The sequence below is a fragment of the Bos indicus genome, chromosome 22 (genome assembly GCF_029378745.1).
Source record: "Bos indicus isolate NIAB-ARS_2022 breed Sahiwal x Tharparkar chromosome 22, NIAB-ARS_B.indTharparkar_mat_pri_1.0, whole genome shotgun sequence".
In the NCBI taxonomy this organism is placed as follows: Eukaryota; Metazoa; Chordata; class Mammalia; order Artiodactyla; family Bovidae; genus Bos; species Bos indicus.
The window spans coordinates 58,417,012-58,557,793 of record NC_091781.1 but is presented as its reverse complement, the minus strand read 5'-3'; the positions used below and the strand labels follow the sequence as shown (position 1 = coordinate 58,557,793).

General features: G+C 56.8%; 2 protein-coding genes and 1 long non-coding RNA gene across 6 annotated transcripts; 2 read left to right on the top strand and 1 right to left on the bottom strand.

The window, feature by feature from the left end:
- The first annotated feature begins 9,672 nt into the window (after positions 1 to 9,672).
- LOC139178680 (putative uncharacterized protein encoded by MAPKAPK5-AS1) lies at positions 9,673 to 10,137 on the top strand. Its single transcript, XM_070777071.1, has one exon. The coding sequence runs from the start codon at positions 9,673 to 9,675 to the stop codon at positions 10,135 to 10,137; it is 465 nt and encodes a 154-aa protein (XP_070633172.1).
- A 19,399-nt stretch (positions 10,138 to 29,536) lies between these two features.
- NUP210 (nucleoporin 210) lies at positions 29,537 to 121,415 on the bottom strand. 4 transcript variants are annotated; one of them, XM_070776986.1, is made up of 40 exons: positions 120,153 to 121,409; positions 105,677 to 105,813; positions 103,681 to 103,812; positions 99,323 to 99,419; positions 94,987 to 95,137; positions 92,297 to 92,429; positions 86,802 to 86,960; positions 86,180 to 86,248; positions 85,027 to 85,133; positions 83,971 to 84,111; positions 83,021 to 83,158; positions 81,911 to 82,066; positions 79,851 to 80,049; positions 76,344 to 76,489; positions 73,807 to 74,028; positions 73,142 to 73,315; positions 69,959 to 70,181; positions 69,402 to 69,508; positions 68,733 to 68,837; positions 68,542 to 68,643; positions 60,140 to 60,268; positions 57,904 to 58,031; positions 57,670 to 57,805; positions 56,085 to 56,147; positions 55,749 to 55,928; positions 53,967 to 54,047; positions 51,866 to 51,997; positions 50,073 to 50,231; positions 47,013 to 47,104; positions 45,133 to 45,307; positions 43,156 to 43,331; positions 40,945 to 41,165; positions 39,633 to 39,769; positions 37,551 to 37,674; positions 36,074 to 36,220; positions 34,372 to 34,622; positions 32,920 to 33,136; positions 32,271 to 32,366; positions 32,106 to 32,189; positions 29,537 to 30,913 (listed from the first exon to the last, which is right to left on the bottom strand). In XM_070776986.1, exons 1-40 carry the CDS (start codon positions 120,323 to 120,325, stop codon positions 30,813 to 30,815), a joined length of 5,700 nt encoding a protein of 1,899 aa, XP_070633087.1. In that variant the 5' UTR covers positions 120,326 to 121,409; the 3' UTR covers positions 29,537 to 30,812. The 4 variants fall into 4 exon arrangements, with proteins under 4 accessions (XP_070633087.1, XP_070633088.1, XP_070633090.1 ...); XM_070776987.1 differs by having other exon boundaries at positions 69,989 to 70,181; XM_070776989.1 differs by lacking the exons at positions 92,297 to 92,429; positions 94,987 to 95,137; positions 99,323 to 99,419; ... (1 more) ...; positions 105,677 to 105,813; positions 120,153 to 121,409 and adding an exon at positions 87,881 to 92,270.
- On the top strand, positions 111,874 to 114,002 carry LOC139178665 (uncharacterized). The gene is made up of 2 exons (XR_011563096.1): positions 111,874 to 112,131; positions 112,905 to 114,002. It is a non-coding gene; the product is annotated as an uncharacterized lncRNA (long non-coding RNA).
- Positions 121,416 to 140,782: the final 19,367 nt, after the last annotated feature.

Sequence of the window (140,782 nt, the reverse complement as noted above, 5' to 3'; positions counted from 1 at the left end):
AATTACTGTGGTTATCACAAACGCCTCAGCCGTGATCAGTTCCTCCAGACCACCCACCACCACCACCGCCCTCCTCCCTGGATGTTTTGGCGGCTCCGCCATATGGCGGAGTTAAAAATATAGCTCAGAGTGAGGGGGTGCAGACAGGAGTGGGCAGGTTCCCGGCGTGGCGGGCGGGCATCTGGTCAGGCCGGTCTGGGGTGCACTCTGAGCCCAGGTGTCTGGCTCCCGCTGGGCTATGGCTGGACAATGCCCATCAGACACCTGGCACCACGGAGAGCAACCCACCGGGGGGGGCCGGACCGGCGCCAGAGCCCACACAGAGTGGCCCATTTGGCCTGGGGGGAAGTGACAGCATGGGGCCTGGGGACCCTGAGTGCAGGGGGAAGAGGGCTGCAACCCCTCGCTCCTCCTCCCAGTGAGGGGCGTGTCCAGTCCCCTCCCGCCTGAAACTGGCCTTGGGATCTGCTTGACCAATAGCAGGTGGCAGAAGTGACCTCATGGGATCCCCAAGGTCGAGCCACAGGAAGCCTCAGAACATGGCATTCCCAGCCTCCCTCCAAGCCTCAGAACCCCGGCTCTGGGGTCTCCAGACCCCCGAGCTGGAGAGGCCAGGTGTGGACACTCTGATCCACAGGGCCAACTATCTGGGCGTCTCCACTGGTTCCCAGATCCCCGAGGAAGGTGTTCTGGATGCTCCAGACTAGTGCGTCCACTATTTGAACACCACTGAGTAACTCCCAGCAAGCGCACAGGGAGCAGAAGACCCAGCCGTACCAGCCCTGCCCTGCAGAATCTCAGCTCTAAGGAGGGGGGCTCGCCTTAAGCCTCTAGATTTTAGAGTAATCTGTTACTCAGCCACAGATAACTGGAACACTCATTCATTCACTGACTGACTCATGCATTCATTCAACATGTATTCATTAACATCCACCCCCAGGCAGCCACCCAGGGGAGGCAGACGTCCCTGCCTGGGCTGCTTCTCTGGAGGGGTGAGTGAGGGGTGCTGGAGGCAGGGTCCAGGGGATCAGCCAGCCCCACTCTCTCACCAGTCCAGAGACACCGCAGACAACACAGGCCAACATCTGGGCTCCTTGTTGTTCAGTCACTAAGACGTGCTGGACTCTTTGCGACCCCACGGACCGCAGCACACTGTCCAGGCTTCCCTGTCCATCACCACCTCCCAGAGTTTGCTCAAACTCATGTCCATTGAGTCGGTGATGCCATCCAACCATCTCATCCTCTGTCGTCCCCTTCTCTTTCCACCTTCAATCTTTCCCAGCATCAGGGTCTTTCCTAATGAGTCAATTCTTTGCATTGGTGGCCAAAGTATTGGAGCTTCAGCTTCAGCATCAGTCCTTCCAAAGAACACCCAGGACTGATCTCCTTTAGGATGGACTGGTTGGATCTCCTTGCAGTCCAAGGGACTCTCAAGAGTCTTCTCCAACACCACAGTTCGAAAGCATCAATTCTTCGGTGCTCAGCCTTCCTTATGGTCCAACTCTCTTGTCCATACATGACCACGAGAAAAACCATAGCTTTGACTAGATGGACTTTCATCTTTCTGGTTAAGCAATGAGCTTTCCCTTCTGTCTGGACAGGCAGTTGGGGGGTTAGACAGGATGGGGCTTGTTCCTTTTATCCAGAACCCATGTGCCCGGCTCGCCTCCAGGACCCCCAAGTCCTCCAGCATCTCCTGCAGCCCCTGCTCACTGGTTCCCCCTCCCGGAGGCAGGTGAGCTGTCCAGCGTCCTCCCCCGGGCAGCCCCCTCTGGGGACGCCCAGTATCTCCTCCCAGCACCCCTCAGGGCCTCTGCAGCTGTTGGTTCTGCCCACCCACCGCCTGCAGCTCCCCGCTCCTCTCCCTCGCTGTCCTCTGGGTCCCTCCGCTGAAGACACACCGGTCTCCTCACAGCCCCTGGACCACGCCCCGTTCACTGTCCCCTCAGGAAACCAAAAGGGAGACCCAGTGACCGCTGTCTCCACCAGAGACAGCAGTGCCAGGGCCCCGAGAGAGTCCCCTCACCCTCAAGGGGCGAGCAGGAGGGGCAGGGCCTCACCCCAGGCTGACCTCCTGGGCTACCCGCCCATCCACAGTCCTCCTCAGGCTGTCAGGGAGCCCTGAGGCCTGTCCTGGGTCTCACGCCCTCACCCGTAAGGGCCCTGGTGCCACAGCTGTCCAGGAAGACACTTGGGTTTTACAGGGCACCTCGTGCCAGCCCCGCCCTGCTGGACACCTGATGGGCATGACCGACCACGAGAGCCAGGTCTGCCGCCAGGACGCGGGCTGCAGGAGCCCGTCTTCTGCCCGCAGCAGGCCTGGTCCCCCGGGAGGCAGAGGGCTGCCCAGGGGCCTCAGGGTCCATGTGGTCTGACACTCTCTGTGCAGAGCAAACAGGCCCCTCCAGCCAAGAAGACGGGGGGCAGAGCCGGGGAGGGGCACAAAGGACTGTGTGCCCAGTGCGTCCCGAGGGTCAACACGCCGGAGAGGCCTCCGCGGCAGGCCGGCACGTCCTCGCCATGTGCTTGGGGAAACGCACCAGCCCAGCCGGTGCCTGACAGCTTCAGAGTCCCTCCCCTGCACGCGGCACCTCCTGCCGCCACCACCCCCATCATTTTGCAGGTCAAGGACTCGGGCTCCTGGTGGTAAAGTAACTTCCCCAAGAGGACCAGAGCACGGCAGAGGCCAAACCCGACACTCAAAGGGAAAAGGCAGGGCTGTTCCAGGATGGACGGTGGTGCTGGAGGCAGTCCTGGCTCCTGGAGCCAAAAGCCTGGGTGAGCCGACCACGCACAACCGGAATCAGCCCAGACACTGACGCCGCGCAGGGAACAGGCCTGGCGCGACAGTGCCCGGGTCCTAGAGGCAGACAGACCTGCATGCTAATCCTGCCTCTGCCCTGGCGACCGCCGGCAACCTCTCTGAGCCTCAGCGTTCACATCTGCAAAATGGGATGATGGTAGCCCACACGTGTCATGGCGCTGGAGCACCGGGAAAGACTTCATTATTACCAGGGCTTTATCGTCGTCAAAGTGCTCCGGAGTCTGGGTGCCCAGAGCCCAGGATCACTGCCTGTTCCTCTGTGAACCTCGCTTCCTCCAAGGAAAGCTGAGCGTCTTGCAACAAGGCTCAGACAAAGCTCAGTTGAGGGTGAGCGGCCTTGTTCCCCACCCCCACCCTCCAAAGCTGACGTCAGTTCTCAGCAAGCACCCTGGGCTGTCTGGCACACTGTCCCCACTCCTAGGCCCGGCACGACCACAGGCAGCACATCCAACCCCAGACGACTATGCGCCTACTTCCTGTCTTGGCACCCACGTGTGCTGTGTGCTGCCGAGAGACCATCCTCTCTCTCGCTCGTCAAGCCTGGCCTCAAACGCCACCTCCTCCAGGAAGTCTTCGGAGGCTGACGCCCAAGGCTGGCCATCTGCCTCTTGCTGGGGGCTGCCCGCACACCACTCAGCCCCTCTCTCACCCCGGCCCAGGGTCTATGTCCCTGCCCACGTGGAGGCCACGGGGGAGCTGCTGCTCAAGACCAAGGACCAGGTAGGGCTGAGTCACCAGGAGCAGTCAGAGGGGACAAGGAGATAGTGGGTCCGCGGAGCCCACCCCAGCTCCTGCCTCTAACTGGTTCCACACACCCTCCTGGATAGACAGGCACGTCCTGAACAAACTACAAAGCCTTCACTGGAGAATCAGGGGGGTGGGGGGTGGGCGGTGTTCTGTCTGGTTCAGTCCTTTCGACGTTTCCATAGGTTTGGAAATTTCACAATAAAGCAACCCTCAAGGGCTCTCTGGGTACCCCGTCCCTCCCCCAAGCCAGCATCCCTGGTGTCCTGCAGCGCCAGGCACCCTGCAATCCTGCAACCTGCTCTCTGGAGCAGGGCCGCCTCCCCAGCCCACTGGCCTGGGGGCAGCCGGGGCAAAGCCTGTCTTACTCCATCCGTCCTCCCCCTGGGAGGTACCCAAGGCTGACGGGTGCCTGCAGACCCGAGCAGGGCTTAGCAGCTGAGGCGTCATCATGGGGCCGCCCAGAGGGTCCCTATGAGGCTGGGGAACGTGGATTGCAGAAGGTGTTTAATAACCTCAAGGCTGCGGCTCTTCACTCAGTAAAGCATAAGCACTCAGCATCCCTAATAACTGGTGTGGCATCGCCCGTCAACACGGCACTCCTGGAAGAGCAGGATTCGGACACTGAAGGTCCATGGCCTTGGGGATTCCTAGCAAGGCCGTCGCTCTGGGAAGCTTGCTCTGAAGTCAGGGCAGTATCCGCTGCAGCCTGACCTGTGTCTGCATGGTGGTGGGGCGCGGGGTGGCGGAAGATTCGAGGCCCCTTGATTTCCCGGCTGCCTCGCGACCTCCTCTGTGGCTTCTGCTCCGTTTCAGTGAGGTCAGCTCGCGTCCCCCTCCCAGAGCCTGCCCGACACCCGGCCGGTCACTTTGTTCCTGCTGCTCTGTGGCCAATTACACAGATGACACCCTGACTCTCTCAGAACGGTGCCCTCCCCAAGTCGGGCAAAGCTTGGCTCTTTCTTACAAAAGCAGAAATCAGGGAACAACAACAAAAAAAAAACCCAAGATCAGCTGTCAAAACAATGTCATCGACAAAGCAGCTGACAAGCAGCCACACCGCTGACCGAAACTGCCCCTGACCCCAGACTCCTGAGTGCAAACCTCACAGGCACAGCCCTGAGACCTCCGCAGACTCGGAGGCCTGAACCAGATTTATCTCAGGACTTATCCTCCAGGCTGTAACAGAATCACTGGCTTAGCGTGTCAGACGGCCGGGAGACAGCGTCAGAGAAGCATCTCCTTGTTTCTGTGGACTTGACCATCTGCCTGAGAAAGAACGGCTCGCCCCGCTCCCCAGGACATGACCACGTGTTCTTCAGCCGGACTGAGGCCCTGCAGGCACAGAGCAGCCCGTTCCCAGCGGGGGGACGTCCTCCCCAGCACCAGCTACTCGGCTAGGAGAACAAGAGCATCATTGACCGAGAACGGGAGCCCAGTATCTCCCTTGGCCGCCCCCTCCGCCCTTGCAGATCTTCCTGCCTGTGTGAGGCCCCAGAGGTAGAATCAGAGGCGGCCGGGACCTCCGACCCTGCGGCCCGGGTCTGGGGTTCCCCAGCCACTCTGAAGATAAATGTGCTCTCGGAGGCTCCCAGCCAGGACCCGCCCTGTAAGGTGCTCGGGTCCCCGCCTCCAGCCCACCCCTTATCACTGGTCACCCTCGAGCGTCACCCCTTCCCTCTCCCCCGAAATTGATGCGCCCTAGTCATGGTTAATGTCAGCACAGACCGGAGGAGCGCCTGTTTGGAAAGTCAGCAGAGACTGAATGCCATTGGAAACCTCCCCCGGAGTGAGTCACCAGCTTGCAGCTCCAGAGAAACGTCCTCTCCGGTGAGCTGACAGCCCTCGAGGGCTAGAGGGGACGCAGGCGCCGAGGGAGGCGGCTCCATCGGGCCTCCCAGCCTTGTCAGGCCAAGGCTGACTTCTGCCAGAAACTCAGGAGCAGAGGCTGGGAGGCAGCGTCCCATGCCACCCTGGGCCCCTCCGCACGGCAGCCTTGGGCTATGCTGCAGACCCCGCCTGGGTATCAAGGGCCCAGGAGGCAGGACAAGCGCCATGCACGCTGGGCCTCCTCCAGCGCTGCGGGCTGGGAGTCACGCAGGACCATGGAAAGATGTCTGATCACGGGGGAGCGTGAAGGGCAGGTGTGGGCGGCGGGGTGAGAGCAGGGTCCCCAACTCCTGGCTCCACACTGGACAGGCGGGAGGGCCAGAGCCGGTCCCGGGACCTCTCTGAGCATCAGTCTCTGCATCCGTGAAACGGGAGAGGCCACCGTCCCCGCCTTGTGGGAGCGCTGGACCCACAAAAGGAGCTGGTAAACGCGAAGACCCGGAGCAGGGTGGGCGCCTGGGGTGCCCTCGTGGACGCCGCGGCGACGCCCGCACCAGCTTCCCCCGCGTCCAGGTCCGCATGTTCATCGGCACAGCTGTACCCACGAAAGCCCACACTGACTTTCTAATGGAGAACACACGGATCCTAATCAAGCCCCCCGTGTTCAGCAGGATCTACCGAGCATCTATAATGAGCCCGAATTCCTGGAGGGTTGGGAGGGGCCGGTTCTAGAAACATTAGGATGGAGCTGACTGAACACTGGATGTGAATTTTGATGTCACCAAAAACAAGCAGTGAGACGCCCAACGGAACCAAAGGCATCCCATTCCTTCCCTGTTATTACCCTGTTTTCCTCAAAGCTGAGAGACTCATGAGGTCAACCTTCAGCAGAGATGGAACGAGGACTTCCTGAGAAAGGGGTTAAAGGTCTCTGGGTGGAAAGGTTTCCCCCACACCCAGGAACTCCCCCGAGGACTGCCTGGGGGAGGCGGTCCAGAGACGACCGGCGTCCAGTGTGAGCCTGTCCCGCAGCCTCCCACTGTTCATTCCCCAGCGGGACGCTGCGCCTGCCAGGCAGGTGGGGCACCCTGTCCAGCAGCCAAGGGGCCAGGGGTTGCTGACTCAAGCCAGGCCCAGCCAAGCCTGCCTGCTCACTGGACCCTCAACCTCAGGGGCCCCGGTCTGCAGGTGGGGGGCAGGGCTGGGAGACACTGGGGGTACTAGCGCTGCAGAAGGTGCAGCAGGTCCCCCAGCAGGAAGCAGTCTCGACGGTGTGCACTCGCACTGCCCATCGGCTCGGGCCAGCCAGGCACAGACCTCCTGGTCTCTACCCCAGGGAGCCGACCCCCACCCCGCCCCACCTTCTGGACCATGTCCTCCAGGGTGCTGGGCCCCACTCCACATGCCCCAGAGGTCTCACCCGCCGACCTGTGCTCACCTGGCCCCCCAAAACGAGAACCTGCCTGACAAGGAAAGAGTGTGCCGTGCATTAAGCACCTACTGTGTACGGTTCCTGCACACCCTTTATCTTCTCTTTATCCTTAGAGCCTGGTGGCAGCTGAGTCACCCCTGTTTCTGTGAATTAAACACCCCGAAGCTAAGAGAGGAGACCTGTCCCGCAGCCCCTGGGGCCTGACTGCCTGCCCACGCTGAGTACCTCCTGGTTGCCTTCTCCGCTCTCCGTTTTGGGTCGCCAGCACATCACCAATGGCTCCGCATCCAGTAGGTGCTGAATAAAAGCCAGTTGCTCTCAGGGGGTTGGTTACCCCCTTGCTCCTTAGGCATAAATCACCTTTCTCCACGGATGGGCAGGGGCCCCTCAAATCTGGGCTGGAAAAGCAGCCCACAGCTCACTCCCCCCACACTGCAGGGGCCGGAATACACCCTCCAGAAGGGAGAAGGCACGTATGTGCCACCAGCCCAGGGCACGGGCCCCGTGGAGGGAGAGGGGCTCCGGCGCCCTCTCTCCTCAAAGACTGGGGAGAGACACGGTCAGGGAAGTAGGCCCCCAGTCCTGTCAATACGCTCGAGCCTCCCAGCCTGACTCCTTACTCCTCACGTGTGGCCCCAAAGCCACAGCACCCCCACCCCCAGGAGTCTGTGAGACCCTCGGGCCCTCCAGCTGCCCCGCCCCCAGACCCACTGGTCAGCATCTGCTGCTTAGCACCATCGCCAGGCCCCTGTGCGCACCTTCCGCCCGAGACGCTCCCCTCCACCCAGAACTCGGTGTTGCCACCGTTTCTCTTGAAAAAGATGCGACCACAGGCTCTGAAGCCACGCTGGGGACTCGTGACCCAAGCCCCACCTCAGCACCCCCAGCTCCCTCCCTCCGAACCCGCCGCCCACACCAGCACTGGGGGTGGGGGTCCCCAAGCAGGCTCGCAGCATCCTCCGGCCACACCTGGTCACTGGAAGTGACTGTGAAGGGGAAGAAGGAGCGCTTGGACGCTGCCACGAGGCACCTGCCAACACTGCGCGGGCGGCCGGGCCGCGTGGCCCCGGGGCCCTGCCTGCCAAGCTGCTGGCGGCTTCCTCTGGGCCCGGCTCTTCCATGAGTCCCTGCCTTGGGGGGGTCAGGGCTCAGGCCCTGCAGCCAGCACCAGGCAACCACAGAAGAGACGGAGGGACAGAGGGCATCTCAGAGATGCCGGAGAGCCAGGGGCAGAAATACAGAAGCGGCGCGGGGGGTCTCTTCCTTCTCCAGTGACCCCGGCTGAGAGCTGTTCCATCCTGCCTCTGCCCTCCCAGCACACAAACAGAAAGAAGAAGTTTGCCACTGGCCTGGCACCACAGAGCCACCGGGCTCACCCGCGCCTTGACCCACCCAGGCACCCCTCCTCCTCCAGGGCCCACTAGAGCCAGGATCACGGCCGGGTACCACGCAGGAATCCGGGCCGCAGGGAGGCTTCTCTGTCCCCTGACTACAGCCTGCACAGCCCGGCCAGGGGCAGAGGCACACGGGGTCTCAGGTGACCAGAGGACCAGATAGCCACACCTGGATGCCTGGGAATCAGTAGCCCCTCCCCCGAAGGACTTTGGAGTCAGGATCTCTCTCCCCTCATCATTTCTGCCCACCCCTAACCTCCCAGAAAACCTCCCCTGAAGCTGCGTACCATGGGCATTCCACCCCCTACCCCAAAACCCACGCAAACAGTTTCTCCTCCGCCCCAGTCCGTGGTGTGTGGGCCAGGCGGTCCCAAAGACACGGGGACCAAGGGGTTAGACAGGGCGCAAAGCACGCAGGAACCCCACCCCCCAGGAACCCCGAGCCCCAGCGACCCCGAGCCCCGCGCTCTCCGCCTCGCCCAGATGGTCATCAGGACTTGTGCGGAGCGCGGCCGCGCACACGACTTCGGACCCACGGGAGGCAAACGCGCGGCAGGGACTCCGGGCCCCGCGCGGCCAGGCTGTCCTGCCCCATCCCGTCTCCGGCTTAATCCTCGCTCTGAAATAGCCCCGGGTAATCCCAGGGCCGGGCGGGTATTAACCAGGAGCCGCGAAGGAAGACACGGAGGCGTCCCGAGGGAGGAGGGCTCGGCGCGTCCCGGGCTGGAGGCAGCAGAGAGTCCCTCCCCGAGGGAAGCTACCCGCGAGGGACCCAGGCCCGTTCGAGGGCGGGATCTGCGCCTGCGGCGCCCCCGCGCTCCGGGCCTGGGGTCTCCGGGTCAGGGGTTCCGGACTCGCCACCCAGAGCCCCCGGAGCGCCCGGACAGCCCTCTGTGGCGAGACCATCCCGCATCCGAGCTCCCGGGTCGCTGGAACCCGAGTCCCGAGCCGGCCGTCCGTGGAGAGCCGGGCGCGCGGGAGCGCCGGACAGCGCCCCGGAGCCCCTTTCCCTGGGAGCTCAATCCCGCAGAGACCGCGTCCCAGGGCGGGCCGCGACCCCGCCAGGGGTACCCCGAGGTGCCCCCCGGCCGGGCACCCTCCACGCCGAGCCCTGAGGGGCCCCCGGGGGCCCCCAAGAAGTTCGCGCGCCCCCGACACGCCCGCCGCCCCCGGTCCCCACTTACTTGTCGCGGTGGCCGCCGAGCTCCGGGGCGGCGCCGAGCGGCTGCGGGCCGGGGCCGGGGTCGGGGCGGTGGGCGCACGCGGCCAGGTGTCGCCGGTGCCGCTCCAGCAGGCCGGCGTTCTCGCGGCTCAGCCGCGCCACTTGGCGCTCCAGCTCCTCGATGCGCCGCCGCCGGCGCGCCAGCAGCTCTTGCTGCGCCGCGACGATCCGGGTCAGCTCCTGCAGGTACTCGGCCGCCTGGCCGGGGGGCTCGGCGGCGCTCGCCATGGTCCCCGCCTCAGGCGCGCGGGCGGCGGGGCGGCGGCGGCGGCGCGGCCGTGGCTGCGCGGCGGGGACGGCGGCTCTGCGCGGCGCGGCGCGGCGCGGGGCTCGGCCCGGGGGGCGCGGCGCGCGGGGCCCGGCGCGGCCCCGCCTCGGCGCCCGGCTCCCGCCTCCGCCCGCGCCCGCCCCGGGCGCCTCCGCGCCGCCCGCGGCCCCGCGGCCGCACCGGAGCGGACAGGGCTCGGAGCTGCGGCCGCCGCGGGCGGGCGAGGAGTTTGCAAAGTGCCGGCTGCGGCGCGGGCGGAGCGGGAGCCCGCGCCCGGCGGCCGGCGCGGGCGGAGCGGGCGGGAGGCGGCGGCGGCGGCGGCGGAGGGAGGGCGCCGCCTGCCGGCCCTGCGTCCCGCGCCCGCCGCCGCCGGGGTGCGACTCGCGCCTCCTCGCCGCCGCCTCGGTCGCTCTGAGATGCTAGTCTCACCAAGAAATTCGGCAACACAGACGTTCCTACATATTGTCAGCCGACGACTGGGCTGTGAATAGCAAAATAAGGAGCTCAGAAGCACTCTGGCATTTTTTTACCAAGTGTGATAAAAACGCGGGGTTCGTTCTGTTGCCCAAGCACGACAAGTTTCCTAGGCCGTCCGTTGTCCTGGACGGCTCTAGGCGGCTGGCGGCCCCGAGGCCTCCACGATGCGGCTGTGGATCAACTCCCAAGGCCCGGGCAGGGACCTTCCTTCACACCCCGGGTCTGGTGTGCCGGGCCTGCAGTCCCAAGACCCGCTGTTACCGCGGCCCTGAGCCTTTCAGCGGTTCCTTTCGTCTCTGAGCCTCAGGTTGCCCAGCGATAGTATTTTCTATTTCTTGACTTTTAATAACCTTCTATCATTTTCATGCTCTAAATTTCCTTAGGACTAACCTTGTTCTTTTCCTGCCTTCGGGGGAGTTTAGTTCTTTCCACTGTTTGTTTTCTGGCAAATGTTATAAATTTGCCTCTGGGTAAAGCTTTAGCTACATCTCATGACTTTCTAAAAACCTTGTAATAATGTACATTTTGATGGTATAGTGTGTCTGTTAAGGCTGGCGTCACACTGGCTTCGATAAAACTTAGTTTCCCACACCCACGATTGTTGACACCCCTTTAGCTGGAGGAGATGATGGGCCCCACCTAGAGAGACCCCTGACCCTCCAGGGCCCTAAGGCCTCCTTGGGTGGCCCCTCGGCATGGCCTGTGAAAGAGAGAATGGCAGGAGGAGCTGTTTCGAGGTCCTCAAACTCACCAAGTGCTTTTCCTAGGCTACATGTGATGTTGTAGAAATACTGTCTTTATAAATCCTGTAATTATTTTCTCTAGGGCAAAATTACATCCTGCTTGTGTGTGTAAATGTGTTTATCATTTCAGTTTATATTTTGAAAATATACCAACATCTTTGCAAGCCGGTTCTATAATATTTCCTCCCTTTATAAAGATACCAGGAGCTTTCCCAAAAGGGATACGACCTTGGCATCTAGTGAGTTCTTTGGGAGACCTGACCCTCGGGCCACACATATAGGGGTCTCTGCCAGTTTGGGAATGAAGGAAACTCAGGTGTAAATCCTGGGGCACTTGAGTGAGGAGTGGGGGTGGGGAAAAGCTGATGGGGGGGTGAGGAGCAGCTTCCCACATCCCCCCACCCAACCGCCATATCCTGTCCCCACCCCCACCCCAGCACCCTCTTGCAACAGTTCTGGGTTGAAGCTGACCTCATGGTTCTATCTCCATGCTGCCTCCCCCTGGGCCCCCCAGATGCAGAGAGCTAACTGACCTCCCTCTGCATGAAGGACGAGACTCTGGACTGTTAGCCACCCAGACGTCCTTTACAGTCTCCCCACGCAAGCCGATGATGTCAGAGCATTGATGGGCAAGGTGGCAGATGGTGGAGAGAGAGAGGTAACCCAGGGTGCTTTAACACACCTGCAAAATGAAGCAGCGAACACACACACAGGTCATCCCGTTGTGACACTGCCTCTCATCTGGATCCCCGCAGGGGACAACAAAGGAGGTCTGTGTGTGGACGCCGCGGCAGCTGACAAGACCCCGCCCCAGGACGGGGCTCTCACCCGCCACCCACCAGACACGTCGGCATCTGACAGCTCAGCAGTGTTCCTCTTTGGATACTGCCCTGTGCCCACGGACTCGACCGCATCCAAAGCTACGCCCCTGCTTCCCTGAGGCTGTGACTGGTCCACGCAGGGGCTCAAGAGCCCAGCGCCTTTGTCCAAATTCGGCCAGCTCTGCAGGGTGGTCCCAGCTCCAGAGCCGCTGATGGGACTCGCGGAGGCCTCTGCTGGGACAGGCCCATCGGCCGGCCCTCCTGCTGCCTGGGCCTGGTGCTGGTCCTGAGAGCTCGGCCAGCAAGCCTCCTGCACCAGCCTCACATCCCCACCTCTCCTGACCCTGTGTCACCCACGTGAACATCCCCTTGCTTTGTGTGGGGAGATTCTAAACCTGAAAAGCCAGTGATAGGCTTTTCCAGGGTTATCATTACCTGAATACAAGGCCAAGGGGCAGGAAAAAAAAACAACATATTACTATTAGCTGTAAAGAAAAGAGAGGTAACAGAAGTTTGGAGGAGAGAGGGGAAGGAGAGGCATGTTATAATCATCTATTAGCTTTTACTGTCATTATCCACATTCAGCTTCTCAGTGAGACCATCTATCTTTTAAATATCACCCTTTGTTGCAGAATCCTCATTTTTCTCCGTAAAAACCCTCCTGAGAGCTCTCTGACTCACCGTTACAACTTGGCCTGGTGCCTCCTTGGCCTGCTATGTGGCTATCGTCGGCGATTTCTTGGCACTTCCCTCCTGGATTGGGTCCATGCTTTCTTGGATTTTATGAATTCTCTTTCTTGGATTAATTTTGTATTTTGCTGTGAACGTCCTCTAGCAATTCTCCCAGAGACAGCCTGTGGTAAGGTCTCAGAGTCCTTGGGTGTCTGAAATGATATATTTTGCCCTCGCACTCAATTGACAGTTTTTCTGGGTATAGAATTCTAAGTTAAAATCAATTTCCTCAGAACTTGGAAGGGTTTCTACCATTTTCCTCTATCATTTAGTGCTGCTGCTGATGCTAATCTGATTCCTCTCCCTTTGAGGAAGAAATTCTCCTGGAGGGGGGTGGTACTGCCCCCAATCACAACTTTTGGAAATCTGGTGGGGGGGTCTTTTGATCATCACAGTGACTGGGTTCACTCTGGTATTCAGTGCAGTAAAGTTTCATCTAACGAAAGCTGCTCCATTCAAATTGCCAAAAAGAGCAAAGTTGGAGGGGCACACTGAATGAGCTCAAGCTTCACTGTGAGGTGACAGCGATCAGAGCAAGTGGCCCTGGGCAAAGCTGGACAAAAAGGCCAACAGAAGAGAGGAGAGGGCGAAAAGAGACCCCCACACATGTGGTCAACTGGTCTTAACAAAGATACCAAGAAGCCTAATAAGGGGAAGGATAGTCTTCCAACAAATACTGCGGGCACAACTGGATATCCACATGCAAAAAAATGAAAGCTCACACTTGCAGCATCTACAAAAATTAACTGGGGACAGAGCATGAACCTAAATGTGAGACTTAAGTATATATACCTTCTAGGGAAAAAGACCCAGGAGAAAGTCATAATGGCCTTGAGTTTGGCAAAGATTTCTTAAGTATGACACCAAAAGCATGAACTCTAAAAGAATAAAAAAGCAAGACATTGGACTTCATCATGATGAAAAAAAAAAGAAACACTGTTAACGGTCTTTCCCATCTTTTGATTGGACTGTTTGTTTTCCTGATATCGAGTTGCCTATTTACGATGGAATATTACTGAGCCATAAAAAGAACAAATTTGAGGTGGATTGTTCCAGTGAGGGGGATGAGCCTAGAGCCTGTTATACAGAGTGAAGTAAGTCAGAAAGAGAAAGACAGAGTATATTAGTGCATATATATGGTATCTAGAGAAACGGTATTGATGAGCCTATTTACAGGGCAGGAGTGGAGACAGACGTGGCAACCGCTCGTGCACTCTGGGGAGGGAGAGGGTGGGGCGAGTGGGGAGCGCGGCGTCAGCACGTACGCACAGCACGTACGCACAGCACGTACGCACAGCACGTACGCACAGCACGTACGCACAGCACGTACGCACAGCACGTACGCACAGCACGTACGCACAGCGCGTGTGGGGCGGAGAGCTGGTGGGAAGGTGCTCTGATGACCCGGAGGGGAGGGATGGCGGAGGTGGGGATGCTCACGAGGGAAGGGGAACGTGTGTAGTTGAGGCTGATTCGAGTTGTTGTGTGGCAGAAACCAATGCAACATTGTAAAAAAAAAAAAAATTTTTTTTAAAGACACTTAAGGGGACGTTCCTGGCAGTTCAGTAGTGAGAGGCCTCCTCGCCTCCACTGCAGGAGGTTCGGGTCTGGTCCCTGGTCAGGGAACTAAGAGCCCACATGCTGTGTGAAGAGCCCTGCATCCTGGTAGACGTGCCTCAGGTCACGGCGATGGGCCCGGCTCCCAGTCACCGCCCTGGGTGGGGACGTGTTGGTTAGCACTGCGCCTTCTCTGACCCGGAGTCAGAGTCGGTCAGTCAGGGCCCCCGGCTGTAGTCCTGCTGCTTCTCAGTCCTCACCTGGCACCACAGAACTAACCGCTGCTGGCTCTTCAAGACTGCTTTCCCTTGGAGTTTCCTTTGAAAAGGAAATCCTCTACTTAAACAAACAAACAAACAAAAAACACTGTTAAGAAAAAGAAAAGTATGGGAACAAATATTCACAAAATGTACATTCAACAAAGAACTTGTGAGTAGACTGTATAAAGAACGCTTACAACTTAATAATAAGACAAACAACCCAATTAAAAATGGGGAAAAGATTTGAACAGACATTTTACCAAAGAAGATATATTAATGGCAAATAACCACACAAAAATATGCTCAGCTTCATTACTTGCTAGGGACATGCAAATCAAAATCATAATGACTTATCTATGAAACCAAAACCATCAGGAGGGCTTCCCAGGTGGGACAGTGGTAAAGAACCCACCTGCCAATTCTTCAAAGGACAAGAAATTGTCAAATCAGTCAAGAAATTGAAATGACAACCCTCCGAACAGGAGAAAATTTTTGTGAGTCATACATTTGATGAGACTTTTGTTTCTAGAATAAGTAACTTTCTTCACTCAACAATCTAAAAAGACAACCCAGTGTAAAATGGGCAAAAGCTCTAAATAGACATTTCTCAAAAAAAACACAATAAGCACATGAAAAGATGCTTGACATCATTAGTGATCAGGGAAATGCAAATCGAAACCAAGCTGACATACCACTTCACCCTTACTAGGTTAGCTAAAATTAAAAATACAGAAAATAATAAGCGTTGGCAAGGATGTTGAGAAAGTGGACGCTCATACATAGCTGGGGGGAATCTAAAATAGTACAGCTGCTTTGCGAAATAGCCTGGCAGTTCCTCAGACATTTAAGCACTTATATGATCCAGAAATTCTTTTCCTAGATGTATAGCCAAGAGAATTGAAAACATACATCCTCGCAAAAACTTGTACACAAATGTCATAACAGCATTGAGCAAAAATATGGAAACAAGTCTCCATCAACTGACTGATACAAAGCGGTCTATCCACACAATGAATACCTCAGTTCAGTTCAGTTCAGTCGCTCAGTCGTGTCCGACGCTTTGCGACCCCATGAATCGCAGCACGCCAGGCCTCCCTGTCCATCACCAACTCCAGAGTTCACTCAGACTCACGTCCATCGAGTCGGTGATGCCATCCAGCCATCTCCTCCTCTGTCGTCCCCTTCTCCTCCTGCCCCCAATCCCTCCCAGCATCAGGGTCTTTTCCAATGAGTCAACTCTTCGCATGAGGTGGCCAAAGTACTGGAGTTTCAGCTTTAGCATCATTCCTTCCAAAGAAATCCCAGGGCTGATCTCCTTCAGAATGGACTGGTTGGATCTCCTTGCAGTCCAAGGGACTCTCAAGAGTCTTCTCCAACACCACAGTTCAAAAGCATCAATTCTTCAGCGCTCAGCCGTCTTCACAGTCCAACTCTCACATCCATACATGACCACAGGAAAAACCACAGCCTTGACTAGACGGACCTCTGTTGACAAAGTAATGAATATTTACTTGTTAATAAAAAAAGAATACAATACTGACACCTGCTATATGGACGAGCCCTGAAAACATGATGCTAAGTAGAAGAAGCCCATCACAAAGGACCAGCTATTGCAGGGCTCCATTTACACGAAAGGTCCAGAATGGACAAATCCACAGAGAGAGAAACCGGCCAGCGGCAGCTGAGGGGAGGGGCTGGGTGACCGGTGGGTAGATGAAGATTTCTTTATGGGGTAATGAAAATACTCCAAAATTGATTGTAAAACTCTGTGAATGTGCTGAAAAGCATTGACTCGTACACTTTAAAAGGGAGAATTGTATAGTGTGTTAATTATGTCTCACTGAAGCTATTAAAAGGAAAAACACTCCACCATATCTGGTAGCACGGCTTTAATTAAGGAGTCTGACCGCTCTTCCCGAGTCTTATCTGAAGCGGGGCGATGCGGGTGGGTGGCCGGGAGGTGGGTAACCAGCTTCTCCAGGCTCAGCATGCAGCCCCGCTAGGAGCTCCCCACCCCGCCGGGTTGGGGCCTCTCTCGAGGCTCTTCCTGCTGCTGTGTTTAAAAGACAGTCTTCAGTTTGATGGAGCTCCGGGACGACGTGCGCTAAGCCTGTCACGGCTGGGGTGGCAGCGACACACACGCCTCGGAGAACGCGCTCCTCTGAAGACAGCTGGGACTCGAACCCTCCTCCACTCTCACACGCACAATTCCAAACTCAGGGGTTTGTCCCACAGTAAACCCACTCACGAGCTCCAAGGCATCATGGACAGTGCCTTTCATGGAATGTCTGTGGCCTCAACCAAGGCTGTTCTCTACGGATCAGCAAGGGTGACCTTCAGGATAAAGGAAGTGATGAGGGTCAGGCACACGGCAGGCATGGGTTTCTCCCAGCAGCGCCAAAACATAAAGGAGCGTGCAGAAGCGTGCGCTTGAATTTGTATAGACTCTTTCCACAAGGATGCGCTCCAGATAATGCCAAAGGTAGGCACTGCTGGATTTTTTATACCTCCTCACGTATATTTTACCTTTTATATAACGACATCATCCTAGGGGTGGAGAGAAGGCTGACTCTATAGCCTTTTGTACAGTTCAGATATTGTCTTCCATGCATGTATCACCTTTTCAAAGTATAGCCATAATAATAAGGAACAAAGAATCTCCAGGCCCTGTTTCCTCTGCACGGCTCACCTGGATGCCTTCTGATCCCCAAACCACCCCCCTGCCAGGAACTGCCACCCAGAGGCGCTCAGCAAGCATCTGATGAATGAGTGGCAGAGAGAGGCAGCCCCCACCCCGAACCAGCACAGCAGTCCTCCCGGAGCATGTGGGCAGGAGGGTGTGCCCCACCAGGGCTCGGTGCGGCTCTCAGACACCCCAAACCCACTGGCAAGAAGCAGGCACCAGTCAACCACGGGGAGGGCTCTCCCCTCTCGCCCCTGTACACACTCACCTCTGACTCTGTCTTCATACTCCAGCTCACTGGCTCTTTGTTGAGGAAGTACAGACAAGTGGTGAACCGTACAGACAGACAGACAAAAAATGGCAGAAAGAGCCAGGACTTAGAACTCCTGCTTGGCCGCCCACTTGCTGATAAGCCCTGGACCACCATCTTCGGCTCTTGAGCGTCACTTAACTCATCCATGAATGGAAGGACGAACCCTTCTTTCCAGGCAGCTCTAAGGATAAATAAAGGTCATATGCGGAAACAGAGACAGTGCTGGGGCCCCTCCCCCACTCCCTAATCCCTGCCTCGGGGATTTATCAGCTTTCGCAAAGACCAGGCTGGAACAGAGATGCTGTTAAACAATAAACATTATTAGAAAACTAAGTATGTGTGTTGAAAATATACAGTTATTCATTAGGCAAACAGAGACAGAAGGCATAATTTTCAAAGCAGTTGAGGGGGGGAAATGAAATAGATACTTTGATCAATTTAAAAATGTAACACAATGAAATCATGATGAATTAAAATAAGATGGCCAAGTAAGTCTAAACAAACAGTACAATAAAGGTTAATGTCTTCCACTCTCCTATCAAAAGGCAGAGACTCAGGCGGGAGGGTGCTTACCTGGTGGTTCAGTGGGTAAGACTCCAAGCTTCCACTGCAGGGGGCGTGGGTTTGATCCCTGGTCCAGGAAATAAGGTCCTACACGATGTATGGTGTGGCCAAAAAATACTAAAAAGGGCAGAGACTCAAACAGGACTCCCAGGAGATCCAGGAGCACAAGTTTACGAGAGTTAAGGTGTCTCAGGAGCCCCCTGGGGACTGGAGTCTCTGCTGACCACCTCCCCACCACCTCACCTGTCCTGATGCTCCACGTTGCTAATCCTCAGAGATGGCCATCAAGCCCCTCTCTTTCTGAGTAGCTGAGGAGCAATTTGTGGTTCTTCTAGATAAAGCTGCTTGGTGATTAAAGTCACCGTATCAATCACCTTGTTTCTGCAAATCAGGAAGGATCCTCATTCCTCGGTCATCTCACCTTGCAGGAGCAGGTGGCTGGTCTGGAGTTGGTCCTGCAACATTGCTCCTTGTAGTGACTCAGAGCACCTGTGCACAACTGCCACGGAACTGAAGCCCTTCCCCGCGTTTCTCACCCCCAGTGCCAGGCTCCTGGCGCCTGCGTGCACAGAACTGAATATCAGGACGTGGGCCTGCTCCTCCACACGCCTTTGGTCCACTGTCTGCGGGACCTGTATGGCAGACGTTGACCTGCCCTTTAAAGAAGGGGAAGACCATCAGAAAAAGGAGTCTTTAGCGTTAGATCCTTAGCACTGGACCTTGTCTGCATTAGCAATCCTTATCAGGAATGGGACAGCCCAGAGAGGTGGACTGACTTGTCTGAGGAGACACAGCAGAGGGTGAGCTGGTTGGATGGCATCACCAACTCTGTGGACGTGAATCTGAGCAAACCGGGAGACAGTGAAGGACAGTGGAGCCTGGCGTGCTGCAGTCCACGGGGTCGCAAAGAGCCAGACACAACTTAGCCCCTGAACAGCACACGGCATGCTAACTGCAGCCCAACCCCATGGAACCCTCAATTTGGCCATTCAGATGCAGCCTTCATGATGGCCACCATTAAAGAGTCTACAAATATTAAGTGCTACACTGTTCGTGGGAATAGCCACTGTGGAAAATGGTACGGAGGTTCCTCAGAAAACTAAAAACAGCGTTTCCAATTAACCCAGCAATCGTGATCCTAGACATATATCCAGAAAAAACTACAATCTGAAAAGATACATACATATACAGATGCACCCCTATGTTCACAGCTGCGCTGTTTACAACAGCCAGAACACGGAAACAAGCTAAATGTCCATGGAATGGATAAAGAAGATGTGACATGTGTACACACACACATACATGCAATCGAATGATACTCAGCCACCAGAAAATGAAGTAATGCCCCAGAGATGATCATACTAAGCAAAGCAAATCAGACAGGAGAAAGACACACGCCACATGGTATCAGCACATGCGGAGTTTAACGCACAACACACATGAGCCTGTCTGTGAAACAGCAGCAGACGCGGACGCGGTGAACAGACGCGCGGCTGCCGAGGGGAGAAGAGGGAGGGATCGGGAGCTCGGGATTCGCAGAGGCAAACTGTTATACACGGCACAGATAAACACCACGGCCTCCTGCCGAGCGCAGGGACCCATTCAATATCCTGTGATGATGCCTAACAGGAAAGAATATGAGAAAGAATATATACGTATGGATGACTGAAGCATTTGCTGTACAGAAGAAATTAACATAAAACACTTTGAATCAACTATACTCCAATAAAAAATGTTTAATGCTGCCTTCATGAATTTTGCTGTTACTGGGTATACATGAAACACGTATTTAATTTTTTTCTTTACTGTTTTAAACAAAAATACTTTTAGGGGCGTTCCCTGGTGGCCTCGTGGTGAGGATTTGGTTCGTTCACTACAGAGGCCTGGGCCTCCCTGCAGTAAAGACCACATCTGCCAGTGCAGGAGACTCGGGAGATGTGAATCCGATCCTGGGTCAGGAAGATCCCCCGGAGCAGGAAACGGCAACCCACTGCAGTATTCCTGCCCAGGAAGTCCCATGGACAGAGGAGCCCGGTGGCCCACAGTCCAGGGGGTCGAAAAGAGTCTGACACGACAGAGCGCACACCCAGCGGGGCGTTGAAGACCCGTCAGCAGCTCCTTCACACGGTCAGGACTGAAGGGTAACGGGCCTGCCCCCAGGGTGAGTGATGCGCTTCGGCCCACACCTCCTCGGGCAAGCCAGGACCCCCCAGGGCTGTCCGCACCTCCCAGCCTCTGCCTTTCCACCTGTAAAGTGGGCATAGGAACAGCTGCTGATGCTGGCGCCCCCGGCAGTCAATGGCCCTGTGAGGGCGGCAGGGACTCTCACCCCCTGTCTCTGAAGGAAGCGGGAGGGCTCTGACAAGCCTCCGCCTGGGAGGATGCGCCCAGGTGGTCACCGCATCCACCGTCCCCCTTACAGACAGGCTGAGGGGGGCACTGCGGCCCCGAGACAAGGCCACCTGCTTAGCCACGGGGCAGAGCATCGGTAGCCGGGAGGCTGTCGGGGGCCCAGCAGAGTTTTGCAGATGGGGGTCGGGGGGTGGAGGACAGAGGAAAAGACATACTAACATGTCAAAATGAATAAATGTTCAATTAAGTGTCCACAGAACAGAACCTCAGTCGACTAGTCCACGGCATCTCCACTCATTGCCGTGTCGTTATATAGAAATTCTATTTAATGAGGCACGTGGGTGCCTTTTAATCTGTTTGCTGTGACGTGGAGTGGAGGCGCCCACACAAGGCCTAGGGCGAGGCTTAAAATAGCCCAGCCACGAGAAGGAGGGGGTGGCCAAAGTGCCCTCACTCTTTCATTCTTTCTTTCATTCATTCATTCAGCAAGCGCTGAGCCCCGGGGGGCCGGCAGAGCCCGCGTGAGGGACCCAGACGCCGCCTCTGGGAGCCTCTCCTACAGCTGACTCTGCCCCCATCCGTCCCCCGAGGCCCGCAGGGAGCAGTGCAGGCCTGACGTCACGGACTCTCGCCGCCAGCTGCAGAGCAGTGTGCACACCCAGCCCCACCTCCTGACCCCCCGTGCCCCTCCTGGGCACACAGCATCCCCTGAGACCCTCTCCCGGCTCCTCGTGAATGCACACGTGGTGGAAGCCCCTTCCAGAGGGCTGCAAGGAAGCCCGTTACAGATTCCTAGGGCTCCGACTGCATCTGTAATTAGGAGAACACAGTGGTTCTAATTTTAACATCACTCCCACTACTCCGACCGCCTCCCCTCCCTGTCGTTTCTGGGAGGGATGCAGCCTGAGATCTAGTCTGTGACTTGCGATGAGTCATCTTTTGGAGAATTCTCCATACAGCGAGTGGCCCAAACCTCTTGTTCCGGGGTCCCTGACAGGCACCTTCCCCACTGAGCTGCAAGCCCACCCATTTTAGTGCCTGGGCCAGCATGCAGGTTGGAGCCCTCGGCCCTGTTAACCCTGATCCTTAGAAAGAAATCCAACCACTTCCCCAGGCCAGCCAAGCCTCCATCAGGCTGATGAATCACTCCCCCCCCACACAGCTCCTCCCCCGAGCGTAGGACTGCCAGATAAAATAGAGGTTCCCAGTAAAATCGGAATTTCAGATAACAACAAGTGACTTAGGCAACGTTTGGAATACACTTATATTAAAAAATCCTTTTAACCAAACCAGTCAATCCTAAAGGAAATCAATCCTGAATATTCATTGGAAGGATTGATGCTGAAGCTCCAATACTTTGGCCACCTGGTGCGAAGAGCTGACTCATTGGAAAAGACCCTGATGCTGGGAAAGATCGAAGGCAGGAGGAGAAGGGGACGACAGAGGGATGAGCTGGTTGGATGTCTTCATTGACTCAATGGACATGAGTTTGAGCAAACTCTGGGACATAGTGAACAACAGGGAGGCCGGGCGTGCCGCAGTCCATGGGGTCACAAAGAGTCGGACACGACTGAGCAACTGGACAACAACAGCAAAAATCTTTTGCTGTTCAGGTCTTTAACTGGGTGCCCTGCATCCTCGTTGGCTAAAACCTGGGACCCGACTCCAGCCACGGGGCCCCTGCTCTGTCCCACAGTCAGGCCCAGAGCGCTCCTACCTCAGGGCCTCTGCACACGCTGTTCCTCCGGCCGGAACACTCCTTCCCTGTCTCTGCCGATTCCTTGGCTCTGAGATCTCGACTCAAACGTCGCTGCAGAAAAGTCTTCTCTGACCACCAAACGGAAGCAGGGTCCCCTCCGCCATCATCCTGTCCCCTCCCATCTTGTCTGGTATTTCTCGGGGTACTTACCACTATCTCTGCAACCGTGTTATCTGTTTATGCTTTTTCCGTCTCCCCCACTACAGTGCCAGCTCAACGAGAGAAGCCAAGCCTGCCAGGCAGAGGGCCAGGCACATGCCTGTCTGTTGGCTGTTGAATATTCACAAGCAGCCCTGCAGGAGAGGGCGGCCCTCACCGCCGCTGAGGAAGCTGAGGCTCGAGGCAGTGGGCCACCTGGCCTTGGGCTCCAGCTGGCCGCTTACACGCCAGGAACGCTTCCCAGTACTTTCCATGGATTCCCTCATTTAATCTCACATCCGCTCGAACGATGGAAGCACCTCTGTGGGCTCCATTTGCGGGGTAAGGAAACGGAGGCACAGATCGGATTGCTCGCAGTAAAACAGCACGTGGGAAGTGGAGTCAGAATCTGGACCCAGGCTTTCTGACTTCAGAGCCCGCTCCTAGAAAACAGTGGCCTGGTCCAGCCTTTGACTTCACTCGCTTCAATGTTACAGCAGACCCACAGAAGCCCTGTCCGAGCCACACCACCTCAGCCCCCTCCTGACCTCGGTGATGCTCTTCCCTGGAACCGCCGCTGTCTGTTCAACGCAGACACACGGACACACCCACCCCCCACCTCCTGGTTCCCTCTGGTCATCTTTGCAAGGGCTGTCCCCTCCTCTTGGCGACCCTTGCCAGATTAGGAGTTTGGGATTAACATTGAATCCAGGGAACTCGACTCAACGTTCTGCAATACTCTACATGGAAAAAGAATCCGAAAAAGAGTGGGTATGTGTGTAACTGAATCACTGTGCTGTACACCTGAAGCCAACATAACATTGTAAATCAACTAAACGCCAATATAAAATAAAGTTAAAAACAAAACCCTTGGGAAGAAAGCAGGGCAAATTGAAAGCAAATCGAGTCAGCAATCAGCAGAGGGGCTACAGGTGAGGCTGCGGTGTTTGGCACTTTAATGAACTCTGATTACCCTGTAATTAGAGAAGTGCACGAGTCACCCGGGGGGCTTGTTGAACTGCAGGCCCTGACGCAGCAGGGCTGGGGTGCAGCCTGAGAGCCCACATTTTCTCACAGGCTCCTGGGGGGCACCCACGCTGTCCATCTGAGGACCAGAGTCTGAGCAGCGAGGCTGTAGGGTGTTGCGGGAGAAGGATGGGGAGGAAGAGGAGAAGGATGGGAAGTGGGGGGAGGCCGGGGGGGTGGGGTGGGGAGGAGGAGGGGGATGGGGAGGGGTGCAGGAGGAGAAGAGGAAGAAGGGAAACTGCAGAAGAGAGGAGAGCCCTGCCCTGGAGCAGGGAGTCAGGCCGGCAGAGAAGGCAGACGACAAGAGCAGCAGGGCAGGCTGACGGATCAGCCCAGGCTGCCGGGAGCATCGCCCCACTTGGGGTGGGAGGAGCCGAGGCAGCTCAGGTGTTCTGAGTCGGGCAGGAACGCGGAGCGGCTGGCACTGCCCTTCAGGGCCTCACTGTGCCATGCCATGCCGGTTAAATCAGGCCACCGTTGGCAGAGGAACCGGCCCGCTGGGCTGCCCAGCGCACCGCCCCCCGCCACCGCTGGGGCCTCTGCAGTTCCGTCTCCCACCTGCCAAGAGCAGGGCGGCCCCAGGGTGGCAGCTGTGCTCCCTGGGGATGCGGCTGCGGTGGGCAGGCGGGCAGGCAGGGCCCAGGCCTGGGGTCTGCTCCCTTGCTGGACCCACAGGCTTTTGGAGCTGGGGCATCTAATCAAAGCCGAGGGGGATGCTGAGGCCCAGGGAGGGGAAGGTCCTGGCTGGACAGTCAGGACCGGAAGTCTGGGGGAGCCTGGCTAAAGGGCCAAGGGGCAGAGGTGAGGTGAGGGCACGTGTTTCCCCCAAACACGTCCCGTCCACTCTCCTTGGGCGGAGCAGTCATCCTGCCAACTGTCCCCGGGGGACTCCACTCACACATACAGTGACCCCAGGGTGCCCCTCCGAGCAGCCGCTGGCCACAACACGCCCACTCAGGCACCTGCCATACGAGGGGCAGGCTCCCCACCGCACACAGCGGGGCTCGCAGCTCTAGGCATGCTCCCTCAGAGCCTCTCGATAAAACTCAGTGCCCGCAGGCTTTCCAAGGTGACACCTGTGGTCTTTCATCCTTGATTTAAAGGTGTACTTTTATGAGTAGGACACAGAACATAGTAAGCACTTTACAGGTTGAGATACAATGAGGATTGACCCATAATCAGAACATTTTATACCATGACTTGATATAATAGCTTTCAACTGTCATATGAAATAAGCTACTCAGAATCTGAAATTATGTGAAATTGTACTGAAAGTGGGCTTCATCCGTTTTGTCACTCAAAAAGTGACAAACTTAAAAAAAGTAAGAGTCCAGTTAGATTGGGAAGAATTAACTTAAGAAGTTAATTAACTGACTTCTCTCCAGGTCCTGAATTCAGAACATCTCAACCCAGCCATGCACGCCCCTGGGGAATGCCACAGGCCTGGGGGACGCAGGAGGCCTTGTTTGAATGCACTGGCCCATCACCCCAAATCGGCACTTCCCTGCACCCCCTAGTTTGGGAGCCGAGAGCTTTTTATACCCAGAACAATAGGCCATAACTCTGTCCCAAATGGGTGAGGATATGAATCCAGGCCCCAGCGTTCCTTCCCACTGCTCAACACTGCCCTCAGAGGACGCTGGGAGTTTCCGATATGCCTGGTCACTCAGCCATGTCCGACTCTTTGCGATCCTTTGGATTATAGCCCGCCAGGCCCCTCTGTCCATGGAATTCTCCAGGCAAGAACACTGGAGTGGGTTGCCATTTCCTATCCCAAAAGCAGCTTGTGACCTGCGGCTCATACCAGCCCCTCTGACGATGTACCACGCCTGGTTCTGACTACCCTCCTCCTAGGAGCCTCCTCCAACCCAGCTGCGTCCCTCCCCTGAGGCTGCCGCACGCCCACCCACAGGAGTAGCTCTGCGCCTTGCTGGGTCTCCCCCTGCCCCACCGAGAGACGCCTTGTCTGACTCATCCCTCCAACTCCCACCCTCCCAGCTCCTGGGGAAGCAGAGCGTTGACAAAGGCTGCCAGAATCTCCTGGAGGTGGTAACAGCACCTTACCCCTCCCGGCTCAGGGAACAAAATTACCAGCTTGACAGCCGACAGGAGTCTGCCTCCAACTTGGGCGCCTTGATCATTTGCCTTTGATTTAGACCATGAGCTCCTGTTCTCCTCCCCCACAGGGGGGTGAATGGCGTTTCTGTGGTTCCTGAAAATAAAGTATTATGTTTACACAAACACCCTACCTCTGTCTATCAATGCCCTCCACCTGGACCCAGTGGGCAGTAGGGGCAGGAAGTGGGGCCTACATCTTCTGCATTTGAAGATGCTTCGGTCCCAAACCTATACTTTTGAAGAAAAAAAAAAAAGACACACTCCAGCACACAAAACATCCTTCATCCAGTGCCTCTGTCTTTGTCAGCTGCCAAAGAGAAGCTGATCCTTTCACGTCTGGTTATGAGTGAGCTAAAACTAGTCCTTTCCTGCCTCTGAAATGAGTGGCTTGGGAGTGGGTTAGTGGGAAAGGTGGGACTCCTCACTTCTGTTGATACCGGCTGACGGGCCGTGGCTGCCAGAACGCTGGACTGTAGGGAGTCCAAGGCGGAGTCCTGCCTGAGCAAGAAAGAGAGTTCTGGGAGTGATCAGCAACGTCTGCCAGGGACACAAGAAGGGGCTGGGGGCAGGCACGTGCCAGAATGCTTACTGTTTATGGAGAAACTCAGAGACTGAAAGCTGGTGCCCTGAGAGCAGGTTTCTTTGGCCCCCACAAGTTGGTTTTTCTAAAAAATACATATATATTTAAACGTTATTACCAATATGTATACACTGGAAGGTTTTACCTCCCCCGAGCTGGAATTTCAGAGTCTCTAGAAAACCAGAAGAATGGGCCTGCAGGGCTCTGCTCCCACCTGGCAGGTGAGCCCAGTGGGCAAGGCCATCCACCCTCAGCCCCTCAGTCTCGGGGCCACGTGCTGGGCTGTCCCGTGGTTTGTGAGCCTGCACCTGCCTGTGATTTGACTCCATCGGCCTGGTGAGCGGCAGCAGGGACTCCGGCGGGGAAGCTTTCACGGGGCCCCCAGGAGAGCGAGGACGGTTGCCTCCAACCCCCAGGGAGACGAAGCTAGAGCAGCTCACAGTTACTGAGCGCCACGCGCTTGCTCGCCAGCACGCTGGGGGGCCAGCAGAGCAGCTCCTGGAAGCCACACAGCGCATCTGCCGCTTTGCAGATGGGGGCACTGAGGCTCCGGGAGGTGACAGGGCGTCCTCAAGGCCATGGCCGCCCGCTGGTGAGCGGCAGAGGCAGGCAGCCTGCAGTGGCCGGGCCCGTGCCTCGGGCCCTGGGCTGCTGCCCTTGGCCTCCCGACACGCCCCGCTCCGTGGAGAAGGACCCAAGGGGCAAGCCACCGCCACCCCGAGGCGACGGTCCCTGGGAACCACGGAGCAATGGGAAAACGGACTGCCACCTCCCAGTGCTTGCAGTCGTCTCCACTTGCTTTCAGCAAATACTCCCCACGTGAAAGCGGTCACCTCATGAGTCTGCTGATGAAATCCTCCCCGCGGGAGTTTCTGTGTACCACTCAACATACAGCATAAAACCCAACAAGAGAACAGACGATCCCCAAACGCACGGTTCTGGCTTTGTTTCCTTCCCGTCTCTCTCTTTAACTGAGATCGCTCACCTCATGTGACATTAAAATTGGGGCTCCAGACGGGCTCCTTGAGGGTTAGTCGTGGGGGAAAGGCCCCCGCCATCCACCAATGAGTCCTTGTGTCCTGGGTGGCTACTCCGGGTGGAGGAGGAGCAACCTTGACCGTCAGGAGAAGGGCCTGGTATACTAACCAGGGGGGGGCCCCCCGCTAGTCCCTTCCTGTCTCTGGACCTCAGTTTTCCCACCTGCACGATAAGGCAGTTGAACAAGAAAAAGTACAACCCATGATTGTTCTCTGTTAATGCCCTTGACTCTCGACCCCTCCTCTCACACGGTGACTTTGCAGCGCCCCCCAGCCAAGGTAGCCTGTCCCCGAGCCTTGATTCTAGATTCAGATTCATGACTCGCTTTGTTCAAGAGGCTGGAGAGCAGCGGCTCGCAGCCCAGCCCCGGGGGTGCTGTGTGCCCCCACCTCCTCTCCTGGTCCTGGTCGTCACCTGGCCCACTGGGGTGATGAGAGAACAGAAGCCCAAGGAGGAGAAAACCAGAGCTCCGGGGAGGAGCGCCCTGCGTGGTTAGCCTCCACAGCACATGCCTGAGTGCCTGGTCGGGGCGCTGACGCGGGGCACGCTTCCCACTCCTGTCAAGGCCACCAGGAAGGCCTGTCAAGCTCCAGGCAGAGCCCAGGAGCGAACGGGCTGAGGGGAGGGGTCCAAGGCTGCAGCCGCGTCACTCAGACTCTGAGACAAGCGGCAGAAAGCCGCCCCTCAGGGTTCGGCCAGAAGGGAATTCATGCCGTGCTCTGTAGCAGGTCACCTACTGCTGAGTAATGCTCCTGACAAACCGTCCCCAGCGTCGGTGAGCTTGTAACTGCCGTCACTCACGCCCAGGGCCAGGCGGCCGGGGGTAGGGATGCGTGTCTCTGGTGCCCTGGGCCCCCCTGTGATTCTGTCAACGGCAGAAGCACACGGAGGGTCAGGGGAACTGGTGAGGCCTCTAAGCCCAGGCTCTGAATGGACACGTGGTCACCTCCACCCACATGGCCAAAGCAAGTCACGTGACCTCCACGGCGGTGGGGTCACGCGTTCAGCCTCGGGGGAGGTGCAGGGAGGCAGAGGGCTGGGAGGAACGTGCAGCCCACTTACCACCTGTTACCCTGGTGCCACCGCGGGCTGGCGGGTAGGGAGGCCCCCAGGTGTTAGGAAGGCTGCTCTGCAGACGGGGGAACACGAGCCCCCTCCCACTGCAGACGGTGGGCCTGCACCTCAGCCACCTCATCTGTAAACCCCGTGCCTTTCCCACCCACCTGGACGCCCAGGCTGTGGTGTGTCTCAGAGCTGGTGTCTCAGACCTTGAGATGTAACATGTCTAATACGGCCCCCTCCCCGCCCCCAACACACACAGACACAGAGAAACAGGAGGAGACAGAGAGAAACAGAGTTATTTTTTTGGCCAAACTTAGGAATTCTAGAGGGGAAAAAAGCCTATATGCAATACTATATTTTTAGCACGAAATGGTGCTGAAAGCATTTTTTGGCACCCTTGAGAGAGTGAAAGTTGCTTGGTTAGCTCGGGAACAGAAAACGGAGGCAAGTCACCGGGTTTTGTCAACGCCCTCGCCTCCGGCCGCGTCTGGCTGTTTCCAGTAGCACGTGCTTTAAGATGACGGTGACGTCCGGGGAGAAGAAAGCCCAGACCTCTCGGCCGTAGGCCCGGGTGTCCATCCAGTTCTGTCAGGGGTCAGAGTGCCTGAGATGAGCAAAGGGAGGAAGACGCAGCGATCAGGGAGGAGACCAGCTGGGAGCTCTGTCAGGGGTCAGAGTGCCTGAGATGAGCAAAGGCAGGAAGACGCAGTGATCAGAGGGAGGAGACCAGCTGGGCAGACCCTGACACCTCTCCATTTTCATCTGAAAGAAGTTGAGGGGGTCAACATCCAGACCTCCAGTCAACCCTGAAGGAATACCATACATGATCATTTCCTGAAGGAACAATCATCCGTGGCCCTCGCCTCCAGGGGCTGGGAAGGGTCATGGACACAGACTCTGGCCAACAGGTAAGGTGGGAGCTGTTTGCTGAGGAGCCTTCCACAAGAGAAGCCTTCAGTCCTTAGAAAGAGACAGGGAGGGTTTGTCTCTGTGCTTCTTCTTCTGGACGCTGCCATGTCCAGTCGTGATGTGACACCTGGATCCTGGCGGCCACCTTGTGCCACTGAGGGCCGTGCCTGAGGGCTGTGCTGACTTGTACTGAGTGCTGCGTGCCAGGTGGGCCCTGTGCTGAGCATGTGTGCGTGTGTGAGTCACTCAATTGTGTCCAACTCTTTGCAACCCCATAGACTGTAGCCCGCCAACCTCCCCTGTCCATGGGATTCTCTGGACGATCTCTCTAGAGGAGATTCTCCATTCTCCTCTGTCCTGGGTCTCCCACATTGCAGGCACCTTCTTTACCGTCTGAGCCACCAGGGGCATATGGTATCATTACATGCTTTCTAGGTATTCCTGTGGACCAGACTGTGGAGACACACCAGGTCTGCTCCCATCCTCGAGGCTGGACCAGCCAGGGTGGGGCAGTGGGGTTGATGATGGTCACAGAGATCCCTCAGAGGGGAGGGAGGCCTGGGTGTGCAGCCAGAGAAGAGGCCCATAGAACAGACCCGCTCCCCACATTCACACAATGGGAAGTGGCAACGCCAGCCTGGGTGGGCTCCGGGCAGGACGCAGGGGACTCCGGTAATAATCACACTCGTGTTAAGAAATTAAATCGAGCTTTATTAAATAAACCAGGTAGAAATGCGCCTATTTACATCCAAGTTGTCAGTTTGAGCTCAAGTAATATGCCAAGGCACAATTCTTCCTGTCTCTAGCTTTAAAAAAATAAATTGCATGGTCCAGCCCCGAAGGACTGAGGCAGATTCAGGCATACGGCTCAGGTTCAAAGCTGGAGGCCCCACGGCAGGGTCCACGCACGCCGGGCTCTGGGGCTTCCTGGGGGCGGCCCGGCTCCCTGGCCACGGGAGGGCTGCGTCCTGGAGGTCTCAGCTGCCGCATGGACGAGGGCTGGGTGGGAGGCTGTTTTCCGAGCTGCCTCTTCCCTGGCCCGTCTGGGGAGCTGCCTTGAGGGAGCCTGTCCCGCAGGGCGGTGGAGGCTCAGATCGGCAAGGTGCTTCGTACAGAAGGAGGGGCGGAGAACGCGGGCCTGTGCGTGGGCAGAGGACTGAGCACACGGGCGGTGCCTGGCTCCAGGTCAAGGACGCCTCCCTGATTCCGACTCTGAAGCCCCTGTGCTGATAGTGAAGCCGGGACAGGCAGGACGGGCTGTCCCCTGGGGCGGAGGCCAAGTTCACCGCCGGGGAAAACAAAGAACCACAGAGGACACTGTCCGTTCACAGCGGCCCTCGGTGGGGGCAGGAGGAAAGGCTCCCAGCTCCGGGAGTTTCAGGAGCCCCTGAGGCTGATCTGGGCGCCCTGGCCCAGCCCTGAGGCTCCTCGTGTAGCCCTGGGGTGGCCCCGGTCACTCGCGACCATTTGCTCCAATCATTTCCCAGTAGGAGCCGGACGGGGGAAATGTCGGGTTTCCAGAGAGAAAAGAACTGACACAAATAAAAAACATCACTGACAAAGTCCTTTCCCTGAGAACACTGCTGTCACAGCATCTACAGAGCCCTGGTCCACAGACGGCCGCCTGCTCTAAGTCCTGAGAACGGTGCGATTCTAGAGACTCCAAAATAATAAAAGCTGCGTGTGCTTCAAGAAACCCCAGACAACAGGTCGAGGAGGGAGCCAAAGTCTTCGCCTCTGCAAGACTCAGTAAAACAAAACAATAAAAACAAAACAAAACAAAAACCCCAAACAACAAACTTAAGTTCCTACATGTAAGACTGAGCTCGTGGGCACAGCCTAGACTCCAGATACGGCAGGGGCGGCGCTGATGGTGGCAGTGGCGGCCGGGGCCAGGGCTCGCTCCAGGCTGGACCCGGCAGGCCTATCCCCGGGGGCGGTGGGGTCCAGGGTCTCGGCCCGCTGCCTAGTGGGACGGGTACCATGGGCTCCACAGCCCTGAGGCGGGGCTGGTTCGGCGGGCAGGAGGGAGTGCATTGAAAGGTGGTGGCGATGAGGCAGCAAAATCTAGGTGGGAAGAGAGACGCTGTCAGCTGAAGGGAGACCTCGACGCCCCTGGATCCCGCAGGCCCACGCCAGACGATGGTCAGGAAGCGGCCCAGGCTCCCGGGCTGGTAGGCGGGGTCCACAGGGGCCTGCCGAGCTGCACAGGCAGAGGCCTGGGCCACAGCCTGACCTCCCAGAGCGCACAGCCTGCCGGGCAGAGACTCAGAATCCCAGGACCACGTCCCATCCGGGGGCACTCGGGGAAAGGGGCCTGTCCATCTGGGCAGTGAAAGCTATAGGAACAGACTCCAAAGTGTGTGGGTGGAAGGGTCTGGGGTGCTCAGGAGGCAAGGCGAAGCCCCCGGCACGACTTCCGCAAAACAGGGAGGCGTGTGCTGGGGGATGCGGGTTGCAGGGCGAGCGCCCACTGCAGGACAGCTGATCAACAGGACAACGACAGTAAGTAACAGGACGACTCTGTGGTCAGAGTCGACACAGGGAAGCGAGCTGCTGAGCAGTCCACGGCCTCCCCTGGGCGTCACAGGCCTGAGAGCTAGCCTGGACAAGGGCTGTGATTCTGGGGTCCAGGACACGTGGAAGGTCTGGTTACCCAGCAACGTGCATCTATACAGAAAGCTGTGTCCTCTTCCAAGAAACTCACAGGCCCCTTGAAGCCAGGCCATGCCCCGTGTAGGTCAGTAGACACCCCCTCAAGGGTTCTTTGTGTAGAGGAGGGAACCCTTAAAAGGGAATAGGGAGACACAGGGCCGCCATGTACAGCGGTGCAGGTTGCACACTGCACAGCCCCAGGGGACGCCACTCACGGGGTCACCAGGGCCTCAGGACCGCAGAGACAGCTGGACTATGAAGAGGAGTGAGTCATGCGATTCTTCTCTGAGCATCATCTCCTCGAGACCGCCCAAACCCTCACCTCTGAGTCAGCCCATCCGCCCCTTGCTGAGAGCCCTAGGAAGCGGCGCCAGTGTGCTCCGGCAGACCCAGGATCCCTGGCCCCAGCCCCTCTGCCTTGCCTGGTCTGCCCCAGGGAAAGCTCTCCTTGCCCAGGACTGACGTCCACCAGCTCCCGTTCCCCGGCCAGTGCCCGGACCTGCCCTCTGGGGCTCACACCCCAGCTGCAACTCACGCCCGGGGCAGGGCCTCGTGAGACCCGGGGTCCCCCACCCCTGGACCGCTCCGCGGGGCAGCTACTCACAGTGAGGGCTGTGCTGAGGGCTGGCTCTCGGGGAGAGGGCTGGCGTGGCGGGGGGCTCCTGGGGGGCGCAGACTGCGTGGTAGGCTGAGAGAGGCACGGGCGGCTATTAGAGTGGGGGCGGGGACGGCAGGGCAGACGGAGGGGGACGCGGAGCGCCCAGCTCACCTATGATCGTGGCCGCCGTCCCGGCCAGCAGGGCGAAGAGCGTGAAGAACATGGCCTGGTAGGAGTCCAGGACGCGCTGGAAGAGCCCGGTGCCGTCTGCAGCCCAGGACACAGTCACCAATGAGCCCACAGAGCCCCGAGTGCTGTGCCCGCACTCTGGGGGAGGGGCCGGGCCTGAGCCCAGTCAGCCCAGGGCCCGCCCTGTCCATCTCCTGAGCCCACCCCCTGGGCCTGGGGCCCGCCCCATCCATCTCCTGAGCCCACCCCCTGGGCCCAGGGCCTACCCCGTCCATCTCCTGAACCCACCCCCTGGGCCCAGGGCCTGCCCCGTCCATCTCTGGCTGCTTGACCCCCCCCAGGCTGGACCCAGGACCCTGCCTCCTGGAGCAGGGAGGAGGCTCAGCTTCCGCCCCTTCAGGGGCGTGCTGCCCCGAAAGCCAAGGCCGTGCTCAAGGGGTACAATTCAGTCACGTTTAACAAGACCTCCGGCTGCCCTGTGAGCGCAGATGGGGGTGAGGGGAGTGAAGCCCGCCTGCCAGTGACTCGGTCACTCGCTCCGGGGGGCACGTGCGTTTCTGCTCCTCCCGCCCCCAGATTCCCGGTTCCGCCGCTGGCCGCCCTCCCCCCGGGGCCCTGTGCCGTGACTCACGAGCACCCAGGCCTCGGCGGTCCATTACGAAGGCCACGGTGACTGGGATGGTGACAGCCTGGTCAGTGCTGGGGCTGGAGAAGGTCAGGGTGGTGGACAGAGGGCCCTGGCTGCCGGCCGCGGGGTCGGAGATGCCGACTGTGTAGGTGACGAAGCTCGGCAGCCCCAGCGACTTCTCCTTCACGAAGGCCAGCACAGCTGGGGACCCCGACTTCACCTGGGAGAGACATCAGAGCTGAGGATGTGAACGCCGGCTCAGTTGTGTCTGACTCTCCGTGACCCTGGGGACTGTAGCCCACCAGGCTCCTCTGTCCATGGGATTCTCCAGGCAAGAATACTGGAGTGGGTTGCCATGCCCTCCTGCAGGGGATCTTCCCGACCTAGGGATCGAACCTGCATCTCTTGCATCTCATGCATTGGCAGGTGGGTTCTTTACCACTGCGCCACCTGGGGAGCCCCAGGGCTGAGGGGTGCACCCCCACTTCTTCCTGACACTCATGGTGCCCTGCTAGCTGGGCATATCCAGCCGACAGGCACGCAACCAACAGAGTCAGAGGAGCACGCTGTCTAGGCCGGGTGTTTTTTAAAAGGACAAATCAGTACCACGGAATTCTAATCAACAGCTCCTTTTAAATAACGCTGCGCTACGTGAGCCATCCCCAAACTCGCTTCCCGAGGGGGCAGCCGGAGCTCTGTCATTGGGCTGTCAGATGCCAGCAGCCCAGCCCAGGGCCCGGCAGGTGCTCCCCCGTCAGCAGCCAATTCATCTCTGCCTCACTCTGCAGCCAAGGCTGCCGCAGCGAGACCAGAGAAGGCCGAGGAGACGCCGGCGAGCCCTGCACACAGCGCCCCGAGCTCCTCCACCCTGCCGGGCCCCGGAACCCCTGTCCTACACCACCCTTCGGCACACAGGGTGGCCCAGGCCCAGAGCTGGGGACCCGCTGTCGGCAGGCGTGCAGGATCTGCGATAGGTGAGGGCTCAGCTGCTCGCCCTGCTCTCGGTCACCACGCGTCCTGCCCTGAACTCACTCGTGGACACGTGACGTGCTTACTAGCACGTGCTGCAGAGGAAAGGAGCAGCCACGCCCCTCACACAATCATACGGGCCGACAGACAGGCCCGGAAAGACAGAGGCAGGAGGAGAGGGGGCGACAGAGGAGGAGGTGGTCGGATGGCATCACTGACTCAATGGACGTGACTTTGAGCAAGCTCTGGGAGACAGTGAAGGACAGGGAAGCCTGGCGTGCTGCGGTCCACGGGGTCACTGAGTCGGATACGACTTAATAACTGAACAACAATAGACAGGGATTCTGCTCTGGGGAAAAAGAACGGTCAAGATCATTCAGCTCTGTGCTCATTTCCAGGAGAGGCGGCCCAGGACTTCACGGCTGCAGCTGGTCCTGCCCGCCTCCCCCTCCCAGGGGCCTTGGCTCCCGCCTGCTCAGGGCTCACCTCCAGGTGCTCCAGAACCTCCATGGCGCCAAAGACCTTCACCTCGGAGCTGGTGTAGTGGTTGCTCAGGAGGATTTCGGCCTGGTCGGCGTAAAGCCCCGGGCTGAAGGGCACCTCGGCCCCGACCTGCTCCGCCGGGGAGGGGCTGCCCGGGAGGCTCGCTGTGACCAGCAGCGCCGTCCGCTTCAGGCTGAGGTGCTTCAGCTGCCGCTCCGTCAGCGGGAGCATCGTCACGGAGCACAGGTACCGGCCTGCAGAGACAGGGCCACCGTTCCGCCCGGGCCCCTCCCCACCCAGGCCCTGCCGCCGCCCCTTCCCCCTGGAGGCGCCCGGGTAAGGCATGCCGTCCTCCAGGGGCCTCCTGGGAAGGCCCTCTTCAGTGTCCCCGCCCGCCCTGGGCCCCCTTTCTGGGCCCAGAGCTCTCGAGTATCCTGGAATCCTCCGTTCACGGACTCCCCTGGGGCAGGAACGCCAGGTCCATGTGTGAGTCTCGGGGCCCCACCAGGCTGGCTCAGGGCGGGGGTGAGGGACGGGTGAACCAACACCATGGCCCAGCGCTGGCCCCATGCCCGGCGGGGCTGACCCCTCCACAGCCGGCACCCCAGGTGCTGCAGGAGGTCCCACGGCCGCCTGGCTGGGACTGTTTGGGGTCCACGCCTGACCCACAGCAGGTGCCTGGGCTGAGTGGCCACTGCTGAGGGGGCCTTGGGAGGCTCGGTGAGCGGGGACCAGGGCGCCTGGGATGGGTCACCCCGTGCTCCTGCCAGCCAGGCGCCTCGAGGCCAGTCCCTTCCTTTCCTCCTCCCCCACTGCCACCAGCTGGGAGCCCCCAGCGAGTCGGCATCCTGGCTGACTCTTTGTCCTTCAAGTCGGGGTAACATTGACCCCGTGTGGGGCCATGCAGGTGAATCCACAGGGCCTGGGACAGCTGAGGGCCTACTCTGTGCTAGGCCCGACTCAGTCCTGCACACAGCATGCCCACAGGTGCACCCTGGATCCCAGACGGCAGCCAGAGGGACAGATACGGAGTGGACAGAGGAGGGCCTCGCCTCGGCCTGCAGCCACACTCGCTGGGTGACGCCGGGCCGTGCGTCCTCAGGAAGAGCTGAGCGACGCACTGCACGCCCGGCCACAGAGACTCTCACGACAACACTGACTCGAGCCGGGCGCCGAGCAGGCTCATCACGGGGACCCTCCTGAGCTGTCGCTTGCTCCCGTGACGGCGGCCCTCCTCTCAGAGCCACCCCATGGGGCCGGCCGCCAACTCCCCGGCTCCGGTCAGCTGGTCTGTGGAGCAGCTCCACTCCAGAAACGCCCAGGACTCTAAGAGTGAATAAGGGCCCTGCCTCTGCGGAGCCCCCTGCCAGAGCCTCATCATGCTGGCGGTGCAGGGCACCACCCTTCCTTCCCAGGTCTTGAAGGCAGCAGCCCCCAAGCTCTGAGCTGAGAAGACCAGGAAAGGCCTTGGACCAGGTTTCTCAGCTCGGAAGCGCGTCCTCTCCCCGGGTGGAGGCAGCCACTGGGGGAGGAACGCGAACCCTCCCGGAGGTCGCAGTGACCCAGACGCCAGGATGACCACATTCGTCCCCAGGACAGGCTCCTGACAGACACGAGCCCCACAGAGAGACCGCCATTGTGAGCCAGACACACCACAGACACACCCAGCGTGCAGGTCATGTCCCCTCCAGACCCACAGGCTCACCCAGGGCGGCGTCAAACTCGGGCTCCGCGGTAAAGACCTCTCGTGCCGGGAAGTCGAAGACGTCCTGCTTGAACTGCAGCTGGCAGCCGAGGAGGGCTTCTGGGCGCAGGGCCGCGATGCCTTCCGCCTGGCCGGGGGAGCACTCGCCTGCACACGGGGGAGCAGTGAGAGGTGCCACACGCAGGCCCCCGGCCCCCGCCTCAGCCCTAGCCTGCAGAGCCCAGCACAGGACGCCAGAGCAGACCACGCGGGGGCCGGCTGCTCCGAGAACCAGACCTGCGCCACAGCCCTCTTGACGACCACAGCTTATGGAGGCTGAGGGAACGGGCCATGTCAGCATTTGCTCAGAGCCTGCATCCAGAGAGCGTCCAGAGGCTGGGCAGCTGGGTCTGCCCCTGGCAGCACGTGTGCGTGTACATGTGCTCAGCCGTGTCTGACTCTCTGCGACCCCGTGGACTGTAGCCCACCAGGCTCCTCTGTCCATGGGGATTCTCCAGGCAAGAACATTGGAGTGGGTTGCCAAGCCCTCCTCCAGGGGATCTTTTGGATCCAGGAATCGAACACTCGACTCCTGAGTTTCCTGCATTGACAGGCGGGTTCTTTACCACTGAGCCACCAGGGGAAATGGGCAATTCACCCCTGGACACCGGTTCCCCACTGGCACCCTGAGCGCTGTTCCTGCCCAGGTGCCTTGGAGTGGGGAGAGGCCGCCACGACGCAGCAAAGCTGCCGCAGATCGATAGCACTGGCGTTTAATTCTACTGGTTAAGTGGTGTTTTGCTGTGGTTTTTTTTCTTTTTTTTAAAAAAACAACCTGTATGGATGCACTTGGGTTTCCCTGGTACTCAGCTGGTAAAGAATCCGCCTGCAATGCAGGAGACCCAGGTTCGATCCCTGGGTCAGGAAGATCCGCTGGAGAAGGGAAAGGCTACCCACTCCAGTATTCTTGCCTGGAGACTCCCATGGACAGAGGAGCCTGGCGGGCTACAGTCCACGGGGTCGCACAGTCGGACGCGACGGAGCGACTGAGACAGCACAGCCTGTGGACACACTTACTTCCGGCAGCTGCTGTCCAGGACTGTCGTGGGCAGGGGAAGAGGTTGACTATTCCATGCAGGACTCGAATTACGAAAATCAGAATGAACAGCGAGGCCGGCTAGGCCAGCTTTTCAGGGCTGTGTGGTGGCAGGGGGCGGCTTTCTCTAGTTGGGTGCCCGGGGCTGACATTGCATCGCCAAGCCCCAAAACAGGCAGTTTCTCAGCACTGGGCCTTCAGAAACATCTCTCACTGCTTCTGCCTTGGAGGACTCGAATTTCTAAAGAGCTGGAGGGGGCGTTAAATGGGCCAGCCAGGGTTAAATGCCCTCTCAGGAGATGGGGAGGCGAGTCTGAGCAGGAAGGACACAGAATCCAATCTGAAGGGCCCACTCCCCAGCCCGGCAGGGCCCCCCAGGCCTCCTAGCCCCTCACTCCCTACCTCTCAGGTTGGAGCTCCGGTCTCCCACTGTGACCATCACTTTGAAGGCTGAGACCTTCTGGAAGCTGCCCTGGACAGGGCGGGCGTACCGGGCCACAATCCTCTGAGGCAGGCTGACCACGATCTGGGGAGGAAGCCAGGGTGGGTCGTTGAGTGCCCGGGAGCAAGTACCGCCCTTTCCACGGTACAGGGGGCAAGGCTGAGGCTCCGTGGCCACGTGATTTGCGTGGATGGGGCAGAGCTGGGCTAGACCCCATGGTGGCTGGACGCCCCCATGGAACCAGCTGCCTCTCCCAGCATGGGGCAGGGTCGATGTCAGGCCTGAAATCACGCGGCCTCTTCTCTGAACGTCAGCTCAGTTAATTAACCTTTCAGCGAAGAGAGAAGGACCTGTTTTACTTCAGTGCCATTCATTCAAGAAGAACCAGCCTGACCAAATGCAGGCTCACACAGGCATTTTGAGGGGTGGTCTCTCCCCGCTCACCCCTCCCATGCAACGCCTCCTCCTCCGCCCCGGGGAGAGGCCCCAGACCCAGCTCCACTGCTCCTGCTCCGGGAGGCCCTGTTTGTTCCCACCGCCTCTAGGGCTGCAGACCCCCCACGCCCCCACCCTTCGCCGTCTCCAGCGTTCAGCCCTAGAGCTCCTAACACAGCTGCCCAGCTGCGTGGTCCCCAGCCCCGCTGAGGAGCCACAGCCACCTCAAACCCCCATCACCCGTCCCCAGCTCCGCCCTTCCTCCCTGCTCCCCTCTTTGCTCCCCTCTCATCGCCCAGGCCAGACCCTGACACTCACTCCCAAGGCTTCCTCCTCCTAAATGGTCGCCGAGCTCCGATGACCCTCCCTCCTGAGTGTCTCCAAACCCTTAGTCTGCCCCACCTAGGGGCCCCAGGCCTCACTGCCCCCTCCCTCGGGCTCCTGGACTCGGCCAGGTACCAGGCAATCTTTCCAAACGTACCTCTCATCGACATCACTCTTTGCCTTAAAAAAATTCTCTGATGAATCCCTACTGCATCTGGCCTAAGTTACAACGTCCTTACCCTGAACAGCAGCAGCTCATGTCTGTCCTAAGGGCTTCACACCCGTGAACGACTCATTTATTCCACACAACAATGTCAGCCCCGCTTTGCCAGTAAGAAAACTGAGGCACAGAGAGGTTAAAGGACAACCCGAGGTCACACTGCCTGTCCGCGTCCAGCCGGGATTTGAACCCACACAGCCTGGCCCCAGAGCCCGCACACCTAACCACGCTAGGAGCTACCTGGAATTGAACGCATGTTCTGATGGACAGGGAGGCCTGGCATGCTGCAGTCCGTGGGGTCACAGAGTCGGACACGACTGAGCGGCTGAACTGAGCTATGATCCGATCGCAACGCCAGCCTCCGCTGCCCCAGAGCTGGCTCTCAAAGCCTGCACACGTTTGCTGGGTGGTGCCCTGCTTTGCAGCCCCGCCCCTGCCCCCACCGCCCAAGCCTGTCCAGCTGACCCCCGGGGCTTCTCGGGGTGGGGGTCACTGCTCTGTCGGTCACACGGTGCCTCTGTCTGCACTAGCTCGCCCCAGCAGCAGCGCTGAACACGCCTGCTATTAGGTCACACTGCTGGGTTCCACGGAGCACACGCTGCTTGGAGAATGAGACAGACGCGTGGAAAGCAGCCAGACTCTGCTCATTGATTCATTCTCGGCTGGAGATAGACAGGAGAGAGAGCGGTCTTGTTCGCCTCCACAAAGACTCCAAAGGTGACTCGCTGGGGGAGGCTGGCTTTGCTGGTGATGCCAAATGGCTGCACAGGGCCGCCCACGGCCGCCACGCCTGGGGGGACGCCCACGCGGACAGTCCTGCCCACGGGGCTCCGTCGAGGTGGCGTGGGCGCGGGGATGCCTCCAAGAGGCTGCCTCTGTCCTCCCACTGCTGTGGACGGGGGTGCCAGCAGCCTGTGAGGAGAGGCCGGCCCCCCACCAGGCTCGTGACCCCCAGCCAATTGCCTCGCGAGGCGCTGGAGCTTCTTACATGAAGAAGAGAAGCAGTCAGCAGGGAAGATGAGCTCTCCACCCCCCGGGAGTCAAATGTGTGCCCAAGGCCCACCTCCTTGTAGGTCCTCAGGTGCCCGGAGACTTCATAGTAGACAGTCACGGAGCCTGGCTGCCAGGCCACGGCCACGCCTGTCTTGGGGTCGACGTGGAGGATGCTGCTGGCTGACGAGCTCCAGGTCCCGGGGACTCCTGGGAGGGGAAACTGTGCGTGACCCCTTTCCCACACCTCACACTCCAGTCGTTCCCGTCGCGTCTGTCTCACCGGGCAGCGTCCCCGCTGCCCCAAGCCTGCCCCCACCCCCCAGCTCCTGGCCACGCCACCTGCTCCCCGAGTGCCACCCCGCAGGAGCATGCCACCTGCTCCTGCCCAGTGCCTCCCCGCCGGGAACCTCACGGTCATTTCCCATTCTGGGATGACCCAGGCACTGGTCCTCCAGGGCTGGCCCTCTGCGTGCCATCCCCCAGCATCGCCCCCGCCCAGCCACCCCGCTACGCGATCCTTTTTACACAAACAGAGCAGGTGGCAGACTCTGAGCCGTCACTAGACCGCGGTCCTTAGTGAAAAGCCAACCTCGTTACATAATAAACACGATGAGAACATTCAACAACCACCTTCTATTTGCGGCAAATAATATTTGCTTTTCCTTAAAGGCAGTGTGTAACTTCGTTTTAAAATGAGTTTGTTGTTATCGTTGTGGCTCAGACAGTAAAGCATCTGCCTACAATGCAGGAGACCTGGGTTCAATCCCTGGGTCGGGAAGATGCCCTGGAGAAGGAAATGGCAATCCACTCCAGTACCATTGCCTGGAAAATCCCATGGACAGAGGAGTCTGGTAGGCTACAGTCCATGGGGTTGCAAAGAGTCAGACACGACTGAGCAACTTCACTTTCATCGACTCTTTTGCAACCCCCTGGCCCATAGCCCGCCAGGCTCCTCCGTCCATGGGAGTCTCCAGGCAAGAACACTGGAGTGGGTGGCCATGCCCTCCTCCAGGGGATCTTCCCGACTCAGGGATGGAACCCAAGTCTCCTGCATTGCAGGCGAATTCTTTACCATCTGAGCCACCAGGTCCCTGTAAAGGGCCAGACGGTAATATTTGGGGTTGGACATGTCTGTCTCTGACGCTGCCACTCAGCACACAGATGAAAACAGCTGCTGACACGGGGAGCTGGAGTGCAGCGGAGCACCACTTATAGCCCAGTGCAGGGAGAGGCCGCGGGCTGGCTCCGATCGGGACAGCAGTTTTCCGACGCCTGCTCCAAAACCTCACCAAGCTCCACATGCACACCGGCCCCAGGGGGCAGAGCAGCCCTTCCTGCCTCCCAACCCAAGACACGCGTCCCTCGGCTGGAACCCCTCGTACCTTCTGGGCTGACGAGGGCCGTGGCCAGACAGAGTACATCCCCCACCACCACCGCCCCGGACAGGTCGGGAGAGATGGCCTGCAGGACGGGCAGCGGGACGAAGTCGGAGAGGCCGCCGTGCGCCGCGTCCCACGCCCTGAGCAGCGTCAGGCCCACGCTGACCGTGCGGATCACGCAGGTGTTGTTGGCGACGCCCTTCCCAATCTGCACGAACTCGTCCCTGCAGCACAGGAGACGTGGCTCTAAGTCTCGGGAGCGGCCCCAGCTCCCAAGGAGGGTCTGGCACAGGTTCCCGGCTGGGCCCCGCGCCTGCCCACTGCGCCCTGATGCCGCCTGGCTCAGGTTCACGGAGCAGCTGTTCTAGGTGAGGGGCCTCGGGCCATACCAACCAGACTCCCCCACCACCCACGGCCCAGACAGCACGCCCTGCTTCAGCACCCCCACGTCCCACGGGGAGGCCGAGGCCCAGAGCAGGTGATGAGGCTGTGCTCCCAGCCCGCCCGAGCAGGGAGCCAGGATACTCTGGGGCCACGGGCAGCCCTCAAACAAGTAACTGGGACAAGGGCATGGCCCCTGCCCACCTGCTTTCTCATCTGCTGAGTGGGGCTGACCATGTACCCACATCACAGGCTTGACGTGAGCAGCAAACCCGGTCAGCAGCTGGAAAGAGCTAAGGTCAGCGCCAGGCGTGTGGGTACACGCGGGCACTCGGGAACGACAGCCCCTGCGGGCTGGGAGGGACGGCTGGGCTGAGCAAGCGGAGGGTCAGGGCCCCAGCTCCATGGCCTCCCTCCCCACGCCCCCGCCTCCCGAGCCCTGAGCGCTCTCTTGGAGACGGATGAGCCAGCCACGGAAGGGCCCATGTGACTTCCACAGGGGAGTTGGGGGGCTGGACGAGGGGCGGCCTGTGCCCCAGACCTGCAGATGCCCTGCTGTGTGCATGGAGCACCCCACAGTCCAAAGGCCCTCGTGACCACAGCCTCAGCTGGTGGCCCCGAGGACGAGGCCACTTTCCCACACAACAGGTGTAGATATGGCAGCCTGGAGGGGTGACCCATCCATCCAGGCTCACAGGCCCCAGAGAGAGCAGAGCCAGGCTTGACTCAGGCCCAACTCCAGACCCTGCTCTCCCATTGCCTGGGCCCAGGTGTGCTCAGCGCAGGGCACATGTCTGCTCCAGGGCCCGCGGGAAGCCCAGGCTGAAGTGGTCACCAGCCCCTGGTATTGACCTGCTGTGCCCGGAGAGGACACGCTGGAGCCCTGCTGCCTCCTTCCGGGTCTGAGGCTCCTCTCAGCTCCTCCTGGCTTGGCCTACATCCCCTGGGATGGTGGTCCTCAGCCTTGACAATCACCTGAAGGCCTTGTTACACCCAAGTGTCCTGAGAACGTGCATTAAGGGTTCCCGGGCAACGGCGATGCTGCCGTGTGGGGACCACACTTTGAGAACTTCTGCTCCAGTGCACTCACAGGTGGGCAGGTCTAGCCTGGGGCCACAGCTCTCTTTCCTGGAGACCACTCCCCTCCCCCTCATATTTGGCCTGAGGCTGCAGTTTTATTCCGGAAGTGTCAGCCGAAAAGAACTGCCCTTGCAGCGCAAATGGAACCTGGTATTCAAACCCTGCTCTCTGGCTGTGTGGCCTGAGACACGTGGCCTGACCTCTCTGGGCCTCTACAAATGGGCAGCAGTGAGGAGTCAGCAAGACGGCACGTAGGCAGGCCTGCACACAGCAGAGGCCAGTGACCATCGGACCCCGTCCTGGCCGACCCGAGCGTTGGAAGGCATGCGCCTTCTCCGATCGGCTTTTGCAGAGGGAGCAGCGAGCGCTGCGCGTCCACTGACTGCAGGGCCAGGGCTGTCTGCATCTCCCCTGCAGCCCAGCTCCCACAAAGGCTTAGCAAAAACCTCCAGCCACAAACCCCAACCTCTGGGCTCCGCTTCCTGGGCATTAGGGGACGTCCCTGCCGAATGACTGTGTCTCATAATAAAGACTCTCGGTAACGGCCCCTCATGCCCACTGCCTGGCCGAGCCTGGTGCTTCTCCTGGGGTCTGAGAGTGGGGTGAACACCCTGCTCTTGGGAACCATGAGTGACGAACTCATCTTTCAGCAGCGCTGGCTTCTCTGCGTGGTCATCAGTCACTGTGTGAGTCAGATCTGGATCTGATGGAGACGTGACTCCACGTGGGGAATGCGGGGGGTCAACCGCCTACCTGTTGGTTGCAAAGTTGAGGACGGAGTTGTGAGCGTGGAAGACGTCTCCGGAGTTGTCGTGGAAGTGGACAGTGAAGGTCACAGTCACGCCCAGGGGCAGGGCCACCAGGGCCTCCTTGTTCCGAGTGTGCAGGGCAGGGCTCATGGAGATCCTCAGGTAGGAAACAGGGGACACCTGGGGACAGCAAGCAGCCGCGGTGACAACTGTACCAGGGGCGCCCCCAAGAGTCCCCCAGGACGGGCGCCCACTCCAGCTGCTCCCCAGCACATGACGCCTGGGGGCGAGACCGACTTGGGGTCTTGGAGAGACTGGCCCAGCCCAGATGCTGGCCCTCCTCCTCCCTGCGGTGGCTGGCCTCATTCCGAGGAAATCTAACCCACAAGAGTCAGAGTCCACGACTGTGAAAAATTAGATCATTATTCATGTTGCAAAAACATCCCCTGGGCTTTGAATGCTGGGCTGCGTCGGAGGACCTGGCTCTCCAGGCATTTAAAGTAGAAACAATGTCCGCTCGGACGGCGGTGGTATCTGGGGTTCACTGCATGCTGCCGAGGTGCCTGGAGGTGCTCCAGGAAAGGGGGGATGGGAAAGGAAGGGACGACAGCTTTAGGGAGCCTGGGAACCCAAGGTCCTTAGAGAGCCACCTTGGTTCTCTGTCTCCAGTAAAATCCATCGTGGCCAAAACGCCAGCCCCTCAAAGACCCCACTTTCAGGGATGGGCACACAGCTGGCACTCAGTACCATCTGGTGACCCGAGACGCGTCCTCAGTCACTTTCGGTCACTTGGAAACTAGGGTTGGGGTTCCCTGCTAGACGCCCATCTTGAAACAAAAAGATACTAATAAGTAAAGACGCCCAGGACCCAAGCAGAGCCTAAATAGTAATATTCAAGAGGTCGTGTATTTGCTCTGTCAGCGAGGATTACACTGTGGTTGTGATGAGATGTGCAAAGAAAATTCTGTTCAGGATAAACCCGGGGACCCTATCCAGGGGCCTCCCAAGGAGAACATCCCGTCTTCAGGAGCAGAGAGGCAGGGGACATACGGGCATGCTGGGCATGGTGGCAGGGGTGGGGGGACCAGGGGGCACCAACCTGGGGCAGGCCGACATGGGCTGGAGCCCAGAGCCTGACTCCCAGCCCCTGGCGGCCTTGGCGACTCGACTGCCTCGCCTGTGAGATGGGCCCCCTCACCCTCCAGGTGCTGTCTGTAACCGAGTGCTTTCTGGGCCAGGACAGCACATGCTGAGTTCATCGCGCTTAGGTGTCTGCTGATCCAGGCACTGATGGCCAGTCAGGACACCGGGGTGCCAGTCCTGCAAACCTCATACGGCTCTGGGCCACAGTTATTCATCTATGAAATGAGCTCATTGATATCAATCATGTCCAAGGATCTCTGCTCTGATACCCAGGAGATGCTTCAGCTTTTCACCTATTACTGCTGTTCAGTCACTCAGTCGTGTCCAAATCTCTGCAACCCCGTGGACTGCAGCATGTTAGGCTTCTGTGTCCTTCACCACCTCCCAGAGTTTGCTCAAACTCATGTCCATTGAGTCGGTGATGCCATCCAACCACCTCATCCTCTGTCGTCACCTTCTCCTCGTGCCTTCAATCTTTCCTAGCATCAGGGTCTTTTCCAATGAGTCAGCTCTTTGCATCAGGTGGCCAAAGTATTGGAGCTTTGGAGTATTGGAGTATTCAGCATCAGTCCTTCCAATGAATATTCAGGACTGATTTCCTTTAGGATGGACTGGTTGGATCTCCTTGCAGTCCAAGGGACTCTCAAGAGTCTTCTCCAACACCACAGTTCAAAAAAATCAGTTCTTTGGTGCTCAGCCTTCTTTATAGTCTCACCTAGGACCTTTAATAGTTTCTTACAATTTCTTGGCTAGAAGGTGAGTATCTTTACTCGCACACCTGCGCGGGGAAAACAGTACTGCTACTCTTATTCCAAGAAGGAGGCAGACGAGATCCTACCTTGACAGCAACAATGATGGTCTGGTTGGCCCCGAAAGCTTCTTGGGCAGTCACTTCGACCATGGACGTGCCGATCACGGACCCCGACGCCAGGAAGCCCTTCTCGTCAACATGCACGACGGGAACCTTCTCTGGCCCGTCCAGGACACGGTAGCTCAAAGAGGCAGCGCCATCCCTTGGGAAAACGAAACACACCCATGCTCGCAGACAACAGCGGCAAGATGGCTGCTGCTCAAGGAGAGAAAGCAACACAATCCTGGCCTCACGACGCACCAGGCCGCCATGCACAGCCTGTTGCAGCTCACTGGCCACCGATGGGAAACCTCATTTGGAAAACCAAGGGTTCCCAGTAGGGCAGCACCTTCCACAGCCAGTCGGCAGGAAGCATGTGAGAGCTGAGGGTCTCATGAGCCACACAGACGCTTGCAGTCAAAAGATCCTTCCATTTTAAGGCTTCCCTGGTGGCTCAGTAGATAAAAATCTCCCTGCCAGTGCAGGGGACACGGGTTCTAGGCTGGTCCGGGAAGATTCCACGTGCCACGGACCAACTAAGCTTGCGCACCATGACTACTGAGCTTGCGCTCTACAGCCTGTGAGCCGCAACTACCGAAGCCTAGAGCCTGTGCTCTGCAACGAGGGAGGCCACCGACATGGGAAGCCCGCGGGCTCTGAGCCGGATGGAGCCCAGAGGCAGTCCCAACGGTCCACCAGCAACTGTGCATCTTCAGACACACAAGTCCCCTCTCCCAGCCTCGGCTTGCTCAGCTGTGAAACGGGAGCGACGGCCTGGCCCCGTCCCACTTCCGCCAATAACTGGATAAAAACAGGCCGTTGCTGTAATAAGAATGTGGTTCGGAAAACTACTGATAACGTGTACCAGAGAGGAGACAAATGACGCAGTCTCTTTTGCTCTTTTACATATTCATGATGTTACAAAGAGAGGAAGGAAAGAAGAGCTCCCAGGCCCGCCCTCCAGTCACCCTCTGCGCCGCAGCCCCACAAATCCTCCGCAGATGACTCCTTAAGCAAATGTCACCGCTTCTGCCTCAAATTCCTGCCCCCTCCATCAACGCCCTCCTCTTAACCTGCAGGACTCCTGCGCATCCTGTGAGACCCGACTCCTGCATGTCCACGGGGGCCGTGCCTCCCCAGAATCCTGGCACGGAGGCCCTCCTTTGGGCTGCGGCTTCATTCCATTACAAGCCTTCTCACACGACACTCCCCTCTCCCCCACCAGACTCCTCCAGGGCACCGCTGTCATCCGACTGGGATCCAGAGTCCAGCTCAGAGCCGGGCGCTGACACTTTTGGCTGTGTGCCCACCGTATGTGGATGTGTGTGTGTGTGTGTGTGTGTGTGTTTCTCCAACGTCCTTGCAATTCCCGACTTTGCAACTGCAGTTCACACACAAAGCACTACCGTGGAACACAAGGCAGGAGTCTGGTGTGCCTGCAGGCTTCAGAACTCGCTTCTCAGCCTTCACAGGCGTCTCAGCAACCCAGGAGGGCCCGAGATCTGCATTTTTCACGTGCCCCCTCCCCCCAGCTGATGTCCCAATTCCCAGACTACACTGAGTGGCAAGTCTTAAAGACACGGGGCATTTGAGAGACTGAACCCCTCCAAGCTGGCACTTTCCCGCCTTTGAAGAACTGGATTTGTGCAGAAAGCATGAGACGGTCTGGGCCGTGGGGAGGAGGAGAAGGGCCCAAGGGGAGATGCTGCAGACAAGCACGGGCCATCTCCGCGGCCGGGAGGAGGAGGAGGACGGCAGGGAGGTGCGGCTGGCCCTTGGCACTCACAGCTCCTGCCGACGTTGACAAATGAGCCGTCGGACGTGAGCGCAGCCTCGCGACCCACATGGAGCCCCGCCGAGTCACGTACCTGTTTGTCTGAAGCTTGATGAATGAGTTCGGTGACATGAGCACGTGTTCCGCTTCTACTTCAGGGCTCAGCAGCCGCAGCTTTTCAAACACCTGGGGGAGAGGGCGATTTCTGCTCTCCCTTGATCCCCGGAACCACGTGCAGGGTTGGCGTGCCTCTCGTGGGTCGAGAGACCCGGGTGCCACCCCGCTAGGAGCTCGGGTGCGGCGGCGAGCGCTGAGGGCATGCTGGGCAGGAGCAGCAGGTGCTCTGGGGAGGCCCCCGGGGCTCTTCGTGGGGCGAGGGCTGTGATCCCCCAAGCTCTCAGGGTGTGCGTGTAAAAGGCACACTCAGCGATGGGGTCTAGGGTCCTGCTTGGTGACACTGCCAGGCTGGGGAGGCTCTGCCTGAATTCTCCTTCCCCCAGCCAGACATGCTCTCCACGTCGGCCCCTCCCACAACGACCCCCCAGGCACCCCCCTCAGCCCCACCTCACACCCTCTCTGCCTGTCAGGCTCCTGCTGAATCTCACAGAACCGGGACAGGGTGCCTGGTGACCTCCGGCCAGTGGCTGATACAGCTGACAATGTCGGGGGGATCTGACCCTGCCCCTCCCTGGCAGCCCCCAGCCCATGAGGCAGCCCTCCCCCAGGGACTCCAGACCGCTCTCTGCACGCAGCCCACTGTGCCCACACCCTTCCAAGGCCCTCTCTCTGAGGACTCTCGGGCTGCTGGCACCCCTGACACCGAGCCTGGGTGCTGAGCACACCTTGGGGCTCCCCGCTGGCTTCTGATACGATCAGGCCAGCTGGACGCTCCGAGGGCCTGTGCCTAAAACCGAACGGGTGATTTCTGAAGAGGAAACTGGCCTACGTCCCCTCCCTCCCAGCAGCTGCTCTGACCACACACTCAGGTGCGGCTTCCTCATCAGTAAAAAGGGTCCTGAGGGAAGCATCCTTGGCGCGCTCACCTCCCAGAGCTGGGGACGTGCAGGACACTACGGAGAGGCAGGGCTCCCTACACGGGGCATGGTCTTGGGGGCTGGACCAGGTTCCAGAGCCAGGTGAGCCCATCCGCTGGGCCGACGGCTCCCAGAGTGAAGCTGCCTCACTGGCTGTGCATCACACAGGAAACACACACCCAGACAGGCCCCTCCCACTGCTCCGGGCAGGTAACCCCTGAGGTCCCCCCGACACAGCGCTGAAGGCACAACGGGGCCTTCCTCTCCTGCCCCGTGACCTGCCGAGGAGCGTCAGTGCCAGCAGCACGGGGCACGGCCTGGGGTCAGGGCGACGAGGGGGCCTGGGGGCTGTGACCTGGGGGCTCAGCTCTATCAGTGAGAGGCTGTCTCATCTCCTGCCGGTTTGGCCGGTGGCATCACCCAATGTCTCCAGGACGAGCCGCACACTGGGCTTTTAGACAAAATCTTCCTATTTTTCAACATTGGCAACAAATAAAAGACTGTTTCGAAGTACTGAGTGAGCCAAATAAAACACCTCTGTGGGCTGGATCCAGCGTCTCTGAGTTTCCGATGCGCTTGAAAGTTACCTGCTGTCAGCCAGGGAAACCGAGGCGCAGAGCTGCTAAATGACCCGACTGAGGCAACAGAATTCGGAAGATGCAAAGCCCTGTCTCTAATTCCAGGACAGGGTCAGAGCTCGCTTCACTTTGTCTTCAGCTGGGAAGAACATCTGCTTCTGTGTGTGTTTGTGTGTGTGTGTGTGAGTCTCTGTGTGTGTGTGTATGTATGTGTGTTTCTGTGTGTATTTGTGTGTGTCTGTGTGTGTATATGCGTCTCTGTGTGTGAGTCTGTGTGTGTGTGCGTGTCTCTGTCTATGTGTGTCTGTGTCTGTGTGTGTGTGTGTGTGCGTGTATGTATCTGTATCTGTGTGTGTGTGTGTGTGTGTGTGTGTGAGTCTGTGTACGCACATGCAGGCAGGAGTCGGGGGCGGGGGCTGGGCAGACAGGCATTTCTCTCTGAAATGTGTTCCTTCACCCTGCGTGGGGTATGTGCCTGACCTAGAATTGGCTTGTTTCCTCTTGAAGAGGGGGTTTGAAACTGTCTTTCCTCATGATATCTAGGAGTCACTTTCAGTCTTTCTCTGCAATTTAGGGGGACCCAGATATAACATTTAAGGGCTTCCTGGATGACTCAAGTGATAAAGAATCTGCCTGTGATGCAGGAGACCTGGGTTCGATCCCTGGGTCAGGAAGATTTCGTGAAGGAGGAAATGGCAACCCATTCCAGTGTTCTTGTCTGGAGAAGTCCATGGACAGAGGAGCCTGGCGGGCTACGGCCCATGGCATTGCAAAGAGTCAGACACGACTGAGCACATACGCACGAGGTCAGGACATTACTGAGTCTCACATCAGCAGAAGAGGGTCCCTCAGGCTAAATGTGCTCAGGCCAGTGGGGCTGGAGAGAGCCGTGGGCCAGGCCCTGGGTGGACAGGTCCACCCTGCCGCTGCCCCCTCGAGGGGCTCTGAGCAGGCTGGCTGCCCCCGTCCTGAGGCTCGGGTCCCATCTATGAACAATGGGGTCACACCCTGTCTCCTGGGGCACAGCTCTTGAGGCCTCCTGGGACCCTCCACTGCCTGCTCCCTGTGACCCCCCTGCCCTGGGGGTGTTTGCCTCCGTCTTGTCCTCCACGAGTGCTTGTGAAATATAGGCAATTAGATGCGTGTCCGGCCCAGATTTTCCAGCCTCTTCCCCCCAGAAGGCACCTGACTCCCAGCTCAGAGTCAGCTCCTGCTCTGGAAGTGCATCGAGCTACTGTAGACCTCCAGGCCTCTGCATGCACGGGCCAAGTCCCCCACCTGCCCCTGCCAGGCCCTCCCAGCCCCAAACGCCTCCCCTCGACGAAGCCCAGGGTCACCCCAGCCCTGGACTCCCACAGCACCTTGGAGCCCCAGCTCAGGCCCTGCCAGCCTCACCACAGCTCCCCGCAGGCCGAGCACCCCCCAGGGCTGGTCCCCAGCCCCCAGCACCCTCCACGTGTCCCTACAAGCCCTGGGGGAGCAGTGCTCTGGGCTGGCCAGCACTCCCCCGCTGACAGCAACTCCTGTCTGCCCAACCCTCACCTGGATCTGGATCTCATCAGAGAGCTCTTTGGCGAGGCCCAGCAGCTGCCCGGCAGTGGGGTCCAGGGCCTTGACCACCACCCTCAGCCCGGTGCGGCCCTTGGCCCGGCCGAGCACGTTCATGGCAAAGTTGTACTGCGACGGCAGCCGGAGCGACGCCTGCGACAGACAGAACCGAACGTCCCGAGGGGGCCCGGGCCCGGCTCCCACACAGGGCAGGCACCCCAGATCCCGAGCCACCCGCCCCTGTCACCCTGCTGCCCTCTCGCCCCGGTGGGGGCCTGCCAACCCTGGCACACGCGTGGGGCACTCCACGCTGCGATTCACACCGTTCCCAGGGCCCGCGGGAGAGGTGCGCCCCGCCAGTGTCCTCATGCAAGACTTAGAGCCTTGGCCGCGGGGCTCAGGGCGGATCACCCCGACGACTTGGGCTTGGGGTGCTGCCCACAGAGCCCTTGTTATGGGGTATTTGTGAAGAAGTCACATGCCTGGGTACCATGGGGATGGTCTGGGGACAGGATCTGGTTCCATGGGGACAGGGGACCGGGGGTACTCATCTTGCACTGTATGAGCTTCAGGCAGCCTCTAACAGACCCCATCCCCCGTCTGACTCCCTCTCCAGGCCCCCACTGTCCACAAACAAGACAAGGAGGGACCCCGGGAAGCAGCCGCACTCAGGCCCCGTGTGACCGAGGCCCACCTGGGGTTACTGCCTGGAGTCACAGGGCCAGTACCCGCTGCACAGCCCACTGACCAGGTCACCTGGGTGTGTCCACCCTCCCCACGCACGGCCTTCAGCTCACATGCACGGGGCAGTGTGTCTCTCCAGCACCTCCCAGCACAGACCTGGGGAGGGGCCAGGGCCCCCCTAGGGAGCCTAAGGGGACGGGGTAGGGCCCTGGGACAAGCCTGGAGAAAACTCCAGGGCTGGCAGAGGCAGGTGACATCTTAGAAAGGGGGTCAGACGCTACAGACTGGGGACCCCCACCAGGACCCCATGACGTTCTGGGGCCTAGTGACTTTGCCCCTTCCACGCGCAGGTTGCCTCTAAGCCCCTGGGTGGTGCGGCTGGTCAGCAAGAATGAGCTTAAGAGGAAAAGGCTGCAGCCTGTCCTGGGACCCACGAGAGGGGAGCTGAAGGCCGGGTTCCTGGACACACGAAGGGCTGGAGGGGGCAGGGACCCCAGGGAGGGACAGGGTGGCTGCAGACCAGGAAGCCTCACGAGGGCCTGACGGGCAGTCATCTGGGATGGAGGGCGGGGTCTCGGGTGGAGGGGTGGGGGTGACGGGCTGTCATGTGGGATGGAGAGTGGGGTCTGGGGGGGGGGGGGGTGACGGGCTGTCATCTGGGATGGAGGGTGGGGTCTCGGGGGGGGTGGGGGGGTGACGGACTGTCATCTGGGATGGAGCGCGGGGTCTCGGGGGGCGGGGTGAGAACCCTCCCACCTCACGTCATCTGGGATGGAGGGCGGGGTCTCGGGTGGAGGGGTGGGGGTGACGGGCTGTCATCTGGGATGGAGGGTGGGGTCTCGGGGGGGTGACGGGCTGTCATCTGGGATGGAGCGCAGGGTCTCGGGGGGCGGGGTGAGAACCCTCCCACCTCACGTCATCTGGGATGGAGGGCGGGGTCTCGGGTGGAGGGGTGGGGGTGACAGGCTGTCATCTGGGATGGAGGGCGGGGTCTCGGGGGGGGTGACGGGCTGTCATCCGGGGTGGAGGGCGGGGTCTCGGCGCGGGGGCCAGTGAGAACCCTCCCGCCTCAGGTCAGGGTCTCCGGGGCGGGGGGTGAGTACCTCGTGGTGCCGCCCGCGGACATCCAGGACGTCTCGCTTGGTGACAGACCAGTGGAAGGTCAGGCCCGGCACGGCGTTGCCGAAGGAGAAAGGGTTCTGGTTGTTGGTGATCCCGGTGACGTAGACGGGCATCTGCGGGGAGAAGCCAGGCCCGTGACCACCCGCGTCCCATGGCCGGAGCCCCCGGACGCCCTGAGACACAGCCTGCAGTGCCCCCCAGGGCCCGCTGCCGCCCTGTCTCCTGAAGGCAAGGGGGGCCTCGATCAAGTCCTCCCAAGTCGGCGGCCGGCCCGGCACAGCGCCAGCCCCTCCCGCCCGTCCTTCCGGGGCCGAGGGACCCCGTTCCTGAATAGCCGCCTAGAGCTCTGAGGGGCCTGCAGCCCCCCGGCAGCCCGGCTCACCCTGTTCCCGTCCCTCTCAGTCTAGTGGGGGCCCTGCTCACAGCGGTGGGCTCGGTCTCCCACACTCTGGATTTACCAAGCGCTGATCCGAGGGCAAACGGACATGGAGGCACCACAGCAAGGGGCTGGGGTGGAGCTGAGTCCAACTGCGGGTCAGCGCCCAGTCCCAACGCTCACTGGCTGTGTGGCCTCAGCAGACGCCCTAAGCCTGCCACGTGTGCACCTCCTCATCTGTGATGCGGAGATGACCCCGGAGCCACCCCCGGGGTAATGCACTCCACGCGGACTACGACATACAAAGCACGAAAAAGGTGCATGCCATCCAAACGCCAGCTGCTGGGAGGCACCAGGTGCTATTCCAGGTGAACAAGGCGGCAGACCGGCACAGACACGGGCGTCACCCCCGCAGGACTGCAGGGGTGGGCGCCACACGTGCGGGAGCTGGCGCCGGGGAAGAAGGACAGGGAGCCTGGGCAACGCAGCAGGAGAGGCGGGAATGGAGCTGGACCCAGAGAGTGAACAGGGTCAAGGGGCTGCAGAATCGCCCCAGCAGAGGAAACAGCGTCCTGGGAACAGCTCCCCCAGGCTCATCCTGAACCAGGTCTCAGAGCCTGACACCTGCTGGAGGCTGCTCCGAGGACACAGACAGGAGGGGCTGGAGAGGTTCCGCCTCACATGGGTCCCCGCCCCCATCCCTGAGATGGGAACCTCCCTGGTCCCGCCCCCATCCCTGTGAAGGGAACCTCCCTGGGTCCCCCCCTCATCCCTGTGATGGAAACCTCACCTGGGTCCCCCCCTTCATCCCTGTGAAGGGAACCTCCCTGGGTCCCCCCCTCATCCCTGTGATGGAAACCTCACCTGGGTCCCCCCCTTCATCCCTGTGATGGGAACCTCACCTGGGTCCCCCCCTTCATCCCTGTGATGGGAACCTCCCTGGGTCCCCCCTCATCCCTGTGAGGGAACCTCCCTGGGTCCCCCCCTCATCCCTGTGATGGGAACCTCACCTGGGTCCCCCCCCTCATCCCTGTGATGGGAACCTCACCTGGGTCTCCCCCCTTCATCCCTGTGATGGGAACCTCACCTGGGTCCCCCCGCCTTCATCCCTGTGATGGGAACCTCACCTGGGTCCCCCCCCTTCATCCCTGTGATGGGAACCTCCCTGGGTCCCCACCTCATCCCTATGATGGGAACCTCACCTGGGTCTCCCCCCTCATCCCTGTGATGGGAACCTCCCTGGGTACCCCCCCTCATCCCTGTGATGGGAACCTCACCTGGGTACCCCCCATCCCTGTGATGGGAACCTCCCTGGGTCCCCCCCTCATCCCTGTGATGGGAACCTCCTTGGGTCCCCCCCTCATCCCTGTGATGGGAACCTCACCTGGGTACCCCCATCCCTGTGATGGGAACCTCCCTGGGTCCCCCCCTCATCCCTGTGATGGGAACCTCCTTGGGTCCCCCCCTCATCCCTGTGATGGGAACCTCACCTGGGTACCCCCTATCCCTGTGATGGGAACCTCCCTGGGTCCCCCCCTCATCCCTGTGATGGGAACCTCCCTGGGTCCCTGTCCTCATCCCTGTGATAGGAACCTCACCTGGGTACCCCCTATCCCTGTGATGGGAACCTCCCTGGGTCCCCCCCTCATCCCTGTGATGGGAACCTCCCTGGGTCCCTGTCCTCATCCCTGTGATGGGAACCTCACCTGGGTCCCTGTCCTCATCCTTGTGATGGGCGCGCGGATCCTCACAGCCTGGAGCAGCAGCACCTCCACCTCCACAAGATCCTGGAAAGACGGCTTTGGGGCTCAAGCCGGCAGGGCTCAGGGGCTACATGCCAACAATGGGTCCCTGCCCGAAACTCCCATTTCTGAGGCTGCAAACCCTTTCTGTAGAGAGGAACGAAGTAGGCCCTCCCTGGTACTTAATTTTACTCTCAACACGCCTGGTACTTTCTTGTTTTTATAAAATTGATAGACTTGGAGTATTCACCCTGTGACTCAAAAGGACTTTGCGGTGTGACCAGGATACTTGGGGAGACACTGGAACTGCTGGGAAGGGCGTGAATCAATGAACTCCGGGCCGGGTAAAGGTCAGTCCCACCCACTCCAGGGGGTCCCAGCACACAGAGCTGTGTGCTTAGACGCTCTGAACTCAGCAGGGCTCCTGGACCACTGTCAGGGACCCAGTTTCTGTCCACAGTCACATCACCCAGAAGGAAACACTCTCTTAGAGCTGGGGCTCCCGCATGGCCAGGCCACCAAGTCGCTGCTCCTCCAAGTCACTGCTGGCCGCGGACATGGGGCAGAATCCAAGCAGCTTGAGCCCTTCCCAGGAGGGGACACGCTGTGCTCTGTCCTTCCCAGAGGCCCACAGAAGTGCCCACTCCAGGAAAGAAGGGAAAGAGCAGACCGAGACAACCCCCACCACCTGCTTGGGGCCAGAGCCACCACATGAGGTTACGGGGCAGGGGGGCAGGATGGGGGCCCCTCCTGGGTGAGGCCCTCCTGACTCGGCCTCCAGCATCTCTACTGACCCAGAAAAGCTGCTAGGAAATGTCCCCAACTCCGGAAAGGAGGCCTAGGGATAATTTAACCTCTAGCTGAGCAGATACTAGCGGCTGACTCAGGTTTTCTTCTCCTAGAAATATCAACCCAGGTCTGAAATACTACTGGTGCCCAGTTACCCAGGTTTATGGCAGCCAAGCCAGCATGTGCCTCTAAAAACACACACCATAAGCTCCCCAGTGCCCACAGCATCCCAACTCTACTGGGAGAATGTCTGCAAGCCCTGCTGGAAATGAATGAACTAAAGGCGGGAGGGCTCTGACGTGGGCAACACCAGCTCAGGCCTAGAACAGCTGTGGATGGCCGTGGGTGAGCTGCGCCCAGGCAGAGCAGAGAGTCCTGAGAGGAGCCACGGAGGCACGGAAAACAGGGTCTGCCGTCACAACCGCTACACCACCCTGCACTGCAATGTCCCCAAGGCGGGAGAGCTTGGGGCCCCATCCCTTAAGGAGCCAAGAGATCAGCTGGCAAAGAATCCGCCTGCAACGCAGGAGGCCCCGGCTCAATTCCTGGGTCAGGAAGATGTGCTAGAGAAGGGATAGGCTACCCACTCCAGTATTCTTGGGCTTCCCTGGTGGCTCAGCTGGTAAAGAGTCCGCCTGCAATGTGGGAGACCCGGGTCCGATCCCTAGGTCAGGAAGATCCCCTGCAGAAGGGAACAGCAACCCACTCCAGTATTCTGGTCTGGATAACTCCATGGACTGTATAGTCCACGGGGCCGCAGGGAGTCGGACATGACCGATGGCTTTCACTTTCAGGGACCCTCAGTCTGGAGAAGGGCAACCATGGGGGTGCAAGTGCAGGTCTGGCCTGGTGAGAGGGGAGGGTGACAGGCAGGTGCCTCGGGCCCCGAGGGCAGAGCAGGACCCTGGGAGAGGGGTGGTCCTCAGGTCCTGGGGAGCGGAGCGCCCCCGCCGTTACCTGAGACACGACGACCAGCTTGCCGGTCTCGGCGTCCACAGCCTGCACGACCCCCGACACGGCGCCATGGCCCACCGCGAGGCCCCGCACCAGCCCGGCGCCGCTCACCAGCGCCACGCTCTCGTTGCTCATGGAGAAGAGGATGTTGGACTGGGGCTGGGGGCCGCCCTCGGAGGTGATCTGGAGGAGGAGGCAGCAGGACCCATCAGCCAGCTCCCCCGGGTGCCCACACCCCACCCTCCGGGGCTGGGGCACCGACACCCCAGAACACCCCTGCACAGCCCGCTCTGAAGCCCCAGGTGGTGGTGGGGGTAGGGCGTGGCCTTGAACTCCTACCTGCATCGTGGCCCCAATAATCAGCGTCACCTTCCTGGGGATCAGCCTAAACGGGGGGAAGACCTGGGCGTGGAGACACAATAGGGAAACAGGCCGTTGTGTTCCAGGCTCACATGGCTGGGCGCGGTCACCCTTCAACTCCAGGGATGCGGGAACATGGTGCACAGACTCCTGCCTCTGAAGGGGGCCAACGAGGGCCTGGGGTCCCGGCCAGCCCTGGGGGAGACCTCATGCACCCTTGGCCTGAGGCTCCAGGGCTCTCAGGGGCGTGTTCTGCCCTGGTGGGGTCGGCAGAAACGCCTGCTCCCCGGCCCGCCTGGGACCTGCCCATCAGAGGTGGGTCTTGCCGTGTGTTTCAGCAAATCCCCAAGACAGTCTGGCCCATGCCCAGGTTTCCAACTCTCTGCCTTCGAGGTTCCCCAGCTTCCCTTTGGAAGGCTGACTCTTGCAGTTTCCAGATTTCTACTGAATAATCACCTAGAATAGTTCTCTACTCCCATCGTCTGCGTGTTTTCCAGATGAGGAAAGGGGGCTCGGGGGGGTAGGGCGAGGAGGCCCTGTCTCTGCGGCAGGGCAAAGCCCCTGCATCCTCCTCCTACAACCCCACAGTCCCCGCTTTGCCTAAAGACACTCCAGTCAGCCCAGGGGTGACATGTGCGTGAGGCGTGGTCTCCGAAGGGCTGCCCTGAGTATAGGCGCAGAGGGCTGCCTTCTCACCCGGAGGAGAAGGGTGCACCTCCATCCTGAAGGCCCACCCACACCCGCCGGCACGAAGCGCCCCAGCCCGCGAGGCTGAGCCCGCAGCGGACGCGGCAGGAGCAGCGTGCTGCCACCGATCGATAAGCTCCGACACGACTTCCCGGCCCTGGCGGCCGTGGGCTCCTGTCTCAGCCTAACGCCCTGGGGGCACCAGGTCCCAGCCGAGCCCAGGTGGGCCCCGAGCTCCCTCACCCAGAGCTGCTGCCCCAGGGGCTCCCACGAAGAGCCGGCTACCTCCAGGGCCCCGCCACCAGCGTGTGCTTCTACACGCGAGTCCAGACCCACCCGCTCCCCCCACCACTCCCCCGTCTGTGACAAGTCACTCTCCTCCTCTGAGCCACACCAGGCCCCCTGAGTCCCAGAGACAGTGAAGTGACCCAGCCCCCTCACTCCTGGGCTCCCAGATCCCCAGGACCAGGGAAGGCCCCCTTCCAATCAGAGGACCCTGGAGAGCAGTTTAATATGGCCTCTCCACGTGGGGCCTTCCCTGGTGGCTTGGATACTAAATAATCTGCCTGCAATGCGGGAGACCCAGGTTCCATCCCTGGGCCAGAAAGAGCCCCTGGAGAAGGGAATGGCTTCCCACTCTAATATCACTGCCTGGAGAATTCCATGGACAGAGGAGCCTGGCGGGCTACAGTCCAGGGGGTCAGTTGCAGAGGCAGACACAGCTGAGCAACTAACACTTTCCCTTTCCATGGGGCTACCTGGGCTGCCCCTAAAGTCCAAGCCGATCACAAAAAATGCCATATCCCACCCCCACAGGACCCTGACGTGCCCCAGGGGCTGGGCCGGGCCCACGAGGCGTGAGGAGGAGCAGCTCTACCTCAATCTGCTGTGGGGCTGAGTTGATTCTCTGTCCGGCCTTGTCGGTCACGGTTGCAGTGAGGCTGGTCTGGCCGATAGCCACGCCGTGGACGCGGAAGGAGGCGGTGTAGTCGTCTGGGGCCTCATTGAGCGCCCTGGAGCAGAGGGAGGGGCTGGGACCTCTCCCCCAGGCAGACCCGTTGCCGCTGCCCCCAGATGCCCTCCTCCGACCCCTGACCCCATGAGAACTCACACCAATGTGACGATCTGGGAGGCTGCCCGGAGTTTCAGGTCCATGAAGGCCAAGTACTTGGCCAGGAAAGGCTTCTTGTGGAAGTCCAGCACGCGGACGTGCGCCTTGACCGTCTTCCCGATCTCCACCTACATCGTGGGGGCAGAGACTCCGGGTTGGCGTCGGATGACCAATGCCACCACCTGTGGTGCCCCACAGCTCTCTGCCAAAGCATCCGAAAGCTCACACCCAGAGGCCCACGGTGACCTCCAGACTCTCAGCCTACCAACAAGCGGAACTGTTTACATGCTCTCCGTGTTCAGGGGGCCTCGAGGGGATACTCCGGTGCTTTGCCCGAAGCATAAATGTGACATAACGGTCACATCCCACTCTGAGAGAACTAACGTCTGGGAGAGGGATAAATGAGGATGGGATTAATAGATACACATGACTACATATAAAGCAGATAAACAACAAGGATCTACCAATAGCACATATCTTACAATAACCTATAATGGAAACGAATATATATACGGGCTTCCCTGGTAGCTCAGCTAGTAAAGAATCTGCCTGCAATGCAGGAGACTCCGGTATGATTCCTGGGTTGGGAAGATCCCCTAGAAAAACTACCCACTCCAGTATCCTTGGGCTTCCCTGGTGGCTCAGACAGTAAAGAATCGCCTACACCGCGGGAGACCTGGGTTTGATCCCTGGGTTTGATCCCTGGGTCGGAAAGATCCCCTGGAGGAGGGCACAGCAACCCACTCCAGTACTCTTGCCTGGAGAATTCCATGGACAGAGGAGCCTGGCAGGTTACAGTCCATGGGGTCACAAAGAGTAGGACACAACTAAAGTGATTAAGAAAAGTTATGACCAACCTAGACAGTATATTAAAAAGCAGAGAAATTACTTTGCCAACAAAGGTCCGTCTAGTCAAGGCTATGGTTTTTCCAGTGGTCATGTATGGATGTGAGAGTTGGACTGTAAAGAAAGCTGAGTGATGAAGAATTGATGTTTTTGAACTGTGGGGTTGGAGAAGACTCTTGAGAGTCTCTTGCACTGCAAGGAGATCCAACCAGTCCATCCTAAAGGAGGTCAGTCCTGAATATTCATTGGAAGAACTGATGCTGAAGCTGAAACTCCAATGCTTTGGCCACCTGATGCACAGAGCTGACTCATTTGAAAAGACCCTGATGCTGGGAAAGACTGAAGGCAGGAGAAGGGGACGACAGAGGATGAGGTGGTTGGATGGCATCACTGACTCAATGGACATGAATTTGAGTAAACTCCTGGAGTTGGCGATGGGCAGGGAGGCGTGGCATGCTGCAGTTCATGGGGTCGCAAAGAGTCAGATACAACTGAGCAACTGAACTGAAGTGAAGCGACTAAGCACAGCATATGTGTCTATAAATGTGTATAAGACGGAATCACTTTGCTGTACGCCTGAAACTAACACAGCACCGCAGATCAACTCTACTTCAGTAAGAGAAAGAACTAAGGACCTAGTTAGAGAGCTAATCCACAGCTTCGGATAGCAACAGGCATACAGTGGGGGTTTAATAAGTGCTCAGCAGTTCACACCTGGCAGCACAGACTGCACACGGCGAAAGCTCTGGGAAACATGTGTCAGAGGTGCTCAGTGAAAGAACACAAGTCTAGAAGCAGCTCACCAGCGGAAACGAGACCAGAGAAGGCATACCCGAGGCTGAGAGAACAGTGACTTTGAAGGAGTCCAAGCTGCGTGAATGCCCCTTCTAATGACCAACCCTTCTCTCCCTCGGGAAGACCAGACCCTGAAAGCATTCCTCTGGAAACCACTGCAGTCACTTCATGTATTTGAGTTACATAAAATCCCTCTCCACATTAGAGAAAAGCCTAGATCTATTATGTATTCATTTTGCAGAAGCACTTGGCGTTAGGACGCTTTATTCACCTGCCACTGAATCTCTGAGAATCCAACAAGTACAGACAGGGGAGAAAATTCCAGCTCTGGCTGGTCAGTCACCTGCAGCAGCCAGAGAACAGGGATCCCTAGGCCGGGGCTAACGTGAGGACAACTTCCAGGGGGATTTACTGCCAGTGTCGACCGAGATGAAGATGGACGCCCCCAGAGGCCGCCCTGCGCTGAGCCCAGGATGCCAGGTGAGACAGCACTCCAAGGGGTGGGGAGATGCGAGGAAAGCACCCCCCACAGCCCCACTGTGCTCCTGGCTCCTGTGCAGCTAAAGAGGGAGCGTACGGGGAGGCTGACACTGACCTTGTCCACCACGCGGATGTACAGCTCCTGAATGTCCGAGACGTAGACGTCGGCCTTCGCGGGGGCAGGGAACGCTAAGCACAGGTCGTGGATCATGATGGTGGAGGTGCCGGGGAGCAGAGGGTGGACCTGCAAGGCGGGAGTGGGGTGCGGTCACACAGCCGCTCAGGGCCGCGGCCTCTCGCCTGCTCAGAAAACCCAAACCCAAAGGCAGCCCTGCCCACCCCTCACCGTGAGCCCCCACTGCCAGCCGGGCAACGGGCTTGGGATGTAATATGTTAGTGCCAGGATAGATTTCAAGGAGCATTTATTGCAACCTGGCACAAATTACAGAGAAGAAATGGAAGCTGCTCCAAGGCAGGGTGGTCAGAGCTCGGCGGAGAGAGGATTCACACCCAGGATCCTGTATCGCTTGTCCAGGCCACCTGCTGCAACTTCCATCAGAGCAGAGCATCCTGTGGGGTCTCCTCTGATGCTGGCAGGGTGTGAGGTGGCTGCTTTCCACATGAAGCCCTCACTGAGGAATCCTAATCTGGACCCACAGACTCTCAGGACCTGGGAATAGGCCACAGAGGCCACCGCATGTTCACTGTGAGCGCCTCTAATCTCACCCATCTCCACATTCGTCTCTACCTCTGCTATGTTTGAGGGCTCCCCTGGAGGCTCAGACAGTGAAGAATCTGCTGCAATGTGGGAGACCCAGGTTTTGATCCCTGGGTCAGGAAGATCCCCTGGAGAAGGGCATGGCAATCCACTCCAGTATTCTCGCCTGCAGAATCCCATGGACAGAGGAGCCTGGTGGGCTGCAGTCCATGGGGTGGCAAAGAGTCAGATGTGACCAAGCGACTCACACTTTGACACACTTTCCCTATATTTGACGTAGAGCCTGTGTAAAATGTTCAGAGTGAATGAACTCATCTGCGCTCCTGTATTCCAAGCTTTCCTTGCCAAAGACCCTCTTTAAAGACCCTCTTGCCAAAGACCTTCTTCTCTCTCTACTTCCTTCCAGGGATCCCACTTTCAGAACCCCTCCCCAGACAGCCTGCATCATCACCACTTTCTCACACGGCAGGTGGGCTTGCCGTGATTTGTTGCATTGCTTAGATGTGCCTCTCTGCTGGGTGGTCTGGGGCTGGGCGGGTGGAGGCGCGTCGCGGACCCAGCGGGGGGCCCGTGGTGCCTCCCACCTCTATGTCGCCCGGCTCTGCTGCCTGCATTTTCCGGCCTACATTCACCAGGGGTAGGGGTGGGTACAGAGAACGGTTGCGTGTTGGCAAAGCTACAGTTTTAATGTCAAGAACATGTGGGGGGAAGAAATGTCAGGAGACAACCAAATAGGTTAAAAGCCTTCAAAGTCCACCCAGAGTGAGTTTTATGTTCTAGGAGAACCTGGCGTATCTGGCCCCTGCCCAGGGCTCTGACGTCACCACAAACCGCGTTCCCCCACGGCCGTCACCCTCCGGCCAGCTGGTGCCCGCCTGCCCCTCTCAGGGCTGCACGATCCACCCCTGAAATCTGGGCTCTTCGCCCCCCGCGTCCACCTGCTGGCTCCCTCTGAGCCTCAGCCCCGTCCCAAGGTCCCTCTCTGGCCAAGTCTCCCCCGGTCCAGGTGGGAACCTTCGCCCCCCTGCTCACTTCTCCTGGGGCAGCTCTGCCGCTCCCACCTGGTCAGCACCCCAAGGCTGCGGCGGCACCTACCGCCGCCTCAGGGCCGCGCCTCGAGTCCGGCCTAGCCCCACAGCGTGTATGTACACTGAGATCCAGGGTCACCGCTGCGAGGCGCTGGTTAACCTACGGAGACATGCTTCCACCAGCTCGGCTTTGGTCCTGCCTTCATCGAGACCAGAATTCAGAAAGAAGTCTGCAAACCCCAGGGACCCTCATCCATCTGGGAAGTGCTGATTCTAGTCCACGCCCGCCCAGTGGACACACAAAGAGACAGGCTCACCCAGGGTAGGAACCCAGCCTCAAAGGGGCGGCGCTGGGGAGGGAGCACAGTGCCTTCTCCCACCCTCGGCCACGCCCGAGAGCCTGACGCCACCAGCAGCCAGAGGGAGCTGTAGGGCAGGGGGCTGGGCTGGACAAGGCCAGGCTGACTGTGCCTGCAGCGCTGGGCTCAGGGGCTCAGGGGCACAAACACAGGTGAAGGATGCTCAGGACGCTTCCCGTAAGGACCCAGGTCGCTCAATAAAAATCCCAGAGTGGAAACCCCACCGGCACCCCGAACAACGACCAAGCCAGCCTGACATCGAATACACTGAAGATGGTGGGTCAGGGCCACGGGTCTCCAGTTCTGTGGTGGACGAGTCCCCAAAGAGAACCCACTTAAAAATCCCAGGAAGACGCAGGGGCTCTGACCTGATCCCCCTGCAAACGTCACCGCCGTCGGGAGCGGCACGTCACTCAGGAGGCAGAGAAATGATGGCTCGCTGCACCCACGAGGAGAGACCTGTGAAGTGGGGGTGGGTGTGCAGGGGAGGTGTTTTTGTCTCTCCTTCAAAAGAGCCATTTTGCACGTTTTACCCAAAGGTAACTGACAGTGAGGAAATCGGTTTCTCTCCCACTTGATTTCCCAGCAGCTGGACGTCCAGGCACCTCCCGGGTGACAGGGCGGAGGACGGCAGCCCACAGAGAGACCACACGGCCCACTGGGCCGCCCACACGTCAGCCCTGCCAGCTCACCCAATGGTGAACGGTGCCCCACGGGTGAGCCCGCCTGCCGCTCTGGAGACAAACTGCTCTGGAGGAGGCGAGGGGGCAGGCTGGTGGGTGGCATGGGGTGGGGTGGGGGGTCCTGTCCCCACGCCCACTGTGCAAGCATCACCACCTGCTTCTCCAGGTTCCAGACCCACTTGCCTCTTGAAGGACGTGCAGGGGGGACGCGTGTGCAGGAGGGGAGGTGAGCGAATCCACCCCCAGAACCGATTCTCCTTCCTCAGGGGTGACACTGCCCCCTGAGAGCTCTGAGGAAGCCCTGTCATCTCTCTGGAGCTGGGGACACGTCACTGCTCATTAAGACGCTGCCGTGGAGCCAGGGGCAGCGCTGCTCGGGACCTCTACCCACGCCCGCCAGGCCCCGAGGTGCCAATGCGTCCTCACGGCTTCACGCTTCCCAGGCCCATCACACGTCACGCTTGTCCCTTGACAAGCAGCATCTGTAGATGAGTGAGGACTCTGTGGATATCTCTGCATGTCACCGGTACCATCAGCTTGTCTCCCATGTGTGCCCAGCAACGTCTCGTGGTGGCCAGGCCCACGCCAGAGGTGAGGATTGTGCCCCCCGCAGATACGGACCCCCTTGAGGCTGGTGGGGGGTGGCCAGGGTCACACTGAGGTGAGAAATGCCATCCAAGGGGCCCTGCCCAGCCCCGAGGCTTCCTACAGGGCCAGGCTGGGGACTGGTTCCTCTGCCCTCTGTCCCCTCCCAGGAAAAAGGTGGGACACATCTGAGTTCATGTTGCACAGCTGCCACCTACCACCCATCCGTCTCAAGGAAGGACCCCCGCCCCCCGCCTCCCGCTGCACTGAAGCACCTCCTCAGACGTACAGCATCACGGGGACCAGCCCACAGCCCAGGACCCAGGAGAGGGGTCGGCTCCTAAGAGCAGGGCCCCTGGTTGACTGCTCCCTGCTGAGTCGCCAGAGCCTGGCCTGGGCTGGCGCATGACGGGAACCCGCCTTTGCAGAGTGACTGCTGGATGAAAGGCCTGAGTGCTAGGCTCCTTCCCACTGCCCTTAGAATTACTACACGGCTTCTGCAAGGAAGCATGTGAGCTGTAAAGAGGTGATGAGAAGAAAGAAACCTGAGTTTAAGTCAGGTAAACCCTCCCGTGCGTAAGCCAGCCGAGAAGGAAACAGAGGTGCCTGGCAGAGGGTGTGGGGCCGTGTAAGCCTCTGCAGCTCTGGGACCATCGTGTGGGCACCATCGCCCCACAGCAGCCCAGGTGCGCCCGCGCCAGGCCCCCGCCCAGAGACGCGCGGAAGCTGACACATACCCACGAGCCATTCTTGCCTCTGAATGGGCCTCGATAGCGAAAGAAAGAAACATTTCCTCTGAGCTAATTGAAGAGCTGTTGTGGGCTTCCTTGTCTCTGTGATTAAGGGAAATGAGAATGCTGCTAATTAGCAGCTGGGAGATGCCGCAGAAATGTGTGAATGTCCTTCAGAAGGAGCGCTCTGAGACGCCGCAAGGACCCGTCATCAGCTGTCAACACTCCGTGAAAAATCCCTCGTTCCCTTGGTGGAGGAGGCAAAGGAATCGGCGTCCGATTGCATCTGGAGCCACAGGGGCATCTGCAGGCCGAGGTTGGGGGAAGCAGAGACCCCCGGGGCCGAGGCCCCTCCGGGACACCTTCCAGGCAAACACGATCCTGGCAGGGCCTGCCTCGTCGGGCGCTGCTGGCATGCCCCACACACGGTACTAGACGGGTCACGGGGTCGTGTCTGCAGCAGGGATCAGCCTCTCTCAGCAAGAGCCACGGAAGATGAGATGTGGGCGAAGGCTTGTCCACCACGCGGAGAAAGAACTGCTCCGGCCTTTTGTTGTTCAGTCACCAAGTCGTGCCTGACTCTTGTGACCCCACGGACTGCAGCATGCGAGGTGTCCTGTCCCCCACCGTCTCTCGGGGTTTGCCCAAATTCATGGCCATTGCATCGGTGATGCCATCCAACAATCTCACCCTCTGTCGCCCTCTTCTCCTCCTGCCCTCAATCCTTCCCAGCATCAGGGTTTTTTCCAGTAAGTCGGCTGTTCACATCAAGTGGTCAACATATTGGAGCTTCAGCTTTAGCTTCAGTCCTTCCAGTGAGTATTCGGGGTTGATTTCCTTTAAGACTGACTGGTTTGATCTCCTTGCAGTTCAAGGGACTCCTCACTGTAGCTGTAGCTTAAGCTCTCTGGGATCATCTATAAACGGGGACATCATGCCTGCCTTGGCAGTGACAAACCTGAAGTCTGCTGCCTATAGGGACCATACACCGTAGGACATCACAGGACTGAGCAGGGGTTCGTAGTTCTGGGAAGACTTGACTCTGATGCTGTAATCCTGTCTTGAGTCTTTCAGACAAGCGTGCCAGCTTGAATGCCTCCCTGGACAGGGAGCTCAGTATCTGAAGCAGCAGCCTAGTCCATCACAGACTCTTAGAGGCTCTTGTTCCTGGAGGAAAGGTCTGTCCCTGGCCCCTGGGCTGCCCTCAGGGCTCACTCAAAATGTATGGTGCGAGGTTAACTGTGAGTAAAAACGAGTTCAAGTTTTCTTGGCACAGCACACATTTTTCTGAACTGGACACATCCCTCTTCTAGATAACAAGGGAGTTATTTTTAATCTCCAGAGATAAAGCAAAGCAAGGCATATTTCAAGCAGTTGGAATCATTTACAATTTGAGGTTTTCCTTTCAGTGGGAAGGATCTGATGGTGACCACTCATTTACACGGAAGAGGAATGGGCAGGGGGTTATCCTCTCTTGGACGAAAGGAATAACAATGCCTCGGGGGAGCTCCCTATGATCTCAGGCATCCAGCTGCCCCCAGACTCCCTCTAACAACACACGCTCATCCACAGGTGCCAAGGGACGGCTTTTTCTTCCTCTGATTTACGGCGATAAACCCAAGAGGCCCTGACATCTGCAATTCTGCCTCTGAGAAAAACAGGTATGTTATGACATGCCTCCTCGCGCTTCGCCGAGGGGCTCCACAAGCGAGCTAAAGACCAAGGTTGCCCACTGGGGGAAGGTAAGAAAATGTCAGAAAAACAATGTAACAAAAAAACCATCCTCCTAGAAACTCGCATGCTACCAAACTGACTCAAAAAGAAACAGACAGTCTGAACAGACCAATAAGAGGTGAAGAGATCGAATTCCTATAAAAAAACCTCCCATGTGGAAAGCCCGCGACAGCCTCCCATGTGGAAAGCTCGCGACAGCCTCCCATGTGGAAAGCTCGCGACAGCCTCCCATGTGGAAAGCCCGTGACAACCTCCCATGTGGAAAGCCCGTGACAGCCTGGCTTCACTGGTTAACTGCACCAAACATTCAAGAGTTTGGCAGAATTGTTACCAAATTTCTTGTTACCAATTCTACACAGACTCTTCCAAAAATTAGAAGAGGGAACGCTTCAGAGTCATTCCATGAGGCTGACATCCTGATACCCAAACCAGACAAAGACACCACCAAAAACCACAAACCAGTGTCTCTCGGGAATATGAACATACACTCAATCAAATGCCAGCAAACTGCCTCTAGTTACACATAAAAAGAATCACATATCATGGTCAAGCAGCATTCATCCCACAACGCAAGGCTGGTTTAATATCTGAAAGCCAATTAATGTATTACATCATATCAACAGAATAAAAAAGAAAAGCCCACACGATTATTTCAAGACACACAGAAAAAACATTGGACAAAATCGAAGATCCCACAGGCTGAGGGGCAACGAAGCCTGTGTGCACAACTACTGAGCCTGTGCTCCAGAGCCAGGAGGGCAGCTCCTGAGCCCACGTGCCCCAGAACCTGTGCCCCAGAGCCAGGAGGGCAGCTCCTGAGCCCACGTGCCCCACAGCCTGTGCTCCAGAGCCAGGACGGCAGCTCCTGAGCCCACGTGCCCCACAGCCTGTGCTCTGCAACAGGAGAAGCCCCTGAGAGGAGGAGCACACGCACAGCAACCAGAGAGTAGCCCCCACTTGCCGCAACTAGAGAAAGCCCAAGTGCAGCAACAAAGACACAATAAATTTAAAAATCCAACAATTTCCATGTGTGTATTTGTGTGGAAGAACAGGGAGGTGATTATTATGGTGTTTTGTTTTTTTTTTTGAGGTGATAAAATACTCTAAAACTGACTTCGGTGATGTTGCCTTTATTTACGAATACACTAAAACCCACTGAATTGTGACTTTAAGTCGTGAATTGTATGGTATGTGAATTACAGCTCAATAAAGCTGCTACTAAAAACACTAAAGACTGAGGAGGGGTCACAGCCATCGCTGAGCCAGTCTCTGCTCCCTAGTTTGCCGCAGTCCGCACCATGCCCTCATCACCTCCAACACTACAGCTAAGCATCTGGGGTCGGCCAGCCCAGCTCCTCCCAGCGTGCCCCTTGCATCCTGCTCACCCGCCTCACTTACTCAACACCCGTTCCACTTCAGAAGCAACTGATGTCTTGCATCAAGACAGTCATCGGAGGCAGAAAGTCAGAGAAAGGGACCTGCAGGGAGTTACGGCTGAGAGAGCGAGGTGTCCAGCTAAGGCACGAATGTACTGCCTAGCCGAGGGCAAGGCGCCGGGCTCTGTTTCTGAAGGAGCTGGTGGGCCAGGTCTCTGTGAAGGCTAGGTCCGAGGGCAGCCTTGCCCAGAATGCGTGTTTCGTGCGCTTGCCAGTGGCGAGGGCTCCCCGCACAGACGGGCAGTGCCAAAAGCAAGTGCAGAAGACTGCAGGCGAACCCGCCTCAACCCCCACCGCACGCCAAGCACCGAGTGCCCGTCCTCTCGAGTGCGGGGCCAAGGCTTGCTTGGCGCTGGGGTGACTGTAAAACTCCTTCAACGCCTGGCAACCAGCCTGCACCAGGGGATGCAGGTCGCAGGCTCTGAGTGCAAAGCTCACAGCAGAGCTGCGATGCCAGGATCCCGTCCAGGGTCATGGTCGCGACTCACAGCAGGGGTTTGACACACTCCGTCCTGACGGTTTCCTTTCAGACACAGTTCAGTTTTCGCGACCGTATAACTCACTGTGCTGATACACAGACAGTTAGGACATTGGGTTGGTCAGCCTTTACTCTCTGTCATAACCAAAGGAAGACCTTTTATTTTTTGTATTTTTTGGCTTCACCACGTGGCATGCAGGAACCTGTGCCCCCTGCGTTGGAAGCATGGGGTCTTAACCACTGGACTGCCAAGGAAGCCCCATAGGGTGACTTTTTAAAAATAAAAAAAAAAATTTAAGCAACTCAAACACCCTACAGGAGAGAATGCCTGAGTACAAATGATTGCCAGAAAATCACCATCATCATCATCACCATCCAGCCTACAGAGCGATATGGAGAAAGAGAAAACTTGAATTAAAGCCCTGAAGAGCGTGGAAGGCTCAGTTCTTCTGTGGTCACGGCTGGGTGGAAGTCAGGGAAAGAACGTGGAGAAACGGAAAAAGCCGATGTGTCCGTCAAGGCCACAGTCCTTCGGGTTCTTACAGTGTGGCTCACGTGATGATATTTCCATCTTACCCGAAAGGCCAACCGAAAGGAAACCATTAGGTAGCTAACAGCGTGGGCAGCTTGTGGAGACTTGGTCCGGACCACAAAGGCAGCTCGCGGGTGTCTGCTGTGACCCCTGGGAGGCGCTGAAGACCCTGCGCTGTGACCGACGTGACCCGCCGCTGACGGCACAGGCGGGCGGGCGGAGCCCACACTCACCGTGGCGACACCCCGGGCCTCCTGGTAGGCCACCCTGACCACGTCGGCGCTGCTGGTGTTGAGGAAGAAGTAGCCAGAGCCTTCTCGGACATGCAGCTCCGCCTGCGGGAGGGGCCGGGCTGGGGTCAGAGGTGAGGGGTCCTCAGGGGTCGCGATGGGGGGCGGTGGGGTGGGGAAGGGGGTGGCCGTACCTGCACATCTGGGTGGTTGTAGATGGTCAGCTCTTCCGGGCTGACCCTCACGTCCTCAACCAGCATGAGTTCAATGGAGACCGACACAGGCGTGAGGGGGTCGTGCTAAAGGCGCAAGGCCACGCGGTCAGAGCCAGGGGGCCAAGGGCCACACCGGCCCATGGCGCCCCCCACGGAAGAGCAGCCCCAGGCACTGGCATCACACCGGGACCCCGCTGTCTCGGGGACACAAGCCCAGCAACACCCGTCGAGCTTTGAGCCGCGTCCCTGTGAGGCCTCCCCTAGTCCTGCCAAATCAGCCACCCCCTGACCTGCCAGGCCGCAGGCTGGACTCCCCCCATGTGCCCCAGGGAAGTGGGGCAGTGTTCCACGCAGTGGGGGCTGTGGGCTGAAAGGGACGGGGCTGAACCACCCGGGCACGCTCGGCAGGGGCTGTGAGGCGGGCGGCAGGCGGGGAAGAGTCTAGATGGGCGAGCCCCCCTGCCTTTCAGCTGGACCCCCCCACCCCCGCCGTCACCAGACTGCAGGGAGCACAGGAGGGGAGACTGAGGCATGAGGGCCAGTGAGGAGGCGCCCCCCGTCAGTGGGCCAGCCTCAGGACCCCGGGAGCACTGGGCAGAGCGTGGGGGAAGCGGGAGGACGGCCCGCCCCGGGGGCCCCAGTCGGTACCGGCTGCTTCACTCTGGCCAGGTCCAGGTGCGGCTGCTGGTAGCCAGTGGCGGTGGCAGAGATGGCCGTGGTGCCCGAGGCCTGGTGAACCGAAATGGCCTGCAGGCCTGAGAGCGAGAGGGAAGCCGACTGTGACGAAGACCCGCCTTCCCTGTACCTGGTGTGCAGCTTGAAGTCTCCCACCGCCCTGAAACTGGAGGACGGGGCATACCGTGTGCACCTCTAAGAGCTGAGGGGACCTGAGCAAGCTTCCTAGAGCTGCTCAGAGGAGCTGGAGGGGATGGCTCAGGTCCTGGCCGCTGAGGGTCTCCAACACAGCGTCAGGGTGTCTCAGAGCTCGGAGCAGCCGGGTCTGGGCTCCAGCCCGGTCTGTGCACAAGCTGGGCCTTGAGCTCGGCCACCATGTGCCCTGAGCTGCTCCCCACCTCCCACCCAGAGTCCGTTTCTCCCTCGCAGATGTGTGAGGACTAAAGAGGAGTCCTGACGCTCCCCGGGCGTCAGTCCTGGACAGAGGGGGTCCCGGCCCCCCACCCACAGCTGTCCGCCCCTCTCTGCACCCAGCTCGCCGGTCGGGGGCTGCCGTTCACCATGCAGCTTCCTCTGGCCGCTCCCGTCGTCCTGGGACACCAGCTGCAGGGGCGGGGCAGGCTCGATGCTGGCCAGCAACGGCCTGCTGGACTCCCACTGGATGCTCAGCGAGCTGAAGTTGTCGAACCTGCGGCCCTGCTGGTCGTAGGCGGCCAGGTCCAGCAGCGGGCTGCGGTGGCTGGAGACCGGAACCTGCAAGAAGCCAAGCTCACCCACGGGCCACACCCCGGGCTGGGCAGGCCTGTCCCTGCCACACAGCGCACCGTGTGGGCTCACGGGGGTCCTGGTGAGCTTCTGGGGGTGACTCGCTAAGGGATGCTTGCTACGGCTGCTGTCAAGGTGGCCTTCACAGTCCTACACAACCAGGCCTCCAATTCCAGCCCATGCTCTCGACGGGGACCTTGGTGACGTCTGGAAACATTTTTGGTTGTCACGACTGGTTGCCAGTAGGGGGCGCTACTGGCATCCGGGGGTAGAGGTCAGGGTGCTGCCTAGCACACAGGACAGCCCCCCCAAAAAGAAAGGATCCGCCCCGAAGGGTCGGCAGTGCCGAGGCTGGGGACCAGGCGTCACGCACACTTGCAGGTTCCCTGGTCCTGTGATGGCAAGAGCACCCCCAAATTCACGAACAGGGAGGCCGAGGCGGCTCAGAGATGCTGAGTCACTCGCCCACGGTCACACAGGTTCTGGGGTGGACCGTCTGGTCTGAGTTTAAAGCCCATGGGCCTCCCTGGACGCTGTGCAGCCTCTCCCCCGCTGTGCAGGAGTCGGGCAGTGGCTCCATCCGAGCCCCAGCTCGGCGCTCCCGGCCGACGCCCAGCTCAGAAGCCCGGGGTCAGGCTGGAGCGCGGCCCCCGTCTGTCACTGTGGCAGGTCAGCCCCGTTTGAGCGCCTGGTGTCACCAGTGATTTACTCTGCAAACACGTAAGGGCGGCCTCTGGCTCCGGAGGGGCATAAAGCGAAACTGACCCGGCACCGGCATACATGGCAGGGATCTATCCTCCCCAGGTCCCTGCGAGACCACAAATCACAGGGGCCCTGTCTGCCTGGCTGCGGACTCTGCAGTCCCAGGGAGGCTGGATCTCCGGGCAGTTCTCTGTTCAAGCAAGATCTACGACACATGGAAGCCCACGCAGAGCCGTGCTCGCTGCCCTGTCGCCATCTTTCAACCAAGAGACAGTCCTGGGCGGACCCTGAGGTCACTGCTGACCGACGGCCAGACACAGCCCTCTTGGGGAGCAGCCAGCGCTTATGGATAGGACGGATGCACGGGGATCTGATTATCTTACTCTCTGAAACTGAGGCGGTCTGGCCAGCCTGGCGGGGCACGAGCCGGAGGGAGGGGGCTTTGGAGGGACATCCGCTGTCCACGCCTGACTCCTCCCAGCCCTGTCCACCACGCCTGGGTTTGGGGTCCCCAGGCACGTGAGTCTGCAGAGTAAGAGCAGAGGGTGGCAGGGACACGAGCCTAGAGGGGTGGGGGTCCCCCGCCTCCCAGCCTGAGCCGGGCCCCGCTCTAGAACTACAGAGAGGGAGACGAGCACAGGCGCAGCTCGGACGCGCCGAGCCTCGCGGCATCTGTGTTTTCAGAGGTCAGTGGCCTGGAGGTCGGGGCAGCCCTCTCTGCCTCGTGGAATCTGTTTTCAGAGGTCAGTGGCTTGGAGGTCGGGGCAGCCCTCTCTGCCTCGCGGCATCTGTGTTTTCAGAGGTCAGTGGCCTGGAGGTTGGGGCAGCCCTGCGGAGAGCAAGCCTGTCAGGGCCAGTTGTCCAGCTGCGTTTGTTCGCTTTGCGTCTCCGGGTCACATTTTGGAAACTCTCCCAGTGCTTCAGGCTTTTTCATCATTACTGTCTGTATCTGTTAGGGCATCTGTGGTCAGGGGCCTTTGAAATTACTACCACAACTCACTTCTGAAGGCTCAGATGGTGGTCAGCGTTGTTTAGCAATGAAGTACTTTTAAATTAAGGTCTGTACGTGGTTCTCCTTAGCCGTAACACCACCGCACACTTGACAGACTCCAGGATAATATAAACATAACTTTTAAATGCACTGGAGAACCAGGAAGTTCACGTGACTCGTTTTCTCACAACATTCAAGCTGTATCGGGGGGTCTAGAACCAGACCCAGGCTATCTCTGAGGTCTGCCTTCCTGCAAATTCTACAGCGTTAGGATGTCAGGTGCCTGGGGGCAGGGGTCGGGGAGGAGGAGCAAACCAGAGGGGGAAACGCTGGGGACGCCCGTTGTTACCCTTGTTTCGATCCTCCGTCATTGCGACCCCATGGACGGTAGTCCCCCAGGCTCCTCTGTCCATGGGATTCTCCAGGCAAGAATACTGGAGTGGCTTGCCATTTCCTTCTCCAGGGGATCTTCCCGACCCAGGGATCAAATCTGCATCTCCTGCAGATCCTGCATTGCAGGCAGATTTTTTACCACTGAGCCACCAGGGAAGCCCGGGGACACACATTAGATAGGGTCTAAGGCTGAGGAAGGCCCTCCCAGGAGGTAATGTGTGAGTGAAGAGCTGAGGGAGGCAGGAGAGGGCCTGGGCGTTCAGAAGGAGACCATTCCAGTCAGGGAAGAGCAAGCCAGACCACGGGGCTACCCCAGCTCCGAGAGGGGACGGAGGTGGGGCGGGGAAGGTGATGGGTGGTCCCGGGGCCTGCGGGCCTCAGGAGGCAGGGGTATGACTCGAGCTCTCGCTCTGGGCGCACAGGAAGCCGCAGCAGGACGGAAGCAGGGAGCAAGGTGAGGTGCCTAAGACACCCTCTGAGCGCCGATGTGAGTGCAGCTCCCCTTATGCCTTTAGTAGCCCTGGAGGCCGCTGTCACCGCACATCACTCAAAGGAGGCGGACACACACGAGTCAGATTGGGGCTGGGCCTGCCGCCCTGAGCGCCGCCCAGCTCCGGCCTCAAAGTGGACCCAGCGCGCCGGGTCTTCCCAGAGCCCGGACTTACATACGTCGTTCTTACCACAGGGGATGAGAACAGCGGCTGAGTCTGGCGTTGGAGAGGTTCCCTTTCTCCTGACACTGCCACAGCACAGGCCCCTGGCACCCCACGGCACCCCCAGACAAGCACCCGCCGGGCAGGACGGGTGTGCCGACAAGGGAGGGGCAGCACCGGCCGTTGCCTGGCCCTCGGAGGCCACTCACCACCTGCTTGTTCTGCTGCAGCAGCGGGCAGGACAGGTCCAGCTGGGGGCTGGCGTAGACAGGCGTCAGCGTGAGCCGGGAGGGTGGCGCGCACACGAACTTCACCACGGCGGGCTCCAGCGCCGGGAAGGGGTTGGTGACGCTGGGCTTGTTCCCCACCGTGAGGGCGATGACCTAGCGGCGGGGAAGACGCATCGCACACCCAGGCTGAGTCCCCACTCCACTGGGAGCCCCTGGACTCACAGTGCTGTTCTGCGGAATGGGGATGGCGGTGATAACCCACCCCAAGGGCTTACAACAGTCCAGGGATACGTGGATGGGAGACGGACGGACCTTCCAGCAGGGGCCCTGGAGCACCCTACAAACAGGACAGAACCGGGCCTGCTCCAAGAGGAGGGTCAGGGGATGCCGTGCAGCTTCCCAGGACTGGCCAGCACGTATCAGGGTCCTGCCCCCTGCTCGGCCTGCCTGGTGTTCAGTCAGTCACCCCCTGCCCTGATCCTCAGTCTGCCTGCCTGTGGAATGGGTACAAAGGCCACAGCTGTGTCTTAAGACTATCTTGAGGATTAGACAAAACGAGGGTGCGAGGCACAGCAGGGCGCTCGGGGACATGACTGTCCACCCCTCCTCTGGCCAGGGTCGGCCTGGGGGGGCTGCCTTCTCACCTGTTCACCCAAGACCTGGCAAGTCACGAGGATCCAGTGTTGCTGGTAGTTCCTGGAGGCAGGGGGCCCAAAGAGGGCCAGGCTGATGCTGTCCGCGTCCTCTGAGGTGACATTGCGGAAGAACTTGGAAGGCTCCAGGACCCAGGGTCCGGGACCACCCTCAAAGAGCATCTCCTTCGAGGAGCCAAGGGTCACCAAGGCGACAGAGGAGGGGTCCACAGCCTGTGGGAGAAAGCAGCAGAGTCTGCGTGTCTCCGGGAGAAGCAGGCCCGCCGGGCGGGGGGCTGGCGTGTCTCCAGGAGGAGCAGGCCCGCCGGGCGGGGGGCTGGCGTGTCTCCAGGAGGAGCAGGCCCGCCGGGCGGGGGGCTGGCCTGTCTCCTGGAGGAGCAGGCCCGCGGGGCGGGGGGCTGGCGTGTCTCCTGGAGGAGCAGGCCCGCCAGGCGGGGAGCTCACTCTCTGGTCCTTGCCCTACGTGGTGCTCTCCGTCCTGCCAGGAGGATCTGTTTGGGTGTCTGTCTCCCCTCCTGGCTTACGGGCTCCAATAAAGGAAGGGCATGTCTGTTTCCCCTCGTATCTGTAGCGTGATCTCAACCACGTGAGAAACGAAACACCATGTAGAAAAAAGTAAAATATTTTAAGAAGAGCAGATCACAACTACACTGGATACTATTTCTCTGCCGTCTCATCAGCAAAAATCAAAAGTCTGAGTACACACACTGCTGATGAGTCTGTAGCAACACATGCATGTCATTTATTTTTTCTTTGGCTGTGCCAGGCCTTGGCTGCAGCATGTGGGGTCTTTAGCTGTGGCACATGGGATCCAGTTCTCCAACCAGGGATCAAACCCAGGGATCGATGTCCTGCGTTGGGAGCAGAGTGTTCCCCACCAGGGAAGTCCTAAACACATACTCTCTTATAAAAGGAAGCTGTTTTCTTGAGATATGATTGACATATAACCTTCTATGAGCTTTGTTAGTGCAGGACAGTGATTTGATGTTTGCACAGATTGTCAAAGATCACCGCAGTACGTCAACAGCTGTCACCACACAAAGTTACTAATGTTTTTTTCTCGTGAGGAGAAGAATTTTTAAGATCTACTCTCTCAGCAACTTTCAAGTACAGTATCATTGAGAAATGTGTTCTCATATCCTGCTGGGGAAGATAGGGAAATGGCACAACCCCAACAGGGAAATTCAGCAATGTCTGCCACAGTCACAGGCCTGTTCATCCCCTGTCTAAGCAGCATCCCTTCTAGGAATGGACTCAGAAGATAGGGCTCCATGAATACACGAACTGCAGGCACAGAACTGCACACTGCAGCGTTATTTTTTAAGAGGGGAAAGCATGGGAACAGCCCAAACAGCCGTCAGCAGGTGATAAACTGGCCTATCTTTATGACCAAATAGCAAGCAAAGCCCTTCCCGTGTGTATGTGAAGAGATCTGCAGTCACCTTCTTTGTTTTTCAAGTAAAGGAGCAAGGTGCAGGACAGGGTATAGAGGATGGTACCTCTGAGGACAAGAGGAGCGGGCAAAAAGAAAACCCATGTGACTCTGTGTGGTGATGGGTGTTAAGTAGACTCGTTATGGTGATGGTTTCACAGTACAGACAAGTTTCAAGTCACTGAGCTGCGCTAATGAAACCACAGAACATTATCTGTCTATTACATCCCAGCAAGAAATCCAAACAACCCTGGGCTGCTGTCTGCCCTGCATCAGACACTGTGCCCGGGGCCGGGGGTTCAGAGATGATGGTTTCTAATGTCCCTGAGCTTGCTCCTGGTGGGGCAGGGGAGAAGGAAACACACCCCAAACCGACAGACCCAGAGGTGCAGACGCACCCTGCTAGGGTCTCTGTGAGGCTGCACGACCCCACGTGAGAGGAAGGGCCAGGCCCTTCTCGCCCACACGTTAACTACTAACCCTACTGAGCATTTGCCACCTCCCGGGCACGGTGCTCAGCCCATCTGGTTTTGCTCAAATCCTCCTCCTCACTATAACCCTGTCGGCAGGTACTGCATTAACCCCATTTTACAGGCAAGGAAACTGAGGCCCTGAGAAATTAAACCAAAGTTGCAGAGTTGCTGTGGGACCTGGATTCAGGCTCAGGAGTGCTGAAAGGCAGCGTGCTCTGCGCGGGAACATGCTTCACGCCTTCTGCACGCGTGTGCACAGGGGACCCAGACGCTGATGCTCACCGGGCGTGAGGTGAGGGGCACGTCCAGGCTGGCCCCAGAGCCCCGAGGCCCCAGGACCCATACCATGCGCCAGGGCCACTGTCCCCACCGCAGGGCCCTCTGGAGACCCTGCGGGGTAACTCCAGAGTGAGCCTGGAGCCCCCCGTTTGGATCCCTGTGGGGTCACTTCATCCACACGGATGTCAGCACTCACCGTCCGCCCTCAGGCAGGCCCTGCTCTGCTACAGGCTCCCGAATCCTGACTGAAAAGCACCTCTGGAGCTGCTCTGATTTAACGCACATTTGCCAGAGCGGACGGGTAATTCTTGCCGGGGAGGAGGAGGGCGGGGCCTGGGGCTCACCTTGAGGGGCAGGTAGGCGGCGATGGTGACGCGAGCATTCAGATGCACGTGGCCGTGCCTGTAGCTGACGAGCAGCGCGGTGTAGCCCTGGGCCTCCGCCCTCACCGTGACGCCGCTGCAGTGGTCAGGCCCCGGCCGCAGCCTGCCTGCAACGGGAGCAGCAGAGGTCAGCGAGCACGCGCCTGTCAGGGGAGACCCGACGGGCTGACGCCCTCTTTCACGCCGGGCTTGATACGAGTCCAATTTTTTTAACTTACCATTTTCAAGTATAATTATCATACCCAAAAGCATTCGCATGTTGTAAGCATACAGCTCACCATTATTCCCTGCAGACTGAACACGCCCTGTTTCTAGGACTGAGATCAGGTATCAGCATGACCCGCACCTCCCCGTGCCCCTCCCCAGAGGAAAACCTAACCACTTCTAAGAGCAGAGCCGAATCCTGCTGGCCTTGGAACTCAAACAAAGGGAACTGCCGGGCAGAAGTCCTTGGTAACTGGCTCTCTCCCGCTCAGTACTGGCGGTATCAGAGTATTTTGGGGGCTCTCTGTTCTATTTCACCAGTCTCTAAGTCTGTGCAACCACCACTCTGATTCAATTATTATAACTTATAATAAGGACTTTCCCAGGTGGCTCAGTGGTAAAGAATCCACCTGCCAAGCAGGAGATGCAGGTTTGATCCCTGGGTTGGGAAGATCCCTTGGAGAAGGAAATGACAACCCATTCCAGGGTTCTTGCCTGGGAAATCCCATAGAAAACGGAGCCTGGCGGGCTACAGTCCACAGGGTCACAAAGAGTCGGATACGACTCAGCAACGGATCAACAGCAACCTGAAGTAAGTCCTGAAAAAGGGAAGAATGAGATCTCCCAGTTTCTTCTTTTTCAGCATCGCGTTGGCTATTCTGGATCTTTCGGATTCCACACGAATACTATTTCTCCACATTCATTTTACTCCTGAGAGGTCTTTTTGGTGGAATCTTTAGGGTTTTCACATATTAAGTCATTTGCAAACAGATAAGCTTATCCCTTCCTTTCCAGTTCGGGTGTCTTTTATTTGCTTTTCTTGCCTAATAGCTCTGGCCAGGACTCCCGCTACTGCGTTGACCTTGTCTTCCAGATCTTAGGGTAAACGTTTTCAGCCATTTACCTGGAGGATGATGTCAGTTATGAGTTTTCATATACGGCTTTTATTAAGTTCATGGAGTTTCCTTCTATTTCCAGTTTGTAGGCCGATTTTATCAGAAAAAGGTTTTGAGATTTGTCCACTGATCTCTCTGCCTACGCTGAGACAGCAGCGCGGTTTTCTTCCTCGATTTTGCTACCGTGGTACATCATGTTATCGTTAGACCGCTGAGACACTGCATTCCAGGAGTACATGCCCCCTGGTGCTGGCGTTTAACCCTTCTAACATGCCGTTGGCCATGTGGGGCCACGAGGGCACACTGAGCTGCCACGAGCATGTGTGGCATTTCTCTGGGGATGCATTTCAGCATTTCTATTGGCATCCCACAGAGAGAGGGATTTCTTCTCTGGTCCTTAATGCCTGGGAGTGTCTATGCTCGGCTTCATCACTTTCGCCAACCATCCTTCACCAAGTGGCTGTGTTGACTCACTGACATCCCTGCCAATCCGCGGTATTTTCCACCTGTTTGAAAAAAAAGCCATTCTGGTGGTATTTTAGTTTTTCCCCCAAACATTTAGAAAGAATGATGCGGTGAAGCTGCACACCCAGCCCCCTAGATCCCACAGCAAACATTCATTTCTGCTCCTCTGGCTGCCTGTCTACCCACCAACAGTCCGTCCCATACCGTATGCGTCTAGAAGTGAGCCTCAAGCATCAGTGTGTTTCATCCTGAACGCTTCGCACACACGCAATAACCACAGGTCAGTGCTTCTTTAGGGCTCTTTTTTCCCCTGAGGTGGATGTACACACGAGGAGGCGCACAGATCTGGAGTACAGCCGTCGGCGGTTCTGACGAAGGCAGCGCTGGGCCCAGGACCGTGGACCCCAGCCCGTCCTTCCTCCTCAGTGCCCTGGAGCTCGTGGCTGCAGCACTCCAGGATGCATGGGGGCGGGACGGGGCAGCGGGCCCCTCTCCTGCCATCAGGAGGACGGGCCTCTTTCTTCTGTGCTGATGTTTTGTTGTTGGTATTCAGCCGCTCAGTCATCCAGCTGTTTGTGACCCCATGGACTATAGCCCGCCAGGCTCCTCTATCCACCGGATTCTCCAGGCAAGAACACAGGAGCGGGTTGCCGTTTCCCCCTCCAGGGATGAAATCCAGGCCTCCTGCATCTCCTGTTTTGGCAACCAGATCCTGTACCGCTGAGCCACCTGGGAAGGCCGTGCTGATGTCTGCTGCTTCTCTGAAGACACAGGACCCATAAGGCCTGGTTTCCCCTGGACAGTCTGAGAAGATGCAGCCACAGCTATGTGAACAGGGTGATGGCCCGGGATGTGCCACGACATCTGAGCAGCTTTGCCTTCAAACAGCCCCGTGAATGACCACAAGCACGATGGCCCAACGGGAAGCCAACAAACACCTCTGCCTGTCAATCTTCCTGATCCCTGCCAGGGTCCAGGGCTCACTCCTCTGCTCAGAAACCAGCGGTGGCCCCCAGCTCTGGCCACTTTGAGGTCCACGTGCCCCAAAGCCCCAGTGATGCAGGGTTTGACAGGTTCCGCAGCCTCAGGCCACCGTGTGTGCACGCGGCCCACAGGTGTGCCCATGAGCACTGCTCCCCACCCCTCTCACCCTGCCTGGGCTGTACTCACCATCAGTCCTTGGTTAGCATCACCCGCAACCCTAAGGGACCCCGTGGGCCGACTCCCCCGGGGGGCCCTGTTTCCCGGGCACTAAGGCTCTGGGTGAAGGCGGCACACACCCAGCCTTGCATTCCACCCTGAGGACCTGGCTTTGGGCCCTCGGGGGACCCTGGGCAGTGACACGGCCTCGGTCTCTTTGTCCAACACGCGGCCTGACCACAGCCCCTCTTCCCACAGAGGCTCTGAGTCTGTGAGGTCATGCACGCCAAGGGCACGCACCACACCGGCAGGGCTGACACTCCATAACTGAGTGCCACCACCACCGTCACCACCGACTTCACCACCCAGCCCTGCAGGGGCCTGGCTCCAACGGCCCTGGAGGGGCAGACCGTGGCATCACAGAGGTGTCGCGATTCTGTCATCAGAACCGCTATGGACAGTGTATTCCAAGCAGCTGCCACATTCCAGGGGCTGCGACAGGCACCACGACACACGAGTCTCCTTAGGATGACGCCCATTTTACAGACGTGGAGACTGAGGCTCAGAAAGCCGAGCGACACGCGGGCCTCACAGCAGAAAGGTGCAGAGCAGGCCATAGCTGGGGGTGAACAGGGGACAAACACCATTTCTCAACCCCTCTGCTGCCTCAGTTCCTGATTTAGGAATCTGGGCAACCCACGCTGAGAACTGAGGTCATCGGTGGTGACCCCGCCAGTCGGCACCGCTCACAGCGCTGCGTTACCTGGGAGCGGCTGGAACACGCCCTGGTTCTCCACCTCCACCACCAAGTCGAAGTGGGAGCAGTCGCTCAGGGTGACCACGTCGTCGGCCCCGCCCGGCATGAGGCCATGGATCCTGAGGGGCAGCTCCAGGCTCTGGCCCACGCGGGCCTCCACTGGACACGGGCCGAACTCCATGCCGCTGGGCTCGATCACATACACCTGCAGGACAGGGTTGAGGGGTGTGGTCAGCCGGCTACACAGAGGAGGAAGAGCCGCTGCTCAGCTTTCCTGATTCCTGCGTGTAGGCACTCAGGACCCGCTGGTGAGAAGCCTGAGCTTGGTGGACACGACGCTTTATGCAGGGGGCAGAGAGATGTTCAGGGCAGAGATGCAGAGGCTTCCGTGGGAAGGTGACGTATGAGCTTGACCTGGGAGTGTGTCAGAGACAGCCAGACCCAGTCTGGCTGAAGAGAGGGTCTGTGAAAAGGCCCTGAGGCATGTACAGCTCAGCACGTCGGAGGGAGGTAAAGAAGAGGGGAGCGCAGACTGAGAGGCATCACCAGCGTCAACACCCAACAAAACTGCCCACACGCCAAGCTCCGTTCCAAGAGCCGGACGAGAGCACCCCATTCTCTCAGCCTCCTTGGCAACAAGGTCACCAGTGTCTCTGCCCAACAAGGAACCTGCTGTGGGGGTTGAGAGCCTGCCTGGCTGTAGCAGGGTCAGTCTGGGCCAGGCAGGCAGCCCCGGAAGCCAGACTCCGACCACTGCGCACACTGCTGGGCTGCAAGCGGGCTCTGGGCTCCGCGGGGGTGGGCGGGGCACGTTCACCGAGATGAATCAGCCTGCGGCCACAGATCATCCAAACACTTGGAAGAGATGCTACAGTTAAGTTGTCTTGGCTACAACCCTCCTTACATGAGAGTTAGGGCTTCCCAGGAGGTGCTAGTGCAGGAGACATAAGAGACACAGGTTTGATCACTGGGTCGGGAAGATTCCCCTGGAGGAAGGCATGGCAACCCACTGCAGTATTCTTGCCTGGAGAAACCCTTGGACAGAGGAGTCTGGCTGGCTACAGTCCATGGGGTCACAAAGAGTTGGACACGATAGAAATGACTTAGCACGCTCATGAGAGTTAGATGGATCTTTAGGTAGGTGTGTGTGGATCGAAATAAAAACACGAGGACGTCCTGTGCGTTAATGTCCCAAATAGTGTAGAAGGTTGGGGCTGGACACGCTACGTACGGAGCTTCCATTCTGGCCCTAAGTGGAGTCATAAAAGCAGCTGAGGTCAGGGTCAGGCGGTCAAGAAAGAGCTGGGGTCAGGAGGCTACCAGGCGGTCATGTCCACCTTCAGCCGTCGCTTGGGACGTCACTTCAGACGGACGCCAGGTGTAGGGTCCCTGTCGGGGGGACTCCTAACTTGGATCTGAACAGGAATCAGAGCAAAGGAGCAGGCCAGTCTTGGGTCTGGGGGCTTCCTCTCCCTATGAATTTACAGCCCAGCACCCAGCAGCCTTTCTGAAGCAAAGTCCTAGCTTTCGGGTCGGAGGGTCTTCTAGAACGACTCCTTTGAGTGTCTCGTGTTTCTGAATCCTCTGACCTCCCTTTGGGATCCTGGCGGTCCCACCCCTGCCTGGTGTGGGATGGGATGGCTGTCTCCCGGGTCTGTCCATGACCTCAGGGGCCAGGCTGGACCTGACCCCTGACCCCCCTCACCAGAATCCCAGCCAAGGTCAAGACTGATGACTAAAGGGTGCTTCTGAATTAAGCCAGAGGCTGGTTAAGACGGTGGCCCGATCACTCCCCAAGCCACCCTGCGGCCGCCCCGACCCGGGCCTCACCTTCATCTCGCCCTGCAGCCGCCCCGACCCGGGCCTCACCTTCGTCTCTCCAGGGCAGCCGCCCCCACCCGGGCCTCACCTTCATCTCGCCCTGCAGCCGCCCCGACCCGGGCCTCACCTTCGTCTCTCCAGGGCAACCGCCCCGACCCAGGCCTCACCTTCATCTCGCCCTGCGGCCGCCCCGACCCAGGCCTCACCTTCATCTCGCCCTGCGGCTGCCCCGACCCGGGCCTCACCTTCATCTCACCGAAATGCAGCGGGTTCTGCACGTCGTGTGCCTGGATCACACTGACCCCCGTGTCGCTGCCTGTGGTCATCACGCCCTTGACAGTGACCGTGGCCACCACAGAGCTCGAGGAGGACCAGCTGAAGTTCCCGCTGCCGCCGTGGGCCTGGGGAGGGAAGGCATCATCGGGTCAGCCCACCTGCCCTGCCCCTCCATCCCTCTCCCTCTCACACCCTCGCTCACACGCGTTGGCATCACGTTACCACGTGGAGACACAAGGCATCAGCCAACGTCCAGCTGGCACCGCGCCCACCCCTTGTTCTCCCCGCCTGTCTCCTTCTGGTCCTCGTATTCCACGGACCTCTGACTGACACACACGTGTATGCACACGTCCCTGAGAGTGGCCCCAGGACCCAGGAGCACCTCCTGAGCTCAGGCTGCAGTGGGAAGACCCCAGCCACAGGGTCGTGACGTCCCTGCCCCTCCTGCACAGACCCTGCCCGCTCCAGTCATCTGCCGTGAAGTCAAGGACAGCTCAGCGGCCTCTGCGTCAGGGGCCACCACCCCCGAACCCTAGAGGGGCCGGGAAGGTGACACAGCTGCGGGAAGGGACAGCGGGTCCCAGGCACACGAGGACACTGTCCACACTGCCGGGAGACAGCGGGATGGACGGAGCGCGGCCCCCACGAGCCCCAGCCCGAAGGGCCCTGGGCCCTGCCACTGACGCTGGGGGGACTTGTGAACTTCAGAGACCAAGAACACCAGACGTGCGACAGAGTTGGAGACGTCTCCCCCGCCAATTCCAAGGTTTTCTCTCAAGATATTTACACTGCTCCCAGAAAGCAATTATTTTTACAAAAAATAAAAACCACATGTGAAAGTTAAATGCATGCTTAGGACTTTCTTCATCGTGTTTTCTTTTCTATTTTTCAAGGTTTTTTCCTAATTACCAAAATACCCTGCTGTGATAGAAAACCTTGGAAGATACAGAAAGCATAAAGACTTTGATTTCAAATTCTTTCAACCAACAGAAGGTAATTTAACAGAAACAGAATGGAGTTAGAGCCCCAACACATGGAAACACCCAAAGAAAGTCACCCAGATGGGGTCTCCAAGTTACCTTTATCGTGTACTGATAGGCGCCTGCCTTTGGTTGCCATGGAAACGTCAAGATGCTCGGATGAAGGGTGATGGGGCTGTGGATTTCCACCTCCTGCTGGTTCCACACAGGCACCCGTAATGTGTGGACCCCTCCATCCTGCAAGGGGGCGAGGGAGCCACACGCCAGCATGACAACCAGACCCCGTCCCCTCAGACTGTGGGGGAGTGGGAAGGAAGATGCCGGGTACCCTGCAGCCTTCTTCGTCTCCATGGAGACGGCTTTCGGTGGCTCTTCAACAGCCACTCGAGTCAGCACTGCTTGGCTGCATCCTCATGGCACATCCCATGGGCAGGCTGGTCGTGGTTATCCCCACTTTAAGGATGGGGAAACCGAGGCATGGGAGAGGAAAGCCACTTGCCAGAGCCTCCAAAGGAGAACCGGCCGCTTCGGTAGGAATCTCTGCCTGGTCCCCAGGCCACAGCGGCCTCCACTAGGCCTCTACTAGGTGTAGTAGGGAGATGAGAGTCCCGGCACCAAGCTTCCAATCAGTGGAATCTGCTCCCACCGAAACCGACTGGCCTTTCAAACACGGGTGAGAATTTTAAAACTCTGAAGGACCCCAAACAGCCAAAGAAACACTCGTGGGTCCCAGTCAGCGCACAGCTGGACACACGGGCCCCAACAAGCGTTTCTGAACCCAGTCCTAGAGGCGAGGGCTTGCTTTTTCAGGAGTCAGCAAGGCTCAGATGAAGGGGGCTCTGGTCCACGACAAGGACAGAGGACAGGGGACAGGAAAAAGCCAAAGCCCCTACGCCTGATGCCACCGGGAGCCTAGAGTAGGAAGGACCCCCACGGCACCCGTGACAGCACTGAATCTTGGGGCCCCGACTCCTCCGGCTCATGTCCACCCTGGGTTGGCATTTCTGCCTGCAGAGGGCCCGGGGTGGCCCAGGGAGGTGCCAACTTGCCTGGTCCACCACAGAGGTGAGGGCCGCCTCGATGACCGTCTGGCCCCGCTCTGTCGCCCTGACATGATGGTACGACCCATTCTGGGAAGAAGCCAGCACCTCAAAGAACTGCACAGGTAGCATAGTTTCGATGCGGATGTTCTGGAAGGCAACACAGGATGGGGAGAGGAGATTCAGGGACAACTCGGGAAGTCAGGACGCGGGAAAGAAGCCACGTGGCCCCCAGAGAGCAGTCGGGCCAGACTGATGAGCCGCACGAAGCCCGGGATCTGAGCTCTGAGCCCCGAGCCTCAGCCCCTCCGTACATGACCCAATGAGCCGGTGCTCAGGAGCACAGAGCCACAGTGGCTCTCAGACCCCGTGGTCCCAACAAGGAAACCACCCAATATAAAGAACAACAACGGAATCCCTTAGAGGTAACATCCCCCCAAGACGGTGATGGAGTGAGTCTAGTAACACAAGGAAGGTGGTGGCTTCTGCCAAGTAGGCCAAAGGGAAACCTCAGGGCCCACAAGGAAGGTCTGGATATTCTCAGGATCCTGGGAATTGCTCACAAAGGAACGAATGCGACCAAGACGCCTCTCCGTCTGCCTGTTTGTGTGAAGCTCTTTCCAGAACCAGGAAGCTACTGAGCTTGGTCTTAGTCGAGGGGCCTTTGGACAGTTCACAGGCATTTCTGGCCCTGAGCCGCTGTAGGGCCGGGAAGGATAGATTCTCAGTGGTGAGGTCCCTGGGCTAACAAGGAGGGAGCAGGAGGGCAGATGGTAGACGCCACACCCGCCACCATCACCGCCTCTGTGACCCTGCTGCTGCGGCCTCCTCTCCCCGCTCCAACCCTGATGGGAGTGCGGCCTTAGGGTGCAGACTCACAGGCTCACAGGGCCCTGAGATGCCCGAGGTGCCCATGACAGGGTTTCCTAGGGATCCAGCGGTACTGTAAGAAGCCCCCCAACTCAGCCCGCCTGCTAGGGGGCCCTATGATTTGAGGCGGCTCTTCAGGCACCTTCTCCAGGAGATGTACCCCTGCACCCCCAACCAGGCCCGAAGGGGACTCACATCCGACAGGTAGACCTTGTTGCCAGACTTGTCAAGCACTTCGACGGTGATTTCGTACAGACGGCCAGTCTCGAGCACCCACCTGCCACCAGGGTGGACTGTGAACCCTACGGAAGAGGCAGGTGCACAGAGTCTCAGCACTGCAGTCACAGGGGCCTGCAGCTCAGGAGGAGGGCAAACCAGGCCCCGTGAGCACCGGGGCCACAGCCGCTCCACTGCACGCCTCCCGGGGAGGGACCAGTGCCCGTGATTGGCAGATCTAATGCCCACAGCAGCCCTGAGCCCTCAGAACCCGAGCTGACCTCAGATGCCCCTGGACCAAACCTGAACATTCGCTCCTGGTGGCTCCAGGGCCCTCAAACTCGACCTTATCCATGGTGGGCCCAGCTCTGACCCACAGTAGGTCTGCACTCTGAGTGCACAGTAGGTCTGCACTCTGAGTCCACAGTAGGTCTGCACTCTGAATCCACAGTAGGTCTACACCCTTAATCCACAGTAGGTCTACACTGAGTGCACAGTAGGTGTACACTCTGATTTCACAGTGAGTCTGCACTCTGAATACACAGTAGGTTTACACTCTAATTGCACAGTGAGTCTGCACTCTCTGAATCCACAGAGTCTGCACTCAGAGTGCACAGTAGGTCTCCACTCTGGGTGCACAGTAGGTCTGCACTCTGAATCCACAGTAGGTCTGCACCCTGAATCCACTGTAGGTCTACACTCTGAGCACTGCCCTTGGGCAGCCCCTGGGCCCTGGCTATGCTCCTCTGGGTCCTCTGTGGCTGGGAATTCCTCCCCTCCTCTCTAGGCCTCCAGCCTTCCCCTCTTTCCCTCCAAGACATCTCGCCAGCATCCGCAGCCATGGTGCGGTCTGTGCAGAGCCCAGGTATAAAGCCAGGAGACAGAGCCCTGCCCGCTCTACTCTGTCCTGCTTCTCTCCCTGAAGAGCTGGCTACCTGCTGGAATTTGGCCCAGGCTCCCTCCGCTTGTCCTGTACACAGACGGGGGAAGGACGGGGGTCAGGGTGGGAGCTGATGTCCCAGGCCTCCCAGCTCGCAGATCTGGCCAAAGTGAGGCCATTTTCTGGGGGGCTGTTGCTTTTATCTGACTCTACCTCCTGTAATCCCAGACAACCCAGGACGCGCACACTCACCGAGGTACCCAGGCTCCACCACGTAGATTGTGCTGTTGGGTAACCGGGAAGCTCCCTGCATGCGGATGCCTGGATTTTGAGTTAAGGAGCACTGAACAGGCCGGCAGGCTTCGGTTTGGCTCCTGCGGCTCCGTCATTGTCAACATCACACAGGCAGAAGCAAGGATGGAAGGCCCCCCGACCGAGGCCTGCAGAACACAGGTCTTTTCCAGGATCGGCGGCCACAGGGCACTTCCTCCACTCCCAAGGGGGCCTCTACAGGGACCCTGGAGACCGCCTGGGGCACGTGAACCAGGCCGGGACGCGTGACAGCCCACACGCTGGTGGGGACAGCCTAGACCAGGCCCCTAGGATGAGACCAGAGAACGTTCCAGAGGCGGGGAGGGGGGCTCAGCCCCAGCCACCGCCTCCACCTCGGCGCCTCTCCAAGGAGCCCTGCACGGAGCTGAGCCGTTCTGCTCAGACACGGTGCTATTTTGGTCCTTTCTGATTTTCAGACCTTGAGGGGAAACAGGGCTATTTTTAGCCTCGCCAAGGTTTCAGGGAGAAAAGTGACTTGACTTCCAAACAGCACGTCTGTGCAAGACACACAGGTGTGGCGCGCCATCCGGGCAAAGGATACTCCTGTGGCCGAGGACCAGGCTACTCTGTCCCAGCTGCACGGCGGTGACCGTCGACGTGTCCTGGGCCAGGACCGCCACAGGCCGGCCCGGGTCTCCCTGTGGGTCCCAGACGTTGTTCAGAAGCTGCAGCTCGTACTGATCGGAGGGCATCGAGAGTTCTGGCCACCCAGAAACAGGGATGAGCAAAGCGGGCAGAGAGAGCCAAGACAGGAAACGGTAAAAGTCAACATCATTCTCCCCCTCCCCCACCCCCACCCCCGCAATCCCTGGACCCTGCGGTCAGTACAGCTGCTTGATTTTTTTTTTTTTGCCTAATTTTTTTCAACACTTTCCATTTTAATAGTATTCTGCATGCCTGTGGACAAAGCTGACACTCTCCATGAATCTTCAGAGGCAATCAGTTTTCTACGGATGCCATGAGCAGCTTTTTTTTTCTTTTTTTAAATTAAGCACAGCCTCTGACTCAAACTGCCAGCGTCTGGCAGGATACCAACATCAGAGCCTTTTCTGCTTGTCAGGGAAGTAAGTGACGCTGCTTCTGCACTGAGGGGCCCAGGGCAGGGCTCACTGGACCTGGCCATCTTCCGGAGGTCTGCAAAGAGATGCTTGTCTGTGGTGCCCCATTGGGTTTCAAGAGATGGGTCTATAATTTGTAAAGAATTCTCTCTTTTGCTGTCCTGACCATCCATTGGTGTTCTTCTCTGTGTCCCGTTGTGGAAGAGAACTCACCCAATCTGGGCCAGGATGGAAAACAGTTTCCCTGGGAAATAATGGGTCCTACAAACCCATAACCTCGGGGTCTAACCTTCACGTGCACCTCACCCTTTTCATCCCACGACGCCCCTGAAACCCTCACGTGAGCACTGGGGGACCTGCAGAAATCAAGACTGGAAGCTTGCTAGGGGCCCCTCAGTGGCGGGCAGCAGACCCGGGAGGCAGACCACAGGGAGCAGGACCCCGCGACACGCCCTCTCCCCCATCTGGAGGACTTCCTATCAGATAGCCCACTCCCCGAGCCTGTGTGTGAGGCCGCGCTCCAGCCCTCCAGAGAGGGACCACAGTCAGCTTCCCCGCTCACCACCACGTCCCAGGCGGGGGCTGCCCCGGGAGGCGCCCAGGACAAGGATCCGAGAGGCGTTTCAACCAGAACAACCTTCAGAACTCCCAGGAATTCTGAAGGGGGCGGGGGTGGGCAACGTGCCCATCTCCTGCCCTGGGGTACCAGCTGTGTGTTCCAATAAGTCCCCAGGAATCTGCCCTGGAGCAGAGTGTTCTCAAAGCGTGTTCCCTGGACCATCAGCATCACCTGGGAAGCTGCAAATAATTGGCCCCATCCCAGGCTTACTGAACCAAACTCAGGGAGCAGGGAGGAGTGGGGGGCCAGGCAGGGAGGAGACTGCAGGGGAGGGACCAGCACAGGCCTGGCAGGGGATTCTGACAGGCCTGGAACAGAGAAGCCCTTCCGGTCCACACGGCCCACTTCCGGTCCACACGGCCCACTTCCGGTCCACACGGCCCACTTCCGGCCCATACGGCCCACTTCCGGTCCACACGGCCCACTTCCGGCCCATACGGCCCACTTCCGGTCCACACGGCCCAGCGGTGACCGAGAGGCTTGCAAACGACACACCCAGGCATCAGACCACAGCCGCCGTGCGTGGAGGGCTGCTGCTGCTGTTCAGTCACTCAGTCGTGTCCGACTCTTCTGTGACCCCATACACTATAGCCTGCCAGACCCCTCTACCCATGGGCTTCCCCAGGCAAGAATACTGGAGTGGGGTGTCATTTCCTCCTTCAGGGGATCTTCCCGATCCAGGGATCAAACCCATGTCACCCACATCAAGCAGGCAGATTCTTTACCACTGAGCCACCAGGGAAGCCCCGCATTGAGGAAGCATCATAACAGAAGAATAAGGCAACACTGCTCCCTGAGCAGCATCACTTGGGGCTACTTTAGAAGAACCAGTGTCCTCCCTTGTTTAAGGTTCTCCAAACGAAAAAGGCCCTTTTTGGGAAATAAATAAACTGGCTCTGGAAGGATCTTGCACAACAAGATGTAACCCTATTTACAAAGCCCTAAGACAACGAAAATAAGGGGCTTGCCTGGTGACCCTCTTCAGCACCTCCTCTACCACAGGACCTTGCTACTCGTCAGAGCTCCTGAGCAGGGAAGGCTTTGCGGACGTGAAAGGTGCCTGTCCGTCCACAGGCGGAGGAGGTGGCTCCTGGGCCCCAGCCCAGCCCAGCTACCACTGCCGAGGGCATGAGGCCAGCCCCAAGGGTGCCGTTCCATGGCCAGGAGGGCAGCCGGGCTCTGACCCCCCTCAACCCTGGCTGATCCTCCAGACGTGCTTCTGATCGCTGGAACCTCCACCCCCACCCCGTGTAGGCTGCAGGGATGACCACGGAGCTCCTGGGGAGGTGGGTCTGAGCCCAGGACGAGGAGAAGCACAGGGCTCTGCCTCTGAGCCCAGCCCTGCAGGCAGCCCAGTGTACACTCGCTCTGGGCAGCCACAGCTCAGGGTGCACTGGATCCTTTAATAGCTGCGTCTTGGACTCAGGAACCCCTGCTCCACGCCCATCCATCTTTCAACCTCAGCCCAATTTACCCCAGGAATTTCCAGCAGTGCTGTCACCGAGGTCTCCTCAGACACCCCGTTCCTCAGCCAGCACGTCTCCCCACGTCTTGTTCTCATGATTGGTTACTGCGCCAGGCGAGCCTGCAACACCAGCATCACACACGGAGGACCAAGCAGGGCCCCACAGACACCCCTCTTCCGGGCCCCTCGCCCCCTTCACCTGCCGCACTGCAGGCCGTCACTGGAGCCCCAGGTGAGTGGGCCCTGGGCTGCCCCCCAACCACTGCAGTCCCCCCAACAGTGCCCACAGACAGAGCAGGGGCTCCATAAACAAATGGGCTCATGAGAAAGCAAGCCGCCACTCAGCAGAGAAGGGAACGGCCACCCACTCCAGGATTCTCACCTGGAGAGCCCCAGGGATACAGCGTGAGGTCGCAAAGAGTCAGACGTGACTGAGCGACTAACACCCTCGCTTACACTGTCACTTAACGGAAGGCAGGCGGACGTCAGGAAATGAAAATAAGAAAGAAAAGGAGGAACATTACATTTTGAAGGAAGAAAGACTGAGAGAAAACCTGAAGAACGGATTTGGGGTAACTGCCCTCTGGGTGTCATTCTCTGAGCCTTCTGCGGGACACCATACAAGACTGGGGCTCGCCAAAATCCAGGTCCCCTGTCACGACGCCGTCCCCAACTTCCCTGTCTGGCAGCCCGTTAAAAATGACAGCAATGTGAATTCTATGTCAATTAAAAACAACCCATCCAAAAACAAAAATGGACAATGCGTTTCCACCCAGATGTCTTGTTCACAGTGGCCCGGCGCTGGCTCCTCCCCGTCTGTTCTCCCCTAGCATCTGTCTGGAAGGCACGCCAGCCCGGGCGCCCGGTGCCATCAGTCATGCAGGTGTGTTTATTTTTAGAGGCATTTTCCATCTCATTACCCTACAGATGCAAGGAAGGCAGCTTAACTACTTCCTCTCCGGGCCTCACTTTCCCGAGTTCCATTCTTTGATTGCTACCGGAGGTCAGTGACCAAGCCCCAAAGTCCTCTGGGTGTCTTGGGATGCGCTGTCCGTCAGACACTGAAGGGTAAGCTGTGAAGTCCGCTTTATTAAATCTCCCCCAACCTCCCTGGTGGGGGCACGCCTCTCCACCCTCATCCACCCTGCGAAGAGGCCGCCCGCCCTGCTACGGGAGGACAGAGAGCCGTCGTCGTGCGCCCCCAGGGCCGGGATGCCCTGAGCCTGCCGGCGTGGTATTACAGGCGAGGGCCTGGCAGCCCTGTGACTATAGCGTGTCTGTGCCTCGGCTTCCTCATCCGTACAACAGGGTAGTATTGAAGCCCCGTCACAGCCCTGTTGGGTCATAACGTGACGAGCAGGGCACCGAGGAAACGCCCACCACGGTCAGATGTCTCCAGACCGCCCCCGTCCGGTCACAAGCTGCTTCTCAACAGCACGCAGGGGAGGAGGCATTGTCAGGAAGCCCCCCAGTGCCCTCTGGCCTTTCGACCTGTTCCCACCGCGGTCCCCCTGAGCACTCAGGGGCAGGATCCCAAGAACTCCACCCCTGAGCCATCTCCCCTTCAAGAGTCTCCGAAGGCCACACCTGGGTCCTAAATCTGGGGAGCACGCCAGCCTCGGGCCAGGACCCCGCCCAGCTTTGTACACACCCCGCCTCCACACTGACACACGCAGAAGAGCCAGACGCTGAGCACCCAGTGCTCGGGGATGCTCAGGACCCCCAGTCTCCTGCCCTTCAGCAGGGCACCCTGAGCGGGAGGGAGCTGGACCCAGAGGCCTCCCCAGGCCTGCAGCGCCGGCCACACGGTAATGACGGATGACCCACCACCCTGATCTGCAGACCCAGCTGCGGAACAGGCCCAGGCTGCTCCGACGCTGGAGCGCTACACGCTTCTTAACTGCTGCCCTGCCTCACAGGCAGGAAGCCAGCAACTGGGGGAGGCGCTGCCCAGACACGCCTCGCAGCCCGCAGGCCTTGAATGGGACACTCTCGTCCCCAGGAGCCTGGATGCCCTGGGCTGATCGTGAAACATGTATAAACTAAACAAAATGATGATGGTGGTGATGATAATTCTTAGCAGGCTTGGTGATGCATTAGGAACACTCACCACTAAGAACACATCACAAGTACACAGCGCTTTAGAGTTTCCGAAACAAATCCACAATAATTCACCCATCGTGCCCTCGACACAGGCAGAAAGGCCCTGAGGGCTCCAGCAGAGACACTGAGCCCTAAAGCGGGGCAGTGCCTCGTCCAGGCCGCCCAGAAGTCAGTGCCAGGCCAGGAACAAAACCCGGTCCAGCGGAAGCTCGTGGCTTCTGACATTTTTCAAACAAAGGGATATAAGCCCCCAAGGACTGAAAGCAGGATCTCAAAGAGATGTTTGTTCAGCTCTGCTCACAGAGGTACTATTTTAATAGCCAAGAGGCAGAAGAAACCAAGTGCCCATCAAGCATGAATGTCCAAAATGTGGTCTATATAGACAGTAGACCAGTACTCAGCCTGAGAAGGAGGGACATTGGGACACCTGCCACAATCCAGACAGACCGTGAGGATGCTCTGCTCGGTGAGATAAGCCGGCCACAGAAGGACAGACACTACACGACTCTACTTACATGAGGTCCCAAGAGCAGTCGGGTTCATGGAAACGGAAAGCTCGAGGGTGCTTGTCAGGGGCTGGAGAAGGGGGCTGGGGAGTTAGTGCTTAACGGGCTCAGGGGAAGACGAGGAAGTTCTGGAGATGACGGTGGCGATGGCTGTACAACAATCTCTCGATAAATGTAATCATCGTCACTAAAATGCACACTTAAAAAGTAGCTAAAACAGCAACGTCATGCCTATTTCACCGCGATAACACGGCCGCCTGAGCGCGGCGCTGAGCGGGGACCCACCTGTGATTTTCCCTTGCCTGATCTTCTGCACCCTGTAGCGGATAGATGTCCCCACCAAGAGGTAGACGTCATAAGCCGGGTTCAGAAGGATGTTCTCCAAGATCAGCAGCCTGACCTCCGCGGGGTGGACGTTCTAGTGTGAGGAAGAGACAGAAGGGGAGGTGAGCCCAAGTGGGGGTCGGTGTGGGCGAGAGACAGAACCTCTAGGGCTTTTCAGTCTGTTCACTGAAGGCAGCTGAGGCTGAGAAACCCAGGCATCACCTTGGGACGCCCTAAGCCCCAGGGGGCCCTGTGGGAGCGGGGCAGGCGATCAGAGGTCATTGCCAAAATACCCCGAGCACAGCACTTTAGAGGGCGTAGCCTTCAGGTCAGTTTTAAATAGTAAGAAGCACAGAGAAGAACGAGGAGCCAGGAGCGATGGCCATGGAGACAGAGGCGCCAGGGGCCCCGGGGCTCCACAAAGAGCCCCAAAGGCCGGGGAGGTGGGGAGCCCGCTCGCACACCCGAGGAGGAACAGCCGTGTTCTGACAAGCGCCCCCTGTTCAGGCCACCCCCCACCAGCCCGCCTCTCATCCCCACCCAGACTCCCTCCTCAGGGAGCATCATGACAGACTCTGAAGTCGGGGCAGACCACCTGCATGGAGTCCGGGGCGCCCCCGGGTGATCAGACTCTATGGGGCCTGCACCTTCCGCTGTCTTGGAGCTGCTCGTCACCCTGCAAGTTGGGGAAAATGGAGGGCAGAGCAAGGGATCCTCGTCCACAGAAATGCAGACATGTGTTCCCTGGAGGACAAGCAGTGGTCATCCCTGGACGCAGGCCCGTTCTGCGTCTGTCTGTAGATCTCTTTGGGTTTTCTACTGAACCAGCTCTGACATGTTACATGCATCCTCGCTTAAGAGGAAGTCAAGGTTCCTGTTGAGGTTCCTGCATCATTCCCTGTGAGGATGTAGGAAGACCCTGCGCTCACCCCCTCCCACGGACACACTGCATCTACAGCTACATATGCAACAATTTCCTCTTAAAAAAACCCTAAAAACTGGCAAAGCAACCGCTTCACACAGGACAAATAGCAGGGAAATCACATCAAAGCGACTAGGATCCCGGGACAATCTCATCATAAACCTCACCGCTCGTAGAGACCAATTCACAGGGAACCCAAACCCGAGGCTTCTCCCTGAGGAGGGAAGGGTTCGTATCTCACATCAGGCTCCCCACCTTTTAAGACCAGCGCCTGAGAGATGAGCCTCCAAAACATGTGGTCTTAAAGACCTGAGTCGGGGGCTCCCCTGGTGGCTCAGTGGTAAGGAATCTGCCAGAATCTGCAGGAGACACGGGTTGGATCCCTGATCCAGGACTACCCCACACGCCATGGAGCCACCAAGCCCGGGCACCACAGCCACTGAGCCTGTGCTCTAGAGCCGGGGAGTGGCAGCTCCTGAAGCTCACACACCTCCAGCCCGTGCTCTGCAGAGAGAGAAGCCACCTCAGTGAGAAGCCTGCGCACTGCAAGCAGGCACTAGCCCCCGATCTCTGCAACTAGAGAAAAGCCCACACAGCAGTGAGACCAGCACAGCCAAAAATCAATACATGCAGTTATGGAAAAAAAAGACCAGAAGGGCTGTGGGGACTGGCAGACGTCCCTGAAGGGCCCGGCTGTGCAGAAACCTACTGCCCCGGGCCCAGAGCAGGCACAGCCCGGGGAAAGTGCTCAGGGAATTCCCTGGTGGTCCAGCGGGTTAGGTCTCAGCACTTTGGCTGTCGAGGGCATGGGTTCGAGCCCTGGTTAGGGAGCTAAGATCCCACAAGCCGTGTGGTGGGACCAAAATATCAGAAAGGAAGGAAGAAAAGAAGAAGAAAGGAAGAAAGAAGATGCTCAGATGTGACGTGACAGAGACTCATCGCCCACTGGACTCGTTCCCGCCAGCGGACCCTCGCTCGGCCATGCCCAGGAGCTCAGACCCGCCCCCCGGTGGCCCAGTTCTCATATCTCCACCCGGCTTTGTAGCTACCACCCAGGAAACACGCCAGATCACCGCATGCTGGGGGCTGAGGTGGGGGTGCTGCGCTCCTGGGTCCCACGGGACTGTTACAATTGGAGAGACCATTCCTGGCAGGACCCCAGCCCAGGGCATGCACAGACAGCAGACCGACATGCCCAGCCTTCCTGGGAAAGTAGCCGGTCGGCCTGCCCAGAGGGGCCCCCAGAGAGCTCTCGGGGTGGGGGGCGGCACCGCCACACCCCAGCCTCAGTCGAGCCCACCTGACTCTTACAGAAAGCGGGGAGCACCCACCTCTGGGCCCCTGACTTTGGCAGCTGCTGCCGGACAACACGTCTCCACGCCCAGCTCTGGTGCCCAGACACGGGCTCTCGGGTTCCACGTGACCAGAATCAGCCAAGAAATTTCTTAACCAGCTACCACCCCCAGCGCTCAGCAGGAGGCAGCACACCCCGGAAGCTGACCTTTCTGGAAAGCAGCCAGCGGTTGGGGCTCAAGGCCGGGGCACAGGGTGAAATGGAGGGACCGCCTTGGGGGTGCAGCGGTGCCGGCGCCGGCTCCCCAGCCACCTGGTCCCAAGCACGGCTCACAGCAGACCCTGGTCCCCACGTGGCATCTCCTCTCCACTAGTGGACACGCCAGGGGCCCGTGCGTCCAGATGCCGCCCCGGAGCCAGGGCCGCCCAAGCCCACCTTGTACACGGTCTCCTGGATGCGCGCCTTGAGCTTGGAGCTGCCGGTCTTCAGCCCAGACACCAGGATGGTGTCGCCCTGCTTGGCTGCCTTCTCCATCTCTGAGATGTACGAGGGGGGGATGTAGGTGGACTCCAGGAATGTCAGGATGCTGGAAAAGGAGCGTGTGCTCAGCTATGACATGTGGAACCAGGAACCTCACACATTTCCTCTAAATGCCTCCTCTAAGTGCCTCCTCCACGTGCTGCCAGGCGCCACAGAAATGACCCAGTGGGTGTTGCCTAGAAAACCGTTCCCAGAATGTCGTGCCTCAGAACTTCCAGCGTCCCCGGAAACACCTGGGCTCTCAGTCCCTGGCCTGGCCCTTGGTCTGCACCTGGGAACCTGCATTTTTATAAACATCCAGCTGTGATTATGATCAAAGGCAGCACTGAAATTTAAGGACTGCCCACTTAGCTGAGGGCTCCCCTGGTGGCTCACACGGTAAAGAATCTGTCCGAAATGCAGGAGACTTGGGTTTGATCCCTGTGTTGGGAAGATCCCCTTGAGGAGGGCATAGCAACCCCACTCCCGTATTCTTGCCTGGAGAATCCCATGGACAGAGGAGCCTGGCAACCTACAGTCCACGGAGTTGCAAAGAGTTAGACACGACTGAGCTACTTTCACTCACTCAGTCAACTTTATGAAAAGCTTTGGTCTCACGGACGTGAAAGGTGAGCCCCGGAACCAGAGGCCCAGCCTGGGCTCCCCACTAGTCCCAGTGTCCTCTCCCCGGCCAGCTCCTGCGTCTGGGAAACAGTTCAGCAATGACCCCTCAAGTGTCAGGAACAAGGGATCACGTTGCATCCTACCCTGGCCCTATGGTTAGGCTGTGGGAAGAAGGGAGGGAGAACTTGGGATGGAGTGGGACGCCAGAGCGCAGGCTGGTGAGCGGGGCCAGCCTGAGTCTTTCCTGACAGCCTGAGATCTATAAATAAGCCCCCCATCCCGCCCGAACGGGAGCAGTCAGACACATTCATTCCTCCCCAAGGTCTGCCGAGTGCTGCGGTGATTCATTTCCTCGTCGTTTCACGAGGTACTACGTGCTGAAATTCTTTTTCTTTGCATACAGAAGAGCTTTGGTTCTTTTTTTATTTATCATTTTTTATTTTTCAGAGGGTAATTACTTAACAATATTGTGATGGTTTTCACCATACATCCACATGAATCAGCCATAGGTATACATACACCCCCTCCCCACCCCACCCCTCTAGGCTGTCACAGAGCACCACGTCTGGGTTCCCTGCATCTGACGTCATGACTGCCACTGGCTATCTACTTTACGTATGGTAATGTACATGCTAAGTCACTTCAGTAGTGTCCTTTTTGTGACTCTGCGACTCTATGGACTGTAGCCCACCAGGCGCCTCTGTCCATGGGATTCTGCAGACAAGAATACTGGAGGCGGTTGTCCTCTCCTCCTCCAGGGGATCTTCCCCACCCAGGGATCGAACCCACGTCTCTGACATCTCCTGCACTGGCAGGTGGGTTCTTTGCCTCTAGCGCCACCTGGGAAGCCAAAGAATGCTGGAGGGGTTGCCACGTCCTTCTGCAGGGGATCTTCCCGACCCAGGGGCGGAATCCGGGGCTCCTGCATCGCAGGCAGACTCTTTACAGCCGGAGCCACCAGCTGCGTCTGCGTATGTCTCAGTGCTCTTCTCTCACACCGTCCCGCCCTCCTCTTTTCCCCGTGCCCACAAGTCTGTTGTTCGTGTTTGTCTCCTTTCTGTCCTGCATGTAGGATCATCAGTAGCATCTTTCTAGATTCTACATACGTGTGTTCATAGACGATATTCGTCTTTCTCTTCCTGACTCACTTCACTCTGTATAATAGGCTCTAGGTTCATCCACCTCATTAGAACTGACTCAAATGCGTCCCTTTCTACAGCTGAGTAATATTCCCTTGTGTGTATGTACCACAACTTCCTTATCCATTTCTCTGGCGATGGACATCTAGCTTGCTTCTATGTCCTACTTATTGTAAATAATCGCATGCTGAATTGAATAAAAGTCCAGGACACTCTGGTTCCAACTCTCAGCACTCCCGGACTGGGGTCAGCACTCGGCTCACATCCAGTGCTGTCAGGGGCCGCTGTCAGGGCAGAAAACAGGGCTGGTGGAGGGGGGCAGGCAGCCAGCAAATCCTGAACACCTAGTGTGTGCTGGGCCTGGCGACAGGCTCTCATCCCATCAACGTGCTCCCCACGTGGCACCCCTGGAGGCGGGCACGGTGACGCCTCCATCCGCTGGAGGAGGAAGGTGGTGCTCAGGTGGTCACAGTCCTTGAGGATGGCCACAGGCAGGACACGGCAAGGCCAGGACTGGGCACCGGGTCTCTCTGACCTAACACCTGCACCCTGGGCTTACAAGACAGAGGGAGTTCCAGAGCTCATCATTCAGGAGATGGAGGCTGACGGCCCAGCCCCCAAAGAGCTCTGAGCCAGGAGGGCAACTGGCTTACACGGTGTCAGGGTGTGAGGGTGTCTGCTGTGGAAATGGCCGTGAGCTGAGCCCCAGTGCTTCCTGGAGCCCTGAGCTGGACTTTTGAAAGTGTAAATAAGAGGTCAGACTCATAACTCCCCATAAAAAAAGTTATTAATTGCAAGGGGGTAGAACCTGGCAGACACCACCCTCCCCGAGGGATGACAGAAAACAAAGTCAGTGCTGCATTATGATAAGATGCAGTGAGAATGTGGAATCTCGCCTCTGGTGATGTTCCTGCAAAGATGCAGAGCTCTGGGTCTAATCAGAGGGAACGTCAGATAAACGTGGAGTGGGGGAAGTTCTACAAAACATCTAGACTGCCATCTCCACGAGTCCCACCTCCCAGGAGTCAAGGAGGGACCAGGAAACTGGACCAAGTCCCCAGGCTGACGGAGACGAGGAGAGACAGGACAGCTTGAGGCAGGGGGCCCTGGGCTGCGTGTTTTGCTACAAGCGGGATAAACTGGCAAAACTCGAATGAGGTCAGGCATCAGTGTTAACGCCCCAACCGTGATGACTGTCTCATCCATATGCAGGAAAACGTCCCAAGAGGTGGAAAATGCACACTGGAATAATCGGGGTCACAGCCCCCGGGCTGGCTGCTTGCTCTCAGATGGTTTGGGGAATCCACTTCCTGTACCGACTTGCAACTTTTCTGCAGGCTGAAAATCGCTGCAAATCTTGAAAAAGTCAGTCTTCCTCCCCCAAAACTGTATTTAACACAGCACAACGCAAGGCAGCATTTTGTTGTTGTTTAATCACTCAGCCGTGTCCAGCTCTTTGTGACCCCACGGACTGCATCACACCAGGCTCCTCTCTCCAAGGACTCTTCAGGCAAGAATACTGGAGTGGGTTGCCATTTCCTCCTCCAGGGGATCTTCCTGACCCAGGGATCGAACCCATGTCTATGCGTCTCCTGCACTGGCAGGCGGGTTCTTTACCACTGAGCCAGCTCCTATCAGGGGATATTAGCCCAGACTCCAGGAGCGCATGAGTGCCGGCCAGCAGAACCTTCCGCTGAGCCACCTCCTATCAGGCGATATTAGCCCAGACTCCGGGAGCGCACGAGTGCTGGCCAGCAGAACCTTCCACTGATGGAAACGCCTTGTCCGCCCTGTCCAGTGCGGGCAACACCGGCCACACAGCTAACGAGCACCTGGTGGGGTCAGTGCATCGGGGACCGGAACCCCCCGTCTTCCCTGGTGTAAGTGTGAACGGCCAGGGTGGGGCCAGTGGCCGCCACGTGGCACGGTGAGGATTCCCACAGACCAGAGCAGTTCAAGTCCAGCTCCACCCCTTACCAATCCGAGGCGAGCAGACAGAGGAACATAAGCCACACGGCTGTTGGGAGGACCAGCAAGTCAAGATGGGGAGCAAGTCCATCTCACAAGGCGTCCGTCTGTCTGCAGTACTGGCCCCCACGCCTCCTGCCCCGCCGGGCGCTGGCACAGGCGGCCTCCCGTGCCTGGAGGCTGTCACAGCTGGAGGGACCTCCCAGCCGGGACTGTTACCCACTCACCCCACCCTGGGGCCCCTCCCTACCCCTCCGGCACCCCATGACAGCTCCAGTTATCAGGATGAACTTTCTCTGCCGCAGCTGGACAGACCAGCGCCCTGGACAACGGCCCCCAGAACACACCCCGGGACAAGGCCCCTGCACAGCTGCGTGAGCTGACCACTTTGATCACTCCCAGGCCACATCGGCCATCAGCCTGGGAACCATCCTGGGCTCCTCGCTGACGGGGCTGCTAACGGTGACCATGAGGGTGAAAGCCCCCAGCCCACCCTCCCTCCCTCCCCCTCCGCCTCTTACCGGAGCGCGTTGTGGGTGTCTGAGTAGCCATCAGCCTCTGTGTCCTTCACGATCGTCCAGTCAAAGACCAGCCCGGCCAGCGTGCTGAACGTGTTTCCTGCAGGACCGGAGCAGGGGGTGGGGGGGCGCACCCGAGTTAACCCCCCGGGGCCAAGGGGAGGGGCGGTGGACTCGGCACCACCCCCCACGGAGGAGGGGGCACCACCTCCAGCCTCCCTTCTGGAGGGGAAACTGAGGCGTAAGGGATCAGGGTCACGTGAGTGAGCGGGGCTGCACCCCGTGAGCCCAGGTCTCCCGGGGACACACTGTCCTGCCTGTGCGCCCACCGCCCCTCGAGTGGGTAAGCGCTTTTCAGCCTAGACAGCGGCTCCTGAGACTGTGAGTCAGCCCCCCGTCCCCTCCCCATGCTGGGAGAGGAACCCCGGCCGTCTGGTGTCACGTGCCCATCCTGTCTCCTCCCCGAGACGCCGAGACCCCCCCGGTCCTGGGTGGAGGAGGTGGGCCTCACACAGCTGGCCTCCGCTCTGAAGTCCTGACTGCCGTCGGCACGCCTTGGGCCAGACGTGAGAACAGGCGGAGCCCAGCACGTGAGTGGGCGATGCTCTCTGGAGGAGCAGGACCCAGGCCAGGTCTGAAACCCTCTGCAAACACCTTCTCAAGGTGAGGGCAACACCTAGTTCTGCTGCACAGACTCAGAAGTGGGGCGGGAGACGAAACCTGCGGCCAAAGGCCTGGCCTGCCCCGAGCCGCGGTCGCCTTTTCCCGGGTGATTTTGATCTTGCCCCTTTCCACTGGTTCCCATCATTTCAAATGAAGAAGCGCAACATATGTATCCAAGTTCACAAGTCCGCAGATCCGGTGGCCTGGCCCTTCTTCCTCTAGTGGCCGGCAGCTGGCCCAGCCCCTCCGCTGGCTTGCCACACGCCCCAGCACGCGCTACTGCCTCTCCCGCTCCACCTCAATCATCTCTGGATATTCCCCACCCGGCCAGCCCCCAAACAGAGCCTCGGGGGCCTCGAGAAGCTCTTTCTATGGTGCGAAGACCAAGGCATTTGGAGTCAGACAGGCCTGAGGGTCTGCCCCAGCCCACCTCCGAGGTCTACGGCTGTGGAGAAGGCTGAGAGGAGACGGCCTGCTGAGGACAAGGAGACGGAGGCTGGGGCAGGCCTCCCAGGGTCACTTAACCTGGAATTTGGCGACAGGAAATCCCTGTCTTCATCCATGTCAGTGGCTACGCTTGGAGCTCTGTTTTTCAGCATCAAAATCCCTTCCCACCTGCATGTTCAGATGTGAAGCGAGGGACGACTATGGGACCGTTCCTAGAGCAGAAAGCATCCTTTGGCTTCTGAAGTTTCGCCCACGTTGGGAGGTGCACACGCAGGTCAGTGCCTGGTTTGCAGGGCCCTGGTTCACTCGGGGCCCTCATCCCAAAGGGAAGGCACCAGGAGGCAAGTCAGACTTGGGGCAGTTAGAAGGAGGCAGAGGCAGCCCCAGACACAGGGTCAGATGAAGAGGCTCCCTTGAAGGGCACAGATACCCCAACGTGAGTGCAGACCCTCAGGGGCACGCAGAGTCCCTGCCCTGCAACTCGGGTTACACACGGACATGCCAGCTACCGGGGTCCCCCCCCTGCCAGCTGCTGAACCAACATGCTGCGTCCTGGCTGAGCAGGCCCCAGGAAATGGAGTCAGCATTTCCCCTTCCCGGCCCCCCGACCCCCATGCTAAACCTCTAAAGCTGTGCCCAGATGTGCTCAGAAGCCGGGAGAGGCCAGGTGAGAGGCTCACTCTGGCCAAAACGCAGCCGCTGGACCGGACGGTCCTGGGACAGTAAAGGCCTTAGCTGTGCTCCACCGGAGACACCCTGGCGTGCCCGCGCCCAGCCCAGGGGGATGGAAGGTGGCCGTCGTCATGGGACAAGGACCACGAAGGAGAGGCCCAGCAGGACTCAGGACACCAGGGCACAGGGCACAGGAGGCAGGGCACCCCGGGGGCAGGGAGGGGGCAGGGAAGCGGCATCTCAAGTCCCCGAGGCTCCAAGTCCCAGCGGACCCCACTCACTACACACAAGCGTGAAAAGAGGGGCGTTAAAATTTCAAGACGGCAGCAGTGGAGCGTTAAATCAAGCCCGGGGCCCTGTGGCACACACGGCCCTGCGTGGAGCTGGCCCTGACGTCTGGGAGACGGAAGGAAGCCACAGGAGACAGCAAGCGGTCTCAGCACGACTTCTCAGAGCGGACAGCGAGCAAGGGCACCTGCCCGCAGCACAGGCTGCAGGACCCACACGGTCAGCCGGAGTTTGCAGGCTTGGGCGCTTGTCTGTTTCAAAAGTGTCTATTAGCCCTACTGTGTGCCGAGTGCTCACAGGAACGAAGAAATGCCAGGACCCCGTCTCTGGAGCTGCACCCCCGCCCTGGTCTCAGGAGGGCAGCTGGAAAACGCTACGCAAACATTAATGAACATTCGCTGGACCAAAGTCCAGCGCCAAACAGGGAATGGCGTGATCCCGACCCTGTCCAGAGGCAGAGAGAAAGGCGCCCGCACCCCAAGGCCGGGCCGGGGAGCGCTGGGTGTCTCACAGGGGAGGGACTCACCCCACCCCAGGAGCCCCAGGACAGGATACCACGGGAGGCGGGGGTGCGGGCTGTGACCCGAAGGGCTCGGCCTCTGAAAGCAGAGATCCAGAAGCAGATGGGAAGTGCTCTGAGCAGAGCCTGGGTGTCAGGACGGGGGTGGGGCGTCTGGGGGACCAGAGCCGCCCAGCGCTGCCCAGGCACCAGCTGCTGGGAAAGATTAGAAAACCATGAACCCAGGACAGGCACCCTGCAGACCGCCTCAGGCCAAAAAATTAGACCCCAGACCCTGGCGCAGACCCCAGCACCCAGGAAAAACTCAGCAGGAGATGGCATGTGGCCTCTCCAATTTCAGTCTCAAGGATGAAACAGGGTCCCGGCCTGGCAGACCCCACACCTCTCGAGGCTCAAGCATCACAGCTTCTAAGAAACTCTCCTGACCTGTGATCTCCACGCCCCGCCTCTGAGCTCCCTGGGGTTGCTCCCCAACCTGTGGACCCTTCACCCTTTGCCCCCCGTGTGATTACAAACAGCGCCTGCTGGGGTGCAGGTGGGGCCTGACCTACATGTGGACCCCCAGCCTGAGATGCTCCCCCAGCCCGGCTGTACCCCAGTACCTGGCAGAACTCCAGAGGCAGAACCCACCCCACTGATACCTAGCGGACTGAGCACCCACTGCACACCAGGCGGGGCGGGACCCTTCACCTCTGCTCACCAACGAGGTGAGCATCACTATGTCAGTCTCGCCAATCAGAGGGCAGTTCAGAGAAGGTGGGCAGCTCACCAGGTGAATGATGCAGAGAGGAAAGACGGCTTGGAGACACTCCAAAACAGGACTCTGACCCCAAAGGACATTTGGCAATGGCTGGGAGAGAGCCTTGGTTGTCACAGCTCAGGGGTGCCCCTGGCATCCAGGGCAGAGACCAGGGATGCTGCTGACCACCTGCCGTGTCCTGGGCAGCCCCCACCACAAAGGATTATCTGCCCCAAATATCAACCCCACGAGCCCGAGAAACCGCGATCTGGAAAAGTGTTTCTAAAAGCAGGGGCTAGAGCAATCAGGGGAGATTTCAAAGACAAGATGAGACTTGACTTGGACTGCAAGTTTTAGAAGCTCCTTTGTTGAAAAGATGTCTTTGAGCCTGACCTACTTTCTTCAACAAAACCTCCACCTACAAATACTCCCTTTGTTCCCTGACTAAGAGGTCGGGCTAGAGCCGGGGCAGTCTGCCACCCAGCAAAACAGACATTGTGAGAAGAATCCCAGCCCAGAATAAGTCAGTGCTCTCTTACAAACGGAAAGACGGTGCATGGGGCTGGCAGCATAGATGCACTGCCCACAGCACACACACGCGCGTGCACACACACACGCGCACACACGTGCGTGCGCGCACACACACGCACACACGCGTGCACACACACACACATACACACGCGTGTGTGCACACACACACAATCTGCAGTCTGGACCAGGAAGCCCAGCCCAGCCCTCAAGGCCTCTGTGGGTCACGGCGCTGACCCTGCGAGCCGCTCTAAGCTCCCACCGCTGCCCAGACGATGCTGTTGCTTCCCAAAGATACGCTGCACCTCCTGGGTCCCTCTAGGCGCAGGGCCGACCTCCAGGCCCTGTGGAGTCGTGGCCGTGGCCTTGCTGCCTCCAGGGGCCTGGTGTCCATTCAGAGGCACTCCCAACCTGTAGCCGATCACCCTCCTAGCCAGAGCAGCCCCCCTCCAAGGGGAGAGCCGACCACAGGCAAAGGGAGGGCAGACAGCCCAGTGGCCTCACCTTCTGAGTCCAGGGCCTGGATCTTCAGCTCCAGCGGGGCGTCCTCCAGGTAGAGCTCGCGGGTGGTGGAGACGATCTGAATGCCATGGATGAGGTCCACGATGGCGTCGCAACGCAGGACCTGGCCAGTGGCTGCAGGCAGGAGTGCGTGGTCAGGCAGTGGGGGGCCCACACCCCGTCCAGCGCCTCGTAGGGTGGGTGGTCTCATGCTTTGGCAAAGACTGGGGGTGACCAACGACCCCGAAAAAACAGGGCTGGAAGAACCAAGTCACCCTTAGGAGGCTCACTCGGCCTGAGAGTAGCCCAGACCAGGAAGTAAGGGCTTTGCGGGCACATTCATTGTCCGTCTTGTACTTTTCCACCCTGGGCACCAGCATTTAAAGCTGCAGCAAGGGGCTTCCCTGGCGGCTCAGTGGTCAAGAATCCGCCTGCCAATGCAGGAGACACAAGTTCGATCCCTGGTCCAGGAAGATCCCACGTGCCGCGGGGCCACTAAGCTCAGGAGCCACCATGACTGAGCTCACGCGCCCTGGAGCCCGAGCTCCACAACAGAGAAGCCACCGCACCGAGAGGCCAGGAGCAGAGTGACCAGAGGGCAGCCACTGCCCGCCGCAGCTGGACAAAAGGCCAACCGAGGCCCAGCGCAGCCCAGAATAAATGAGCGAGCACATGGGTTTTTAACATTGTGGCAAAACAGTTCCTAGACTTCCTAGTCTTGCTCAGGCTGTGACCACTGAGCTCCCCGACAAGGGCTCTGGTATGACGAGTTCGCACCCAAAAGGACGACGGTGCTCTGAACGCCTGTCCCCGCCCTGAGATCAAGAACTACACCCAGAGCTTGTGCATCTGCGAGTGTGTACACCGTTTCCGAGTAACACTATCAAATGTGTGCTAAGTCGCTTCAGGCGCGTCCGACTCTTTGCGACCCCATGGACTGTGGCCCGCCAGGCTCGCCTGTCCGTGGGACCCTCCAGGCAAGAACACTGGAGTGGGTGGCCATGCCCTTCTTGCTCTACTGTAAAAGAGTGTGTGCACACCCACAGAGGCTTTTTTACTCGCTCCATCAATAAGACACATAAATGGCATTACCTGGAGAATCCTCTAGGGGAGAAACATAACAACGTGATAAAAAGTCATTCCGACTGTTCTCCAGGCATCATATAAAACTACCTGTACACGCTTAACTTTCTGAGAAGGTCATTCAGCCTCATTATCTAAAGCCTTAACAATATTTACATAGGCTGTGACCCTGGAAAGCTGGGACTCCATCCTTGGCAGGAAATCACCTGAAAGAACCCAGAATCTTTGTCTTGTGTAACGTGAGTTTCTTATGTAACACAAAACAAACATCAGAAAACAGTCTGGATATCCAGTACGGGGAAGGCTCGATACTCAGCCATTAAAACTAGTCCTACAACAAAATGGGAACCTTTTCATGCCATCTTAGGCGGGGGAAGCACAATGGAAAATTCACTGCTTTCTGAGCGCTCTTTGCGGCCCCATGGACTGCAGCCCGCCAGGCCCCTCTGTCCATGGGATTCTCCAGGCAAGAATCCTGGAGTGGGGTGCCAATTCCTTCTCCAGGGGATCTTCCCAACACAGGGATCAAACTGTTACATCTCCGGCAGTGGAGGGCAGGTTCCCAGCGCGCCCTGGGAAGCCCCTTATGACCATAATATGGTAAATTAAAGATGGGGAAGTGAACGCTGCACAAATCTCTTCATTTTGAATCATTAAGAGTTATTTTAGTAACAAATAACAACTTAGAATGGAAGCCCCCCTCCACAGGAGGGAAGCGGGACACGTCCCTGGCAGGAAGGGAGCGGGCTGGGTGCTGCTCACTTGGTGACCCCCACCCACTCTGCAGGCATCCTGCGACCCAACAAGTGAAGAGGAAGTGTGCCCGACCACGGCTCCACAGCCCCAGCGGCCCGGGGTCTCAGTAGGGTGCTCCCACCTCCCCATCCCCGCCAGGGCCAGGCCCGGAAGCCCTTACCGATGTCCTCTGCGAAGATGATGCTGGTCAGGCGGGCGGGCTGGGACAGGCGGGCCTGCACCACCGCCCTCCGGGAGCACTGCTGCTCGTCCAGGCCCAGAGGCTCGATGCTGGCCACCTCCGGCCGGGTTGACGACCTGCAGCGGGAAGACAAGAGCACACTCCCTGGAGCCGCTGGAGAGGCAGGGCTGCAACCCGAAGCCAGGGCCTCGGCCTCCGTCTGCCCCAGACTCACAGGAGAGAGGGGCCAGGTTCTGCCAGCTTCAGACTCGGGTGAGCTGGGCGGACAAGCCCCTCTGCTGGGAACAGGCTCCGCCCGCCCCGAGCTCATCCCACAGGAGACGGGACACTTGGAAACACCCCTACGGTCAACAGTCCTGAGAGGATAATTCCCTGGAACTGGAAATAACTATCAGTGGAGAAAGTGCCTACAGCCCTCAGGGAGGAGGACAGGCCAGGTACCCGCTGATCTCTAGGCTGGGTTGGGCACACAGCAGCTTCCCAGATGGTCATCTCCATCCCCAACAAGCTCTGCAAACCCAGAGCCTGCCCACGGGAGCCAAGACAACAGGCACGACAGCCCAGCACACTCAGGGCCAAGGTTACGTGAAGGTGGGCAGAAGGGTAGGTAAACATTCAGACGGACGGATCCGCAGAATCCGTGACTTCCCACGGAGACTCGGGGCCTTGGAGTAACCGGCTGAAGGGACAGCGTGATGAGCAGGCACCCAGGGTTAGCGTGAGGTTTCTCATCTGAGACCTGGTGTAGCAGCAGTTTCCAGGGGAGTGAGATGCGGAGAGTGGGGAGGAGCAGAGTGGACGCTGCAGTACCGGGTGAGCACGGCCACTCGGGAGGTCAGGACATTGATGCTGAGGTCAGGTGCTGAGGCTGGGAAGATGGGGATGCTGAGGTAGAGGAGACGGGGTGCTGAGCTCAGGGACACGGGGTGCAGAGGGCAAGCAGGCATTGGAGGCCACAGGAAGGAGCTAAGATTTATTCTGAGGACGATGGCCAGCCGCTGGGCCATCTTGAGCAGGTGAACATTCTAATCTGATCCCCACTTTTCAGAGCACAGTCAGGACTGCCCTCCGTGTGCTCCAGGCGGGGAGGCCCCAGGGAAGGGCACCCATGGTCCCCAGGGCTGCGTGCAGCACCGTGGTGCCCAGCAGGGAGTGGGCACTCCGCCCCTGCCCTGGGCTTTCACTGCCTGCAGCCTCAGTGTCCTGTGTTACTCAGAAGGAAACTTGTACAGTCTGCTGTTAAAAGGCAATGGTATGAAATATACCCAACAGGCGTCTCCAAGTCGATACAAGCCTCTCCAAGCTCAGCACGGATGCTCAGACAGCGCAAACACCCAGCACACAGCAGGATGTAGCAGCGCCTCTGAGAATGAACCTCACCCCAGGCTGAGGGAGACGAACGTCTAAGCCCCCAGGGAAATGCATCTGTGGTCCCCGCAGTAAGGGACATCCCCTGAGAAGACTGCATTTCAGAGACCAACGGAGACAACAAACATTGAGCCCCGACAGGGAGAAGCGAGCAGGTCCTGGGCACAGCCTCGCCCCACACCACAGAACTGCAGAAGCTCTGTTGTTCCAAGTGATTTCAAAGGGCATCAGACCTCCCCACACGTGCACAGAGACACACAAAACTGATGAGGAAATTAACACCACATTGTAAATCAACTATACTTCACTTTGAAAAAAAAATCTGACATGGAAACAAGAACAGGAAACACGCAGAGATCAGATCTGAGACCAAGGAGACAAATGTGACGGAGGGCGCAGCTTGGATCCAGGGGACCCAGGGGTAAAGAAGGAAGCTCAGTGGACACCCTGACGCAACCCAAGCCAGCTAGACTCTAGTTAACTCAAGTACCAGGGCTACTGTTTCCCTTTCTCAACAATCCTGGTCCTGAAGGATGGTAACTGTAGGGGAAGCTGGGTGAAGGTACAGAGGAACTCTCTGCATTATCTTTGTAACTTTCCTGTAAATCTAAAATTGTTCCAAACTTAAAAAAATTGTTCAATGACAAGGGGAGTGAGGGATGAATAGGCTGAGCACGGAGAATTTTTAGGGCAGCAAAACTATTCTGTATGATCCTCCTCTGATGATACAGTCGCACACGTTTGGCCGGCTACAATGAATCGGTGCCGACTGTGGACAGTAACGGCACACAGACGCTGATTGTAATAAGGTGTCCCTGCAGGTACAGCTTCCCAAGCGGCGCCAGTGGTAAAGAATCTGCCTGCTGTGCAGGAGACCTGGGCTTGATCCCTGGGTCGGGACGATCCCCTGGAGAAGGGCATGGCTACCCACTCCAGTATCTTGCCTGGGAAATTCCATGGGCAGTGGAGCCTGGTGGGCTGCAGTTCATGGGTTCGCAAAGCGTCAGTCACGACAGAACACGCGTGTGCACACACACACACACGCAGGCTCATCAGTTGAGACAAATGCACCATCTGGTGGGGGATGTTGATGGTGGTGGATGCTGGCGGGGGAGGGGGTATATACAGGAAACTGCTGTAATTTGGGCTCAATTTTTTTAATAAACCTAAAACTGCTCTTTTTAAGATTTAAGAGTCTGTTTAAAAAAAGTAAGACTGCTCATCGTCTTCTGCTTCTAACTTTGAGAAACAATGTGGGATGCCTCTTGTTCAGTGGCCCCGGGAGCCAGGAATCTGCACTATAAATCCCTCCCCAACCCCGAATCTCAGGCTCCTCAAGAACAGGAATGACAAGCTCTTTCCGCACTCCCTCAGGGCGGTGAATTAATCTCATTCTCCCAGTAAAGAAGTCAACGCAGATAAGAGCAGGCTGCCCTCATTTAAGTCCAAGAGGCCTGAAGTCCTCCTCCCACACCCAGGCCCTCCATGAGTGGCCCCTGAGATGCCCGCAGCCCCCTGAGCCTGGCCGGGAGCACCCCACCCCTCATCCAGGGCCCCCAGGGCTGCGGGGCTCCGCTAGGTACAGGGACAGCCCTGAGCTGCCCTGTCCAACAGAAATACACAGCAAATCACATTTAAAATGTCCTCGTTGCCTTACTAAAAAGCAATAGGGAGGGAGTCCCCAGGCCCAGTGGTTAAGACTCTGCACTTCCACTGCAGGGGGTGAGAGTTTGATCACTGGTTGATCTTAATTTTAATGACACATATTATTTCACCCCAAACATCCCAATCATCCTTATGACCCGGGGGCCCCTGCATTTTGGACATAGTGAATGGCCCCGGGGCAGGCCTTCAGGGGGAGGAGAGCCCTGCAGATGGTGTCCAATCCCAGCCTGGCTCCCTGGGCTCTTAAAGAAGCCCCTCCTCTTCACACTAACGGTGGTGCAGCCTGGAGATAACACAGAGCAGCCAGTGCAGCTACCCACCCCCCACACACAGGGGAGCTCAGGGCAAGGGAGCCACGGTCCACCCTCACAGGGAGCTGGGGTGCTGGAAAACACATCCCTCACCACCACCCCCTCTCACCCGGCTCTAGGACCCCACATCTGAAGCTGGCGGGCTCATCCCAACCACCTAGAGGGCTTAAGACAGGCTGGAGGTGTGTCTCTGTCCCCCGCAGAGGGTTATTCTCGGTTACCCTGGAGGATGCTTGGAGGTCCATGTGCTCTGGCTGTGCCTTTAAGAGCAGAGAGCCCAGCAGGGGCCTGGTGTCGGGTGTCCCTGTCACAGACGGCTGGTGTGAGTCAGTGGAAAAAGCACTTTAGAAGGTGCTCGTCAGGGATTCGAAAGGGAAGGGGACCCCTGGAACCCAAATTCAGAGTGGGGATTGCGGGCGGGGATGAAAACTAGGAGCGGGAGCAAAGGGGGCTGCAGCTGCACCCAGAACGTCTCCTTACCGGAAAAAGCCAAACTAGCCAAACACACAAACTGCTGACAAGGCCCAATCTGACCTAGGAGTATGGTGTTCACTGTGTTACTCTCTGTTCTTTTCTGTATTAGTCTAACTTCTAAATAACAGTATTTCCCCGTCAACGTTAGACGTAACCTAGAGAGCTGCTGTGCCCTCGTTTTACGGAGGAGTGAAGTGTTGCCGTGAAAGTGTTAGTCGCTCAGTCGTGACCCCTTGTGACCCCATGGACTGTAGCCCGCCAGGCTCCTCTGTCCACGGGATTCTCCAGGCAAGAATCCTGGAGTGGGGTGCCAATGCCTTCTCCAGGGGATCTTCCCCACCCAGGGGTCCAACCCAGGTCTCCCGCGTTGCAGGCGGATTCTTTACCATCTGAGCCTCTATAGCCCCCGGAGAGAAGACGGGCTGGTTAGGGCCCCTCTGAGGCAGATTCTTTACCATCTGAGCCTCTATAGCCCCCGGAGAGAAGACGGGCTGGTTAGGGCCTCTCTGAGGACCAGAGAGGGTCAGGACACAGGGTCCAAATCCAAACGTGGATGTTTCCTGCCGTTCGAATCACGTCTCAGTCCCTCAGAACTGTCGTGTCTGCGTCTCAGAGCTCTGGGTCACCCTGAGAGCTGCCCACAGAGAAGGCTGGCTCCCTCCTGGGCTGCGAAGGGAAGAGCTGACCATGTGTGTGCAGTTCTGGGAAGCTGCTGCCTCCGGGACCTGGCAAGAGAAGAATCACCTCCTCCACACAGGGAGGACGGGCCATCCTTCACAGACACGACGGTTAATCGCCCGACAGCCCGAGCCAGGCAGAGAGAGTGGAGATAAGGGGGGATGACAGGCAGGAGCCCCTTGCATGTGGCAAACGCAGAGATATCCAGACACAGTTCTTTTAAAAACCACAAGTGTGCTGGGGGCGTGCGGGGCTCATTTCACGTGTCAGTCTGGCCAGGACATGAGGTGCCCAGCTACTGGGTCAGACATTATTCTGGGTGTGTCTGAGGGTGTTTGGGGATGAGATTAGCACTTAAACCAGTAGACCAGTAAATGAAATTACGCTCCCCAGTGTGGGTGGGTCTCACCCACTCAGTTGAGGTCTGACTAGATCAAAAAGCCCGAGCTCGTCTATGCTGAGTCACTTCAGTCGTGTCCGACTCTTTGTGACCCTGTGGACTATAGCCCGCCAGGCTCCTCCATCCAGGGGATTCTCCAGGCAAGAATACTGGAGTGGGTTGCCGTGCCCTCCTCCAGGGGATCTTCCCGACCCGGGGATCGAACCCACGTCTCTACGTGTCCTGCTTTGGCAGGCGGGTTCTTTACCACTAGCGCCATCTGGGAAGCCACATATATATCTCCTATTAATTGTGGGTCTCTGGGGAACCTGACCAATATAGGGAGAGCATAGAAGATAATGAAAGGCATTGTCTACCCTGTGTTAAGCCCAGAGCTAAATCCTTCGATCCGTCAGATTACTTAACCCTCCAGCAGACACGTGTGAATAAAGCCAAACTGAGACTCAGAGAGGTTGAGTAATTTCCCCAAAGCACACAGCCATGAGTGGCAGGGCCAGGGGTCATAGCTATGTCTGTGTGAGCCCAGATCACACAGTCCTCACACCACACGAGTGCTTTCCCCAGAAACACACGGCACCACAGAGCAGCGAGGCCCAGATGAACTATGTTTGGATTGAGTCTTTATGTCTTTTAATTAGCACACATTCATCTTTACTGTTTCAGGAAAAACAACTGTATCAAACGTATGAGCTCCTAAGTGTTAATACGGAGGAGCATCTCCAGTGTTCACAAAGGTAGTCATTTTGAAGGAAACAGTTCTAGTACAGGCAGGACATTAAAGAACCAACGCGGGACAGCAGTTGAGTGGCTGCAGTTTGGGGAGGAAATACCAGCGTGCATTCCTGGGGCAGCTGTGAGGGGCGGGGTCTGTCCATCAGCCGCCGTCTCCAGGGTATCTCAGACAAGGACCGAGTAGCCTCCACAAGGCTGGCCAGAGCGCTAACAACCAGACTGTGCCCACGCTGCTTGGGGAGGACCCAGGCGAGGAAGGCACGGAAAGAGGGAAAGACACCATGTGGGCCGCAACGGCTTCCCCGGCCTGAGCCTTGCGGGCTCAGACACGGCCGGGCACTCGACAGAGAAGACAGGGTCCGGTGGGGCAGAGGGCTGAGAGGCCCACGTGGGAACTGGCCCCAACAGCCAGGTCATTTGGATACAGCCTCGTGTTTGCCAAAGAAGCAGGTTCAGGCTCAACGGCTTTTCTGCACAAGAGCCTTCCTCTGCCCCCAGTTTTTCTGTTTGCTGTTTTAATTATTTAAATTTTTCTATTTATTTTATGTTGGCTGCAGGTCCTTCGTTGCAGCCTGCGGGCACTTCTCTAGCTGCGGCCCACAGACGCAGTCAACCCGTGGCACGTAGCGCCTTAGTTCTCTAAGCAGGTACTCACACCCACGTCGCCTGCCCTGGAAGGCAGACGCGTAACCACTGGACGACCAGGGAAGGCCCTGCCCCAATTTAAACACACTGATGCCGCTGCTCAGAAAGGAGGAGAGCTGCTTCAGCCTGTCCATCCGTCATTCCGTGCATCTTAGCCAGAGGTCAGCAGGCCTGCCCACCCTCCCTGCTCACCCTCCCTGCTCACTCACTCGCCCCAAGGCCCGCAGGAGGAGCTGGAAGGCCCTCCCCAGGTCCCAGGCACAGGCGGTGCTGGCAAGACGGCCCTTTTCTCTGCTGAGAAGGTGAAGGCCTAGGACAGCAGGGCGTTGCCACACACCAGCTGTGTGACCTTGAACAAACAAGTCAACCTCTCTGGGCTTCCGTTTCTGCATCTGTACAATGGGAAGAAAAATGATACCTGCTGCAAAGGGTTGGGGTGGATTAGATAGGATGATAGACACCTTATCACAGGGCCTCGCAGAGTAAGCTCTCAAACTCAGGAACCAGGAGCAGGTGCCCAAATGAAGCGCTTGTGGCCCTGAGGTGTTTGGCGAGATTCCAACCACAAGAACTTTTGATTTTTAGAGGGAGGAAGAGAACAGGGGTCTTTCTAGATTCTGATCACTGATGCCTGACCTGTCCATCCACTTCCCTGAGTGAAGCCTGACCCTGATCCCGGCTGGCAGGGCCCCACCACCAACCACACACAGACATCCTCAGAAAGACCGCAAACATTCGGGTCAGAGGTGGGTTTCCCGGCTGGCGGGAGCCTGAGGCTTGACTTCTGCTCCAAAGTGCTCCTTCCCCCCAGTTCCCCTCCCCCCGCCATCCCTGAGCTTATGCTGACCCCACAGCCGGTTCTCCGTGGAGTCCCTAATGAACTCCTTCATTCATTCACGAATCCATATTTATTGGGTTTTGTGCAATGTTCCAGGTACTGCCGAGGCACTGGGAACACAGCAAAGTACCAGCTAAACATTAACCCCCTGCTTCACGGAGCTTACTTTTTGGGAGGAGGAGGAAAGAACAGACAAATGAGTGCGAGAAGGTGAGCTCTCAACCAGGGCTGTGGACACACAGGAGGGAAGGGCTGCGGCTTCCACCCGGGGCTGAAGGGAGCCTCGCTCAGGCGGGATGCGTGAGCAGGAGGGGCCACCACCAGGTCCCTGAATAACCGCAAGAAGGGCATTCCGGCAAAAGCACAGGAGAGCACAAAGGCCCCGAGACCACGGCAGGCATGACCCTCCTCCCCGTCAGACTCCCTTGGAGACCGAGCGGAAAGACAGAGTCCACGGCGTGCTCATTTCTTGCCCCCGTTGCACGCAGCTAAGACCCTGGTGCCAGTTTTTACAGATGCCCTTTAACAGGTCGACGGGCTTCCCTGGAGGCTCAGATGGTAAAGAATCTGCCTGCATTGCGGGAGACCTGGGTTCAATCCCTAGGTCAGGAAGATCCCCTGGAGAAGGAAATGGCAACTCAGTCCAGTATTCTTGCCTGGACAATTCTACAGAGAGAGAGCCTGGTGGGCTACAGTCCATGGGGTCGCAAAGATTTGGACACGACTGAGAAACTAACACTTTCATTTCATTTTGTTATGGAGTCTCTTCTACTCCAAATTTGCCGCATTTTCTATCATAAGTGACTCTTGAATGCTCTGCACATATTGAGACCATTATATGGCTTTTCTTCTTCATTTGGCTGATAGAAGAATTGTTTATTGTTGGTCAAGCAATTACACTGATTGGTTAGTATTAAACCAACCTTGCATTCCTGGGAACCAGCCCCAGTTGGTCATAATACATTACTCTTTTTATATTTTTCTGGATTTGATTTGCTATTTTGTTAAGGAATCTTGAACTCTGGGTCTGTGAATTTCTTTGTCTTGTAATATTTGTGCCTGGTTTGCAATCAATGTAATGTTGGCCTCATAAAAATAAGCTAGGAAATGACTGTTCTTTCTCTCTTTCCTGAAAGAGTTTATAAAGGATTTGTACTATTTCCTCCTTAAATGTTTCACAGAATTTACAAGTGAGGCAACTCGGGCTTGCAGTTTTCTTTCTGAGAAGGTCTGTGACTATAAACTTAATTTTCCCAAATATCCTAAGTGGACAAGGTGTTCTGAGAACCCTCCCCCAAGTCCTGCACAGGAGCGGGGCGGGGCACCCCACGGCTGGGGGAGCCTGGGGTGCAGTGCTGATGGCCTGCGGCAGTGTTGCTTCTTTTCCTCCAGAATTTCTCACCCACATTCCAGCAAGACCACCCCCGCCCCCTGCCAGATCACAGCAGCTCCCGTCAAGGGCCCCAGCTGAGCAAACCCAGGATATACATGCCATCCCCACCCCACCCCCCCCCACACACACACACAGAGCCGGGTAAACGTGCACACGTGGTGTCATTCCTGCAGGGGACCCGTGTTGGGTTTTGGCTGCCCAGCCTCCACCCCCTCCTCAGTAACAGCACCCAGCTTTTCTGTGGGTGCTGCTCTTCTCCACCCTCAGACCATGAGGTTCCGGGTACCCATGCTCCTGGGACACTGGGAGGCCTGGTCAGTCAGCACTGTGAACCCTGAGCTGGAGGGGTCCAGACCCAGGGTGTGCCTCACCAGCCCCCATGGGGTTTGCAGGGCTGGAACTTCTGTCTAGGGAGCCCCAGGCAGAGGTCCAGACCTAGGACCTCAGACCAGGCTCTGCTGACCTCACTGAGCCCTGTGTGCAGCCTGAAATAAACTCTGCCAAAACAGTGTTTATTTAAACTTTACATAACTTCAAAGTTTATTTAAACTTTATTTAAACTATCGTAGTTTGAGTTTCCTGTCATATGCAGGCAACTCAGAAGAGTCTGCTGCTGCTACTGCTAAGTCACTTCAGTCTTGTCCGACTCTGTGCGACCCCATAGACGGCAGCCCAGCAGGCTCCCCTGTCCCTGGGATTCTCCAGGCAAGAACACTGGAGTGGGTTGCCATTTCCTTCTCCAATGCATGAAAGGGAAAAGTGAAAGTGAAGTCGCTCAGTCGCGTCGGACTCTTAGCAACCCCGTGGACTGCAGCCCACCAGGCTCCTCCGTCCATGGGATTTTACAGGCAAGAGGACTGGAGTGGGGTGCCATTGCCTTCTCAGAAGAGTCTAGCCAAGTGAAACCCCGATTGAATTCTTCAAGACATGTTGTCTCATTTCATTCAAACTATTGGTACTATATTTTTTAAAAAAGAAAAAAAATGTCATTTATTATGTGCTTATTATGTGTCAGGCACAGAACAAAACACAGCACAAATATTTTATTTGCCTCCCAACAATCCAACTGAAACTTCCATATGATACCCATGGAAACAACAGCATGGATGGGATGTAACTTGCCCAAGGATACATTCCTAGAAACACCTCAGTGAGGCTGGTCTCTAGACCCCTCATCTGGACACCTCCCTCCCCTCTTGTGATAAATGCACCCAGATTGTTCAAGACAGAGCCAGCAGACTCCCTCTACCTGTAGTTGGACACAGGAGCGTCCAGCCTGACAGACCTCAGTGAAAAACGACTCCATGTCCTCAATTACCCCGACCCCACTTACATCCTTAATCCTGCTTCTCAGTGTGCTGTCCACTTTCCGAAAACCCTCCTGAAGGAACCTGAGTAAAACAGCCATTGATGAAAAGGCCTGGCACATTTCCTGGGCATCCCAGGACTGAGAAGGCACAAGTCTGTGACTTGTCTTTTGTTTTTTGAAGTGGGCCTTTTTTTTCTCCCCAGTCTTTATTGAACTTGTTACAACATTACTTCTGTTTTATGTTTTGGGGCATTTTTGGCCAGGAGGCATGTGGGATCCTAGCTCCCCGACCAGGGATCAACCCCACACCCCCTGCATTGGGAAGCAAAGTCTTAACCACTGGACCGTGGGGAAGTCCCTGTGACCTGGCTTTGAACTTGGCTCTGCTCAGTTCCCTATTTGTGCAGTGGGTGGTCACTCTTGAGGTGTTTTGTTTTCAGGATTGAGTGGAGAGTAACACGCAAAATATGCAAAGGAATGAGCAGAAAAGCTGGTTCTGCTCTTTGGCTGCCTCGGCCGCCCCCACCTGCAGTATTCAAGCCCCTGCCTTCGGACCTGGGTGTCTGGCCGCCCACTCACTGTGGCGGCTGCCTGGACGCTGGCGCCTTCCCCAGTTTGCAGCCCCTCTCTTTCTACATCCAGTTATATCCAAGTTACCCTCCTATCATTATCCTACTTTAAAAAAAAATTTGATTCTTCTTTATTGAAAATTTACTTTAAAAGTTTTAAAGTACCACGCCCTTTAGGCCACGCCCTGAGGCATGTGGGATCTTGGTTCCCCCAACCAGGGATCTAACCCACACCCTGCAGTGAAAGTGCAAGTCCTAACCACTGGACCAGCAGGGAGGTCCTGCAGAAGTACTTAAAGAGGAAACTGTCTATCACCAGTGTAAACAGAAAGCCTATATGGTTTGCCATCCATCTGAAGCAACATAAAAACAAACATCAGTCCAAACACTGTTGCTACTTCCAGAGATGGGGTGAGGAAGGAAACAGGCTGATATCACCTGGTGTTAAGGAGACAGACTGTGGAAGTCAGGGCTGGAGGGGGAGAGGAGCGTTAGCAGACTGGGACTCAGTCTCAGTTTGGGAAGATGAAAAAGTTCTGGAGATGATGGCGGAGACGGCTGCTCAACAACGTGAATGTAGCTGATGTCACTGAGCTGGACACTCAAAGACGGTTACTTTAATATGTGTATTTCACCAATTTTTAAAAAAAAAAAAAAGAAAGAAAAAATAGAAACATGTTGGTGCCAGAAATGAAATTTATCTTCAGGGTGTCTAACCGGACATGGGAACCCAAGGACAGGGGAGGTCAGGAGTGGAAAAAGGAGAAGTGATGGTTTTGCAAAGAAGAGGTGGGTGGGGGCAGAGGAAGACACAGCCCCCCTCCACCCACTGCCTAACCGTCCCCCCAACACACACACACACAAACACACACACACACACACACACACGGAGGCAGAGCTCACAGGGCGGAAGTCACCACAAGAGCAGAGGGGGGTGAGGGTCAGGGACAGGAAGGGAAGCAGGTCCACTCGGTAAACACACTTGCCGTCACCTCCTTCTGTGGGTGCGGGAGGGGGGACCCGAGCACCCATGAGGGGGCCAGGACCCGTGGGCCGGGTTGGGTGGGAGGGCCACAGCCAGGGTCACCAGCTCAGCAACCCACTCCAGTACTCTTGCCTGGGAAATCCCATGGGCAGAGGAGCCTGGCACGCTACAGTCCATGGAGTCATAAACAGCTGGACACAACTCTCCGACTGAGCAAGCACCCAAGCAATAACATGAAATATCAAAAAAGAATCAGGAACTTGTCACAAAACCAGCAATACTGGTGTGACGGGAGGGGTTCAGTCAGGTCTGGCCAATTAGCCAGAGGCTGCACGTCCCCAAAGAGCGTGGGTCAGAAGGCACCACTCCCTGTCCCCTGTCCCCTTCAGTGGGCTCTCGCTCGATGGAGACCACCACTCAGCCCCCCAGAGCACCTCCCTCCCGAGGCTTGCACTGACATGTGAACAGTTTTGACTTGATAATCTCTACAGTTCTCCTCACCTTAAAATTGCCTGAGTATTTGATGCTCTAAAATCAAGAAACAGGAAAAGTAAACTTAAAGCCTCTGGCTCAGGTATGCAATGATCCAGAAAACTGGGAGCTGGGCTGAAAATTCAAAGGCTGAGCAAAAACTCCCCCAGGGTCCAGGGGCGTTCTCACGTTCTCTGTTCTCCACCTCACAGACTTCACAGTGACCTCCTTGGTGAAGAAGAAGGCGGATAGAAAGCTTGCCTGCACACCCACTCTTAAAAGTTCCAGAAGAGACTCTTCAAAAACTAAAAACAACACCTGACTGGACTAGGAAGAGTGGACTGAAAATAAACATTTCCAACGCTTGAAGAACAAGATTTTCCCGTGACGTTAAGGGAGAAATCACAGCACCAAACACCTCCGAGACACTTAAGCAGTCTCACATTTGCTAAAAAAACTATGGATCAGATTCAAAACAAGTTATAAGGTACTTAGCACTCCTCTGATGCATCAGAGATTAGGAATTTTGTTGCTGCTGTTTTCCCCCTTTCTCCTAAGAAGCTAGATAGGTAAATTAAAATCCATCAGTTTTTCCAAAAAAAGCAGTTAGGGGGAAAAAAAAAACAAAACAGTTGTTACTTCAAAAACAAAAAACACAGCTCTAGAATCTCAGGAAGTAGCACACAAGGACATCCAAGGGGGTTCGTTTGAAGCCAGCTGTTTGTAATAGTCGGCTTCCTTTTCCTTGCCCCCATATCAAGAGAAGAGACATCCTCAACCAGAGAATGAGCACAGTCTCAGGCCAAGTCTGGCCTGACAGCTGATCCCCCAACACCAGTCAGAGCCCTGGACAAGGATGTAGAGAAGTTAGAGCGAAGATCAGCCTCTGATACCAAGCCAGAAACACGACCCACCAGGTGCAGCAGGCACTAGCCCAAAAATGCATTTGGCTAACCTGGACTGTCGTTTCAGGAGACCTTCAGAAAACAAATAGGTACTAGTAAGGCATGCATGGGGGCTCCGTGGGTAAAGAATCTGCCTGCAATGCAGGAGATGCAAGAGATGCTGGTTCAAGCCCTGGGTTGGGAAGATCCCCTGGAGGAGGGTTTGGCAACCCAATTGAGCCTTGCTGCCTGGAGAATGCCATGGACAGAGGCGCCTGGCGTGCTACAGTCCATGGGGTTGCAAAGAGTCGGAGACGACTCAAGTGACTCAGGAGAAAGCAGTCGGAGCCCCAGCAGCATGCTCTGTCGATGTGCACGCACTACTGGCCCCACAGACTTAACACACGCTGGACTCTGTAATGCGATCACACCTGTTACAGTCTAGCCTGGAAACAGGCAACCAAAGGAAGGAGCAGGGTGTAGCAGTGGGCGGCACCCCTCCCTTTCATCTCCAGCAAGGTGGCAGGGAGGTGTGGTAGAGCCTCGGCCACACCCAGCACTCAGCACCCCGCTAGGAATAGGAGTGGAGGCCACTTCAGGCCGCCTTCTTCTCCATCCGAGGGATGGAGCGGCTGGACCGCATCACCCAACCACCTTGGGGTGAGGCGGACCCCTCGTCTCATTAGCTCCTGGGGTTCCTAGATCACACCGCCCACAAGGTGCAGAATTCCTGAGCCCCCAGCAAGCTAGGAATCCAGGCCAACCCTGCTCTGTGGGCAACCTGGGGTGAATCACCAATCATTCCTTTGCATCTTTCATCTGTAATGTAGGTGTAAGTGTTAGTCACTAAGTCCTGCCTGAGTCTTTGTGACCCCGTGGACTGTAGCCCGCCAGGCTCCTCTGTCCATGGCATTCTCCAGGCAAGAATACTGGACTGTGTTGCCATTTCTTTCTCCAATGTAGGTGTATCATGTGTTAAAAACCAAGGGTTTGTCCGAAAGATCTCTCATCAAAGGCTTACATTCCTTCCCAAGACGCTGCACTGCTGACTCAACTCCCACGCACACCTTCCCCGCTTGCCCACAAGCCAGGTTCCCACACCAGTCCGGCGCCAGGAACGAGTCACCAGACAAACTCCAGCGAGCTGCCTGGGTCCCCAACCCAGGGCTCTGCAGGGCGCCAACTACCCCTCCCCGAGCCTGAAGGAGAACGGGGTGCGACCACGTGGACGCGCATCCCGGGCCGGCAGCTCTCCTCTGCGACCCTCTCCACCAGCAGAGGGTCCCTCCGGAAGGCCCGGACCGACAGGCCCTCGGAGACCCTCAGCAGCGCCCGCCAGACGCCCTCCGCGAGTCCAGCCTACCGCTGGGCTCCCGGCCGCACCCCCGCGCCCCGGCAGGCCCCCTCCTGCCCGAGCGCGCCGAGGCCCGGGCGGCGCCATGCGCAGTGGCGGCGACCCGCGCGCACGCCGCCGGGTCACGAGTGGCCAGTAGCCGGGGCAGTGGCCGATCGGCCGCCAACCCAGGGCCCGAGAGCGCGCGCCGGCGCACCTGCTGCGCGGGCCTGCGGGGGAGCGCGGCTCCCCGCCTCCCGGCGCCGGCCCGGCCCGAAGGCCGCGCGCCGCAGGCCCCGCCGGACCTGCCCGGGGCCGCGGCCATCTCCCCGCGCCCGCGCACCTGCAGCGCGCCCGCCCGGCCGCCCGCGTCCAAGGCCCGCGCCGGGCCGCGCCTCACCAGCGGTAGCAGCCCTCCGAGGCCTCCAGCGTGAAGTTCACGCGCGTGGCCCGCGTGAAGGGCAGCAGCACCTTGGGGATGTTGAGCTTGGCCGCCAGCGCGCCGGGGCCCAGCGCCAGCAGCCCCGAGAGCAGGAGCAGCAGCGGCCGCAGCGCCCGGCCCCCAGCCGCCATCCTAGCCGCGCTCCACCTCTCGCGACCCGGTGCCCGGCGGCCCGCGCGCTCCCCTCGCGCCCTCCGTCCCCGGTCGCGCGCGCCCGGCCGGCAGGTGATAAGCGCGGGAGGGAGTGGGGCGGGGCGAGGGCCGCGGCCCTAGGCCACTTCCTGGGCCCTGGCGGGACCTGAGCGCGGGAACTGAAGGGGCCGGGCTCCCAGCCCCAGCCCCGGGCCCTGCGGGGCGGAGCGAGGGGCTGGGGCGCGCGCCGGGGCCCCGCGGTGGGTGGGTGAGTGGGATGGGGCGTGCGCCCGAGTCACCGCGGGCAGGGTGAATACGGCGCCGGCCTGCAGGCCACCCCTCGACCACGCGGGAAGCGCTGCACGGTTTCCTGGCCTCCACGTTCAGACCCCTGGTTTCAGACTCCTCTCTGCCACCTGCAGCCGTTCACTGGGCCCCGTGCAGCGCCTCTGGCCAGTGAGCCTGGCCAAGGCCCGACAAACAAGTCAGCTGGGCTCTTGAGACCTCGAGCTGGGTCAGAGGAGACCCCCATCAACACGCGAAGGAACAGGCTCCCAGGAAATCCGGAATGTGTACGCATCCTGGCCTAGGCATCCAAAAGAGGCGCCCAGTTCCGCAAGTATAAGCCACCTGCCGAAGTCCTGGACGCTTCTACCTCCCCCCAGGGAGGCACTGTGACCCCCAGTTCTCGAGGAGAAACAAGGTGAGTTGGCCTGAAGGCCGCTCAGCCACGAAGGACAGCGCCGAGGCTCTCAGACCCCAAAGCCCAGTTCTCTGCGCTGCACCCACTCTCTTCCTTCCGGAAGCCACGGGGAGGTTACTCCAAGGGCAGATTTAGGGGCCGACACCGCCAGCGCACATCCTGCCGCTCCTCTGCCCTCAACCGCGCAAGGGAGGGAACGCTCAGCGTCAGTGAATTCTGGGCGCAGAAGTCTGCGATCTTAAATTCAATCTACGGGTTGTGCTCTGGGTTTGTAGTTAGTTGTCTTTGTCCTGACTTACAGGAGGAGAGGGCTCAGCATGTACCCTACTCCCAGTTAAGATGCTAATCTGCTGCGCTGCGGGGAGGCCCCAGCCTATGGGAGGTCAGGAAAGGGCGGAGCAAGTGCTCAGGGGCCCCTAGTGTGAAGGGTCCAGGAAGTGTGCCCTGAATTGTAACCTGGGAGGCCCCTTGATCCCCTGGAGGAGGGCATGGCTACCCACTCCAGTATTCTTGCCTGGAGAATCCCATGGACAGAGGAGCCTGGTGGGCTGCAGTCCGTGGGGTTGCAAAGAGTCAGACAGGACTGAGCGACAAACCCTTGGGCTTTTCAGGCCCCTTGATGACCCTGTCTGAGGGTGGAGGGAGAGGCTGAACTTCAGTTCTTCTGGGAAAGGCTTCTAGGAGGAGGCGGCCCCTGTGTTGGGCGAAGACATCTCACTGGGTCTCAGAGAGGCCCCGATGGCCTAAGCCTGCTCCTCAGGGGCCAGCCAGCTTTGCAACAGTAGGGAGGGGTGTTTGGGGATCACCCTCAAAGCCTTTCCTGGCGGCTCAGATGGTAAAGAGCCTGCCTGCCGTGTGGAAGACCCAGGTTCGATCCCTGGGTCCAGAAGATCCCCTGGAGAAGGACATGGCAACCCACTCCAGTATTCTTACCAGGAGAATCCCGTGCATGGAGGAGCCTGGCTGGCTACAGTCCATGGGATCACAAAGAGTGGGACTCGACTGAGCTATTTCACTTTCACTTCCACTCAAGGCCTAAAGGCCCAGAGATCTCTGTGAGCTGGGCTCTTCCCTGTGTGAAGCCAAGGGCTCTGGGAGGGGAAATTCCAGTGGGTTCTCTTATGTAAAGAAATAAGAGTTGTATGAAAAAAACAGCCCGAGAGTGGGTATCTGTGAGGAATTCTTAGTGTTCTTGTTTGCATATTTTATTGATTCGTTTTTTAGTAAATAACGGATGGTTTAAGCTAAAAAGGCTGAAAAGAGCTCATAGTAAAAGTGACTCCCCCCTTCTCCCCCTCACCCAGGTCCCTTCCCAGAGCCAATCAGTGTTTTCTATTTGGGTATGCTTCCAGACAGATTTTATGCATACATAAGCAAATACATGCGTGTATACATTTGAAATTCATGATATAATTCGTCATGTTCCAATCTGCCCACTTAAATTGGCAAACCAGGAGCCTTGCCCAGCAGCTAAGTAAATACAAGGGACTCGGTGGGCCATCAGGGATCTTAAGCCCCTCTGGCCCATCAGAAGCATGAGTCCCTGTGTGAAAGGACCCCCCTTTCCAGATCTTCTGATTATTGAGGAGAAATCAGTGATGTCGGTTCGTAGATAAAACATCTTGACTGTGAGTGAATGTAATTTATCTTGGACATTTACCCCAGGAAAATGAAAGCTTAAGCCCATACATACAAAAGCCCATACATACAGTGTTCAAGGCAGCTTTATTCTGACCAACCCAACACTGAAGACAGCATAGGAGTCCTTCCACAGGTGATGGTTAAACAGACTGGTCAATCGACCCCATGAAATGCTACTTGGCAACAAGGGAAAACAACTGATACACTCAGTAACTCGAATTGGAAGGAAATTATGCTAAGTGGAAAAAAGCCAATCACAAAAGGTTACATATGGCATAATTCCATTCATATAACATTCTTTCAAATGGAAAAATTGTAGAACTGGAGAACAGGTGAGTGCTTGACAGGGGTGAGAGCCAGACAGGGGAGGGGTAGGTGGTGATGCGGCTGTAAAATATGAAATCTTTGTGGGGATGGACATGCGTCTTGACTGTGAAAAAGTGAATGTGTTAGTCACTCAGCTGTGTCTGACTCTACGACCCCATGGATTGTAGCCCACTGGGCTTGAAGCCCATGGGATTCTCAAAGGCAAGAATACTGGAGTAGGTTGCCATCCCATCTCCAGGGGATCTTCCCAACCCAGGAATTGTAGCTGGGTCTCCTGCATTGCAGGGTAAACCCTGGTTACAATATGTCCTGTGGGTTTTTTTCTAATTGACACATACTTGATTTATTGATACAGTGTTGTCTTAGTTTCAGGTATACAGCAAAATGATTCATTTATTTGTTTTTCAAATTCTTTTCCATTATAAATTATTACCAGATACTGAGAGAGTTCCCTGTGTGTCCTATGGTTCTGTAAGAAGTCGCCGTGGGTGGGGTGGGGGGTGGGGACTGGGAAGAGGGTGCGCAGGATCTCTCTGTCTTAAACATGTCTCTCTCTGTGTCTTGAAACTGCATGGGAAGGACTTTCCTGGTGGCCCAGGGGCTAAGACTCCAGGCTTCCAATGCAGGGGACCCGGGTTCCATCCCCGGTCAGGGGACCCGGGTTCCATCCCCAGTCAGGGAACTAGATACAAGACTCCAGGCTTCCAATGCAGGGGACCCGGGTTCCATCCCTGGTCAGGGAACTAGATCCCCATGACACAGCCAAGACCCAGCACAGCCAAATACATAAATAAACACTAAAAAAAGGAGTTGCCTGTGAAGCTATAATTACCCAAAAAGAAAAAAGTTAATTAAGCAAGCGTACAAACAGGCCTAACAAAATACTCTGGGTAGACACAGCTTGTTGACCACCCGTACGCTTACTTTAAGGCAGTCAGGAGATTTCCCCTGAGGAAACCAGCCAACGGGAAGCAACAAAATGACGGACAGAACATTTCCCTTCGCTCTTTCTTTTGCCCTTAGCCCTGCCCACCCCAGCCCCGCCCAGCTGCCCACGAACCTGGTAAGGGGCGGCGTCTGGGTCCCAGACTCTAAGCAGCACCTGCCCTCTGTGTGTGGGCTGTGTGCGCGCCCTGCCTCTCGGTACCTTCTCTGGGAATCGAGTGCTTTATCTGAGTTTCAGGGGCATAGGGGGCCTGGCCTGAGCAGGCCATGCTGCCCCAGGCACAGAGAGCCCCGGGGAAGGAAGGGACCCCACGTTTGTCTGCCCGATAAATAAAATGAGATAGGACAGTGACTTCTCTCAGTATGCACCATGCCTGTCGTCTCCTACCACTCGGAAAAAATTTGCAGAGCTGAGGACCACCGGTACTGGTATTTCCTATTTGTCTTCAAACCAAAGCTTCACACTTATTTAAGAAGGAGACTTTGTCAGTTTTGTAAATAGGAACGCAGCATCAGTTGCTCAAATAGTAGCCATAAAATAAATACGAGACAATAGGATGCCATGATTCTACCAGGAGACACTGCTTGCAGAGCCCAAGGCCCACGCTCTCTGTTCCTGGGCAGAGGACCAAGCCCCGGCCAACAAGGACCTTTCTCCAGGAGCGAATGAGGGTCGAGAGGGGATTTCAAAGGCCAGCAACCTGCTTCTACTGGCATGCTGTCATATTAGAATCTATCTCCCACCTTTTTGCAACAAATACATTTTTTAAATGGTGCAGTGGAGAGGCTCAAGCATTCACAGCAGTTGCCAGAAGAGCATAATGAAGCCCCTGGCGGGACCATCCACCCCCACGACCCTGGCCATGGCCAGCCTCGCTCCTTCTGCACCTAACCCCAGCCCCTCCCCGTCTCATTTTGAAACAAATCCGGACATCTTACCATTTCATCTGCATTTCAGTGTGCGTATCGCTAAAAGATAAGAACCCTTTTACATGTACACGATAACCACAAAACTATCACATCTAAAAAACGACCAGTAATTCCTCAGTCATAAAATATCCAATCAGAGTTCAAACTTCCAACTGTCATAGTTTGTTTGTTTTTTCACAGTTTGTACTTTCAGAATCCATCCAAGTAAGGTTCACATGTTGCAAGGGGCAGAAATGAGCTTTTAATCTGCAGGTTCCCCGTCCGGCTCTCTGTGCCTCCAGGCATTGTCTGTGTTCCTCTTGCGATAACAGTTCTTCTTTAGAGCACCCTCACTCACGCCTGCCCACCCCCATGCCATCCACCTGTGGCACCTGCCTGGCAGCAGTGGTCCTCCTGCAGCATGAGGCCACAGCTAGCTTCTGGTCATGGTCCCTGAGGATTTAGGAAAAAGGTGGGGGGTCCCCACTGTGGGCCTTAAGCACTGTCTCTGAGCTGGAAACCTCAGCATTTACGGAAATAAAAAATAAGAAAAAGGCTGGCCGCAATGGAACAGCTTCAACCCTGGCAAAATGCTTTCTAAAACTTCAAGGGAATGGCACCGTTTAATTAAGCAGAAATTGCAGCTTTTTACCAGTGCTCAGACATGCTGCCTGCTCACGGGATCTAGTTGTGATTTGTGCATCCATGCTCACGAGGGACGGTTTTCTCCCACTTGCCACTTCCATCCCCTGCCAGATCAGGGAATGCCCGGGCCAGTCCTCTGTCCCTGGGCCACCGAAGCCCTCATGCTCACCCACTGCTCTCTTCTTCCCCGAAGACCTCACTGTGGGACAGTGGAGGCAGGAAAAGCTGGCTGAAGCGCCACACTGTCAAGCCCCTCAGAAGCGCTGGCATGCGTGCTAACCCAGCCACCAAGCCTGACGCCAGCAGCCCTGGAGGGACACACAGGGGCTCTCGACCTCACCAGGCCGCCGAAAACTGGAGGAGGGGGGACGTCCCTGGTGGGCCACTGGCCAAGACTCCGAGCTTCCAAAGTAGGGGCCCTGGCTTCGATCCTTGGTCAGGGAACTAGATGCCACACCACAACTGAGAGCTTGCATGCCACAACGAAGGTGGAAGATTCTGCACAGTCAAATAAATAAATCTGAAAAATACTGGAGGAGAGTATGTCCCAACCCTGGCTTCCCAGATGGGCCCTGCCCACCACTAGGCAGCGGATGCTGGTACCAGAGTAGTTGACACAGACCACAGTACACGCCTGCCTGGCCCACCCTGCAGAGCCCCCCAGATGCCTTTGGCAGAAGAGTCTAAACTCCTCCGTGATCTTCAGGCCCCTCCGGGTATATCTGCTTCCCACACAGCATCACCTCTTCCATCCACCTCTCAGGCCCTCTCCTCCAGTCTGGACACACCTGGCTACTTCAACCTCTTAGGGGCGAACATTTTTTTCTAACACTCTTTTATAAGACAAAATTATTTTTTTGATTTTTTTAATTAAAAAATATTTTTATTTTTATTAAAAATTAAATATTACAGCCCCAAAGGAAAAGGTAATAGATTATTCTTTTTAATTATATTAGTATTTTTTTTAAAAACATACATATCTGCCCATTGCAGTAATAAATAACATCAGGGTGTACGGGTCCATTTACTAAATCAGAATGCAATTAAAAAGAAATTTGCAGTTTCGGGGGGCTTCCCTGGTGACTCAGTGGTGAGGATTCCACCTGCCAATGCAGGAGACACAGGTTCCATCCCTGACATGGGACAATCCCACACGCCGCAGGGCATCTAAGCCAGTTCACCACTGTTGAGCCTGAGCTCTAGAGTCTGAGACCTCCAGCTACTGAAGCCCGCAAGCCCTAGAGCCTGGTCTCTGCAACGAGAAGCCACCACGATCAGAAGCCTGCACACCGCAGCTACAGAGTAGCCCCCGCTCACGGCAACCAGAGACAAGCCCGTGAAGCAAGGAAGACCCAGCATAGCCAAAAACACATAAATCAATAAAATTATTTTAAAAAATCATTAAGATGATAAACTTTACATGAACTTTACCACAACAACAAAAAAACTATTAAAAAAAAAAAAACCCTTAACAGTAGCCACAGTAACTCTTTGGAACTTAAACCTACAAAGGCTTTCAGGTATCTGTGTATTTCATCCCTGTGTGATGAATTAGAAACATACGGTATGTCTTTCATCACTGACATTAATATTGCCTGTGCATGGTGGTTACAGAAACCAGACAAACTTCAGTCCATCTTGTTACTGTCTTCAGCATCTCTGGACAATGCACCTTCATGCTGTGGGCAGCCCCCAGCCCATCCTCGGGCACAGCTTACTCTGAGGCCTGTGTGTATGCTGCTCGGATGCCTTCCCTGCTCCCTTTTGGCTTCGTGGCCCTGAGAAGGTAATTGGTTACACCTTCATTGATAACATGGCATTCCTCATGGTCTGCAAGGCACAGAGATTCCATTGATAGGACATGTAGCCTTAGGACAGGGCTTAGGACACTATGTAGTAATTGACTAATTACTTTCTCCACAAGGAGGACATTCCTCTTCCTCAGACAGAAAACACTACCCAGATTTCTTTCCTTCAAATTGTTTCCCAATATTTAACAATCAGGTTTTTTTTTTTTTTACATAAAATCTAGCTTTATAATTTCTTTCAAAACATCAGAAGTTTAAAAAAATATATCAGAAGTGCTGGCAACACAGGACTCATCTTTCCACAGGGTAATGACCTGCCAGAGACAAGTGGCCAACATCTTTTGAAAGAAGGATTCAACCTCCCCAGTCTGCCACAGTCCCCACCACTCCCTACTCATCCCAGTGAGCTTTACATTATACATAAATAAAAATTCAAACCCAGGAAACAAGATACATTAGGAAACTTTCGTTTCACCCAGACTTGCCAACGCAGTGCTCAGGAGGAACTTTGGGTTTTCCCGTAACTTTCCATACGTTCACTGCAAAGAAGCTACAGTCAGTCAGCCTTGCAGCAGGCCTCGGATGTCTGCCCTCGGGCCCAGACGCCTGTCAGAGCAAGGATGACTTCCTGTGTGAAGCTGCGCTCTCCCTCCCCGCCCATCCAGCAGGGCACTTGTTATCTTTTCGGGGAACAGCCAGGCAGCTTTAGCTCAACTGTTTGGGGGTTCTTTTTGTTTCTTGTTTTGTGTTTGTAACTCTTGCCCTGGGCATGTGGGATTTTAGTTTCATGACCAGGGATCGAACCCATGCCCCCTGCAGTGGAAGCACAGAGTCTTAACCACTGGACCAATAGGAAGTCCCTAAACTGTTGACAACATCACAATATTTACATCACAAAGGTGCACGTTAGAATGTGTCAAATCCTACCGTCCTGTAAGTCAGAACGTGACTTGAGTGAATAATTTAGCTTTTGCATCCAATAGAAACTTTGATGAACTCAGTTTAAGTAGCTGGTGGGAGTGGGGGGGTGCAGTTCTTTGCTCCCATTTTTACTCCGTGGGCCCAGAATGCTTTCTGCAGGACTGAGAAAGGCAGTGTCTATCAGGGAGGGGAAATTTCCCTCTTCCCCCATTGAGTTCCTGTGGCTGAGCTAATAATAAAATGGACATAAGACACATAAGTAAATAAATTTTAATTTGTGCTCATAGAGGTTTCATAAATGGGACCTAAGAGGTGGCCAAAGCAAGCAGCTTGTATATTTTTTTAGAGAAAGAATAAATTTGAGAGGAATTGACAGGAAAAAGGAAATGAGGCTTTGGGAACTCTAATCAGATTTGGGCCTTGGGGTGGTAAATTAAAGAAGTAACAGGTGTTTATATAGACTCTCCGCCATGGCTCCCCTATTTCTGGCAATAAGGGTTCCTTCCATTTCCAGACGCAGGCAGTGACCCTTTTACAGGACAGATTTATTTCCTGCTTTCTGGAAGGCAGAGAGGAGGGTCACAGGTTCCCTCTTGTATTAACATCTATCTCAAGTATTAGTCTCTCAGTTGTGTCCAACTCTTTGTGACCCTAAGGACTGTAGCCCTCCAAGCTCCTCAGTCCATGGAATTCTCCAGGCAAGAATACTGCAGTGGGTATCCATTCCTTCTCCAGGGGGTCTTCCTGACCCAGAGATTGAACCTGGATCTCCTGCATTGCAGGCAGATTCTTTACCATCTGAGCCACCAGCGAAGCCCTAAGTAATTTTAATTCAAAATAACCAGTGTGCCATTAAGGCATATTTGGGGATGGGCTGACCTGGCAGAAACCATCTTTACTTGAGACTTCTTACTTTCTCTCCTACCATTTTTATCTCAGGGCAAAAAGAGAAGTTTGTGAGAATAAATTCAACTTCTCTACCAGCTGAAAATTAGAACTACTTGAATATGGTGTTAGAGTCAGTTTGTGGAGAGCTAAAGAAATCATTCAGAAAACGAAGGTCATGGCATCTGGTCCCATCACTTCATGGGAAATAGATGGGGAAACAGTGGAAACAGTGGCAGACTTTATTTTTGGGGGCTCCAAAATCACTGTAAGATGGTGACTGCAGCCATGAAATTAAAAGACGCTTACTCCTTGAAAGAAAAGTTATGACCAACCTAGACAACATATTAAAAAGCAGAGACATTACTTTGCCAACAAAGGTCCATCTAGTAAAGGCTATGGTTTTTCCTGTGGTCATGTATGGATGTGAGAGTTGGACTGTGAAGAAGGCTGAGCACCGAAGAATTGATGCTTTTGAACTGTGGTGTTGGAGAAGACTCCTGAGAGTCCCTTGGACTGCAAGGAGATCCAACCAGTCCATTTTGAAGGAGATCAGCCCTGGGATTTCTTTGGAGGGAATGATGCTGAAGCTGAAACTCCAGTACTTTGGCTACCTCATGCGAAGAGTTGACTCATTGGAAAAGACTCTGATGCTGGGAGGGATTGGGGGCAGGAGGAGAAGGGGACGACAGAGGATGAGAGGGCTGGATGGCATCACTGACTTGATGGACCTGAGTCTGAATGGACTCCGGGAGTTGGTGATGGACAGGGAGGCCTGGTGTGTGCGATTCATGGGGTCACGAAGAGTCGGACGTGACTGAGCGACTGAACTGAACTGAACTGAACTGAAAGAAATCATACTGAGAAGATAAACATACAGACAGAGAATTCTCAGGAGAGAAAGTCCCAATGACCAATACACAGAAGAAGATCTGCCCATTCCTTGAGTCCAGGGAAAGGCAAAATAAAAAAGGAATGAGCTGTCTTTTCTCACTGATCAGATCAGCCAAACTTTTAAAGTCTGACTCTATCAAGTCTGAGCAAAGACAGGGGAAATGAAGTCTCTTGCACTGTCGGCGGAGGTGTAAATTGCTTCAGCCAATTGGAGGAGATTTTCAGTACATGTGTCTGCAAGTCCTTATTGAAAATCTGAGACCAGATATGTTTCAGAATTTTTTAAATAATGTTTATTTATTTATGTGTTTATTTTCGGCTGTGCTGGTCTTTGTTGCTGTGTGCGCCTTTCTCTAGTTGTGGCCAGAGAGGGCTGCTCTCTAGTTGCAGCAGGCGGGCTTCTCGTTGTGGCGGCTTCTCTTGCTGCCCGAGCTGTAGGGCACAAGGGGTTCAGCAGCTGCAGCCCCTGGGCTCCAGGGCACAGGCTCCGTAGCTGCGGCCCACGGGCTCCGCTGCCCCGACGCACGTGGGCTCTTCCTGCACCAGGAACCAGTCCCGTGTCCTTGCGCTGGCAGCTGGCTTCTTTACCACTGAGCCACCAGGGAAGCTCCTGTTTCAGAATCTTTTTGCTTTTCATTTAGTTTGAAAAGTCAAAGTGCAGAAACCCATTTTGCATCACCACTCCCAGTGAATTCAGGAACAGCACCTCCTGTCCACACTTTGTTCTTAAATGAAACATCAGTGTTCACACGGAATGGGCAGAAGACTTTAAACAGCCTCAACCAAGTATGCCAGTTTTCCCTGCAAAGGACTTTGATGAGAACGTACGGGGAAAGTGATATTAGAGGTTTTGGGGTTTGTTTTTTATTTCAGAATGGTGGGGAGGGATCTTGGATCTGTATTTAGTAAGCCTGAACACAGACACAGTTCAAGACCTAGCAATTCATCTCATAAATATGTACCTTAGAATATGAGATTTGAACTTTTTTTCTCAATTAAAAAAAGTTTTGAAGCATAGTTGATTACAATGTTGTGTTAATTTCTGCTGTGCAGCAAAGTGACTCAGTTATGAATAGACACAGTCTTTTATGTATTCTTTCCCGTTGTGGGGTATTACAGGACGTCGAATGTAGCTCCCTGTGCTATACAGCAGGGCTTTGTTCTTTATCCATCCTGTATATAACAGGTTGCACCTACTAATAGAATTTGAACTTTTCTGAGTGCAACCCACAGTATGAGAGACACCAGTCAGAGCCTTCCCTGGTTGTCCAGTGGTTAGGGCTCCGCGCTTCCACCGCCGGGGGCATGGGTTCACTCCCTGCTCAGGGCACTAATATTCCACATGCTGCTCAGTGCAGTTAAAAAAACAAAACAACAAACCACGTGTGACCCATTTCACAATACTCTGTGTGAGTGAAACCAAAGTTTCATGAAACAGCATTTACCTTCCTGCAGGTGACCATTCTGATATCTTCTGCTTTGTATTTCATCGTTTGGGTGTTTAATATGTGCCAGACATAGTTCTAAGCCTTTTCCCCTATATTTCATTCTTTCAGAAGTTCTTGGATAACAACTCAATGATAAAAAAGCCAAATAACCGAATTTTAAAAATGAGCAAAGGGCCTGAATAGGTATTTTTCTGAAGAAGATACATAAACAGCCAATGGGAAAATGTCCAGCGTTATTAGCCACCAGGGAAATGTCAGTCAAAACCACAACAGATAGCATTTCACGTCAACTGGGGTGGCCGTGATAACCAAAAATGAGAAATACCAAGTGTTGGTGAGCGTGTGGGAACTGGAACCACAGGGAAGGAAAAACTTCCCCTGCCACGTTAGGGTCAGTAATGGGGGCAGATTAGCAAGAAGATAGACAATTAGGTACTGGAAGTTCACAGGAAAACATAACCTCTAAAGAGCTGAAGACTTAATAGGGGAGAAGGATATGGGGAAATGCTTCTGTGGAATAACAAATGGGTTTCCAGAGGAGCAAATGGGAAATAAGAAAGCCTGTGATGGCAGGCGGTGCTAGCGGTGAAGTACCCACCTGCCAATGAAGGAGATGCAGGTTCGATCCCTGGCGTGGGAAGGGATGGAGGTGGGCGTGGCAACCCACTCCAGTCTTCTTGCCTGGGAAATCTCACAGACAGAGGAGCCTGGCGGCTACAAGTCCATAGGGTCGCAAAGAGTCAGACACAGCTGAAGCGACTTGGCACAACACACAAGCAGCTACGAGGGTCTTCCAGGCTCTTCTTTCTGGCCCTAGAGAGGAGGTTTATGGCATCCTCACTACAGAAGTTTCCACCTTTAATCGAATGAAGGAAGCTCTGAAAAGGCTCTTCTTGCAACTGTGAATCTCAAATCTCTTTCCTTTAAAATGATCTTTCTTTCAACTCTGGAGGCCTCATTGGGCCCCCAAAGGACCCTCACTCAGGGCTGATGGGAATGCAAAATGGTTTGGACACTTTGGAAAAGAGCCTGGCAGTTCCTGAAAAATTAAGCATAGAGCTGCCCTGTTGTTGAAAGTGAACGTCGCTCAGTCGTGTCAGATTCTTTGTGATCCCATGGACTACACAGCCCATGGAGTTCTCCAGGCCAGAATACTGGAGTGGGTAGCTTTTGCCTTCTCCAGGGGATCTTCCCAACCCAGGGGTTGAATCCACGTCTCCTGTGTTGCAGGCACTTTTTTTTACCAGCGGAGCCACAGGGGAAGCCCCCGTGGTTGTTCAGTCGCTCAGTCGTGTCCGACTCTTTGTGACCCCATGCACTGCAGCACGCCAGGCTTTCCTGTCCTTCACTGTCTTCCAGAGTTTTCTTAAACTCACGTCCATTGAGTTGATGATGCTATCTAACCGTCTCATCCTCTGCCGCGCCCTTCTTTTGCCTTCAATCTTTCCCTGCATCAGGGTCTTTTCCAATGAGTTGCCTATGATCCAACAATTCTGCTCCTAGGTATATACCCAAAAAGAAATGGAAACATTCCTCTACACAAAAACTTGTATACAGGCATTCATTAAATTATTCACAGTAACCAAAAAGAGGGAACAACCCAACTGTCCATCAACTGAGGAGCGGGTAGGCGAGTGTGGTCTGTCACACAGTGGAACACTATCCGACAACAAAAAGGAAGCAAGTGCTGAGACGCGCTACAGTGAATGCACCTGGAAGGCGTTGTGGTCAGCGAGAGAAGCCCGTCGCAAAACGCCACATACCGCATTATCCCGTTCATGCGAAGTGTCCAGAATTTACAGAAGCAGAAACATAGGTGAGTGGTGGCCTGGCAGTGGGAGCGTGGGTGGAGAGCAGAAATGGGGGATGGTTGCTAATGGTCCAAAGGTTTGTTTGAGGGGTTCTGAGAATGTTCTAAAATTAGAGGGGGGTTTGGGACTTCCCTGGGCTTTCCTGGTGGCTCAGACAGTAAAGACTCTGCCTGAAATGCAGGAGACCCCGGTTCAACCCCTGGGTCGGGAAGATGCCATGGAGAAGGAAATGGCAAACCACTCCCGTATTCTTGCTTGGAGAAATCCATGGACAGAGAAGCCTGGCGGACTACAGTTCATGGCGTCACAAAGAGTAGGTCACGACTGAGTGACTAACACACACTTGAGACTTCCCTGGGGGTCCAGTGGTTAAGACTCTACACTCCCAATGCAAGGGACATTGATTTGATCCCTGGTTGGGGAATAAGATCACACACACCACACTGAGTGGCCAAAAACTAAATAAATAAAATTAAAACATTGTGACAGTTGTACAACTCCGAAATACCACAAAACACTGAACTGTAAATGCATGAGTTTTTACGACATGCAAACTGTATCTTGATAAAGCTGTAAAAGAAAGTTTGGTTGAAATCCGGGGCACCCTATGTCCCCTTTCTGATGTCTATGTCAGAAGCTTTGCCTGTGCTTTTTACACTTTAATAAAACTCTGCTACAAACACACACACACACATAAAATTCTAGTTGAAATCCCTTACATTCATCTCTCACCCGCTTATAGGCTATGACCCACAGTGAGACGAAATGGCTACAGAGAAAGTCTCACGTGTACAAGCAGATGTGAAGAAGGATATTTATTGCAAGGCTTTTTTTTTGTGAATGTAAATAAATTGGAAGTGTCTCTAATTTCACTCTTGGGATAAAATACTGTACAACCATTAAAAAGGATGACCCAGACCTACAGACTGACAGCTTGAGATCACATCACAGCATTGCATGAAGCAGGCACGCTGTCAGGGAACACTGGGGCTTTCTGTTCTCAGGAATGTTCTTTTTCTTCACCTGACTGACGGTCCCATGGGTGTGCACTTTGCACCCTTTTGTGAAACTGAACACGTTTCTGTATCTGCATAATTTATAAATAACTTAATTTAAAAAAAAAAGAAAATGCGGAATGTTATGTACAGCTTGATGGTATTTATGTATAAATTTTACAAACATGCCAATCAACAGCATTGCATCCATCCATGCCTGGTCAGGAATTTAGAAGTTGTTCAAGCTATATTGAGCAGAAAGGTATTTAATGTAAATAACTGCTTTCAAGTGTGTTGAAGGGGATGAACAATAGGAAATAGTACTCAGACATCAGGAGGCTGTCTCTGCCCCTGGACTGACGTCAAGAATGCACAGGTACCGCTCACCCGCCAGAAGCCCTGCCCTCGACCATGAGCTCAGGGGCCCAGGGTCCTTCTCCTGCCACAGCTGAAAGCACCATCAGCCTGCAGAGCTGGCACAGAAAGGAGGACAGCTTCTTTCTCTCTCCTCCCTTACAATCTCCAAATGCAGAAACAGGGGGTTGGGCAGATGGCTTGGAAGCTTCCAGCCCCACAGGTTAAGCAGAGAGCAGGCAAAGACGGAACAGGGCTGACATACTTACAGGAAGGATTCCCACCCAAGTCACGGCAGTGATCAGAGCCAGCTTTTTGTTGCTGTTGCTGTTCAGTCGCTCAGCCGTGTCTGATTCTTTGCAACCCCATGGACTGCAGCACACCAGGCTTCCCCGTCCTTCACTATCTCCATGAGTTTGCTCAAACTCATGCCCATTGAGTTGGTGATGCCATGCTACCATCTCAGCCTCTGACTTCTCCTCTCCTCTTGCTCTCAATCTTTCCCAGCATTAGGGACTTTTGCAATAAGCAGCTCTTCACATCAGGTAGCCCAAGTATTGGAGCTTCAGCTTCAGCAACACTCCTCCCAGTGAATATCCAGGGTTGATTTCCTTTAGGACTAACTGATTTGAGCTCCTTGATTCCCACCCAAGTCATGATAGTAATCAGAGTCAACTTTATAACAGTTTATGTCTTTAATTTTAAAAGTTAAATAAATATGAGTGATTGTTGATTATGACTTTGGAGACCATAGGCACTTATTTTATTATTATGCATATTTTTCTACATCTCCTTAAATTCTAAGAGTCTAATATATTCTAAAAATCTAACTTCTAAAAATTCAGTCAAAAAAGAACTTAATGAAAAAGAGAATATACCAAAATGCTAATGATTTTTCTGGTAGGGTGGTAACCTAGGGAATTTTTACCTTTTGTTTTAAATTTTTGAAGTATTATTTGACACCTGTATTAAATTTATAGCGAAACATTATAGTAGGGATGGTCTTGACTTTTGCCTAATTTTACATGAGTGTAATAGTTTGGAGGAAACACCATGTCAAGAACATCATTTTAAGCTCTTGTAACTATATGAAAGATTAGCTTGAGACATCTGTTGGTGCAGACAGCATCCTTTCAAAAGGAAAGAAAACAATGACAAAGTCAGTGGATTGCTTCTTCATTCAGCTTGTTGAGAAGCCTGGGACGAGCCTCTCTGAAGACTGACTGGGACACAGAGGTGGATAAAACAATGTGTCAGCCTGTCTGCAGGGCACTACTGTGACTTATAAGGGGCTTCCCAGGTGCTATTAGTGGTGAAGCGTCCCCTGCCAACGCAGGAGAGGCAAGAGCTGAGAGTCCGATGACCCCCGGGTCGGGAGGATCTCCTGATGTAGGAAATGGCAACCCACTCCAATATTCTCACCTGGGAAATCCGCTGGACAGAGGAGCCTGGCGGGCTGCAGTCCATGGCGCCACAGATGGCAGAGCACATGCGTATTTGCTCATCAGATGATGAAAATACATTTCTCACAGACAACCGGTCTTCAGCCACAGTCTCTGGCTCAAAGCTTCCAAAACCCTTGGAACTTCCTGGGACATGAGAGCAGTAAGACCACCATCTGTCATAACATGTGGTTTCTTAACTTCAGCTTCAGAGCCATAAAGGTGAAGTAGGTGTCCTGTTATTTATAACAAGCCCCTTTCCACCTTCACTGGGCTTCTGTTGATGAGGTGACTTGGGCAAGCATCTAAGGATGCGGCTGGTCATCAGGGGAACCAAGTTTGAGCGGAGGGGAGAGGACTGATTTCAGGGAGGGGAGATGGGCTGGGGGTGAGCGGCTGGCCAGTGGTCAGTGATGTGATAAGTCGTGCCTATGTGAGGAAGCCGGAAAAAAAACCTAAAAGCAGGAGGTTCAGAAGCTTCCAGGATGGGGAACCAGAACTTATCTCCACGTCACCGTACTTTGGGGATTTTTATGTAGGCCTCATCCTGTAGGTATGATTCACCATTAAGTGAATCTCCAGCCTCTCTCCCCCCTTCCCAGAGGTTAGGGGCTAAGGCTGAACGATCTAAGCTTCTAATCCTGGCTTGGTCTTTCTGGAGACCAGCCCTCATCTTGAAGCCATCCAGGAGCCCACCAAGTATTGCCTCAATATAACAGAAGACACTCCTAAAATTACCAAAAAAAAAAAAATTTAGAAAGGAACTTCCCGGGGGTCCAGTGGTTAAGACTCCGTGCTTGCAATAGAGGGGGCCCAGGTTCGCTATTCCTGGTCAGGGAACTAAGATCCCGCACGCGGTACAGCGCAGCCGAAACACAACGACAACAAAAAAAGTCACTCCTATCATCCAGGAAATCCCAAGGGGTTTAGGAGCTCTGCCTGAGGGTCCCGGGTCAAAGACCAGTATCAGAACAGACAGTGTTCCTAGAGCTAGACAAGTAAAACCAACCCAGTTTCACAGATCTGAAAACGGAGCAAGACCAGTGGCTTCCGAGAAGGCACATGACCCCTTGGCAGGTAGAACAGGACTTCAAACTTAGTTCTTCTGACATCCAGGTCAGGGCTAAAGATATCCCCAATGACATACATATGTTTTAAATCAGAATTCTCTTCCTGTTTGCACTCTCACTTTGAGTGTGAGATGTCCACGTGAACAGGAACTGGACCCATATGCGTTCTCTCTTCCACACTAATTAGCTTCACTTCGCTTTTGCTCAGGTCAGCTCATGGACACACAGAGAAGAGGATATTAGTCATTAAAAAGGATTTTAAAGGAGCCTCTGTGAAGGGCTCTGCTGTTCTCCAAAGCCAGTTTCTGCTCCCAGAGGCGGGATGAGACAACTGTCTGTCACAGAACTGTGTGTGTCTTTCAGCAAAAATGGGCTGCACTTGGATGCTGAAGAGCTGACATCCTAAGAAACCTGGGCTTCTGAGATCAGGGTCTTTTCCTCCCAGACAGGAGAAAATGACACCCCGTGTGCACCTCAGCGGTCAACTTTCCAGATGCCGTTGTCAGCTGTGGTCTTTCCACCCTCACTAAACACCAAAGCACAGGGCAGAGCAGCTGGGAGAGTGCCTTCAGGAGACCCAGCACGTGCACGCTTTAATGACTGTTCCCGTCTTACACGCAAGGACACTGACTCACAGAGGCCGTGAGGTGCCCGAGACCCCACAGGGCCTGGCCAAGACCCTGGCCCCAGAGCGCGTTCCTGTATTTGGGGGCTGGGATCGAGGTGAGGTTAGAACGCGCCATACGTCCAGGGGCAACAGCGTTTTGCTTGCTGGTTTATTTCTTTAAAAAAAAAAAAACTGACCTTATTTATTTTTTGAAGTACAGTTGATTTACAAGGTTTTGCTGCTGCTGCTGCCAAGTCGCTTCAGTCGTGTCCGACTCTGTGCGACCCCAGAGACGGCAGCCCACCAGGCTCCCCCGTCCCTGGGACTCTCCAGGCAAGAACACTGGAGTGGGTTGCCATTTCCTTCTCCAGTGCAGGAAAGTGAAAAGTGAAAGTGAAGTCGCTCAGTTGTGTCCAACCTTCGCAACCCCATGGACCACAGCCTACCAGGCTCCTCTGTCCATGGGATTTTCCAGGCAAGAGGACTGGAGTGGGTTACATATATATATATATATATATATATCTTTAGATTCTTTTCCATTATAGGTTTTATAAGATATTGAATATAGTTCTCTGTGCTTTGCAGAAGGACCTTGTTGTTTATTTTATACATAATAATTATTTCTTTCCAGACAGGGAAATGGATCATGTTCCTGCTTAAAATATCTTCATGATCTTTAGACCAATGGCCAGGAAATTGTGAATAATAATCATTTTTTAAAGAACCATGATAGGTTAGGCAGAACGCGGTAGTTTCTTAAAGACTGGCCATGAAATTCCGGTTCGAACATGATTGATAGGTTTCACCTGTAAGCGGAGACAAGCCGTAGCACCTCCAGGGATGAAGGATTCATCACCACCTGAATCAGCTGCTTGTTCCTCTGCCCCATGTCAACCCAGGGTCTACCTGCCCACAGCTTCCTTCCACCCCTCGGCCTAAACTCTGCCGCCCTCCCTCCCTGTCTATCCTCTGCACGCCGGACATAGGCCCACGGCAGGAGGGGACTCCAAGACACAGCTTAGCTTGAGGATGAGGACTCGACCCCAACCCAAGCCTGGCTGTCTGCACACCCGCCGTGGCTCCTCCACCATGGATGGGCCTTGGTCAAGTAACCTCGACTTCCGTCCTTTCCTGAGAGAACTGATTATGGACCTTCGTCCTCTCCTGACTCAACTGCTTGGACTGTATTAAGAAGGGTCGTCCAGAGAACCAGAACAGAATGTGCACATGTGTGTACATAAACACGTATGTACATTTCAAGAGATTTATTATAAGGAATGATTCACACAGTTGAGGAGGCTTGCAAATCTCAACATCTGTGGTTTGCAAGCCAGAGACTCAGAAGGGCCGATGCTGCGGTCCAGTCCAAGTTTGAAGGTCAGAGAACTGGAAGAACCAAAGGGGCAAGTTCCAGCTCAAGGGCAGGAAAGGACCCAAGTCCCAGCTCAGAACTCAGGTCACAAAATTCCCTCTTACTCAAGCTTTTTTTTCCACTTGGGTCTTCAGTTAATTAGACTATATTCGGGATGGCAATTCAGTGAACTCAGTCTACTGATTCAGACGTTAATCCCACCCACAGATGTCTTCACAGACGCACCCAGAACACTGTTTGACCACATGTCTGGGCACCCCCAGGCCCAGTCGAGCTGGCGAATAAAACTTAATCTGCTAAGTTCCTCCAAGCCCTGGTTCTGGACTACCCACAAATTCTGACATGCTGTGTTTTCACTCCCATTCAATTCAAAATATTTTGAAACTTCCCTTGTTTTGTTTTTTGAGGGCACACTCAGCCAAGTCCGACTCTTAAGACTCCTTGGACTGTAGACCACCAGGCTCCTCTGTCCATAGGATTTCCCAGGCAAGAATACTGGAGTGGGCTGCCATTCCCTTCTCCATCGTCTTCTCAACCCAGGGATCAAATCTGAGTCTCCTGCATTGGCAGGAAAATTCTTTATCCGCTGAGTCACTTGAGAAGTGGTTTGATTTTTAATTTTCTTTTTAATTAAAAAAATTTTTTTCACTGCACCCCATGGCATGTGGGACCTTATTTCTCCGACCACGGATGAAACCTGCCCTCTGCACTTGAAGGCAAAGCCTTAAATCACTGGACCACCGGGGAACTCCCTAATTAAAAAAAAATTAGAATGTGGTAAATACACATAACAGATATTATCTTCTCAACCGTCTTTAAGTGCCTAGTTCGCTGCATTAAGTACATTCACATTGCTGTGCGACCACCACTACCATCATCTCCAGAGCTCCTTTCATCTTATCAGACTGAAGTGTGTCCCCAGTAAACACTAACTCTCCATTCCTCTCTCCCTGAGCCCCTGGCAACTACCTGTCTACATTCTATCGCTATGAATCTGACCACTCTGGGTACCACACGTAGGTGGAATCATGCAGTACTTGTCTTTTTGTGACAGGCTAGTCACTGAGCATAATGTGGTCACACGCATCAGAGTGTCCTTCCTTTTTAAGGCTCAATGCTCTGTTGTCTGCAGAGACCACAGTTGGTTTGTCCATGGCCTGTTGATGGATGCCTCAGTTGCTTCTACATCTGTAGCTATTGTGAACGGTACTACTGTGCACATATTTGTAAAAACACCTCTGAAGACCCTGCATTCAGTTGTTGGGAGGTACATGCAGAGGTGGAATTGCTGCATCATATGGTAATTCTGTGTTCAATTTTTGAGAAACTATCACGCTGATTTCCACAGTGGCCACACCATTTGACCTTCCCACCAACAAGGCACAAAAGCTCCGATTTCTCTGCACCCTTGCCAACACTTGCTATCTTCTGGATTTTTAAAAAATAGTATCCATTCTAATAGTTGTCAAAAATAACTTATCTTCCCTGGTGGCTCAGCTGGTAAAGAATCCACCAGCAATGATGGAGACCGGGGTTCGATCCCTGCGTTGGGAAGATCCCCTGGAGAAGGGAGCGGCTACCCACTCCAGTATTCTGGCCTGGAGAGTCCATGGGGGTGCAAAGAGTCAGACACGACTGAGTCACTTTCACACTTTGAGTTATTTCATGGTCCCGCATGT

Bases quoted from the DNA above. Each gene is read 5' to 3' on its own strand.
- LOC139178680 (XM_070777071.1), top strand. From the start codon at position 9,673: ATGGTCCCCGCCTCAGGCGCGCGGGCGGCGGGGCGGCGGCGGCGGCGC.
- NUP210 (XM_070776986.1), bottom strand. From the start codon at position 120,325: ATGGCGGCTGGGGGCCGGGCGCTGCGGCCGCTGCTGCTCCTGCTCTCG. The intron at 60,269-68,541 runs GTGAGTGTGGGC...CCCGCCTTGCAG, and splicing joins AGGCCCGGGGTGTCGCCACG to GTCCACCCTCTGCTCCCCGG. The intron at 36,221-37,550 runs GTAGGGAGTGAG...CCCCGTGTGCAG, and splicing joins CCGGAGCTCCAACCTGAGAG to GCGAGTGCTCCCCCGGCCAG.